The sequence below is a fragment of the Microtus oregoni genome, unplaced genomic scaffold (assembly GCF_018167655.1).
Source record: "Microtus oregoni isolate MIOR12 unplaced genomic scaffold, Mior012 000107F_ref0000227, whole genome shotgun sequence".
Lineage (NCBI taxonomy): Eukaryota > Metazoa > Chordata > Mammalia > Rodentia > Cricetidae > Microtus > Microtus oregoni.
Genome location: NW_024544725.1, coordinates 1,721,433 through 1,865,611, shown reverse-complemented (window position 1 = coordinate 1,865,611; position 144,179 = coordinate 1,721,433). Strand labels below are relative to the sequence as shown.

The 144,179-nt window shown below is 36.8% G+C and overlaps 1 protein-coding gene across 1 annotated transcript; it reads right to left on the bottom strand.

Annotated features, from left to right (window-relative positions):
- Positions 1 to 24,616: 24,616 nt before the first annotated feature.
- Positions 24,617 to 136,266, bottom strand: LOC121443467. Its single transcript, XM_041645217.1, has 4 exons — positions 135,447 to 136,266; positions 134,531 to 134,620; positions 119,460 to 121,900; positions 24,617 to 25,363 (listed from the first exon to the last, which is right to left on the bottom strand). The coding sequence occupies exons 1-4, from the start codon at positions 136,264 to 136,266 to the stop codon at positions 24,617 to 24,619; spliced, it is 4,098 nt and encodes a 1,365-aa protein (XP_041501151.1).
- Positions 136,267 to 144,179: the final 7,913 nt, after the last annotated feature.

Here is a 144,179-nt window from a genome sequence, read left to right as displayed (position 1 = left end):
TGAGTATGTTGTTTCTTTATTTTCATTGAATTCCAGGAAGACTTTAATTTCTTTCTTTATTTCTTCCTTAATCCAGCTATGGTTCAATAGTTGACTGTTCAGTTTCCATGACTTTGTATGCTTTCTGGGGGTAGCATTATTGTTGAATTCTAACTTTAATCCATGGTGATCTGATAAGACACAGGTGGTTACTAATATTTTTTTGTAACTGTGGATGTTTGCTTTGTTACCGACTATGTGGTCGATTTTCGAGAAGGTTCCATGAGCTGCAGAGAAGAAGGTATATTCTTTCCTATTTGGATGGAATGTTCTATAGATGTCTGTTAAGTCCATTTGATTCATTACCTCCACTAATTCTCTTATTTCTCTGTTAGGTTCCTGTCTGATTGACCTGTCCATTGGTGAGAGAGGAGTGTTGAAGTCTCCTACTATTAGTGTGTGCGGTTTGATGTCTGCCTTGAATTTTAGCAATGTTTCTTTTATGTACGTGGGTGCTTTTATATTAGGGGCATAGATGTTCAGGATTGAGACTTCATCCTGATGAACTGTTCCTGTTATGAGTATAAAATGCCCCTCTCCATCTCTTCTGATTGATTTAAGTTTAAAGTCAACTTTGTTAGAGATTAGTATGGCCACACCTGCCTGTTTCTTAGGACCATTTGCTTGATAGGCCTTTTCCCAGCCCTTTACTCTGAGTAGGTGCCTGTCTTTGTGGTTGAGGTGTGTTTCTTGTAAACAGCAGAATGTTGGATCCTGTTTTCTTATCCAATCTCTTAGCCTGTGCCTTTTTATAGGTGAGTTGAGTCCATTGACATTAAGTGATATTAATGACCAGTGGTTGTTAACTCCGGTCATTTTTTTTTTAGTCGTAGAGTTTGTGTGTTTCCCTTCTTTGTTTTGTGTTGGTGAAGGGTCTCTAGATGTCTGAGGTATTGTGGTCATTGTTGGACTCCTTGGTTAGTGATTTTCCTTCAATTACTTTCTGTAAGGCTGGATTTGTGGCTGCGTATTGTTTAAATTTGTTTTTATCCTGGAAAATTTTATTTTCTCCATTTATAGTGAATGAAAGCTTGGCTGGGTATAGTAATCTGGGCTTGCACCCATGGTCTCTCAGTTTCTGCAGTACATCTATCCAGGACCTTCTGGCTTTAACGGTTTCCATGGAGAAGTCAGGTGTAAGTCTGATAGGTTTACCTTTATAAGTAATTTGGCCTTTTTCCTTTGCAGCTCTTAATATTCTTTCCTTATTCTGTATGCTTTGTGTTTTGATAATTATATGGCGAGGGGATGTTTTTTTTTGATCCAGCCTATTCGGTGTTCTGTATGCTTCTTGCACCTTCATAGGAAAATCTTTCCTTAGGTTGGGAAAGTTTTCTTCTATAATTTTATTAAATAGATTTTCTGGACCATTGAGCTGCCCTTCTTCTCCTTCTTCTACTCCTATTATTCTTAGGTTTGGTCTTTTTATTGTGTCCCATATTTCCTGAATGTTTTGTGATGAGAGTTTGTTGGACTTGCTGTTTTCTTTGATCAGTGTGTTTATTTTCTCTATGGTATCTTCAGAATCCGAGAGTCTTTCTTCTATCTCTTGTATTCTGCTGGTTATGCTTGTTTCTGTAGTCTCTATTCGTTTACCTAGATTTTCCATGTCCAGACGGCCCTCTGTTTGTGTTTTCTTCTTTGCCTCCATTTCAGTTTTCAGGTCTTGAACTGTTTCCATTATCTGTTTGATTGTTTTTCCTTGGTTTTCTAGGGTATCATTCACTGATTTATTCAATTCTTCAAACTTTCTGTTATATTTCTCATCCATTTCTATAAGGGCGTTTTTTACATGCTGTTTAAGGGTGCCAATCACTTTCATGAAGTCAATCTTTTCTCCTTCCTCTTGATTAAGGGGTTCTTGTCCTCCCGTTGTGAGGTCGCTTGTTTCTGGTAGCTTCATGTTGCTTTTCAGCTTGTTGGGCGAATTCTTGCCTTGACGTCGGCCCATCTCTTCTTCCAAATGCTCCCTATGGATCTTCTTTTACCGGATTAGGTCTCCTTGCCTAACAAACGCTGTCTCTCCCCAATGTTGGCTCTCCCAATGCTGGGTCTCCTGGCACCGAAAGATCAGGCCTCCGTGCTGGTTGGGCAGCTCGCAGACAAAGCGCCTACCCCGCTTGGTGCAGGCAGGCCACAGAAACAAAGGAACTGCTGTCCGCCCGGGAGCCCCGGATACTCGGACCCTGCGCCCAGATAGGCTGGGCTGGGCGATGCCACGCGCCTAAAGAGGGCAGTGGGGGCGAAGTGGGGAGGGCTCTGGACGGAAGCTGGGTGGGCCAGGAAGAAAGAGGCAGCAGAGAGCCCAAGCAGGACAGGGGGCCAAGAAACCCCCGAGCTCCCCGTCCCAGGCTGGCTCCGTGGGCCAGAAACTCACCCCAATGCTGGGTCTCCTGGCGCCGAAAGATCAGGCCTCCGTGCTGGTTGGGCAGCTCGCAGACAAAGCGCCTACCCCGCTTGGTGCAGGCAGGCCACAGAAACAAAGGAACCGCTGCCCCCCGGGAGCCCCGGCTACTCGGACTCAGCGCCCAGATAAGCTGGGCGATGCCACGCGCCAAAAGAGGACAGTGGGGGCGAAGTGGGGAGGGCTCTGGACGGAAGCTGGGTGGGCCAGGAAGAAAGAGGCAGCACCCGGGGAGTAGAGGCCCTGCAGAGAGCCCAAGCAGGACAGGGGGCCAAGAAACCCCCGAGCTCCCCGTCCCAGGCTGGCTCCGTGGGCCAGAAACTCACCCCAATGCTGGGTCTCCTGGCGCCGAAAGATCAGGCCTCCGTGCTGGTTGGGCAGCTCGCAGACAAAGCGCCTACCCCGCTTGGTGCAGGCAGGCCACAGAAACAAAGGAACCGCTGCCCCCCGGGAGCCCCGGCTACTCGGACTCAGCGCCCAGATAGGCTGGGCTGGGCGATGCCACGCGCCAAAAGAGGGCAGTGGGGGCGAAGTGGGGAGGGCTCTGGACGGAAGCTGGGTGGGCCAGGAAGAAAGAGGCAGCACCCGGGGAGTAGAGGCCCTGCAGAGAGCCCAAGCAGGACAGGGGGCCAAGAAACCCCCGAGCTCCCCGTCCCAGGCTGGCGCCGTGGGCCAGAAACTCACCCCAATGCTGGGTCTCCTGGCGCCGAAAGATCAGGCCTCCGTGCTGGTTGGGCAGCTCGCAGACAAAGCGCCTACCCCGCTTGGTGCAGGCAGGCCACAGAAACAAAGGAACTGCTGCCCGCCCGGGAGCCCCGGGTACTCGGACCCAGCGCCCAGATAGGCTGCGCTGGGCGATGCTACGCGCCAAAAGAGGACAGTGGGGGTGAAGTGGGGAGGGCTCTGGACGGAAGCTGGGTGGGCCAGGAAGAAAGAGGCAGCAGAGAGCCCAAGCAGGACAGGGGGCCAAGAAACCCCCGAGCTCCCCGTCCCAGGCTGGCGCCGTGGGCCAGAAACTCACCCCAATGCTGGGTCTCCTGGCGCCGAAAGATCAGGCCTCCGTGCTGGTTGGGCAGCCCGCAGACAAAGCGCCTACCCCGCTTGGTGCAGGCAGGCCACAGAAACCTTGATATTTATTTGAAATGTTATGAGCACCAAAACGTATGGATTGTTTTATGCTTTCTTTTTTTTTTTTTCTTGTGGGCTTCCTCCCTTTTCTCTTTTTTTTTTCTTGTCAAAGCCTCCGTTTATTAGAGACGGGGTACAACTTTTATAGGGTAAAGAGTTGGGGGGTGGGCACAGGGGCCTGGGCTCTTGCCGCGTGGTTCACGTTGGTCACATGGTCCGAGTTGGTCACGTAGGCAGGAGGTTGTCTTCCGTCAGGTCACTGTAGGCCAGGAAGTTGCGAGTTGACACACCTAGATTCCTATATAGTTTGGAATGTGGGGTGGGTTCCGCTAACAGATAGCTCTCATTAACAGCCAATTTGGGTGTGGGGTAGGCTCTGTCAATAGAACTATTCCTAACACAATTAAGGGTGTGAGGTTCTCTGCAGACTCCCCAGGGTGATGGTTCCTATAATGAATTTAGGAGGAAATTGGCTCCTGACAGATCCCCCTTTCTTTTATAAAGACAGGCAGCTATTAAGTGAAGGGCATCAGGTCAGAGTCCAACCATGGTGTCAGATCCAAAGGAGAAGGGACTGGGACAAGGAGAGACCCTCCTCTCAAATGGTGAAGCAATTTACCTCTCCTGGGAACAGAGGGGTGCCTTATGATTCTTAGGTCGAGTGGGGACCAGGTCTTTATCCCCCTTACCCGTCCTAGGATTCCCAGTATCCTGTCTTAGGTTGGGGGATTTCCTGCCACAAGTCACCCATCCTTGGAGCTCCTCAAATGAGAGTATCTAGCGAGATTTAAAGTAAACAGATCACAGGGCGCCCTGGCTTAGGCTATGTGGAGGGCACTCCTCGTGCCTGGCACCATGCCATTTTTGAGCCGGTTTCTACAACCTCTGTATGGTGTGCTGTTCAGGCGAGGATCCACACTAACTCCTGTCATTGGGCCCCTGCGTCTATCATTAATAAAAAGGCTGTGAGGAGCTCCTCAAACAAAATATAATGATATAATTTGGGCACCAATAACTCCAACTTCCAGACAAGAAGAAAGGGCGTTTTCCAAACCCAGTATTCACCTTTTAATCTGGCCTTAGGTATCCTCCTTCCTAAATGCCTATTCCACATAAAATTACGTGTGCTGCCTGCCAACAATTAGGGCAGTGTAAAAGGGGTTTAAATCTAAAATTTTTTAACATATGCATTAAACCCAAACACTTTACAGCGTGTGTCAATCCTTTCCCAACATCTATAAGCAGTTATAAGTATCAGGTCAATTGTAGTAAGAGCACAATGACATACATTGTTGTTATTAAATACTACCAGTTCCAGTCTCTGAGCAACAGGGACAGGAACCCCAATCTTCCCCCTTCTTAAGTGAAGAGGCGTTAATATTTTAATTAAAATTAGTTCAGTGTTCCAAAGATTAAAACTGTCAGATGTTTAGTCTGCATCAGAAGCAGCTTAGCATTTGTGCTTCAGGGCAGGTGGGATTCCTGCTTTCTTAATCATGAATAAAGCATCTGTTAATATTAGTAGCATAAGTTTTAGTGTGTATTTATATTTTAATTTCTTTTGGATAAAGGCCCAATGCTGCTGTGTCTTATGGCAATTGGACATTTAGTTTGCAAGGCTACTAATATCTTTTCTATAGTACTAATTTTTTCATTAGATTATGAATTTGTTTGTCTAATTTTAATAATGCTTCATATAATATTCTATATCATTGTCCTATGTAACATCTGTGTATTGTGATTATTTTCTTCAGATATGTCTTAAATTTTCTTCCTTATCAAACCATATTCTATAATGTTAACAAATACAGTTTATCAAATGTGTGTATTGCCCTTTACATGTAAAATTTAAGAAATGTTTTCCTAGTTCTACAAACCGATTACTTTCTCTTAAGAATCATTTTCTAAAAGTTTTATGTTTTACATTAAAAACTTTGGCACATTTTGAGTTACATTTATATAACATTATATAAGGGGTGAGGTTTAAGTCAAGGTCTGTATTTTGGGGCTATAATTTAATTAATATTTTCAATTAATTTTGCTAAATATTTTCAATTACTCCAGCACCATTTGTTGAAAGACTGCATTTTTTATCCAATATCTCTTGAATGTATATGGATCAATTTAAGTATTTCTTTTTCACCTTATCACATTTAATTTAACTATTGTGTATATTTGTATGTGTGTGTTCAGGTGCATGCATATTACTGCACATGAGTGAAGAAGTTGAGGGATTTGACTGTCTTCTACCATATGGGGCCCAGGAAATGAACTCATGTCAATAGGTATGGCAACAGGCACCTTTACATTATGAGCCGCATCACTGGCCCTGAATTTACTTTTTTTAGTTATTTATGTGTACCTTACATTAATGCAATGAAATCTTGCTTTATATAGCTACGCAAATTATCTTGAAGAATGGAAAGCTAGTTCTCCTAATTTGTTCTTTTTAATTTAAAATTGATGACAGCACTTACAAGACCTGTACAAGCTCAAGCCAGAAAATTTCTAACATAGAGAAAGATGATGAAAGTACCTAAGCAGCTACTGGAAATTGCTAGCTACTGTGTGAGGGAGAGTCAGTTCTCTTTAAGGGTGTGGCCACTGGTTGATTGAACAAGCTCTAGTGGAAAGTCACTTATCAAAGATGGGCATCACCAATTATCATTGATGGTTTTTTAAAAGATGACATAATGTTGAGTATGTAGGGAAAAAGAATGGAAAGGCAGAAGAAATAAGATGGTGCTGTATGGAAAAGGAGTTGTCAGGGAAGGTGAATACGATCAAAAAACATTCTACGAAATTCTCAAATATGAATAAAAATTGAGATAAAATGATTTGGCTATTGAAATTCTTCTGTTTTCCTATATATTCTAGAGCAATATTTGAAGCATAATTAATAAAAACTCAGGGAGAGAAATTGTCATTCAACCTGCAGATCTGAAAAGCAAAGCAACTAGCCATTGGTTTTTACCTTGACCTCAGTCCAAAATGGCTATCCTGCCTCCAGGAATCTCAAAATGAGACTGTGAATGAGAGCTGCCACACCCCCCCCCCCCATTTTAAAATGCTCTCTAGGGTTGGGATTAAATGCATGAACCACTGGGATTGAAGGCATGAACCACTGGGATTAAAGGCATGCACTATCCGGTTTCTATGGCAACTACTTTGGCTATTGGAACCAAAGACTTAGCACTGTCTGGTCTGTAATGCTGACCAGTGGGGCTGTTTTATTCTCTGATATTCAGGCAAGCTTTGTTCATTAAAATACAAATGAAATTTGGTAACTCTATAAATACCAAAATTTATGGCAAATATATTACATGAAATCTAAATATCAATTTTAGAACAATTTATATCATCTGTTGATTTTTGTAATCTACAAATACTATATTAATATCCTAGTTAGATCTTTTATTATTCACTGTTTTCTAACTTTTACCATTCAAACGCTTTGCATGTTATGATAGACTGACAAGGAGAGACTTTATTTTTTCAATCTTAATGGAAAAATATTCAGTCCCTCACCACTTAATATAGTTTTGTTTCATATTTTTTGTACACTTGATTAAATATATGCATGACTATGTATTAATCAATTTTCAAATATTAGGCTATTTTTGCATCCCTAAAGTAAATTTCACTAGATCGTGAAGCATTTTTATTCCATGGTTTTCAATTTGCTAATATTGTATCAAATAGATTCCCCTACATTTGCTAGATTATTGGTCTGCATTTTAGTGATACCTTTGTGCATTCCTTGGCATGATTTAGTATCACTGTAATGCTAGATTCAAAGAATAAATGAAAAAGTACTTTTTCCTATTCTATTTTCTAAAAGACACTGTTTTTAATTGTTGATAATCCTCCTTTAGACATTTGGTTTGAACATTCCAGTTAAACAATGGGATTAAAGGTTATTTTTGTAAGATTTTAAATTACAAGTCTTTTTAAAGTAAGTATAAGACTATTAAAGTTAATTCAGTGGTATATTTTGAGGTTTTAGCCCACTTTACTTGAGTTGTCAGATTATATATTATTTTATTATATATAAAGTTGTTGGAAATAATATGAAAATTTACAGGTTTCATATTAATTCTGAGTTTTCAGATTAGTGCAATAAAATTTTCAAGTAGCTATATAGTAAGTAATATCCAGTGACAAGATAAAACTAGAACATATTCATTATTTTTAAAAAGTACCTATATCCTTACTAAAACTCAAAACTCTTATTTAAAATATTCTTGGAAGGAAGAAATTAGATTAGATGTTATTTGAAGGAAATTGTGTCCTGTACAACTTACCTAATAAAATTCAAATTCCTGCATTCCTTATCACAAGCTTTGTTTTCACTGAGTGAGAACAAGGAATGTGTAGGGTATAGGATCTGTTTTCTTCAAGTGAGGCAAATTAAAAATTCTGTCATGGCTGAGGGCAATGTTCAGTAGATTTATTAGCATGCACAAAGCTCTATGCTTAATCTCCAGTACTGAAAATAAAACCTCCACATTCAAACAAAAATTAAATAATCAACAAATAAATGAATAACCAAATGTAATTATGTCCTGTGACAGGTCATGGTAAGAGAAAACAGAAATTACCATAAGATGTATTAACAATAATGGTCATTAAAATGAAGTATTTCTACCAAATGCTGATAAAAACTAACAAAAAAGATATTTTTTCTTTCAGTTAACAAATTTATACTGGTCCATTAAATGTGACGTAAAAGTCATTATTTTTTTTAATTTTTTGGTTTGAACACATTTCAGTAATTTTTTATTTCACAAAGGTAACAAGCATTCCACAGTTACTGTTGTCCTAGTAATTGTATTAAGAGATGGTTCAGGTATAAAAGTAAACTTAGATCTTTGTCTAGCCATGCATTGTGACTCTAAGATTTATCTTTAGCATTAATTTTCTCCTTAGGAAATTAAGAGAAAATATAATTGAATCACTGTATTTTCAGAGCTTATGATATATATTTTCATGAATATTCATTTTCATAGGGAATTTTTATTTTTAAATTATAAAGGTATTTAAAGGGCAAAGTTAAATATTACGCAAAATAGTCAAATAAAATAGGTGTATGAGCTGAAAAGAGTAAAACTGTTTCTTTCACTCTTGCTCATTGATCTTCCAAAATTATTTAATATATATATGTGATGATATTTTATACATATATATATATAAATAGTATCCATTAAACAGAGAGGATAAAAGTCGGGACCACGAGGCGTGCACCCACCCATTGAGACAGTGGAGCTGATCTATTGGGAGCTCACCAAGGCCAGCTGGACTGTGACCGAAAAAGCATGGGATAAAACCGGACTCTCTGAACATGGCAGACAATGAGGGCTGCTGAGATCCACGGACAATGGCACTGGGTTTCGATCCTAATGCATGAACTGGCTTTGTCAGATATGGACGGAGGGGGGAGGACCTAGGACTTACCACAGGGCAGGGAACCCGGACTGCTCTGTGGATTGGAGAGGGAGGGGGAGAGGAGTGGGGGGAGGGGAAGAAAGGTGGGAGGAGGGGGAGAAGGGTGGGAGGAGGGGGAGGGAAATGGGAGGCTGGGAGGAGGTGGAAACTTGTTTTTTGTTTATGTTTTTTTTCTTCTTTTCTTAATAAAAAAATTATATAAAAAAAATGAATCTTTATGATGACATGGAAGGATGATTTCAATGTTAGTAACAAATGTCACTTTGAAACAGCACAGATCATTGTATAAATTTTACCATTATAATTGAGGATCCACTTTCATTTTGATCTTCATCACAAGTAGACCTAAAAGCAAGAAAAAGGCAAGATTTAAAATCATAATAAAAGAAATCCAGAAAAAGGCAAGAAAATATTAAATATAAGTTTAAAAGTGAACAGTCTCACGGTTTCAAAGTTGGAAACATCTAACACTTTGCTTCCTCCAAAATGTTTAATTGTCAATAGAAAAATGTTATAAAGTATTTACAAGACAGGTCAATCTTTTCAGACAATCCTAGAAATATATTTCTTGTCAATTTATAATTAAAATTTTTTTAAAATTAGAAATTCCAGTGTTTTGATAAGTTAGTATATATTTATACATGTATGTATAAACATATATGTACATATATGTATAAACATACATAAAAATAAACCATTATACTGTTTATATAATATTGAAATATCTTATAATTCTGTAAACACAAATATTTACTTAAATTGATTTTACACATAACAAAAAAAAACACAAAGTAATATATATGGAATCTACAGTAAAATTACTAATATATGCATTTCAACTTATCTAAGATGACTTATAATAAATCAAAGTTTATATATCATATATGAATAAAATGAATTAAGTAATGAACTACTAAAAATGAAGCAATTTCAAAGAAATTAGAAATGACTACAAAACTGCATATCAATCACTGTAGATATTTTATATTATTTCACAAAAATGTTTAATCACCAGCCTACAATTAGACAATAGTATTTACCAAGAATTTCCTGATATTTGAAAATTAACAACATTGTTACTTGCATCTAAAAGTATCTTATGGTACGTTTCTAAAGAGTATTTGTTGCAGTGCTACCTATAATCAGGCATAACATATCTGGCTTTTTTTTTTTAAAGAAAATGGCTCCCAAAGAAAGTGGTAATATTAGGATGTGTGGCCTTAGAGTAAGTGTGGTCTTCTTGGAGGAAGTATGTTAGATCACTTCCTGCGTGCCTATCAAGATGTAGAACTATCTATTCCAGTGCCATGTTTTCGTTCACACTGCCATGTCAAACCACGATGATAATGGACTAAATCTCTGAAAATGTAAGCCACCCCAATTACATGTTTTATTCCAGGATAAAAAGAAATTTAAACTATACGTAGCTACAAACCAAGCCTTACAGAAGGTAGTAGAAGGAAAATCACAACACAAGGAACCCAACCACACCCATAAGAACTCAGATATCTAACAACCCTCCACCAGCACTACTCAAAGAAGGGAAACACACAAACTCTACCACCAAAAGAATAGAAAATAACCGAAGTAAATAACCACTGATCATTAATATCACTTAATATCAATGGAATCAATTCACCTATAAAAAGGCACAGGTTAAGAGAATGGATTCAAAAATAGGATTCAAAATTTTGCTGTTTACAATAAACACGCCTCAATCACAAAGACAGACATATACTCAGAGTAAAGGGTTGGGAAAAGGTTTTTCAGTCAAAAGGACCTAAGAAACAAGCGGGTATGGCTATACTAATAGCTAAGAAAATTGACTTCAAACTAAAATCAATCAGAAGAGATGGAGATGGACACTTTATACTCATAAAAGGGACAATTTGTCAGGATGAAGTCTCAATCCTGAATATCTATACCCCTAATATAAAAGCACTCACATATGTAAAAGAAACCTTACTAGAACACAAAGGCACACATCAAATCGCACACACTAATAGTAGGAGACTTCAGCACTCCTCTTAAACCAATGGACAGGTCAACCAGACAGAAACCTAACAGAAAAATAAGAGAACTAACAGATGTAATGAATCAAATGGACTAAAAAGACATCTATAGAACAGTCTACCCAAATAGAAAGAATATACCTTCTTCTCAGCATCTCATGGAACCTTCTCAAAAATTGATCACATACTCGGTAACAAAGCAAACATCCACAGGCACAAAACAATTTTAGTAACCACCTGTATCTTATCGGATCACCATGGAAGAAAGTTAAAATTTAACAATAATTCTACCCCCAGAAAGCCTACAAACTCACAGAAACTGAACAGTCAACTACTGAACCATCCCTGGGTCAGGGAAGAAATAAGAATGAAATTAACGTCTTCCTTGAATTTAATGAAAATAAAGACACAACATACCCAAACCTATCGGACACTATGAAAGCAGTGCTAAGAGCAAAGTTCAGAGCACTAAGTGCCCACATTTAACAAAAAAAAAAAGGTCTTTCTTTCGCACGACCCAGCACCCCTCCCCAACCCTGCCCTGCTGTATGCTAGGACCAGTGCTCAACTACAGTCTTAAGCTCCTAAACTAAGGCGACCCACCCAGAGCGGTGAGTGCCTGCCTACCAGGCAGGCCTCAGAGTCCCCTGTAAGGGAGCTGGGCACCTTCAGCTCCGGCGCCAGGCTTCCTGCGCGCTCCTGGATACCACCCCCCCCAACCTGCTCCATTCATCCTGTTGGCCCTGGATCATTGGGCTACCGGCGGCCCTGTATAGTTGCTGAGGAATCCCATCAGGACGGTTGCTGAGGAATCCTATCAGGACGGGACGGTTGCAGAGGAATCCCATCTGGACGGGAACGGTTCCTGCTTCTACACTGAAGAGATATACCCTGAGAGTCAATCACAGCAAAGTCTGGACCAAGAGACCAGGCCTCTCCTGGCTCTATTTGAAGGAAGAGATGGGAAGGCGCCAATACAAGAATTCCTCCAACAATCTGAAAGGCAACATGACACCACCAGAAACCAGGGATCCCGAAATAAGAAGAATTGTACACCCTACTCCTGAAGAAATAGAAGAAATCGACTCAAAAGTGAACTATATGAAAATAATAGAGGACCTTAAACAGGAGGTGAAAAACTGCCATAAACAATTAGAGATTACAAACAAAAAGGTAGAGGAAATGAATAAATCGCTCAAAGACACGCAAGAAAACCAAGAGAAACAAGAAAAAGCAATCAAACAGGTTAGGGAAGCGGTTCAAGACATGAAGAATGAAATGGAAGCAATGAAGAAAGCACAAACCGAGGGAAGAATGGAGATGGAAAATCTGGGTAAATGAACAGGAATGACAGAAACAAGTACTAACAACAGATTACAAGAGATAGAAGAGAGAATATCAGACACTGAAGATACCATAGAAAAAATAAACACACTGATCAAAGAAAACAGCAAAACCAACAAATTCTCATCACAAAACATTCAGGAAATTTGGGACACAATAAAAAGACCAAACCTAAGAATAATTGGAGTAGAAGAAGGAGAAGAAGTGCAGCTCAACGGTACAGAAAATATACTTAATAAAATTATAGAAGAAAACTTTCCCAACCTGAAGAAAGAGGTACCTATGAAGGTTCAAGAAGCATACAGAACACCAAATAGGCTGGATCCAAAAAAATATCCCCTCGCCATATAATAATCAAAAGACAAAATACACAGAATAAAGAAAGAAGATTAAGAGCCGCAAAGGAAAAAGGCCAAGTTACTTATAAAGGTAAACCTATCAGACTTACACCTGACTTCTCAATGGAAACCATGAAAGCCAGAAGGTCCTGGATAGATGTACTGCAAAAACTAAGAGATCATGGATGCAAGCCCAGACTACTATATCCAGCCAAGCTTTCGTTCACTATAAATGGAGAAAATAAAATTTTTCAGGATAAAAACAAATTCAAACAATACGTAGCCACAAATCCAGCCTTACAGAAAATTATAGAAGGAAAATCACTAACCAAAGAGTCCAACAATGCCCACAATAACTCAGTCATCTAGAGACCTTTCACCAGCGCAACTCAAAGAAGGGAAACACACAAACCCTACTACTAAAAAAGTGACCGGAGTTAACAACCACTGGTCATTAATATCACTTAATGTCAATGGGCTCAACTCACCTATAAAAAGGCACAGGCTAAGGGATTGGATACGAAAACAGGATCCAACGTTCTGCTGTCTACAAGAAACACACCTCAACCACAAAGACAGGCACCTACTCAGAGTAAAGGACTGGGAAAAGGCTTATCAAGCAAATGGTCCTAAGAAACAAGCAGGTGTGGCCATACTAATTTCTAACAAAGTTGACTTCAAACTTAAATCAATCAGAAGAGATGGAGAGGGACATTTTATACTCATAACAGGAACAATTCATCAGGATGAAGTCTCAATACTGAATATCTATGCCCCGAATATAAAAGCGCCACGTATGTAAAAGAAACATTACTAAAACTCAAGGCAGCCATCAAACCACACACACTAATAGTAGGAGACTTCAACACTCCTCTCTCACCAAAGGACAGGTCAATCAAACAGAAACCTAACAGAGAAATTAGAGAATGGAAGTAATGAAGCAAATGGACTTAACAGACATCTATAGATTATTCCACCTGAAGAGGAAAGAATATACCTTCTCTGCAGCTCATGGAACCTTCTCGAAAATTGACCACATACTTGGTAACAAAGCTAACTTACACAGTTACAAAAAAATATTAGTGACCAGCTGTGTCTTATCAGATCACCATGGATTAAAGTTAGAATTCAACAACAATGCTACCCCCAGAAAGCCTACAAACTCATGGAAACTGAACAGTCAACTTCTGAACCATACCTGGATTAAGGAAGAAATAAAGAAAGAAATTAAAGTCTTCCTGGAATTCAATGAAAATAAAGAAACAACATACTCGAACTTATGGGACACTATGAAAGCAGTGCTAAGAGGAAAGTTCATCGCACTAAGTGCCCACTTAAAGAAAACAGAGAAAGCACACATTGGAGACTTAACAGCCCACCTGAAAGCTCTAGAAAAAAAAGAAGCAGACTCACCTAGGAGGAGTAGAAGATTGGAAATAATCAAACTGAGGGCTGAAATCAACAAAATAGAAACACAGAAAACAATCCAAAGAATCAATGAAACAAAAAGCTGGTTCCTGGAGAAAATCAACAAGATTGATAAACCCCTATCCAAACTAATCAAATGGCAGAGAGAGAATACGCAAATTAATAAGATCAGAAATGAAAAGGGGGACATAACCACAGACACAGAGGAAATTCAGAGAATCATCAGATCATATTACAAAAGCCTGTTTAACACAAAACTGGAAAATGTAAAAGAAATGGACACTTTTTTAGATAAATACCATATACCAAAGTTACACCAGGACCAGGTGAACAATATAAACAGACCTGTTGGTCGCGAAGAATTAGAAGCTGTTATCAAAAACCTCCCTACCAAAAAAAGCCCAGGACCAGATGGTTTCAATGCGGAATTCTACCAGAACTTCCAAGAAGAGCTAATACCCATACTCCTTAATGTATTCCACAATATAGAAACAGAAGGGTCATTACCTAATTCCTTTTATGAAGCTACAGTTACTCTGATACCAAAACCACACAAAGACTCAACCAGGAAAGAGAATTACAGGCCAATCTCACTCATGAACATCGACGCAAAAATCCTTAACAAAATACTGGCAAACCGAATCCAAGAACACATTAGGAAAATTATCCATTATGATCAAGTAGGCTTCATTCCTGAGATGCAGGGCTGGTTCAACATACGAAAATCTATCAATGTAATCCAGCATATAAATAAACTGAAGGAAAATAACCATATGATCATCTCATTAGATGCTGAAAAAGCATTCGACAAAATTCAACATCCATTTATGTTAAAAGTCTTGGAGAGATTAGGGATACAAGGGGCATACCTAAATATAATAAAAGCTATATACAGCAAGCCGACAGCTAACATCAAATTAAACGGAGAGAAACTCAAAGCCATCCCGCTTAACTCAGAAACACGACAAGGATGTCCACTCTCTCCATACATGTTCAATATAGTACTTGAAGTTCTAGCAATAGCAGTAAGACAACATAATGGGATCAATGGGATTCGAATTGGAAAGGAAGAAGTGAAACTTTCGTTATTCACAGATGATATGATAGTGTACTTAAGCGACCCCAAAAACTCCACCAAAGAACTTTTACAGCTGATAAACAGCTTTAGTAATGTGGCAGGATACAAGATCAACTCCAAAAAATCAGTCGCCCTCTTATACACAAAGGATAGGGAAGCAGAGAGGGAAATCAGAGAAGCTTCACCATTCACGATAGCCACAAACAGCATTAAATATCTTGGGGTAAATCTAACCAAGGAAGTGAAAGATCTATTTGACAAGAACTTTAAGGCATTGAAGAAAGAAATTGAAGAGGATACCAAAAAATGGATGGATCTACCTTGCTCTTGGATTGGGAGGATCAACATAGTAAAAATGGCAATTCTACCTAAGGCAATTTATAGATTCAATGCAATCCCCATCAAGATCCCATCAAAATTCTTCACAGATCTGGAAAGGACAATAATCAACTTTATATGGAAAAACAAAAAAACCCAGGATAGCCAAAACAATCCTATACAATAAAGGATCTTCTGGAGGCATTACCATCCCTGACTTCAAACTCTATTACAGAGCTACAGTAATGAAAACAGTGTGGTACTGGCATAAAAACAGAGAAGTCGACCAATGGAATCGTATAGAAGACCCGGATTTTATCCCACAAACCTATGAACACCTCACTTTTGATAAAGGAGCCAAAAGTATACAATGGAAGAAAGAAAGCATCTTCAACAAATGGTGCTGGCACAACTGGATGTCAACCTGTAGAAGAATGAAAATAGACCCACATCTTTCACCGTGCACAAAACTCAAGTCCAAATGGATTAAAGACCTCAATATCAGCCCGAACACACTGAAAAGGATAGAAGAGAAAGTGGGAAATACCCTACAACAGATGGGCACAGGAGATCGCTTCCTATGTATAACCCCAGAAGCACAGACATTAAGGGCAACATTGAATAAAGGGGACCTACTAAAACTGAGAAGCTTCTGCAAAGCAAAGGACACTGTCACTAAGACACAAAGGCAACCTACTGACTGGGAGAAGATCTTCACCAACCGCGCAACAGACAAAGGTCTGATCTCCAAAATATATAGAGAACTCAAGAAACTAGACTTTAAAATGCTAATTAACCCAATTAAAAAATGGGGCACTGATCTGAACAGAGAATTCTCAACAGAGGAAGTTCAAATGGCCAAAAGACACTTAAAGTCGTGCTCAACTTCCTTAGCAATCAGGGAAATGCAAATCAAAACAACTTTGAGATATCATCTTACACCTGTGAGAATGGCTAAAGTCAAAAACACCAACGATAACCTTTGCTGGAGAGGTTGTGGAGGAAGGGGTACCCTCATCCATTGCTGGTGGGAATGCAATCTTTTGCAACCACTATGAAAGTCAGTGTTTCGGTTTCTTAGGAAATTCGGGATCAACCTACCCCTGGACCCAGCAATACCACTCTTGGGATTATACTCAAGAAATGCCCTATCATATGACAAAAGCATTTGTTCAACTATGTTTATAGCAGTATTATTTGTAATAGCCAGAACCTGGAAACAACCTAGATGCCCTTCAATGGAAGAATGGATGAAGAAAGTATGGAATATCTACACATTAGAGTACTACTCAGCGGTAAAAAACAATGACTTCTCGAATTTTGCATGCAAATGGATGGAAATAGAAAACACTATCCTGAGTGAGGTAAGCCAGACCCAAAAAGATGAATATGGGATGTACTCACTCATAATTGGTTTCTAGCCATAAATAAGGGTCATGGAGTCTACAATTGGTGATCCCAAAGAAGCTAATTAAGAAGGTGAACCCAAGGAAAAACATATAGTTATCCTCTTGGCTAAGGGAAGTAGACAAAATTGCCGGGGAGAAAATTGGGATCTTGGGGGTGGGGTGGGATGGGGGTAAGCGGAGATGGGGAGAGAAAAGGGAGAAGGCGAGAATGGGGGGAACTTGGGGAAAATGGAGGATTGTTATAAAGGAAGGTTGGATAGGGGAGCATGGAAGCACAATTCTTAGTTAAGGGAACCACTTTAGGGTTGGCAAGAGACCTGACCCTAGAGGGGCTCCCAGGTGCCCAAGCTGAGGTCCCCAGTTAGTTCCTTGGGCAGTTGAGAATAGGGAACCTGAAATGACCCTATCCTTGAGCAATACTGACGAATATCTTGCTTATCATCATAGAACCTTCATCTGGTGATGGATGGAGATAGAGACAGAGACCCACACTGGAGAACTGGACTGAGCTCCCAAAATCCCAATGAGGAGCAGAAGGAGGGAGAACATGAGCAAAGATGTCGGGACCACGAGGGATGTACCCACCCACTGAGACAGTGGAGCTGATCTATTGAGAGCTCACCAAGACCAGCTGGATTGTGACTGAAAAAGCATGGGATAAAACTGGACTCTCTGAACATGGCGAACTATGAGGGCTGATGAGACGCAAAGGACAATGGCACGGGGGTTTGATCCTACGTAATGTGATAGCTTTGTGGGAGCCCAGCCAGTTTGGATGTTCACCTTCCTAGATATGGACGGAGGTGGGAGGTCCTAGGTCTTACCACAGGGCAGAAAACCCTGACTGCTCTTTGGACTGGAGAGGGAGGGGGAAAGGAGTGGGGGGAGGGGGAGAAGGGTGGGAGGAGGGTGCGTAGTGGGGGAGGAGGGGGAGGGAAATGGAAGGCTGGGAGGAGGTGGAAACTTGTTTTTTTTCTCCTTTTCTCAATAAAAAAAAAGAAAAAAAAACAACGCAGAAAGCTCACATTAGAGACTTAATAGTACACCTGAAAACTCTAGAAAAAAAAAGAAGCAGTCTCACCCAGGAGGACTAGAAGACTGGAAATAATCAAACTGCGGAGTGAAATCAAAATAGTAACACAGAAAGCAATCCGAAGAATCAATGAAACAAAGAGCTGGATCTTTGAGAAAGTCAACAAGACTGACAAACCCCTATTCAAACTAATCAAAAGGCAGAGAGAGAACACACAAATCAACAAGATCAGAAATGAAAAGGGGGGCATAGCAAAAGACAATGAGGAAATTCAGAAAATCATTAGATCTTACTACAAAAGTCTATATGCCACAAAGTTGGAAAATGTAAAAGAAATGGACTTGATTTTAGATAAATACCATATACCAAAATTATATCAATACCAGGTGAACAATTTAAATAGATCTATAAGTCTTGAGGAAATAGAAGCTGTCATAAAAAACCTCCTAACCAAGAAAATACCAGGACCAGACGGTTTTAATGCAGAATTTTACCAGAACTTCCAAGAAGAGCTAATACTTATACTCCTTAATGTGTTTCACATAATAGAAACAGAAGAATCATTGCCAAACTCTTCTTATGAAGCTAAAGTTACCCTGATACCAAAACCACACAAAGACTCAACCAAGAAAGACAATTGCAGACCAATCTCACTCATGAACATTGATGCAAAAATTCTCAATAAAATACTGGCAAACCGAATCCAGGAACACATTAGAAAAATTATCCATTATGATCAAGTAGGCATCATCCCAGAGATGCAGGGCTGGTTCAACATACAAAAATCTATCAATGTAATCCATCATATAAATAAACTGAAAAAAAAATGATCATTTCATTAGATGCTGAAAAAGCATTTGACAAAATTCAACACCCCTTTATGATAAAGGTCTTGAAGGGGTTAAGGATACAAAGATCATACCTAAATATAATAAAAGCAATATAAAGCAAGCCAACAGCTAATATCAAATTAAATGGAGAGAAACTCAAATCCATTCCACTAAAATCAGGAACAAGACAAGGCTGTCCACTCTCACCATATCTCTTCAACATAGTTCTTGAAATTCTAGCAATAGCAATAAGACAACATAAGGAGATCAAGGGGACTTGAATCGGAAAGGAAGAAGTCAAACTTTGTTATTTGCAGATGATATGATAGTGTACATTAGTGATCCCAAAAACTCTACCAAAGAACTCCTACAGCTGATAAATACCTTCAGTGATGTGGCAGGATACAAGATCAACTTAAAATAATCAGTAGCCCTCCTAAACACAAAGGATAGAGAAGCGGAGAGGGAAATTAGAGAAACTTCACCTTTCACGATAGCCACAAATAGCATAAAGTATCTTGGGGTAACTCTAACCAAGGAAGTGAAAGATCTATTTGACAAGAACTTTAAGGCTTTGAAGAAAGAAATTGAAAATGATACCAGACAATGGAAGGATCTCCTATGCTCTTGGATGGGTAGGATCAATACAGTAAACATGGCAATTCTACCAAAGGCAATCTATAAATTCAACACAATCCCCATCAAAATCCCAACAAAATTCTTCACAGTCGTTGAGAAAATAATAATCAACTTTATATGGAAAAACATAAAACCTAGGATTGCCAAAACAGTCCTATATAATAAAGGAACTTCCAGAGGCATTACCATCCCTGACTTCAAACTCTATTACAGAGCTACAGCATTGAAAACAGGTTGGTATTGGCATTAAAACAGAGATGTCAATGAAAGGAATCAAATTGAAGACCCAGATATTAATCCACAAACCTATGGACACCTGATTTTTGACAAAGGAGCTAACAGTATACAATGGATGAAAGAAAACATCTTTGACAAATGGTGCTGGCATAACTGGATATCAAGCTGTAGAAGGGGGAAGGGGAGAGGGAGAGAGAGAAGGGAGAAGGGAAAGACTGGGGAGAGCTTGGGGGAGTGGGAGGGTAGAGATGGAGGAAGGGCAGATACAGGAGCAGGGAAGAAGATATCTACATTAAGAGAGCCATTTTAGGGTTGGCAAGAGATTCGACTCTAGAGGGGATCCCAGGTGTCCACGGGGATGTCCCCATCTAGGTCCTTGGGCAGCAGAGCAGAGTGTGCCTGAACTGGCCTTGCCCCACTGGTGACGGATGGAGATAGAGACAGAGACCCTCATCAGAGCAACAGACTGAGCTCCCAAGGTCCAGTTGAAGGGCAGAAGGAGGGAGAAGACAGGCAAGAAAGTCAGGACGGCGAGGGGTTTGTTCACCCACTGAGGGAGTGTGCCTGTTCTAATGGGAGCTCACAAAACCAGCTGGACAGGGTCTGAACGACCTAGTAATTAAACAGGACTCTCTGAATGTGGCTGACAATGGGGCTGACTGAGAAGCCATTGATAAAGGCACTGGGACTTGTTTTTAGGGCATATTCTGGCTTTTTCAGACCTTAGTCTATATGGATGCATGCTTCCTAGGCCTGGATGTTGGGGGGAGGGCCTTGGACTTTCCACAGGGCAGTGTTCCCTGCTCTCTGTTAAGGCTGGAGGTTGAGGGAGGAGGGTGAGTGCGGGAGACGGAGGGGATTGGGAAGAAGTGTAAATATTTGAATGGACAATAACAACAACAAAAATCTAGATTGCATATTGTGGAACAATGGTCTGGAATGAAGTCGTGTGAGAAGAATTCTGAGTTCTTGTGAGAGTACTCAAGAAAACAAGAGCCTTGTGACCTCAGTTTCTTCAAAACACGGAACTGTTCTTGGAATGTGTTTTTATGCTCCTCCCAGCTGAAGCGGCTAGGAGTGAGCTTACTTTAGATTACTCATTATTGCTTGCTGCTGCTACTCAAATGTTGAAATGACCCTTTATATGCATCTATGGAAAAAAAAACACGATTTTACTAATTGCCACTTGTCCTTGTGACTGTGTACAGCTTCAACTCATGAGAACTTCAGTCATATCACCTTTCTTAACCTTTGGAATATAAATTGTCTGGGACTCTGAATAAAGTTGACTATTGCATGAGAAAAAAATAAGAGTTGCCATGGTTATAGTGTCTCTTCACAGCAATAGAAACCCTAACTAAGGCAACAAAGAAAATTCCCATAAAGAAATGAAAAAAACTAAGTCATATTTATAACCAATATTTAGATACTATTGAAGTATCAGTTTGGCAGAATTTATTATTTAGCAAATATTCCTTTCCTCCTTCTTTGTATGTCAAATCTATCTTTTTATGGTCTGTTAGTTTTGGTATGTGATTTTCTTTGGTTAGTAAAAAGTGAGTAGAAGTCTGAGCAGAAGCTATAAACACATAGTGTAACCTGATTTCTTATGTTAATAGTATCTGCCATGAGAATATTGTATCCTTAAGAGAGGATAATTTCATCAGCCTATATTCTGCAATGTTACTAATAATATGGGACAGACCTGAAAACATCTCACCTTAGATGACCTGTGAATAAGAATGATAGTGTAATGAAATATACCTTTTGCTTTACATCAGAGATTTAGATGTAAGGCCAGCTCAAAAGGAGTGAAATCATGCTTGGTCAACTATCTGGTTGGTGAAATCATGGATTTTAGATAACCAACATGGATTTTAGAGGATGACCAACACTTGACTAAAAGAATACCATCTCTTACTACATTCTAAATATTTTCCCTTATGCCCATGGGTTACTGAGGTCCTCATCTCTAATCAAAGAAACTTCTCTTTGCAACAGACATAAAGAAACCTTTACAGGAAACCACAACCAATCTGAATGCAGAGTTGCCAAGTCCAATCTGAATGGATACAGCTACAAAACAATCCTGCACTTAAGGCACAAAGAACATTGTAGAAGAGGGAGTGGAAAGATTCTAATATCTAGAGAGTGCCAGGGATTTTGCTGTGAGACTGTGTTTTCTAGAAAACCAGAAGCTACACCCATACAGCCTCACCATCATTCTGCCTAATCATGAGTTGAGCAAGGACAACAATAGACATGCCAAAGTTGATGAGGGATATAGGCAATTTAGGAACGCTGAGAGTGGGAGAAATATGTTTCCTTAGGAGAGCACTTAAATTGATTATCTAATAAGAAATGGTTATCCCAGAATGAATAACTACTATTTAATCCAAAATGTCAAAGTTTGTGAGGTTTTAATTAATGTTAATGAAGTTCTGAAGAAAATCAGTATTTCTGGATTGACTATACTGAAAAGCTGGTTTTAACGTGTCTTACATTTAAAATTTTCATCAACAGTTGCATCAATAGGCATGTTAACAAGTAAGGGGCAAAATTGCAGAACCACACCCCTAGACAAGAAACTACAGGCAAGTAATGACTGCTGAGAGATGGAGATATACCATCTCCCAGGAATGAGCCCCCTGGTGTGGGGCAATTGTCTATATTCTTCAATTATGTTTTAAATAAATGATGATTGGCCAGTAGCCAGGCAGGAAGTATAGGCAGGACAACCAGACAGAAAGTAGAGGTGGGGAAATGAGAACAGGAGAATTCTCAGAAGGAAGAAGCCCATTCCTCCGCAGTCTTGTCCCAACCACAGAATAAGGAAGATGTGATTGCCCTGCTGAAAAAGGTACCAAGCAATGTGGCTAACATAGATACAAATAATGGGTTAATATAAGTTATAAGAGTTAATAAGAAACCTGAGCTAATGGGGCAATCAGATTATAACTAATGTAGACTTCTGTGTGATTCTTTGAGACCTAATGAATGTGGGAACCTGGCAGGACAGAAACCCCATCAACAGCTTCCTAATTGTTGTCCTACCAAAAATCCCTCAAACCATATACACACAAGGCACAAAAACAGACTCATTAGTTTGGGTTTCTATATTTGGCAAACATGTATTTATACATATATGTATGTGTGCATACATATATACACATTTTTACAATACACACATGTATACATATATGTACACATACACATATAGCTTCCCTCACCTGTTTGCATGTATATGTACATGAATGTATATATATAAACACATATGTGTATATTTGCATACACATATATGTACACATACATGTATGTATGCACGTATATGTATATACATACAGGTAGAAGAAGCTCTCAACATGGAATGCATGGAAGAATTACAAAGAAGGAGACTTGATGGAGGAGGGTCATCTGTCTATCTGTTGCTTTCATTGGTTAATTAATAAGGAAACTGCTTGGCCTGATAGGTCAGAACATAGGTGGGTGGAGTAGACAGAACAGAATGCTGGGAAGAAGGGAAGTGAGCCAGATGCCATGCAGCCAGCCGCCAGGTCAGACATGCTGAATCTTTCCTGGTAAGCCACCACCTTGTTGTACTACACAGATTACTAAATATGGGTTAAAGCAAGATGTGAGAATTAGCCAGGAAGAGTCTAGATATAATGGGCCAGGCAGTGTTTAAAGGAATACAATTTGTGTGTTGTTATTTCGCGTATAAAGCTAACCATGCAGGAGCCGGGCGAGATAAAAAGCAGGCCTGCCCACACCTCCTCTCTACAGAGACTTATGAGGAGCTGGAGGAAGGAATGAAATCCCTTAAATATATATATTTTATGTAATTAGATTTTAATTCATGTTGTGAAAAAATAAAAATTATTTAAAGATAATTTAAAAAAAATAATGTGTTTTAAAACTTTGATTTTTTGTGGATTTCACCTTATGCATTCCAATCCCACTTATATCCCCATCTCCTAGTATCTGCCCTTGAAGCCTAAAATAATTTTTAGATTCAATGTAACATGAACAAAACTTACTCTTGAAAACTGAAAAACTGTCCTATTACTATACTAATAAAGAGTGATTTTGTTTTAATTTAGACATATTTTCTAGTTATTCAGTATCTAGAACTGATGTTTCAAAGAGTATTTTTACTCTAAATTGGTAACTGTTCAATAAGGTGCATGCTAAAAATGGTCAATATGCAGAAAGCATATTGAAAAATATCTAATATTTCCAACAGAGTTTAGAGCTAGTTTATAGGTTAGAAATCTGCTGTGGAATGTGGCATTTGATACAAAGTGTTTTTTTCATATATGAACATTATGAATAAAACATTGACTTAAAAGTAATAAAACATTGATTTATGTCATACAATTTAGTACCTTATATATAGGATATTACTATATGTAGGAAAACAAATAAATCCTTAGAGAAATTGATGTTTTTTGTGAATTCAGAAGCTTTATATTATTGTTCAAGACATAATTAACTAGAGGATAATTTGACATCCTCATTTCAAATAACTGTATAAGGTTTTTCAACTATTATCTTCCCTTTTTATGTATGACTAATGTTGATTTTTGAATAATAGGAGATGATGAAATTATTTTATTGCTTATTGTTTGTGGAGATATATAAAATACTATATTTCTGGAAGATAGATTTATCATTTTTTAAATGTTTTGTCACTTTTGGGTAATATCAAATATATTGTTCCTTTTCACTTCATACATTATTCTCAAATAAAAGAAAGATGAAAGTAAACAACACAGTTTGAATTGTTTCCTTTTACTAAATTTCTTTAAGTTCTTAATCCCTATGTAATGTATCATTATACTCATAGTCATATATGTGTTCATGTGCAAAATCCAACCTACTTTAGAGATATAGTACATATTGGGCATGCTATTATAAAGTCACATGAAAGAAACTTACTGGGCAGATTGTCTGGCAGATTTAGAATTTTCTTCATCATATACTTCTGCTGGTTTCACGGTAAGTCCCACTGCAGCTCCCAGAAGAAATTCTTCTTCATGTCTCATGGGAAGTCTTCGTGTTGGTTGCAGAGCAATTTCCTGTGCAGAACTCACAGCATGCACCATGAAAGGACTCACAGTTCTTGTCTTTGCTTGTCTCATTTCTTCATGTCTCATGGGAAGTCTTCGTGATGGTTGCAGAGCAATTTCCTGTGCAGAACTCACAGCATGCATCCTGAAAGGACTCACAGTTTTTGTCTTTGCTTGTCTCATTTTTTCATGTTTCATGGGAAGTCTTCGTGTTGGTTGCAGAGCAATTTCCTGTGCAGAACTCACAGCATCCATCCTGAAAGAACTCACAGTTCTTCTCTTTGCTTGCCTCTTAGTGTAACCTCTTGTAAGACTCTCAGCACGTTCTCTATCACATCTCTCAGAGTATCCTTTTTTAGGGCTCAAGGAACGGCCCCTTGGAGGATTCATTACAAGTCCAAGTCCTTGAGCAGGCATCACTGAAGAATCTCTAGCAGAACTTTCAACATAACCCCTATCTCTTCGGGCAAGTCTTCTTCCTTCAGGTCCCCAAGCAGGTCTCTTTGCTGATCTCCAAACTGGTACCTCAGAAGATCTTCTAGTAACTTCTCTCATAGGTACTGCCAAACGTCCCCCTTCACCTCTTGAAGCACTACTGTAGTTGTCCAGCAACTGAAGAAAACAAAAATAAGAACAAAGGGTTTTAACTTTCAAGTTAAGATATTAAAATTAAGAAAGTTAGTAGACATGTAAGATTACTAAGGGTAAAAATAAAAGTTAGATTTCAAAATGCTTAGTTTAAGTTCATTTATACAACTTGTTTCAATTTCAACCAAGTTTGAAAGAAAAGGTAAATAGCCTTGTGCTTTTTCTCTTCCTGTGAAAAAAATCATAATAGTTTTTAGACATAAAAACAGCTATTAAGAACTTAGTACCTGTTCCAGCATGAATTTAATTTTTAAATATAAAAAGTTACATCACAACTTATTTTTTGAGCATTTCAAGCAACCTTTCTTCTTTTTTTTTAAAGTTAAAAAAGGCTTCTAGTCCCACAAATGGAAGCTAAGCACAGCTTCTTGGTAACAGCATTTTTTTTTTCAGATAGGCTCTGTTTGCAAGGGAGTAACAGTAAAACTGTTCTGCTTCTTTAAAAAAACAGTGGCTTCCTGGTTCACCAGCAGGAAAGGTTCTGATTCTTTCAGGAGGTCCAGCTATAGAGCATTTAAATAGGGTTTGTGAGCAGACTGCTACAACTTGCTTAATGGCAACATAGACCAGATGTGTGCCTGAAAATGGGACAATACGCATGACTCTCAGAGGCAGCGAACATGCCTTAGCCATGTTAGAGTGGGTGGAACCAACAAGCAGGACCACAGAGTTGGTCCTAGCCATACCTGCTTAGCAATTTTAAAAAGAAGTACCCCTCAACAGAAAACAATTATAGATATGTAATCAAGAGAGAATCAGAAAAAAGACCTCTAAATGGGTCACAGTGTTGGATAAATGTATGGAGCTTTGAGAGAAAAGGATAAAGACCATAGACAGTCATAATATAAAAGATTATAGTCATATGTTAAAAATTGTAGAAAATGTAATAGAGTAAGAAAAATGAGTCACATAAATATGGAATGAATATACACAGAGAGTCTGGATTATGTATATTATTGTGCCTTATTTGAATTTTTTGACTATGAATGAGCTAAGAACAGAGAGACATCTCATTATATGGGCTGCTAAGCTAATCCAAAATATGTACTTTAAAGGTATCTTGACTTCCAAATTTAGGTCTAAGGATTTGTTGCTTTGGCAAAGACGTTATTTTGTTTTCACAGAGAATGAGAACCTGTGGATTCTTTCTACACTAATTTGGTTTGATGTACCCCCTGAAAGGTTAAACACAAACACTCCCCAAAATTACTTCACCCAATAAAAAGCAGGAAGCAGTTTGGAGAAAAAATATGTAAAAATTCCATAAACAACTGTTTATAAATGTTTGTTTGCATTTAAAGGGGAATATTCTATAGAGATTTGGGCTGGTATGGATCTTGGTTTATTTATGCAAATTTAAGGTCAGTTTTGTTATATATGTATTTCTGCTCTTGATTAAGGTATTGTGTTTGTACAGCTCATTTAAAAATGTAATGCATAATTAAGAAACATAGGTTAATAGAGTCATCTATAATAGTCAAGCTTGTAGGCATGTTAGTTAGATTTTTTTAGATATACAGAGAGATATTTCAGTTAGACAATCTTCAACACTTTTAAAGTCCTTCAGAATATGGCATTTAAAATGTTTTAAAAACTTAGGAACTTTCATGACAGTGAGACACATCTGCTTCTGGCAGCACCAATCTACTTCAAGAGGATGATGGGTATCAAAGAGGCTCCTCATGGAGTTTGTTAGCCATTCGAGCAAGAAACTGTCCTTGCTTGAACTGTTTGACTGGACTTGCAATACCCACAGAAAAATGACTGCTTGAAGCTGACTAAAGAAGGTAAGACAGTCCTTCAGGGTTCCTGCTTCATGAGAGAATCAGCAAGACATTCTGTAGGACACAGAAGAAAGTGACTGACAAACTTCCAATATAGGTGGAACTGTCTTTGAAATTTCTGCTTCATGGAAAAGTCTGCTGGATATCATGGGCCAGTAGGCTGAATATGTGTGCCTGCAGTGTTACAGAAAAACTTTGGGCGACTGTCCAGAAAGCGAGATGTCTCTGTCAATTCTAGAGTTTTGGAAGTTTCTTACAATGCACATCCTGTTTATTTAGGTAATATTATATCCTTCTGGAATCTTTGATGAAGTTGAAGAACAGATAATTATAATTATAGTTTTCCTTAGTTATGATAAAATAGATATAAACATTGTAACCATAATTCTTGCTTGATACCTGCTTTGTTATATGTAATTTTACTATGTTAAAGTTAAAACCTTCCTTTTCATTTAGACAGAAAAGGAGAAATGGTGTGGAAAGTCCTTCTAATATGTGTTGCTTTAATTCGTTAATGAATAAAGCTGTCTTGGCCAGTGGCTTAGCAGAATAGAGCTAGATGGGCAAACTAAACTGAATGTTGGAAGAAAAAAAGGCAGACTCAAGAAGCTATTAGCCCCCAGAGGAGAAAGATGTGAGGTGAGCTGCTTGCTGGAACCTTGCTGGTAGGCCATGACCCTTGTGGTAAAAATATAAAATAATAGAAATTTACTATATAAGCCAGCTAGCAATATGCTTAAGTGATTGGCCAAGCAGTGATTTAAATAATATAGTTTCTGTGTGATTATTCTGAGTCATGGTGGCTGGGAAACAAACAAGTAGTCTCCTCCAACATTGTATAAAACTTTCTTTTTAACAGAAAATGGAAGAAAGGAAAACCAGATACAGTCTTAGGATACACACTGGCAGTAGAAGAGTAATGAAGCACAGGTAATTAAGAGGAAATTGATGTATTTTGAGCAAGCATTCCTTATATAGCTTTTGCTTTTAAAGTATGTACATCATTTACGTATTACTGTATGATAACTGGTTTAAGAGAAACACATACAGAATCGACATCAGAAAAAGGTTCTTTGCTGGATATCAACATGTAGAAAAATAAAAATAGACATATCTATCACCATGCACAAAACTCAAGTCCACAAGTCCAAATGGATAAAAGACCTCAACATAAAGCCTTATAAACACTGAATCTTATAGAAGATAAAGTGGGAAGTATACTTGAACGCATTGGCACAGGAGACTTCTTCCTAAATATAACCCCAGCAGTACAGACACTGAGAGCAACAATTAATAAATGGGACCTCCTGAAACTTAAAAGCTTCTATAAAGCAAAGAACATGGTCAACAAGACAAAACAACAGCCTACAGAATGGGAAAAGATCTTCACTAACCCCACATCAGACAGAAATCTGATCTCCAAAATATACAAAGAACTCAAAAAAATTGGACACCAAAATAACACATAATCTAATAAAAAATGGAGTACAGTCATAAACCAAGAACTCTCAACAGAGGAATCTAAAATGGCTGAAAGATACTTAAGGAAATGTTCAACATCCTTGGTCATAACAGAAATGCAAATCAAAACAACTCTGAGATTCCATCTAATACCTGTAAGAATGGCTAAGAACAAAAACACTGATGACAACTTATGCTGAAGAGGTTGAGGGGAAAAAGGAACACTTCTGCATTGCTGGTGGGAATGCAAGCTGGTACAGCCCCTTTGGATGTCAGTGTGGCAATTTCTCAGAAAGTAGGAAACAACCTTCCTCAAGACCCAGCAATATCACTTTGGGGTATAAATCCAAAGGATGCACAATCGTGCCACAAGGACATGTGCTCAACTATGTTCATAGCAGCTTTGTCATAGCCACAACCTGGAAACAACCTAAATGCTCTTTGACCGAAGAATGGATAAGGAAAATGTGGTACATTTACACAATGGAGTACTACACAAAAGAAAAAAATAATGACATCTTGAATTTTGCTGGCAAACAGATGGAGCTAGAAAACATTATTTTGAGTGAGGTAACCCAGACAAAGAAAGACAATCATCACATGTACTGAGTCATAGGTGGTTTTTAACCATAAAGCAAAGAAAACCAGCCTACAAACCACAATTCCAGAGAATTTAGACTACAATGAAGACACTAAGAGAGACTTACATAGATCTAATCTACATGGGGAGTAGAAAGCAGAAAAAGACAAGATTTCCTGAGAAAATTGGGAGCATGGGGACCTTGAGGGATGGTTGAAGGGGGAAGAGGAGAGGCAAGGAGGGCAGTAGAGAAAAATGTAGAGCTCAACAAAAATCAATAAAAAAGAAAAAGGTTCTTTGGTACTCACTAATTTGAATATTGTTCTGTTTCAATATCATTCGATCTTTCTTTTGGAACTCCAGGTGGAATGAAGGGAGAAAGGGAATTAATGGAATAGAAAGATATGGGGTGGGGATATGAAAGCAGGGTAGAAGATGAGTGTGGGGAAGGAAAACTAACACTAAAGACCTTTGAAAGTGTCATATAGAAATCTATTACTGTGGAAGCTTACCAAAATAGATACATGTATAAAAAGAATTTAAATGGAATTATCCTATAACAGGGGAGGGGCGTAGGATATCAGAAATGAAGTTTAGTGCCAGGTATGGGTTACCTCTTTTCAAATTGTCAATGCAGTCCATAGATCTTCTCTATCAAGACGTACTATTGCATTGTTCTTGGTTACTTTTCAGAACTTGTCAGTAAGACCTTCTTGAAGATATCACACACCTGAATTATATGAATTGACCACTTCAGCCTGTCCCATAAGTTTCATGCCTACTAGCTATCTTTCATAGTTCCTGAAGGTTCTATGTATGCTAATGGCTGAGAAAACTCACCAACAGTCTTTTCAAGCTATTATCCCTATGAGCAACATATCCCTGGTGAAAAAGATCCACTCGTGCAATAGTAGTGCAAAATAATGGAAGTAACAGATACTTTCTTATTGGATTTTAAAGCCCACTCCACATGATAGAATTCATGCCTAATACCATTAACTGGGTCAAAAATTCATGGCTAGCTAGATCATAGGCCCTAGGAAAGAACGTTGCCCTATTATTCTGATTAACAGACATAATTTATACCCATATATTAGCGTATCTCTCACCTTTCTTGAGAGAAGCATCTTTAGCAGTAGATAATAATTAGCAGAGATCCACCAGTAGGCAACATAGTGAGTATGAGAGACTCTGGACTGTTGAGCCCTATATGGGATATCTATATTACACCCTCTCCTCGAAATGCTCATTGTAGAAGATGTGATGAAAAGTTTGTAAGAGTTGGAGGGAGTAGATGACTGTTATGAAAACAGTATTTTTAGGACATGAGAACATAACTGCACACATGAAAAGTGTTATTGTGACTGCAGACATATGACTTGCACAAAATTAAGCCAGCCATTATCCCACCATGGAGAAAGATGTAAAGGGGAGACTTGATAAAATAACCAGAACTGAGTGGCCATAATTCAAATGATTTGTAGATGGTGACTAATACAACCTTCACAGACTCTCTACGAGGTAGATACTGTTATTATCAACATGCTATAGGTAAGCAAAATAAAGACAGAGTGAATGAACTAACTTGTTCATGGTAAAGGGTGTTAAGTGATCAAAATGGAGACCCTACCATAATACTGAGTTCTCAGTATTATGAAGGGCTTTTTTAAAAATGAAGTAAAATTGTTATTCCAGGTTGTGGTGTGTGTCCCATTCTGAGCTGATTTATAAGGGAATAGGCTACATACAAGATTGCTTTAGCACTAATTTCTTTAAAAGTAAGTTTACATAATCTCTGTATTAAACATTGTTGTGAATTCCAATGAACTCAATTCCAATAAACCACTGTAAAATAAATGCTATATGTTTCTTTATAGCTCTATGGATATTTAACTATCTTACCTATTATAGCCAGAAATAATTAAATATTTAAGATACTTCTCTATAGTCACCCGACAGGAAAGGAACACAGATAAAAATGCTACTGGATAGCAATCATTTAGTTGAGATATTTAAGTTGTAGTAAGAACATTCAGTGTATGCTAGTTACAAACATATACAATTTTTAAGATGATTTGCCAAGAAGCATTCATCAGTGAATATCAATTAATATTCTCATACTTGTAATACATTATTAGAATTAAAATCACAAAATATAACATGTCATGGAGTAAATACAATATATTTTCTTTCTTTTTTTTTTTTGGTTTTTCGAGACAGGGTTTCTCTGTGGCTTTGGAGCCTGTCCTGGAACTAGCTCTGTAGACCAGGCTGGTCTCGAACTCACAGAGATCCGCCTACCTCTGCCTCCCGAGTGCTGGGATTAAAGGCGTGTGCCACCATCGCCCGGCCTTTATTTTCAAAATATAAAGTAAAATACAGATATGTAATCAATGATGGATTAAAAAAATGAATAATAGGCATTATTAATGAAGTTTGTACAAATCCTCCTAATGGGCAAACACCTATTAAAATGGAAATTATCAGGCATATAGGTACATTTCATAATGCAGACTATTAATCCCAGTTGGGCTAGAAATACAATATTGAAACTAGGAAATAGAGAAATAAATAATAAAATAAAAATGAAAAGATAATATTATTATAATGCTTAGACAAATTTTCTGTCATCTCCCTGTTTCCTATTATCTCCTGTGCCAGACTTAGGTTACAAAGTGATTGTGACCCTTTTCCCTATCATTATTCATTTACTGACACTCATAGTGTTTTTTATTTTGATGTTCACTATTTAGTTGTTTCAGTAGTAAGAGCAGGTTTTCCTACAAAGTAATTGGAAGAGTCATATAAAACCATGGCATTTGCATATGATGCTATGGATGATCACACAGTACTGTTTAGAAAATATGGAACACAAGAGAAATATTCCTGATGTATGATACAAGTAGATACAAGGGAAATACTAGTTCTGAGTAGTTAAATGCTAATATTAAATAATATTAATGTATTTTTATTACTTCAGAATAATTGCAGGAAATAATTTAATAGTATAAGTAGTTTATTTTGGCTAACATTTTTTCTTACATAGGTGTTTTATACCATGGAAAGTGCTATAACGTGGCTTGAAATTTTATAAATGCTTCATTTTATATGTGGAGAAAAGCACTGTAGTAAATAACATGGTCAAGAAATCAAAGTTACTTATGGACAATTCTAAAACAAAAATAGATAGATAGACAGAGAGATAGATAGATAGATAGATAGATAGACAGACAGACAGATAGACAAGCAAATAAGTAAATAAAATCAGCTAAATTCTCAGACCACTACTATTATACCTCTGCATCTAACTTTCACATATCTAAACCAATGTTATGTAGAAGATACTTGTGAATTACTTTACTGATAGTATGAGACAGATTTTAAACCAGAGATTTTGAGAAATGGCCTCATATATCCCAGACTGACTCTGGAGTGGCTATATAGATAAGATGACCTTAATTCTTTTCTGATCTTCCTGTTTCTGCCTCTTAAAAGCTAGGCTTACTTATATGTAATCTACATGTATGTACTACATCAAATTTTATAGTGCTGAGGACTGAACTCAAGGCATTGTGCCTAGTAGGCAAACATTCTACCAATTGAAATAGATTTCTGAAAGATTTGCTTATCTTTATTTTATGTATATTAGTGTTTTGCCTGCCTATATGTATGAATACCAATGTATTCCTGGTGCCTATGGTGATCAGAAGAGTGTGTCTGGTTCATTGGAACTGTTGTTACTGATGCTTGTTAGCCACCATGTGAGTTCTGGGGAGTAAATCTGGCTCCTTTGTTAAAGTAGTAATTTTAACCACCAAGCCATCTCTCAAACCTTCCTAAATCAGATGTTCAAAAATGGGTTTTAAATGTATTTTTCATGGGGTTTGTAGTTGACAGTTTGAAACATAGAGAGTTGCTTTGAAATAGGTTTCTTACTATGGATTTACCTATAAGAAACAACCCCTTTTAAATAATGTCAAGAAGAGATTTAGGTTAATTAATTCTGAATTATCATAAATTACTAATTATTTGAGTTTGAAATAATGAAGACTAATCATACTGGGGTTTAATTAAATAATCACTCACAAAAATAAGTTAGCATCTGTTACTTTTGCATATTTTTGATGATTAAGAATTGCTCTTTGTAATTGAGTTTGCTGCAAAGTAGTTATATTCGATTTTAAAAATTTCTAGACTGAGCTTCTTTATTTAAAATACTATACTATTATAAATTGTTATAAATATGTGGCATTTCAAATCAAGTGCTAAAATTTTTTCAGTGGTCCCTTATTTCCTCTGTTTTAAATGACAAACCACATGATGTTTAGAGATGCATGTAGAGATTCAACAGGTATGTAAAATACAATACCTAGTTAAAATAGCTTAATTTTTCATTGGTAAATACACACATTCACAGATACTCTCTCTGTCTCTCTCTGTCTCTGTCTGTCTCTCTCTGTCTCTCTCTCTCTCTCTCTCACACACACACACATCTTAAAATCTGTCATCAACTTGGTCTTTTTCCTCAGTCTATCTGAATGTCTATGAGCATTTAACATTTAAAAATAGTGGATTTTATTTGATAAAATAATAACCATTTGTAATTATATCTACTCTTGTGGCAACAGCAGTTTTTAAGAGAAATAACTGTCTTTCTAGCTTCTCAAAGAAAAAAAGAAAACACGAGCACAATGCTCACATTGAAGACCAACTTAAATGATTATACTGCCCTTTTCCTGTTTGTCATTCCTGTTTTAATAGAAACTCTCAGAAGTATTTAATTGGTAGTAGATAATCTTGACCAATTATATTTTTCTTTATTGTAAGGGGCAAACTCACAAAACAGGAACGAGAAGTCTAAGCTCAGATAGTAGATAATGTTTAAATGTAATAAATTGTGGTATTAAAATGGATTTGTTCATAGATTTTAAAGTAACTTAGATACTGATTCTCTAGTGCGTGAGTACTAATTTAGTTTTATTTTAACACTTTTTGTTAACTTTTAATAAAGGGGTATTCACAGAAAGGGATGTGAAGCAATTTAAAACAGAACTTCCATAAACCAGGTGGTGGTGGTTCCTGCCTTTATTCCCAGCACTCGGGAGGCAGAGGCAGGGAGATCTCTGTGAATTCGAGGCCAGCCTGGTCCATAAGAGCTAGTTCCAGGACAGGCTTCAAAACTATGGAGAAACCCTGTCTCGAAAAACCAAAACAAACAAACAAAAAACAAACAACAACAAAACAACAGAACGTTCATATAAACAGAAATAGATTCATAGTGCTAAAATTTCTTATTTCCTATATTTACTATAATTATAAAAGTGGGTAACAATAAAAATGGAAAATTGGGAAATAATTTGATGAATATGAGATTGACTGGTGATAATAATAATGTGGCCAATATGTCTTTTTTTTTAGAATTATTCACTTTTGAGACATCAAACTGATCCGTGTGGTTAACTATTTCCATGACATTTTCCATCTCTTCATTCAGGCCTCTGCTCAAATGTCAACATATCTGACAAACCTTCTCTAATCATCCTAAGATCAGTTTATCCTAATTTTTTTGACTTTTGAATGAATATTTGTGGAACCTATAAGAAACTTTAAAATTATCGCTCTTTGGAAAAAACTAAGGCCCAGAGAATTAAAGTGCCTTTTTTCCCCCAAAGTCACTCTGATTATTAAAAACAATAACAATAACAAGACAAAAAATAAGCCTATTTTCTAGAATTATAATCTAGACTTCTCATCTCTTTTTTTAAATGATTTGTACTGTACAGACTACTACATTCTAATCTTAGAGATAAAGTTTGTGCGTGTACATCATTTTCATGAACATTGTCATTAAAATTTTATCAGTAGATTGTTTCACACATCTAACTCTGAGTGGGAAATAATGTGTTATGAACTTATTCATATGTGAAGACATGACAGTTGCTAAAATATTGATATAAATAGTAACTAAGTTAAAGTGACATTCTTAATTCTACAAAAGTCCTGTTCCTAACAAAAGTAAAGTTAAATAAGAGAGGAGCAAAATCATATCCAATCTAAAGAGATTTTTCAAGATTCAGTCAGTTCCAAAACCTTGCTGACATTCATTGGGTAATTTAGAAACTTACCAAAAATATAAACTGCCTTATATGTACGAAAAAATTATGAGGCATTGCATTTTTCAGTTGATTTGGAGAACTTTACCAACACAGAAGTTCTCATTTACTTTTTAAAATTCTCAACAAATCTACTTTTCATTATAAATTTGAAAAACATATGTATTGTAGGTATTATATCATGTCTGTGAAACGTTTTTGGTTCATTTTGTGGTTTACTAAAATCAGAATACTACACACACACACACACACACACACACAGTGATTTAAGTAGCGGATATCTGACATAATGAAATTTAGCCCTTTAATGAACATAAAAATATTTTTTTTAAAAAAACATCAATTCAAATGTAACATCTGTTGTATTCTAGTTTTTCCAGAATCATGCTGTAGCCTGATAAAGTATGATGAAACAGGAGAATACTTAAACTACCAGAGTTCATCAGAAATAGTATCTATATGACAGTTTTCTACAGTGGAACACCTGCATGAGTCACCTGGTTAGTGAATGAATTAAAATGAATACTCTTTGATCCTAAAAGAAGACTTATTTAATATGTATACTTGAGAAGTGGAATGGAACTCAAAAATATCTTTAAAAAGATCCTTAGGGAATGTTGAATACATTAAGGCTTAGAGAAAATATTAGATACTGTCTGTTTGCTTGTTAATTTCATAATATGTAGAAGACTGGGAGGGGAACCAACAGTATGTGTTAATGAAAGTACTCATCCAGAGTAACCTGGTCTTTCTCTAAAACCAACAGCTCAAAAATTGGGTAAGTAGTAAAATTTCTCTGAGTCATAATTCCTTTAAATATTAATGTAAAAATATTGGCCATTTTCCAGATTTATAGAAATAAAATAATTTTTCAAAGAAGCATCTTATGAATTGTAAACAAGTTTTAAAAATCACTACGTATTATTACTGATAACAATAAACCAATAGATACCCACATAAATACAGTAGTTGGCATACTGCAATCTCACTATATCTTTAGATTCTCTCTTTGTAGCAAAGAAAAAAATAGGATCCATTACAGCATACTAGGAACTAAAATATGTTTCAAAATGCTTAATGTAGGATCATAGTAATCAAGAGTGTAAAATACAGAATTTAATTACAGTATTTATTTATTTAACTTAAATTCTCATATAATAACGTCAATACAAAACTGTATCTGACATCTATTATTATCTTTATATTTGTCTTTAAGTTATGAATATCATAAGTTAAAAATTGAAGTATATTCATTTACTGAGGTTCACGGTTACTCCATAACTGACAAAACACTCTGATTTGAAGAGAAAGTCCTGGCTATGACAGTTAATTAGCTGAGACCAAGACTCTAAAAGAATAAAAGTTGGTGGAAGACAAGGTACTTGGGGGAAAAATGAGACAAGATAGATCATTCTTACCTAATAATCGTTTACATTTTGTGAAGAAACTTGAGTGTTTCATTTGACATGTTGGAAGATATTTACCAAACTCAAAGGGGGCATGCACTAAAAAGGAAGAACCTTATAAACAGCCGATGCAAATACACAGAGAAAAAACTTTGTAGTGACAATATTGCAGCAAAGTATAAAACAGAGTGATTAACTGACAAAACACTTGTGTATAGAAAATGCTTCCAACGAGTCCTGTCCCTGTGCTGAGGACAACCTTTCAGACCTATGAATGGGTGCCATCCCGGGGGTGGGTGGAACATCCGGGAAAGGAACACCGGGCCCCTTCTGCTCCTGCTGCAGGGGCTTCTTTGTTCCACACCTCCCTGCCTCTCCTAGGCCTGCCCTATTGTCTGCAAGGTCCTTGGCCCAGGAATAGTTCCTGCTCCTGCACTGAGGTTACCCACCCAGAGGGGTGAGTGTGCATCCGCCCAGCTGGAAGGGAGTGCATGGCACCTCCAGCTCCTGCTGCAGGGGCTTCTTGGTTCCACACCACACCACCCTCCCCTGACCCTAACTTTGCCCTTTGGTCTGTGGGGTCCTTGGACCTCCAAGAGTCCTGTCTCTGTACTGAGGACCAACTTTCAAACCAGGTGAGTGGGTGCCATCCGGGGCAGAGCAGAACATCTGGGAAAGGAGCACTGGGCCTCTGCAGCAGGAGCTGCAGGGGCTACTTTGTTCCACACATCCCTGCCTCCCCGAAGACTGCCCTATTGTCTGTGAGGTCCTTGGTCCAGGAACAGTGCCTTCTCCTGCTCTGAGGCTATCCACTCAGAGGGGAATAGTTCCTGCTCCTGCACTGAGGAGATCCACCCAGAGCCAGTCACAGCATAGATTGGACCAAGACGCCAAGACTCTCCTGGCTGCTTTTGAAGGAAGAGATGGGCAGGCATCAATGCAAAAATTCCTCCAACAACCTGAAAGGTAACATAACAACACCAGATCCCAGGGATTGTGCAACAAGAAGATCTGAACACCCTACTCCAGAAGAAGTAGAATAAATTGACTTTAAATGTAACATTATGTAAATAATAGAGAACCTTAAACAGGAGGTGAAAAATTGCTGTAAAGAAATGAAGAAGACAAAAAGTTAGAAGAAATGAATAAATCTCTCAAAGATACCCAAGAAAACCAAGATAAAGCAATTAACAAGTAATGGAAACAGTTCAGACTTCAAAAATGAAATGGAGGTAATGAAGAAAACACAAACTGAGGAAAGGCTGGATATGGAAAATCTGGGTAATTGATCAGGAACTACACAGAGAAGCATAATCAACAGAATATAAGAGATAGAAGAAAGAATCTCAGACACCAAAGATACTATAGAGGAAATAAACTCATTAATTAAAGAAAATAACAAATCCAACAAATTCTTAATACAAAACATCCAGGAAATCTGGGACACCATGAAAAGACCAAAACTAAGAATAATAGGGGTAGAAAAGGGAGAATTACAGCTCAAAGGCCCAGAAAATATATTCAAAAAAATTAGAGAAGAAAACTTACCCAACCTAAAGAAGGATATTCCTATGAAGGTAGAAGAAGCACACAGAACACCAAAGAGACTGGATCAAAAAATGCATCCCTTCACCATATAATAATCAAAACACAAAACATACAGGATAAAGAATGAATATTAAGAGCTGCAAGGGAAAAAGGTCAAGTAACATATAAAGGTAAACCTATCAGAATTACACCTGACTTCACAATGGAAACCAAGAAAGCCAGAAAATCTTGGATATATGTGCTGCTGACACTAAGAGACCATGGATGCAAGCCCAGACTACTATACCTAGCAAAGCTTGCATTCACCATAGATGGAGAAAACAAGATATTCCAGGATTTAAACAGATTTAAACAATACATAGCCACAACCCCAGCCTTACAGAAAATACTAGAAGGAAAACCACAAACCAAGGAAGCCAACAAAACCCACAATAACACAAGCATCTAACAACCATCCACCAGCACTACTCAAAGAAGGGAAATACACAAATTCTACCACCAGAAAAAAATAACTGGAGGTAGCAACCACTGGTCATTAATATCACTTAATATCAATGGAATCAATTCACCTATAAAAAGGCACAGGTTAAGAGAATGGATATGAAAACAGGATCCAACATTCTGTTTACAAGAAACACATCTCAACCACAAAGACAGACATTTACTCAGAGTAAAGGGTTGGGGAAAGGTTTTCCAATCAAATGCTCCAAAGAAACAAGTGGGTGTGGCTATACTAATATCTAACAAAATTGATTTCAAACTAAAATCAATCAGAAGAGATGGAGATGGACACTTTATTCTCATAATAGGAACAATTCATCAGGATGAAGTCTCAATCTTGAATATCTATGCCCCTAATATAAAAGTACCCACATATGTAATAGAAACATTACCAGAACACAAAGGCACACATCAAACTACACACTCTAATAGTCCGAGATTTCAACACTCCTCTCTCACCAATGGAAAGGTCAATCAGACAGAAACTTAACAGAGAAAAAAGAGAACTAATGGAGGTAATGAACCAAATGGACTAAACAGACATCTATAGAACATTCCACCCAAACAGAAAAGAATATACCTTCTTCTCAGCATCTCATGGAACCTTCTCAAAAATTGACCACACACTCAGTAACAAAGCAAACATCCATAGATAAAAAGAAATTGTAGAAACCACCTGTGTACTATCGGATCACCATGAAAGAAAGTTAGAATTTAGGAACAATTCTACTCCCAGAAAGCCTACAAACTCATGGAAACTGAACAGTCAACAACTGAACCACACCCAGGTCAAGGAAGAAATAAAGAAAGAAATTAAAGTCTTCCTTAATTCAATGAAAATAAAGAAACAACATACTCAAACCTATGGGACACTATGAAAGCAATGCTAAGAGGAAAGTTCATAGCATTAAGTGCCCACATAAAGAAAACAGAGAAAGCACACATTAGAGACTTAACAGCACACCTGAAAGTTCTAGAAAAAAAATCAGACTCACCCACGAGAAGCAGAAGACTGGAAATAATGAAACGGAGGGCTGAAATCAATAAAATAGAAACACAGAAAACAATCCAAAGAATCAATGAAAGAAAAAGCTGGTTCTTGGAGAAAATCAACAAGATTGCCAAACCCCTATCTATACTAATCAAATGGCAGAGAGAAAACACGCAAATTAATAAGATCAGAAATGAAAAGGGGGACATAACCACAGACACAGTGGAAATTAAGAGAATCATTAGACCTTACTTCAAAAGCCTGTATGCCACAAAACTGGAAAATGTAAAAGAAATGGACATTTTTTTTAGATAAGTACCATATACCAAAATTAAATCAAGACCAGGTGAACAATTGAAATAGACCTGTAAGTCGTGAAGAATTAGAAGCTGTCATCAAAAACCTCCCTACCAAAATTCTCAATAAAATACTGGCAAACTGAATCCAAGAACACATCAAAAAATTATAAATGATGATCAAGTAGGCTTCATCCCAGAGATGCAGGGCTGGTTCAACATACGCAAATCTATGAATGTAATCCATCATATAAATAAACTGAAAGAAAAAACCATTTGATCATTTTATTAGATGCTGAAAAGGAATTTGACAAAATTCAATAACCCTTTATAATAAAGGTCTTGGAAAGATTAGGGATACAAGGCTCATACCTAAATATAATAAAAGCAATATACAGCAAGTCGACAGCTAACATCAAATTAGATGGAGAGAAACTCAAATCCATCCCACTAAAATCAGGAACACGACAAGGATGTCAACTCACTCCATACCTCTTCAATATAGTTCTTGAAGTCCTAGCAATAGCAATAAGACAGCATAAGGAGATCACGGGGATTCAAATTGAAAATGAAGAAGTCAATCTTTTGTTATTTGCATATGATATGATAGTGTACATCAGTGACCCCCAAAACTCTACCAAAGAACTCCTACAGCTGATAAACACCTTTAGTAATGTGGCAGGATACAAAATCAACTCCAAAAAAAATCAGTTTCCCTCCTATACATAAAGGATAAAGAAGCAGAGAGGGAAATCAGAGAAGCATCACCTTTCACAATAGAAACAAATAGCATAAAGTATTTTGAGGTAACTATAACCAAAGAATTGAAAGATCTATTTGACAAGAACTTTAAGGCTTTGAAGAAAGAAATTGAAGAGGATACCAGAAAATGGAAGGATCTCCCTTGCTCTTGGATTGGGATGGTCAACATAATAAAAATGGCAATTCTACCAAAACAATCTATAGATTCAATGCAAACCCCATCAAAATCCCAACAAAATTCTTCAGACCTTTAGAAAATTTATTTGGAAAAACAAAACAAAACAAAAAAAACCCAGGATAGCCAAAACAATCAAAGTACTTCTGGAGGCATTATCATCCCTGAGTTCAAGCACTATTACAGATATACAGTTATGAAAACAGCTTGGTATTGGCATAAAAACAGAGATGTTGACCAATAAAATCAAATCGAAGACCTGGATATTAACCCACAAACCTATGAACACCTGATTTTCGACAAAGAATCTAAAATTATATAGTGGAAGAAAGATAGCATCTTTAACATGTTGTGCTGGCATAACTGGATTCCAACATGTAGAATGAAAATAGATCCATATCTATAACCATGCACAAAACTCAAGTCTAAATGGATTAAAGACCTCAATATAAATCTAACCACACTGAACCGGACAGAAGAGAAAGCAGGAAGTAGTTTGTAACATATGGGCAAAGAAGACCACGTCCTACTTATAACCATAGTAGCATAGACAATAAGAGCAACAATGAATAAATGGGACCTCCTGAAACTGAGAAGCTTCTGTAATGCAAAGGACACTGTCATTAAGACAAAAGGGCAACCTACTGAATGGGAGAAGATCTTCACCAACCCCACATCAGACAAAGGTTTGATCTCCAAAATACATAAAGAACTCAAGAAACTAGATATAAAATCTCTCATTAACCCATTTAAAAATGGGATACTGAACTAAAAAGAGAATTCTCAACAGAAGACATTCAAATGGCCAAAAGACACTTAAGGTCATGTTCAATCTCCTTAGTGATTTGGGAAATGCAAATCAAAACAACTTTGAGATACCATCTTACATCTGTCAGAATGGCTAAAATCAAAAACACCAATGAAAGCCTATGCTGGAGAGGGTGTTGACTAAGGGGAACACTCATCCATTGCTATTCGGAATGCAAACTTGTGCAACCACTTTGGAAAGCAGTATGGTTGTTTCTCAGGAAACTGCTAGTCAACCTACCTCAGGATCCAGCAATTCTATTCTTGGGAATATACCCAAGAGATGCCCAATCATACTACAAAAGCATTTGTTCAACTATGTTCATAGCAACACTATTTGTAATAGCCAGTACCTGGAAACAACCTAGCTGCCCCCCAATAGAAGAATGGATAAAGAAGGTGTGGCACATATACACTTTAATTTCTACTCAGTGGTAAAAAACAATGACATCTTGAAATTTGCATGCAAATGGATGGAAATAGAAAACACTTTAGTGAGTGAAATAACCCAGATGCCAAAAGAGGAATATGGTATGTTCTCACTCATAAGTGGATTCTAGCCATAAACAAGGGACATTGAGCCTATAATTCATGATCCTAGAGAAGCTAAATAAAAAAGTGAACCCAAAGAAATACAGATAGTTATCCTCCTGGATATTAGAAGTTGAAAAGATTGCCAGGCAAAAGTTGAGAGCAGGGGGTGTGGGTGTGTTGTGGGGGAAGTGGAGATGGGGAGAGAGAAGGGAGAATGAGTGTATTGGGGAGAGCTTGGGGGAATGGAATGGTTGAGATGGAGGAAGGGTAGATATGGGAGCAGGGAAGAAGATATCTTAACTAAGGGAGCCATTTTAGGGTTGGCAAGAGTTTTGGCTCTAGAGGGGTTCTCAGGTGTCCAAGGGGATTTCCCCAACTAGGTCCTTGGGCAGCAGAGGAGAGGGTGCCTGAAATGGCCTTTTCCCATGGACACACTGATGAATATCTTACATATCATCATAGATCCTTCATCTGGAAAGGGATGGAGACAGAGACAGAGATCCACATTGGAGCACTGGACTGAGCTTCCAAAGCCCAGATGAAGAGCAGAAGGAGGGAGAACATGAGCAAGTAAGTCAGAACCAAATGGTGCATCCACCCACGGAGACTGTGGGACTGATCTAATGGGAGCTCACCAAGGCCAGCTGAACTAAATCTGAATGAGCATGTGATCAAACTGGACTATCTGAATGTGTCTGACAATGAGGGCGGACTGAGAAACCAATGATAATGACACTGGATTTTGATTCTACTACATGAATTGGCTTTTTGGGGGCCTAGTCTGCTTGGATGCACACATTCCTAGGATAAAGGAGGGGGCTTGGACTTCCCATGAGACAGGGCACCCTGACTTCTCTTAGGACTGGAGAGTGAGGGGAGTGGGAGGGATATGGGATGATGGGAGGAGGTGGACATTTTAAATAAATTAATTAATAAAAAAGAAAGTGCTTTCATAGCTGACTAACTTGCAAAATGCACAATATCTCTTCCCATACAAAGAAAAAATTCCACCAAGTAAGACAAATGTTTTTGTTATTTCATGAAGATGGTATTAATTCCTATCTGTGGATAACAGCAACATAGAAGTTTGCGAATGATGATTTTACATCTGTTGATATGTGATTCCCCTCTGTATGCTATAAATATGTTTTATTACCATTGGATAAGAAAGAAGCTGCATTGGCCTATCACAAGGTAGAATATAGAAAGGTAGGAAATCCAAGTGGAGATAGAGGAAGAAAGAACACAGAGTCAGGGAGATGCCAAGTAGATGCCAAAGGAGTGGATGGCTGGGATTAAAAAAAAGTGCAATCTCAATTTATATAGTGGTGCCTAACATTCAGCAATGTACATCCATATAAAGCCTAAAAATGTTTTTAAAAAATGGCGCTTCTAGACCCACAAAGACAGGAAGGAGTCAATTGGAGCTTCTTGGTAGTCACATTTTTTTTCAGGTAGGCTATTTGCTGGCAGCTAACAGAGAAGCTGCTCCTTTGAGAGATGACTTTCTGGTTCATGCTGGTGGCATGAATAGCTTTGACTGTTTGGGGAGGTTCTGCTACTGAGCACTTAAATGGGGTTGTGAGCACCATGTGGCAAATTGCTTAATGGCAGATAACATAGACCCTCAGTGTCCCTGGAACTGGGGCAGTAAACAAGGTTCCCAGAACAGGCAGTAAATGTACATCAACTATATTGTAAGATTGAGAGAGGTGGAGTCAGCATCCAGGGGCACAGCAACTACAACAATTACCATTAAAAAAATGCTCCTTGTCAGAAAAGGATTTCAGATATACCATGGGACAGAGTCAAATATAAAGGACCTCTAAACAAGACACAGTATGCTTAAAAGATATACGTAGGCATGGGAGAGAGAGGAAAACTGAGTAAAGAGATAATAAAAATAATACAAAAAAATAAGCCACATAAAAATAGAAAATACACAGAGTCTTGATTATGCATAATATTGTGTTTTCCTTGAAGTTTTTGACTGCACGGACATATTTGATTCTGGGGGCTGCTAAGCTATACCAACTTATCTATTTTAAAGATATTTTGACTTCAAAATTTAAGACTAAGAACATGTTACTTTAGAAAAGGGTTTTTCTTTTGTTTCAACAAAGAATTAGAACCTGTGGATTCCTTCCAGTTTAATGTGCTTTGATGGAACAAGATCTGCAGAAAGGTTTCTGTGAAATGTAAAAATATTTCACCCAACAAATAGCAGGAAGCAGTTTGGAGAAAACTATGCCCAAATTTCCAAATATTGTTCATAATTTTTTTTCATTTAACAGTGGTTTATTATAAAAGGTTAATTATCACACTAGTTTCTTAAAAATTAAGTGGGATATGATATAAATACTTTACATTGGTATGAATTTTGGTCTATTGATACAAATTTAAGGGCAATTTTGTTACACTACATATATATTCTACTTTTATTTAAGGTATTATGTTTATGCAGGTCTTTTAAAATATAAGATATAATCAAAGAATACAGATCACTATATAATCATCTATAACAATCAAACTTTAAGTCATGTTAGCTAGGTTTTTTTTTCTTTTTTCTTATTTATTTAAAATTTCCACCCCTCCCATCCTCCCATTTCCTTCCCACTCTCCCCTCCCCCTCCTCCCTGCTCTTCAGACATAAGAGAAGTCAGGGTGCCCTGCCTTGTGGGACGTCCAAGGCACCCCCTCCATCCAGGTCTAGGAAGGTGTGCATCCAAACAGACTGGGCTCCTAAAAAGCCAGTATATGCAGTAGAATCAAAATCCAGTGTCATTATCATTGGCTTCTCAGTCTGCCCTCATTGTGAGCCACATTCAGAGTCTGCTTTGACCACATGCTCGTTCAACCCCAGTCCAGCTGGCCCTGGTAAGCTCCCATTAGATCAGTCCCACAGTCTCCGTGGGTGGATGCACCCCTCACTGTCCTGCCTTCCTTGCTCATGTTCTCCCTCCTTCTGCTCTTCATCTGGGCTTTGGTAGCTCAGTCCAGCGCTCCAATGTGGGTCTCTGCCTCTATCGCTATCCCTTTCCAGATGAAGGCTCTATGGTGATATGCAAGATATTCATCAGTGTGGATATGGGAGAAGGCCAGTTTAGGTACCCTCTCCTCTGCTGCCCATGGACCTAGCTGGGAACATCCCCTTGGACACTTGGGAACCCCTCTAGAGCCAAGACTCTTGCCAACCCTAAAATGGCTCCCTTAGTTAAGAAATCATCTTCCATGCTCCTATATCAACCCTTCCTCCATCTCAACCATTCTATTCCCCCAAGTTCTATTTCAGTTAGATTATCTTCAACACAACAATGACCTATGGAATACAGCATTTAAAATGTTCTAAAAACTTAGACATTTCTTGACAGTGAGACATGTATGCTTCTGGCAGCACCAATTACTTCAGAGAGGCTGATGGCCATTGAAGAAACTCATTATGAAAATTGTTCTCAATGTGAAAAGGCCAGCCATTTGGACAAGAAACTGCACTTGTTTGGACTTCTTGATGATATACTGTATGAACTAGACATTCAGGACCCACAGAAAAGTGACTGTTGAAATTTCCAAAAAACAGGATGGTCCTTCAGGGTACGTGCTTCAAAGAAGAAACTGCCAGACATTCTGCAGGATACAGAAGAAAGTGACTGAAAAATTGCAAATATAGGCAAAACAGTCTTTCAAGTTTACTGATTCATGGAAAAGTCTGCCAGATACTATTAGCCTGTACTGAAAATGGATGCCCCAATGTTACAGAGGAACTTTGGGTGACTGTCCAGGCAGCAAAATGTCTCTCTCAATTCTAGAAGTTGTTTACATCCTGTTTACTTAGGTAATATTATATCCTTCTGGGGTTTTTGACTAAGTTGAAAACAGATAGTTATAGTTTTCATTATTTACGGTAAAAGATAAATTATATATGAAACTTTAGAATCACAAAGAAATATTATAACTGTAATTTTTGCTTTATACCTGTTTTGTTGTGTGTAATTTTACTATGTAATAGTTAAAACCTTCCTTTTTATTTAGACAGAAAAAGGGAGATAATGTGGGATTCCCCTCTGTATGCTATGAATATGTTCTATTACCATTGCTTAATAAATAATCTGCTTTGGCCTATGGCAGGGAAGAATATAGCAAGAAAGGAAATCCAAGCAGAGATAGAAGAGGAAGGAAAGTGGAGTCAGAGAGAAGCCATATAGCTACCAAAGGAGTAACATGCCGGCACTGGTAAGCCACAGCCTAGTGGAAATACACCGATGAATAGAAATTGGTTAATTTAAGTTATAAGTGTTACCCAGAAAGAAGCATAAGCCATTGGCCAAACAGTGTTGTAATTAATACAATTTTGGTCTAGGTGGCCAGGAAATGAAAGTGCAGTATACCATTGCCCCCAGGCAGCAGGAAGTATTTTAAGGATACAACACCCACATTTCTAAGAGGTGGTGTGGGTGGTTTCTGGTTTTTCAATGAATTATGGTAGAGGGGTTGGTTACAAGTTATTATTGGTAATGGTCAGGGATAAAGCTAAATAAGCAAAATTAGATGTAAGGTTCTATTTTGAAAAGAAAAAAGGAAATACAGATATGATAGGATAAGAGGGTAATTATTGAATCTACTCTGAAAAGAAAAAAAAAAGAGGATATAGATAATGTTATGATAAAAAGGTATATTATTGAATCTACTATAAAAAGCAACTAGTTTTAAATGTTTTACATTGGATTGGACTTTTGTATATTCTATACAAATTTTGTATATTTAGATTAATTTTGTTAGAACATACTGTATATATATTTCTACTCTTGTTCAAGGTGCTCTACCTATATAACTCATTTTAGAATATAATGTAAATTTGTAGTCCTTGAATATTATTATTATCAACTGTTTAGAATAAGAAGTAAATGCAGGTTAGTAAATCGCCTATTAAAATCAAACCTGTAATAATATTATATATGCATGTTTTTAAAGTCAAGCAAACATATGTTTCAGATAGACAGGTAATCTTCAAACATTTCAGAGATCTAAAGAATATGGCATTTAAGATGTTTTAATTACGTAGGTTCTTCCTTTTTATGACAATGAGACATGTCTGTTCCTGGCAACATCATTCTAATTCAGAGAAGAAAATGGGCTTTAGAGATACTCTACATAGAGTTTACTTTCTCTGTGACAAAAGCAAGCCACTGGGCAAAAAAAAAATGCTCCTGCCTCAACTGCTGACAGTATGCTGTCTTTATTGGACAAGCAGGGCACAAAAGAAAATAAGTGCCAAACATTGTAAAGACAAGGAGGGACAGCCCTTCAGAATATCCTGCTTCACAGAAAAGTCTGTTGTATATGCAAGGCTTATAGGTTGAATATAGATGTCACAAAGTTGAAGAGGAGCTTTGGGTGACAATCCAGGCAGTCAGCTATTTCTGTCATTCTTCACATTTTTTAAAAGTCGCTCATTTCTACTTCCTGCTTACTCAGTTAATATTATTTCCTTCTCAGGTCTTTGAGGTAGTTAGGTGAAGACTAAATAATTATAGTCTCCCTTATTTACGAGACTCAGAAAAGAAATTCACTAAAAAAATGTAAAATATATAAAATTGAAAGATATCAAAAGATAGTTTTACATGGTAATGTAAGTTGTGGTAGAAAATAAATTAGGCACAAAAGTTTGGACTCACCAAGATAGAAAGGATATGGGTATTTTCTCTGAATTTCTCAAATGCAAATGAACAAGACATTGTTGATACATTTATTGCCTGTATATATAGTATATAGTCAATTGTATTTATTGTATATATTTTTTCTTAGATTATTTATAGCCTTATTTTTATTTTAGACAAAAGGAGGAAATATAGTGGTATATGATTTCTATTTTAATAAATAAATCTAGTATTAAGAACAGAGGCAAACCTAAAGTCACCAGAGGTCAGGTACTGGTGACACACACCTTTAATCTCAGGATTTGTGATTTGAGGCAGATGGCTCTCTTGAGTTCAAGGCTACTCAAGAGCAATGCAGAAACCAGTCTAGGTGGTGTGACCTACAACTTTAATTCCAGTATTAGGCAGTCATATGCCTTTAATCCCAGCACGAGAGGGAATATAAAATGAGAGAAGAGAGGTTTAGCTGCTTAGCTTTGTGGACACCAGTTTTGATCGAGAAAATAATTCTCTAGTGGCATGGCTTTTCTGGTTTTTGGGTTGAACCCCAATATCTCTCTCTAGGTTTTTATTTTTGTGCTTAGATTTTTTTTCGATTGGATGACTGTTGTGGAATATTATTTTATCTAGGAAAAATGGGTTATATTTGTTTATGTTTCAGAATGTTACTTTAACTGTGTAAAAGTAAGTTACATTTGTTTATGTTGCATTTCTTTTGAGAATAGTTGTTTCATTATGTAAAGATGTGTTGCATCTAAAGAAATCTAGCATTATAGAAGGAAGAAGAATGAGAGAAAGAGGAGAGAATGAGGGAGTTGCCTAGGGCCAGTTATGCAGTCTCTAACCAGTGAGAGTAGGGAAAGTAAGATAAACATAAGAAAGAAATTAAAATAAAAATCCTGGAGGCAAAAGGTAGATAAAGAGACACAGATTAATTTAAGTTCAAAGAGCTAGCTAAAAATGAGTCTATTCTAGGCCTAACATTCAAAATGAATAAGACTCTGCATCATGATTTCAGAGCTCATTGGTAGCCTACAAGAAAAATTCTGGTACACATGGCAGCTTAGCATACTTTCTATACTGGTAATACCTATATCTAAAATGTCACTTATTACATATTCCCCCAAATAATGACCATCTATTAGTGTTGTTATACTCATGTAAGAATGGATGCAATGTTTTCACTTGATCTTTTCTCTAAGGGACAGGAAACATGTGGAGGCGAAATTGTTGTTAGGATTCAAATATTTTCTAAGAATTTATGATGATCTCTACACAGAAAGCCCACTTTAGTAATAAAAATATATGATGTGAGGGATTCCTCTGTATCCAGCTGTCATAAAAATTACCCTCTTGGAAGATCATGGCAATATTGTATCAGTAATTAAAGAATACATATGACAGTATTGGACAATTTTTTGGAGCCAACACTCATTTTTTTCCCTGAGAGCTCCAGTATATTATTTATGTAATTATTTATTTCCCTGACAACTCTTTTGGTAAGAAGCAAAGCAATGTACTGAAAATTTCAATGAAAGAAAAGGCAATTCGAAATGAAGATAAGACATTAACAATTGATCACACAAAATAACTTCTAGAATCAGTATTTGTGTATATGTATGTGTGTATGTGTCACAGTTTGTCTTGAATTAAATCTAAATGAAAAGGTAAGGCAACATTGGTTTGAGAAAGTTCAAAGGTAAATAAATGATTTTCTAGAACTCTAAGAGGATGTAACCTCTAAATATTTGAACCAGTAAATTCTTTACAAAGAGTATATATCTTGCCTATTTGTCTTCAAAAGTATGTAGTATTTGTTCTATGAAATGGTCAGAAATGAATACAAATAAAATATTGTTTACCTCTGCTAAAACTTTGTATTTAAGAGATCATGTTTCCGATAGAACATCCCCATTGTCTCAGTGTGTGGGTGCACCCCTCGCGGTCCTGAGTTCCTTGCTCGTGCTCTCTCTCCTTCTGCTCCTGATTTGGACCATCGGGAATTCACCAAGGCCAGCTGGCCTGGGTCTGAAAAGGCCTGGGATAAAACCGGACTCGCTGAACATAGCGGACAATGAGGACTACTGAGAACTTAAGAACAATGGCAATGGGTTTTTGATCCTACTGCACGTACTGGCTTTGTGGGAGCCTAGGCAGTTTGGATGCTCACCTTACTAGACTTGGATGGAGGTGGGTGGTCCTTGGACTTCCCACAGGGCAGGGAACCCTGATTGCTCTTTGGGCTGACGAGGGAGGGGGACTTGATTGTGGGAGAGGGAGGGAAATGGGAGGCGGTGGCAGGGAAGAGACAGAAATCTTTAATAAATAAATAAGTTTAAAAAAAATAAAAAAAATAAAAAAGAGATCATGTGTAGTAACATTTCATTTGTATTTTAATAAATAAAGCTTGCCTGAAGATCAGAGAGTAAAACAACCAGCCACTGACTCTTACTTCTACCTCAGTCTGAAATGTCCATCATACTTCCAGGAATCTCAGAATGAGATTGTGTGTGAAAGCTATTTCCTCCCATTTTATATTCCTCTCTAGGGCTAGGATTAAAGGCGTTCACCATTACTGTTTGGTTTCTATGGTAAACTAGTGTGGATACTGGCATTAATGGATTAGTGGTGCGCGTCACCACTGCATGTTTTGTAAGGCTGACCTGTGGGATTTTCTTACTCTAAGATCTTCAGGCAAGCATTATTTATTAAAATACAAATGAAATACCAGTACAACCATGTCTTTAAATTAAGGTGGAGAATGATTGAAGAAGACAACAAATACCAACTTCTGGAGCCAACATGCATGTTCAGACACACTCAGACATACCTGCAAACACATGTACCCACTATACACATATGAATACACACAGAGAGGGGGGAGGGCTTCACCTTAAAGTCAGTACTGAGTATGGCACTAATTCATGCTTAGTTTGATTTCTTCTTCTAGAAGAAATTCCATTTTGTGAATATTATAGTCTGCATTAAAGGATTTTCTTTCAACTATCACTAATTTCACAGTTTCTTCAAGAGTTTAGTTCTTAATTTCCCCATGAGACGGTGGATGCGGCACAGACGCGAACATATATTTTTTGATGGTCCAAGCTTGAAACAGTGAAGCCCACACTGAGAGCGGATCGTCCCACTACAACTAATTCAAGAAGGTGTTTTGGTGGCTGGCCTGCAGAGTGATAGGCCTTTTGTTGGCGAGGTCCCTGGAAAACGAGGAGCCTGATCCTGTCCCTGAAGACCCTCCTGAGTGGTGAGAGTGTTCTTGACCCGCGGCAGGATGCAGGAAATGTAGCAGGGGCATTCCCCAACCCCCATAACCCCCGGTCAGCCTACAGGGGCTGCTCCCCTCTGCTGGGGCTGCTCCTCCTCTGCTGCAACCTCTCTCTCCCTGGCCCATCCCAGCTTGCCCACAGAGGCTTCCTTCCTTCTCCCTCCCTTCTGCAGGGCCACGGGATCACCAGTTCTGCCTGTTTTGGCACTGGGCAGCAGGAGTGTCTTTGTTTTGGTGGGTGGCCTGCAGAGTGGTAGGCCTTTTGTTGGCGAGGTCCCTGGCAAAAGGGGAGCCTGTTCCTGTTCCTGTAGACCCTCCTGGGTGGTGAGAGGGATCTTAGCCTGCGGCAGGAGCCAGGGAACAGAGGGAGGGCATTTTGTAAATGGGGCCCCTGGCCAGCAGAGAAATCTGATCCTGTTTTAGAAGACCGACTAGATAGCATTGGAAGAAGGTGATGGGAAGGCACCAAGACAAGAATTCACCCAACAATGAAACATGAAAACACCAGAACCCAATGATCCTACAACAGAAGGGCTTGAACAACCTAGCACAGAAGAAGTGGAAAAAAATTGACTTTATGAAAGCAACATGTAAAAAGAGCCCTTTATAGAAATGGATGAGAAGTATAACAAAATGTTTGAACAAATAAGTAAATACGTAAATGATACCCTAAGAAACCAAGAAAAAATGATCAAACAGGTAATGGAAACAGTTCAAGAATTGAAAACTGAAATGGAAGCAAGGAAGAAAACACAAACTGAGGACCAGCTGGATATGGAAAATCTACGTCAATGAGCAGAAACTACAGAAGCAAGCATAATCAATAGAATACAAGAGATTGAAGAAAGAATCTCAGATTCTGAGGACACCATAGAGAAAATAAACACACTGATCAAAGAAAACAGCAAAGCCAACAAATTCTCATCACAAAACATTCAGGAAATATGGGATAAAATAAAAAGAACAAACCTAAGAATAATAGGGATAGAAGAAGGAGAAGAGTCACAGCTCAAAGGCCCAGAAAATATTTTTAACGAAATTATGGAAGAAAACTTTCCCAACATAAAGAAAGATATTCCTTTGAATATTCAAGAAGCATACAGAACACCAAATAGACTGGGTCAAAAAAAACATCCCCTTGCCATATAATAATCAAAACACAAAACATACAGATTAAAGAAAGGATATTAAGAGCTGCAAAGGAAAAAGGTCAAGGAAATTATAAAGGTAAACAAATCAGACTTACACCTGACTTCTCTATGGAAACCATGAAAGCCAGAAGGTCCCTGATAGAGGTACTGCAGAAACTAAGAGACCATGGATGCAAACCCAAACTACTATACCCAGCCAAGCTATTGTTCACTATCAATGGAGAAAACAAAACATTCCAGGATAAGAACAAATTCAAAAAATACGTAGCCACAAACCCAACTTTACAGAAAGTAATAGAAGGAAAATCACAACCCAAGGAATCCAACACTGCCAACACTGCCTACAATAACTCAGGCATCTAGCGACCCTTCACCACCACAACTTAAAGATAGGAGATACACAAACTCTACTACCCAAAACAATAAGAATAACCGGAGTAAACAACCACTGGTCATTAATATCAATAATTATTAATGGACTCAACTCACCTATAAAAAGGCACAGGCTAAGAGATTGGATACGAAAACAGGATCCAACATTCTGCTGTTTACAAGAAACACATCTCAATCACAAAGACAGGCAACAACTCAGAGTAAAGGGTTGGGAAAAGGTTTTTCAGTCAATAGGACCTAAGAAACAAGCGGGTATGGCTATACTAATAGCTAAGAAAATTGACTTCAAACTAAAATCAATCAGAAGAGATGGAGATGGACACTTTATACTCATAAAAGGGACAATTTGTCAGGATGAAGTCTCAATCCTGAATATCTATACCCCTAATATAAAAGCACTCACATATGTAAAAGAAACCTTACTAGAACACAAAGGCACACATCAAATCGCATACACTAATAGTAGGAGACTTCAGCACTCCTCTTAAACCAATGGACAGGTCAACCAGACAGAAACCTAACAGAAAAATAAGAGAACTAACAGATGTAATGAATCAAATGGACTAAACAGACATCTATAGAACACTCCACCCAAATAGGAAAGAATATACCTTCTTCTCTGCAGCTCATGGAACCTTCTCGAAAATTGAACACATACTCAGAAACAAAGTAAACCTCCACAGATACAAAAAAATATCAGTGTCCACTTGTGTCTTATCAGATCACTACGGATTAAAGTCAGAAGGCAACAACAATGCTACCCCCAGAAAGCCGACAAAGTCATGAAAACTGAACAGTCAACTACTCAACCACACCTGGGTCAAGGAGGAAATTAAGAAAGAAATTAGAGTCTTCCTTGAAATTAATGAAAATAAAGAGAAAACATACTCACACCTATGGGACACGATGAAAGCAGTGCTAAGAGGAAAGTTCATAGCACTAAGTGCCCACTTAATGAAAATGGAGAATGCATACATTGGGGACTTAACAGCACACCTGAAAGCTCTAAAAAAAAAGAAGGAGACACACCAAGGAGGAGAAGAAGACTGGAAAGAATCAAACCGAGGGCGGAAATCAACAAAATAGAAACACAGAAAACAATCCAAAAAATCAATGAAACAAAAAGTTGGTTCTTGGAGAAAATCAACAAGATCGACAAACCCCTATCCAAACTAGTTAAACGACAGAGAGAGAACACACATATAAATAAGATCAGAAATGAAAAAAAGGGACATAACCACAAACACAGAGGAAATTCAGAGAATCATTAGATCTTACAACAAAAGCCTGTATACCACAAAACTGGAAAATTCAAAAGAAATAGACATTTTTTTTAGATAAGTTCCATATACCAAAGTTAAACCAAGACCAGGTGAACAATCTAAATAGACCTGTTATTCACAAAGAGTTAGAAGCTGTTATCAAAAAACTCCCTTCCAAAAAAAGCCCAGGACCAGATGGTTTCAATGCAGAATTCTAGCAGAACTTCCAAGAAGAGCTAATACCAATACTCCTTAATGTATTTCACAATATAGAAACAGCGAGTCATTGCCAAATTCCTTTTATGAAGCTACAGTCACCCTAACACCAAAACTCCTCAAAGACTTAACCAAGAAAGAGAATTACAGGCCAATCTCACTCATGAACATCGACGCAAAAATTCTCAATAAAATACTGGCAAACCGAATCCAAGAACACATTAGAAAAATTGTCCATTATGATCAAGTAGGCTTCTTCTCAGAGATGCCGGGCTGGTTCAACATAAGCAAGTCTATAAATGTAATCCATCATACAAATAAACTGAAATAAAAAAGCCATATGATCATTTAATTAGATGCTGAAAAAGCATTCGACAAAATTCAACACCCTTTTATGATAAAGGTCTTGAAGAGATTAGCGATACAAGGGTCATACCTAAATATAATGAAAGCTATTTATAGCAAGACGACAGCTAACATTAAATTAAATGGAGAAAAACTCAAAGCCATCCCACTAAAATCAGGAACACGACAAGGATATCAACTCTCTCCATACCTCTTCAATATAGTGCTTGAAGTTCTAGCAATCACAATAAGACAACATAAGGGGATCAAGGGGATTCCAATTAGAAAGGAAGAAGTAAACCTTTTTTTTATTTGCAGATGATATGATAGTATACATAAGCGACCCCAAAAACTCTACCAAAGAACTCCTACAGCTGATAAACACCTTTGGTAATGTGGCAGGATACAAGATCAACTCCAAAAAAATCAGTTGCCTTCCTATACACTAAGGATAAGGAAGCAGAGAGGGAAATCAGAGAAGCATCAACTTTTATGATAGACACAAAAAATATAAAATATCTTGGGGTAACTCTGACCAAGGAAGTGAAAGTTCTATTTGACAAGAACTTTAAGTCTTTGAAGAAAGAAATTGAAGAGGACACCAGAAAATGGAAGGATCTCCTTTGCTCTTGGATTGGGAGGATCAACACAGTAAAAATGGCAATTCTACCAAAGCAATCTATAGATTCAATGCAATCACCATCAAAAATCCCGCCAAAATTCTTCACAGATCTGGAGAAGACAATAATCAACTTTATATGGAAAAACAAAAACCCCAGGATAGCCAAAACAAACTTATACAATAAGGGAACATCTGGAGGCATTACTATCCCTGACTTCAACCTCTATTTCAGAGCTACAGTATTGAAAACAGCTTGGTATTGGAATAAAAATCGATAAGTCGACCAATGGAATCCAATAGAAGACAGGATTTTAACCCACAAACCTATGAACACCTGATTTTCCATAAAGGAGCTAAAAGTATGCAATGGAAAAAAAGAAAGCATCTTCAATAAATTGTGCTGGCAAAACTGGATTTCAATTTGTAGAAGAATGAAAACAGATCCATGCACAAAACTCAAGTCCAAATGGATTAAAGACCACACTATCAGTCCGAACACACTGAACCTGATATAAGAGAAAGTGGGAAGTACTCTACAACACATGGGCACAGGAGAACACTTCCTACGTATAACCCCAGCAGCACAGACATTAAGGGCATCTTTGAATAAATGGGACCTCCTGAGACTGAGAAACTTCTGTAAAGCAAAGGACAAGGTCACTAAGACAAAAAGGCAACCCACTGACTGGGAGAAGATCTTCACCAACCCAGCAACTGACAAAGGTCTGATCTCCAAAATAAATAAAGAATTCAAGAAACTATACCTTAAAAGGCTAATCACCCCAATTATAAAATGGGGCACTGAGCTGAACAGAGAATTCTCAAGAGAAGAAGTTCAAATGGCCAAAAGACACTTAAGGTCAGCTCAACTTCCTTAGCAATCAGGGAAATGCCAATAAAGACAACTTTAAGATACCATCTTACACCTGTCAGAATGGCTAAAATCAAAAACACCAATGATAGCCTTTGCTAGAGAGGTTGTGGAGTGAGGGGTACACTCATCCATTGTTGGTGGGAATGCAAACTTGTGCAACCATTTTGAAAAGCAGTGTGGCGTTTTCTCAGGAAATTCTGGATCAACCTACCCCTGGACCCAGCAAACCACTCTTGGGAATATACCCAAGAGATGCCCTATCATACAACAAAAGTATATGCTCACCTATGTTCATAGCAACATTGTTTGTAATAGCCAGAACCTGGAAACAACGTAGATGCCCTTCAATGGAAGAATGGATGAAAAAAGTATGGAATATATACATATTAGAGTACTACTCAGCAGTAAAAAACAATGGCATATTGAATTTTGCATGCAATTGCATGGAAATAGTAAACGCTATCCTGAGTGAGGTAAGCCAGACCCAAAAAGAGGAACATGGGATGTTCTCACTCATATTTGGTTTTAGCCATAAATAAAGGACATTGAGCCTATAATTCGTGATCCTAGAGAAGCTATACAAGATCGTGAATCCAAAGAAAAACATATATTCACCCTCCTGGATATTAGCCTTCATCAGGCGATGAAAGGAGACAAAGACAGAGTCCCCCATTGGAGCACCGGACTGAAACCCTAACATCCAAATCAATAACAGAAGGAGAGAGAGCACAAGCAAGGAACTCAGGACTGCGTGGTGTGCACCCACACACTGAGACAATGCGGATGTTCTACCGGGAACTCACGAAGGCCAGCTGGACTGGGTCTGAAAAATCATGGGAAAAATCCGGACTCGCAGAACATAGTGGATAATGAGGACTGCTGAGAAGTCAAGAATAATGGCACTGGGTTTTGATCCTACTGCACGTACTAGCTGTGTGGGAGCCTAGGCTGTGTGGATGTTTGCCTTTCTATACCTGGAAGGAGGTTGGAGGTCCTTGGACTCCCCACAGGGCAGAGAACCCTGACTGCTCTTTGGGCTGATGAGAGAGGGGGAGTTGATTGGGGGCAGGGGAGGGAAATGGGAGGCGGTGACAGGGAGGAGACAGAAATCTTTAATAAAAAAAAAAAACTCAATCCTCAGCTGCCCAAGGAACTAACTGGCAACCTCATCTTGGGCACTAGGGAGCCCCTCTAGGGTCAAGTCTCTTGCCCACCCTAAAGTGGCTCCCTTAACTAAGAATTGTGGTTCTGTGCTCCCCTATCCACCTTTCCTTTATTGGGAACCTGAAATGACCCTATCCTAGAGCAATACTGACGAATATCTTGCATATCATCATAGAATCTTCATCAGGTGATGGATAGAGATAGAGACAGAGACCCACACTGGAGCACTGGACTGAGCTCCCAAGGTCCCAATGAGGAGCAGAAGGAGGGAGAACATGAGCAAAGAATTCGGGACCACGAGGCGTGCATCCACCCACGGAGACAGTCGAGCTGATTGATCTACGGGGAGCTCACCAAGGCCAGCTGGACTGTGACCGAAAAAGCATGGGATAAAACCGGACTCTCTGAACATGGCGAACAATGAGGGCTGATGCGACACCAAGGACAATGGCAGGGGGTTTTGATCCTACTTAATGTGCTGGCTTTGTGGGAGCCTAGCCAGTTTGGATGTTCACCTTCCTAGATATGGACGGAGGGGGGAGGACCTAGGACTTACCACAGGGCAGGGAACCCGGACTGCTCTGTGGACTGGAGAGGGAGGGGGAGAGGAGTGGGGGGGGGAGAAGGGTGGGAGGAGGGGGAGAAGGGTGGGAGGAGGGGAAGGGAAATGGAGGCTGGGAGGAGGTGGAAACTTGTTTTTTGTTTATGTTTTTTTTCTTCTTTTCGCAATAAAAAAAAAGAAAAAAAAACTCATCTTAATTTCCCCATGAGAGTTTTTTGAAAGAACAGTTTATCCCCTTGAAATATTTGCCTGATAAGTTATTAAGCAATCATGTAACATAATAAAATACTGCATAATTTGCATTTGAACAAGAAATACATCATTTTACTTTTGCATACATTAGAATCCTATGATTGATTCATGTTTTGGTGAGTTATAGAATTTCTAAACCATGAACAATTAGAATTGGACAAGAATTTACAGAACCTTTATTTTATAAATATCAAAATGGAGACACTTGAAAGCTCAGTTGCTCAAATCAGAAATTATTTATTTACCTATTTTCTAAAGAGACTTTTGATACTAACTAGAAAATGAATTTTGGTACAAGCACATTTTGATAATAGCAATGAGATTCCTTGATCCTCAGATTAACAAACACGTTCTCATAATGAAAAATGTCTTATTGCTTTCATTTCAGTTTTATGTCTTAAACCATTTCCTTCACTTGTTTAATTGTTTTTTTTTTTTTTTGGCTTTCTTTGTGTTCTTTAAGGGATTTATTCTTTTCTTCTAATTTTTTTGTTTCTCTTTTCCACAATTTCTTTACAGAAATTTTTCATTTCCTCTTTAACAGCCTCTATCATCTTCATAAAGTTGTTTTTAAGGTTGCTTCCATGTGCTTTAGCTGCACTGGAATGTTCAGGTCTTGCTCTTGTGGGATCAATGGGTTCTGGTTGTGCCATATTGCCCTTTGTTTTGTTGGATGTATTTTTACACCAGCATTTGCACATTTGGTGCAATATATTTCCTTTAAGAACTGAATATTTTTTCCATATTTGAATTTAAATGACATAAAAAGTTAACTTTATACTAGTATTTTTTTTAAAAAAATTGTAGTTTTTTTTAAAGTAAGAATTATTATTCTACATTGTTGATATTTACGGAATGGTTTCATGAATAAAATATTCTTCACATTTTAAAGTTTCCTAAAACTTTTAAAAGGATATACATGATGAATGCAAAGTCCTAAGCAGTCGTTACACATATAAGTAAAGCTCCTTAAAATTGAACTAAAATTTTCACATGACAAAACTTTAGTGTATTCTATAATTTAAACAACATGATGATGTAAACTAGTTCGTTACTACTACGTTATCTCTTTAAATGAAAAAAAAATGGTTTTGAAATTACAACAACCTCTCAACTATTTTTATATCTTTATTTGCTCTCTGCATTTCAATTTATCCTTTGTTATTTATTAGACTAAGCCCCAATTTCTGAATCTGGTATTCAACCACAATTTAGCTTTCTCTTAATGATATTCTTATGAGTTCCCTTTTTCGTGAAAGATCTTCCATCTCACTGTTCTATCCTTAGAGTTGCTCATCAGTATTTCTTTGTACCTTTGCTAAGTTTCTTTGCTCTACTGTGGCAAGGAAAAGCTTTCTGCCTAGTTACATTTAAAACAATACCTGTATACATCAAAGCAAATAGATGCTGCAAATACCCTTTGAGTTTATTTATTCCAGCCTCCTCATTATAGGAGGCTACCCAGAGAAGTGAATTGACTCGGCCAAAAGTATTGTTTTTAATTCATGCTATAGTTTGGAATCTGGACTACAATCTAGGTTGACAGATGCCCAAGCTCATAAACTTCCAAAGCATGCTTGTTTTATTTTTTGTTTTATTTTTTTTGGGTGGGTGGGTGGGTGGGATGAGATAGGGTTTCTCTACAGCTTTGGAGCCTGTCTTGGAACTAGCTCTTGTGGACCATGTTGGTGCAAATTCACAGAGACCTGCCTGCTTCTGCCTCTCGAGTGTTGTGATTAATTAAAGGCATGAGCCACCACCACCAGGCTTCCATTCTATTTCATTAAAACTCCAATTAAGCTCTCCCACGTACTCATTGACACCCAAAGACCTAACCCTAGAATCATGAATCGGTCTCGTTAATGAACCATCTTTGCCGGATAAGTCACCAAGTCACCTATCCACTCTTCAATATGCCCCTATTAACCATCTCACCCATAGACCTAACTTTAGGATCCTGAACTGGCTTTGCCTGGCATAGGTCCAATGAGGTAGCTCACATACCAGGTTTACCTTACCTATCTTCAATCACATGGGCCCTTCCTATCTAAGGCAGGGCATATTCTCTGTTAGGACCCACAAACAAAGGAAGAAGAAGAAGGCCACATTCCCAGGTTATATAGCAAAACTAAAAACAGTGATTCAAGGTCAAGACAGCATTTCTCCAACAAAACATACTAATCCTATATAATTTTTCTCTAAGAGTTACCTAAATAAACTCCAATGACATAGGATTTTAAAGAACAGTCATGAATTTGAGCAAAGAATTCAAGAAGTTTAAAGAACATAAATACCTTATGAACTTCAAAAGGTTAATAATAAATGAATGAATGATGTTGAAGATAAAAATCTAATACTGAACGAAATGATGAAGAAAATAAATGACTTGAAATCTAAATTCAATAAAGAGAATTACTGAAGAAAATTCAAGCTAAAATGAAGATGATATTTAAAATACTCAACAATCCATCCTTAAACAGGGAAAAGCCTTATAAGTAAAAATGGATTAAGTAGAAGAAACTATTGGGATTTGAGGATAAAATAGAGGGATCAGGCTGGTGGAACTCCACTGCTCTGGTGCAGTCCCCAGCATCCAGTCAGGAGGTGAGAAACCTGCCTGCAAGATGCACTACCACTGCTGCCACCCACTGGATTTGATTCCCACAAGAACAACTCTCTCTTGCACACCCCCACTGCCTCATCATTCTCTCCAATGCCAGCCTTCCCCACAACTACAGCAGACTCCATAGGCACAGGCACAATATACACCAGTTGGAAAAACAGACTCCATAGGCACAGGTACAGTCCACACCAGTCAGAATAACAGGAGGATATGCTGGACCTAGGAACCCAAATATGCATAAACTTCAGCTGAAACAATCCTACTGGACCTGAAATCCTCCAATCAACAGAACCCTTAACCATTCAGGCCAGAAGACACTAAAAGAAACAGACAATACAGGAACAAAATACCCATCCAACAAAGACAACACCTAGACCTAAAATCATCTGAAACCCAGATGTGCAAATGCTGGTGTAAAAATACATCCAACAAAACAAAGAGCCCACTGATCCCACAAGAGCAAGACCTGAACATTCCAATGCAGTTAAAGCACATGGAAGCGACCTTAAAAATAATTTTATGAAGATGATAGAGGCCCGTAAAGTGGAAATGAAAAATTTCTGTAAATAAATTGTGGAAAAGAGAAACAAAAAATTAGAAGAAAAGAATAAATCCCTTAAAGAACACAAAGAAAGCCAATTTAAAAAAAAAACCAATAAATCAAGTGAAGGAAATGGTTTAAGACTTAAAATTGAAATGAAAGCAATAAGGAAAACAAAAATCAAGGGAATTCCGGAAATGGAAAATCTGGGTAAGTGAACAGGAACTAGAGATACAAACATCATAAACAGAATACAAGAGATGGAAGAGAGAATTTCTGGGATTGAAGATACAATAGAGGAAATAGATTCACTGGTCAAAGAAAATAGTAAATTCAAAACATTCCTAACAAAAAACATACTGGAAATCTGGGACACCATGAAAAGACCAAACCTAAAAATAATAGGGATAGAAGGAGAAGAATCCCAGCTCAAAGGCTCAGAAAAATATACTCAACAAAATCACAGAAGAAACTTTTCCCAACCTAAATAAGGAAATGCCTATCAAGGTACAAGAAGCTTACAGAAAACCAAACAGACTGCACCCTCCCTCCCTCACCACATAATAATCAAAACATTAAACATATAGAATGAAGAAGAAATATCAAGAACTACAGAGGAAAAATGTAAAGTAACATAAATGCACACCAATCAGAATTATGCCTGACTTCTCATTGGAGACTCTAAAAGGCAGAAGGTCCTGGACAGATGTTTTGTAGATGCTAAGAAACCACAGACTACTATACCCAGAAAAAACTTCAATCACCTTAGACAGAAAAAACAGGATATTTCTTGACAAAATTCAACTTAAACATTACCTATCCACAAATGCAGCCCCACAGAGAGTACTAAAAGGAAAACTACAACCTAAGGAAGTTAGGTGCACCCAAGAAAACACAGGTAATAGATGTCACACCAGCAAATCCCAAAGAATGAAAACACACACACACAACCACTATTATGACCCAATGAAAAAATAAGAGGAATTAACAATCACTGGTCATTAATATCTTGTAATATCAATGAACTCAATTTTCCAATTAAAAAACACAGGCTAAGGAAATGCATATGAAAACATGATCCATCTTTCCACTACATGTAAGAAATATATCTCAACTTCAAAGACAGACATCACCTCAAAATAAAGGGTTGGGGAAAGATTTTACAATCAAATGGACCTAAGAAATACACCAGTGTAGCTATCCTAATATCTAACAAAATGGACTTCAAACTAAAGTTATTGAAAATAGATGTAGAAGGATATTTCATATTCACCAAAGAAAAAACCCATCAAGATGAATCCTTAATTCTGATTACCTATGCCCCAAATAAAAGGGCAACTAAATTTGTAAAGAAAACATTACTAAAACTTAAATAACACAGTGACCATCAAACACTGATAGGGAGAGACTTAAGTATACAACATTTACAAATAGATAGAGACAAAACGTAAACAGAGAACTGCTATAGCTAACTGATGTTATAACTCAAATGGACTTAACAGATATTTACAGAAAATTTCACCCAAACACAAAAGAATATATGAGATTCTTCTCAGAACCTCATGGAACCTTCTCTAAAATTGACCACATACTTGGTCACAAAGCAAATCTAAACAGATACAAAGAAAATTGCAATATACCCTGAATATTATCAGATCACCATAGGTTAAAATTATAGTTCAAAAACACAAATTACAGAAAGCTTACAAGCTCATGTACTAGTGGCCATGTCAAGGTAGCTGCAGGCAGCAACTTAAGTCCAAGGTGTCAGTCTACCAGGACTGTTTAGTGAATCTCATTTAGGCAAGGCCAGGGAACTACAGAACACAGAATGTCTTTTGCTTCTGCTATGCTTTTACATGGCTTTCATTGCAATATTCTTCTGGTATCTAACATTGTGTGAGTGGAAATGGGGAGATCTTAATTGTCTGTAATATAGTGTGTTCATTTCCTGTAATATAGTGTGTTTATCTCTTGGAAGCATCCCGTTATACTGGGCATTTTTATCTATAGAATTTCATGAGGATGATTTTTTCTTATGTTATACTGTCTAGTTGATAATCAAACCAAAGACCTGAATATTAATTCATACACCTATGAATACCTGATTTTTGACAAAGTTAAAATTATACACCGAGGAAGACTTTAATTTCTTTATTTCTTCCTTAATCCAGGTATGGTTCAGAAGTTGACTGTTCAGTTTCCATGAATTTGTAGGCTTTCTGGGGGTAGCATTGTTGTTGAATTCTAACTTTAATCCATGGTGATCTGATAAGACACAGGTGGTTACTAATATTTTTTTGTAACTGTGGATGTTTGCTTTGTTACCGACTATGTGGTCGATTTTTGAGAAAGTTCCATGAGCTGCAGAGAAGAAGGTATATTCTTTCCTATTTGGGTGGAGTGTTCTATAGATGTCTGTTAAGTCCATTTGATCCATTACCTCCATTAATTCTCTTATTTCTCTGTTAGGTTTCTGTCTGACTGACCTGTCCATTGGTGAGAGAGGAGTGTTGAAGTCTCCTACTATAAGTGTGTGCAACCGGTTTAATGGCTGCCTTGAGTTTTAGCAATGTTTCTTTTACGTACGTGGGTGCTTTTATATTAGGGGCATAGATATTCAGGATTGAGACATCATCCTGATGAACTGTTCCTGTTATGAGTATAAAATGCCTCTCTCCATCTCCAGTTAGTTCCTTGGGCAGCTGAGGATAGGGAACCGGAAATGACCCTAGCCTATAGCAATACTGACAAATATCTTGCATATCATCATAGAACCTTCATCTGGTGATGGATGGAGATAGAGACAGAGACCCACACTGGAGCACTGGACTGAGCTCCCAAGGTCCCAATGAGGAGCAGAAGGAGGGAGAACATGAGCAAAGAAGTCGGGACCACGAGGGGTGCACCCACCCATTGAGACAGTGGAGCTGATCTACTGGGAGCTCACCAAGGCCAGCTGGACTGTGACTGAAAAAGCATGGGTTAAAACTGGACTCTCTGAACATGGCGAACAATGAGGGCTGGTGAGAAGCCAAGGACAATGGCACAGGGTTTTGATCCTACACAATGTGCTGGCTTTGTGGGAGCCTAGCCAGTTTGGATGTTCACCTTCCTAGATATGGACAGAGGGGGGAGGACCTAGGACTTACCACAGGGCAGGGAACCCTGACTACTCTTTGGACTGGAGAGGGAGGGGGAGAGGAGTGGGAGGAGGGGGAGAAGGATGGGAGGAGGGGGAGAAGGGTGGGAGGAGGGGGAGGGAAATGGGAGGCTGGGAGGAGGTGGAAACTTGTTTTTTTTCTTCCTTTTCTCAATAATAAAAAAAATGAAAAAAATTATACACCGAAAAAAATTGCATCTTCAGCAAATGGTGCTGCCATAACTGGATGTCAACATGTAGAAGAATGAAAACAGATCCATATCCATCCCCATGCACAAACTTCAAGTCCAAATGGATTAAAGACCTCAATATAAATCTGACCACATTGAACCTGATAGGAAATTGGGGAGTAGCCTTCAATGCATGGGCACAGGAGACCAGTTCCTAAATATAATACCAGTATCACAGACACTGGGAGCAACAATAAATAAATGGGACCTCCTGAATCTGAGAATCTTGGGTAAATCAAAGGATATAGTCAATAAGACATTTTGTCTACTGAGTGGGAAAAGATCTTCACCAACCGCACATCAGACAGAAGACTGATCTTTAAAATATATAGAGATCTCAAGAAATTATACATCAAAATTAGAAATAATGCAATTGAAAATGGGGTACAGAATTAAATAGAGAATTCTCAACAGAAGAATCTCAAATGACCAAAAGACACTTAAGGAAATGTTCAACATCCTTAGCTCTCAGATAAATACAAATCAAAATGACTCTGAGATACCACCTTATACTAGTTAGAGCAGCAAAGGTCAAAAACACCAACGATAGCTGATGTTGGAGAGGATGTGGATTAAGGGAAACATTCCTCCATTGCTGGCAGGAATGCAAACTTGTACAACAACTTTGGAAATTAGTATGGAGGTTTCTCAGAAAATTGGGAATCAGCCTACCACAAGACCAAGCAATACCACTCTTGGGCATATACCCAAAGGATGCACAACCATACTACAAGGACATTTGTTCAACTATGTTCATGGCAGCATTACTTGCAATAGCCATAACCTGTAAACAACCTAGATGGCCCTCAACTGAAGAATGGATAAAGTAAATATGGCACATTTACACAATGGAGTACTACTCGGTGTTAAAAAAAATCTTCAAGGACACCTGGGAACACCTCTAGAGTCAAGTCTCTTGCCAACCCTAAAATGGCCCCCTAAATCAAGATATATACTTCCCTGCTCCCATATCCACCCTTCCTCCCATCCCAACCATCCCATTCTCCCAAGCTCTCCCCATCCTCCCTTTCTCACTTTTTTCTCCGCATCTCCCCTAACCCCCACACAACCTCCACCCCAAAGTTTCCAATTTTTGCCTGGCAATGTTGTCTCCTTCCAATATCCAGGAGGATAACTATGTTTTTCTTTGGGTTCACCTTTTTATTTAGCTTCTCTAGGATCAAGAATTATGGGTTCAATGTCCTTTATTTATGGCTAGAATCCACTTATGAGTACATAGCATATTTATCTTTTTGGGTGTGGGTTACCTCACTCAGGTGTCCTTGGAGATGTCCCCAGCTAGTTCCTTGGACATCTGAGGAGAGAGAGCCTGAAATGGCCCTATCCTATAGCCATACTGATGAATATCTTGCATATCACCATAGACCCTTCATCTGGCGATGGATGAAGCTAGAGAGAGAGACCCACACTGGAGCACTGGACTGAGCTCCCAAGATCCAAATGGGGAGCAGAAGGAGGGAGAACATGAGCAAGGAAGTCAGGACCGTGAGGGGTGTGCTCACCCACTGAGACGGTGGGGCTGATCTAATGGGAGCTCACCAAGGCCAGCTGGACTGGGACTGAATGAGCATGTGATCTTGGCAGACAAGGAGGGCTGACTGAGAAACCAAGGACAATGGCACTGGATTTTGATCCTACTGCATGTACTGGCTTTTTGGGAGCCTAGTCTGTTTGTATGCTCACCTTCCTAGACCTGGATGGATGGGGGAGGACCTTGGACTTGCCACAGCGCAGGGAACCCTGACTGCTCTTTGGACTGGAGAGGGAGGGGGAGGGAATTGGGGGAGGAGAAAGGAAATTGGAGGAGGTGGAAAATTTTAATTACAAATAAATAAACAAATAAATAAATAAATAGGAAAAAAAGAAAATCCAAAAAAATCTTGAAATCTGCATATAAATGGATGGAACTAGAAAAAAGCAGCCTGAGTGAGGTAACCTGAACATGGTATGTACTCACTAATAAGTGGATACTAGCTGTAATGCAATGCATAATGAGCCTATAGTTCATGACCCTAGAGAAGCAAAGTAACAAGGTGGGCCCTAAGAAAAACATATATAGATCTACCTGGAAAGGGAAAAGAGACAAGATTACCTGACAAAGTTGGGAGCATGGGGTGGGAGGAGAAGGAAGGAGGAAGGGGAAGAGAAGAGGAGAAGGGGAGGGGTGAGGAGAACTTGAGGCAATAGGATAAGTAAGGAAGTATGGAGGACAGAGATGACAGCAAGGAAAGATATATTTTGTTTGAGGGAGCCATTATGAAGCTAGTAAGAAACCTGACATTAGAAAAATTACCAGAAATTCACAAGGATGACTGCTGAAGGAATTCCTACAGCTAGAGGCCTTTAAGTTACCTGTCCACTTAGGCATGGCCTCTTATACTATTTATGCCTATATAAGGTGCATGTCCAGTCTCTTTCCCAGGTGCAGGATTCAGTTGGTGTTCTCCAATCCAGGAAAGGATTGTGACTTGTGAGTCTACCCCTAAATAAATAACCCTCTATTGTTCTCAATTCTGAACTAGTGTGAAATTTCTTTTAAGCATCCTTCTTCATCTGGCTCCCAATGTGTATTTGGACTCCATACCTACCAGGTAGACCAATCTTTAAAATGGTTAACTGACAAACCAATATGGGTTAAACAGTGACCTTTCGCTGATGAAAAGGTGCAGGCTTTAAAATAGCTGGTAAAAGAGCAACTAGATGCTCATCATATTGAAGAATCAGTCAGTCCTTGGAATTCTCCAATCAAACATGGCAAATAGCTTGTGGTAATTTTTTGAGGTTAAAAAGAAATCTGGTAAATGGAGAATGGTGACAGATCTAAGAGCTCTCAATAAGGTAATTCAACCTACGGGCCCTCTATAATCTGGAATTCCATTGCCTTCTCTATTACTAAAAGGATGACCTCTTATAGTTAATGATTTGAAAGATTATTCACTATATTTTTACAAGAAAAGGACAGAGAAAAATTTGCCTTCACAGTGGTTACTTACTAATTCTCAGCCCACTAAGAGATAGCAATGTGCCATCCTCCCACAAGGAATGCTCAATAGTCTCACTCTGTGTCAATCCTTTGTAAGTCAGCTATTAGAAATAATATGTAAGCAATTTCCTAAGTCTATAATTTACCATTATATGGATGACATTTTGCTATCTGATTCAAACATAGATACTTTAGAATATTTAAAGAAGTAAATAAAGTTTTGCTAAAACGGGGATTACAAATTGCTCCTGAAAAAATACAGATAGGAGATTCTGTCAATAACCTAGGTTATAAAATTTGTTTACAAAAGATTAGAACTCAAAAGGCACAAATTAGGAGAGATCAGTCACAGACTCTCAATGACTTTCAAAGACTCTTAGGAGACATTTCCAGTTTTGACTGGCTGTTGGGATAACACCTGTTTTAATAATTAATTTAAAAAAAACCTTAGATGGTGATAAAGACTTGAATAGTACCAGAAAATTAACAGCTGAATTAGAAAAGGAATTGACTATTGTTGAGGAGAAATGACAGGAGGCCCATGTGGATAGGGTGAATCCAAATCTTAATTATATTCTAGTCATACTGCTTTCCAGAATTTCTGCTACAGGAATTTTAATGCAGAGGGATGATATTATCTTAGATTGGATCTTTTTTACCACATAAACTAAGTAAAAAAATAAAAACTGATGAAATAAACAAGTTATGGGAAGACAATCAACCATGGCAAAGAGCTTGTGCTATTTTTTTGGGAAAAATTAATAGCAATTACCCCAAAAGTGATAGACTTAACCTTATAAAGAGATCTTCTTGGATATTTCCCCCAATTGTATGTAATGCTCCAATAACTGGAGCCTGTACATTGTATATTGATGGAAATAAATGAGGGAAGGCAGGTTACAAATCAGAAGAATTAAGTAAGGCAGAACAAAGCCCTTATAATTCTGTCCAGAAGGCAGAATTATATGCTATCCTCATGGTGCCAAGGGACTTTAAAGAACCTCTGAATATAGTTACTTATTCACAATATACAGAAAGTGTTGTCTTACATATTGAAACCTCTAAATTTATATCAGATGCTACAGATATGTTAAACAAACAAAAAGGGGTGGAAAATACTCCCAGAGATAGATTACATAATGCTTTTTTAACACTAATGAGAGAGGGACAACAGCAGCAGAGAGACACTGGATAACAGAAAAGTCTTCTGAATTAAATCAGCCAATGTATTTCAAGGATGTGTTGATCTGACAATGGAAGCAAGGAGAAGTGCTACAATGGGGAAGGGGTTTTGCTCTTGTTTCCACAGGAGAAGAAAAACTATGGATACCATCAAAATTTATAAAGATTAGTTTTGAAAATGAGAAACCTCTTGAAAAAAAAGAAATGACAGTTCATCCACAATGGTGACAAAAATATAGGTGGTAAGGAAACCTCATTAGGGTTGGGGCAGGGTTCTGTTCTTGTGTTTGCAGGAAAATACTCATCTTCAAAGGTCAAGAGACACTGGAAACCTAGATGCCTGAAGAGTAAAAGATAATTATCCAGATAGAATCAACAAGTGAAGAGAATTATGACTTATGAGAACATGTCATTTGTGGGTAAGAATCTCAAAACCATAACCTAAAATATTAATCAGGATTCACTTAAAAATCAAAGCTGGTTTTGGAGTTATACACTGGCTCTATCCTTCTCTAAATCAAAGCATGTTGTTAAAATAAAAATTCAGAGTTTCTGTCTCATGTCAGGAGCCATGATATGGGACAGAAAGAAAAAAGAATTTAGAAAAAAATTACTTTTCTTCATACCTATTTTTGTCTCCATCATACCTTTCATTGAATATATATGTCTACATATGTCTATATAAATAATGTTTAAGTTTTCCACAATGAACAATGAATTTTCCTGTAGTAATCTTTGAAGTTTACAGGAAGAAGACGGGGACCCACCGCAACAACTCCACCTGGTTGGTATGACGTCATGATGCTTGCTGACAGTGCTACTATAAGACCTGTTTTGGGTACCAGCTGCTCAAATTGGTTCCAACTTGGTTAGCTGAAATGGTGCACATTTTTATAACATTCTGTCCAGAACTCCAAATAGGAACCCCAGAAACACCCTACTGAATACTCAGAGACTATTTGCAATTATTCCAGAATTATATCTTGGAACTTAGTCATAATTTTACTTTTCACAGGATCCCATAGAAAGAACATTACCTCATGACAGCTGGAAGTAATTCTAGAAGATGACATCCCCTCTCCCAATGAATTTTGCTTTCAGGGTTAGGAACATCACTTAGGGGTTGATTATAATTGTTATAGGGTTGGTAGTTGGGGGGGGGGACTCATGTCGGATCAAGGATCCAAGGATCTCTTTGAAAAAAGTGGGGGAATTGGATAGTATAATAGATTAGTGTGAGCTTACGCACACTAAGAATAATAGTGAATAATAAAGTGAATACTTGGGAGCTATTATTTAAAGGCAATTCACATTGGTATAGATTCTTGTATATTGATACAAACTTACATTATATTAAATATGCTCCTATTTTCATCTACAATATTTGTATATCTAGGTAAATTTATTTGGTCATATTGCATGCATGCATGCTTCTACCTCTGCTTAAAACATTTTTGTATATTGATACAATTTTAGGATATATTTATCATATTGTAGTGTACACTTCGACCTCTGATCAAGATACTTATACAATGCTTAAGTCTTAGTCTTTAAGTTATAAAGGTATTAAGAATTATAGATCAATAGACATCTATGTTTGCCATAATTATAGTTAAACTATTCAGGTTCTTTAGATACATAGAGATTATATTCTGCATAGTTAGGTCATCTTCAATCACTTCAAAGAGCTGTAGTATATGGCATTTAAATAACTTAAGGTTCTGTTAACATGAGACACAATTTCTCCTGGCAGCACCTCTGTTCCCCAGAGAATGTTGAGCACCAAAGTCATTCTACTCAGAGTTTGTTTTCTTGGCACAATTGGCCTTAGGGCAAGGAACTACCCATGCCTCAACCACTGACAATGTACATGGTATCCAGAAATGGATAAGCAGGACACAAGGAAAAAGACTACTAAATCTTAACAAGATAGAGTAAGACAGTTTTGAAAATTTCTTGTCTCTGAAAATGGTCTGTCGATTATTGATGTGGGAAGGTCATTTGTCAATCTGTTGTCTCATTGGTTAATCAATAAAGAAAACTGCTTGGCCTGATAGGTCAGAAAATTAGGTAGGTGGAGTAGACAGAACAGATTGCTGGGAAGAAGGGAAGTGAGCCAGACACCATATCGCTCCTCTCCTGGGCAGACACGATGAAGCTCCAGCCCAAGATGGACATACACTAGAATCCTTTCCGGTACTAAATATGGGTTAAGCAAGATATGAGAGTTAGCCAAGAAGAGGCTAGATATAATGGGCCAAGAAATGTTTAAAAGAATATAATTTTGTGTGTTGTTATTTTGGGTCATAAGCTAGCCAGTTGGTCGGGAGCTGGGTGGCAGGAACACAGCCCACAGCACCATCAACAAATTACTCTAGGCCTTAGCTAAAGTTGGTTGCTTCAACATTGCAAATGAGGCTTTGGGTGACTGCACAGGTAGCCAGTTGTCTCTGTCATTTGCTGCACATTTTGGAAGTTGCTTGATTGCACTTTCTGCTTATTCAAGTAACATTATTTCCCTTCTCAGATATTTGATGGGATTGAAGACTACATAGTTGTAGTTACTTTCCTCTCATGACTTGGCCAAATTATTTATAAGACTTAACTCATTAGGATAGAATAATTACTGAAACATTTATCACATTTCTTGCTTGATATATTTGTTCTTATTATATATAATTTTGTATTAGACTTACAACTCTCTTATTTAAACAAAGGGGGGCGGTGCTGTAGGAATTCCTACAGCCAGCAGTGTTTAACTTACCTGCCCACTTGGGCATGGACTCTTATACTATTTATGCCAATGTAAGGTGCATGTCCTATCTCTTTTCCAGCTGCAGGATTCAGGTGCTGTTCTCTGTTCCAGCAGAGGATTATGACTTGTGATTCTACCTCTAAATAAATAACCTTCTATTATTCTCAGTTCTGAGCTACTGTTAGATTTCTTTTAAGCGTTATTCTTCAGATGACCCCACCTAAGACCCTAAGCAATAAAGGAGGGGGGCCCGAACTGGCTTTGCTCTGTAGTCAGATTGATGAATATCTTAAATGACACCACAGAACCTTAATCTAGCAACTGATGGAAACAGAGGCAGAGACCTGCATTGGAGCAGTGGGGTGAGCTCCCAAATTTCAGTTGAGGAGTAGGAGGAGTGAGATTATGAGCAAAGAGGTCAAGACCATGATAAGGTCACCCACTGAAACAGTTTACCTGAGCTAATGAGAGCTCACCAACTCTAGCCAGAGAAAGAAACACAATAGGACCAAACTAGTCACTCTGAATGTAGGTGACAGTTGTATGGCAGGTGGAGACTGCGGGACCACCGACAGTGGAACCAGAATTTATTCCTGCTGCTTGTACTGGCTTTTTGGGAACCCATTCTCTTTGGATGGATACATTGCTCAGCCTAGATATAGTAGGGAGGGCCTTGGACTTTCCTCAAAGTAATGTGCCTTATCCTCTCTGAGAAGTGGATGGGAGTGGAGTGGGTATGAAAGTGTAGGAAATGGGAGGAGCGGAGGGAGTAGAAACTGGGATTGGTATGTAACATGAAAAAAGATATTTTTTAAAAAAAATAAAAATATAAAATTCTTAGCAATAACAAAAATAAAGAAAATAAAAATAACAAAGTCAGACTAAGATGTTTTTCTTAAATAACTTCGAGGTACAAAAACCTAAGAAGACAATCTAAAGTTTTAGAAAGGTATATAGTTGAATGTAGAACTCATTAAAGTCAGGGAACAAGAACAAAGCAACCCAATTATCGTTTGCTGAAGTAACTTTCGTGCTAGGATTTCTTCATGACCAAAGAATTCCTGATATCCATTTTGCCCCTAATCTCCTGATATAAAAATTATTAATGAGTGGATATGTATCCTAAAGATTTAAAGTAGAGCTGATTGATTTTTTTTCATAAAAACATAGGTTTGTGCTTCCTTATAAGATTTTCTTTTTTCTTTCTTTTTCTTTTTTTTTTTCTTTTGGTTTTTCGAGACAAGGTTTCTCTGTAGCTTTGGACCCTGTCCTGGATATATCTCTTGTAGAGCAGGCTGGCCTCTAACTCACAGAGATCTGCCTGCCTCTGCCTCCCAAGTGCTGGGATTAAAAGCCTGCACCACCACTGCCCAGCCTATAAGATTAGCTTTCAAGGTAAGTGAAAAAGTAAATGGTCTTTTCTTTTCTGCAAAATGCAACCTGCCAGTATAAGATCTGAGAAGAATCCCTTGCTTGCTCACAGTTAATCTATAGCAAGTTGCTTGGGTATTGATGTACGTGGTTTCATGGGATAATTTGTTCTTCACCTGTAATATGTAAAATGTTTAATCATGTAAGGGAGATGAAAAACATGTTTTACCTGTATTCAGTATAATCATTCACTTAAAAATAGAATGTAATCACATTGTAATTACTATATTGCCTAAATAACATTGTTGGATTATATAAGCTATAGAAAAAAAGTATACAGTAGAGAAATAACACAATCGAACAGAGACTAAGGAAGAAAACCATCAAGAGAGTGTGTAAATGCCTTTTTTCCTACCCCCCCTTAAATAGAAAAGTCTAGCTTATGCATTCTCCATGGATTCCTTTCAACTTCCTGTGCTGCTGGAGGCTGGCCTCTCAGACAACAGTACTTATAGAAACTGAATGACTCTCTACAGCATTCCTACCAGTTTAAGTAAGAAATAAAGAAATTAAAGACTTTCTGGAATTCAACAAAAATTAATGTACCACATACCCAAACTTATGGGACACTATGAAAGCAGTGCTAAGAGGCAAGTTCATAGCACAAAGTTCCTACATAATTTGGAGAACTCTTACACTAGCAACTCAACAGCACACCTGAAAGCTTCTTCAACAAGGAAGAGGACATAATCAAACTCAGGGCTTAAATCAATACAATATGAACAAAACAGTACAAATAATCATGAAACAAAGAGTTGGTTCTTTTAGAAAATTGCCATGGTAGAGAAATCATTATCCAAATTAACTACAAGTCAGAAAAAATATACAAATTAACAAAATCAGAAAAATGGCAATACAACAACAGACAATGAAGAAGTGCAGAGAATTATAATGTCATACTTCAAAAATCTATACTCCACAAAATTGGAACATCTAAATGAAATGGACAATTTGCTTGACAGTTACCACATAACATAATTAAATCAAGAAAAGATAAACAATTTAAATAGATTTATAACCCTAAGGAAATAGAAGCAGTCATTAAAAGTATCCCAACTTAAAAGAAGCCCAGGGCCAGATGGTTTCAGCAAAAAATTCTACCAGAATTTCAAAGAAGAGTTAACACCAATACTGCTCAAATTATTCCATGCAATAAAAACAGAGGAACATTGCTAAATATTTTATGAGGTGAGAGTTACCCTGATATACAAACCACACAAAAACTCAACAAAGAAAGAGAATCAAAGACCAATCTCACTCATAAAACACTGATTCAAAAATGCTCAATAAATACTAGTAAACCAAATCTAAGAACACATAAAAAAATCATCCACTATGATGAAGTCAGCTTCATCCAAGAGATTATTAAGGTAATCTACCATATAAATAAATTGAAAAAAGAAAAACATATGATCATCTCATTAGATGTTAAAAAAGCAATAGACAAAATCCAACACACCTTCGTGATAATGGTCTTGGAGAGATCAGGGATATAAGGATCATACTTAAACACAATAAAAGCAATATACAGCAAGCTGACAGCCAATATAAAATTGAATGGAAAGAAACTCAAAACGATTCTACTAAAATTAGGAACAAGACAAGGCTGTCCACTCTCTCCATATCTATTCAATATAGTACTTGAAGTTGTAGATGAGTAATAAAGAACAAAAGGAGGTTAAGGGGATACAAATTGGAAATGAAGAAATCAATTCATTGTTATTTGCAGGTAATATGATAGTATAACATAAGTGACCCCCCCAAAAATTCTACCAGGGAACTCCTACAGATGATAACCACCTTTAGCGATGTGGCTGGATACAAGATTGAGTCAAAAAAATAATACCAGTAGCCCTCCTATATACAAATGATAAACGTGCTGAGAAAAAAATCAGGGAAACAACACTCTTCACAAGAGTCACAAATAATATATCTAGGGGTAACTATAACCAAATAAGTGCAAGACCTGTAAGACAATAACTTTAAGACTTTGGAGAAAGAAATTGGAGACGATATCAGAAAATGGAAAGATCTCCCTTGTTTATGGATCAATAGGATTAACATAGTAAAAATGGCAATCTTACCAAAAGCAATCTACAGATTCAATGCAATCCCTCATCAAAATTCCAACACAATTCTTCACAGACCTTGAAAGAAAAATACTCAACTTCATATGGAAAAACAATACTGTACAATAAAGGAACTTCTGGAGGCATCACTATTCTTCTACAGAGCTATAGTAATGAAAACAGCATGGTTTTGGTATAAAAACAGACATGTGAACCAATGGAATTGAATCGAAGATCCTAACTACACACACTTATGAACACTTGTTTTTTGAGAAAGAAAACAAAATTATAAAATGGAAAAAATAAAGCATCTTCAACAAATGGTGCTGGCATAACTGGATGCCAGTTTGTAGAAGAATGCAAATAGATCCATACATATTGCTCTGCACAAAACTGAAGTCCAAGCAAATCAAAGACCTCAACATAAATTCAGTTACACTAAACCAGATAGAAAAGAAAGTGTGAAGTAACCTTGAAAACACTGGCACATGAGAATAGAGCAGCAGTAGCACAGACAATGAGATTGATAATTTATAAATGGGACCTCCTGAAACTGAAAAGCTTCTGTAAGCAAATGACACTCAATAAGACACAACGATAGCCTATGGAATGGGAAAAAAGTTCTTTACTACCCGCCCCCACATTTAACAGAGGGCTGATCTCCAAAATATAAAAAGAACTCAAGAGACTAGACATCAAAGTATCAAATAATCTAAAAATGAGATACAGACCTAAACAGAATTCTCAAACAGAAGAATCAGCAGAGATACACTTAAAGAACTGTTCAATATCCTTAGCCATCAGGAAAATATAAATCAAGAGGACACTGAGGACCAATCTTGCACCTGTCTGAATGGGTAAGATCAAAATACTGATGACAGCTCATGCTGGAGTGGATGTAGATTAAGGGGGACACTCCTTTACTGCTGGTTAAAGTGGAAACATGTAAAGCCACTTTGGAAATCTATATGGCTGTTTATCAGAAAACTGGGACTAAATCTACCTCAAGATCCAGCTCTACCAATCATGCACATATACCCAAAGAATTCTCAATCATATTGCAATGACACTTGCTCAAATATGTTAATAGCAGTGTTAGCCATAATAGCCAGTACCTAGAAACAACCTAGCTACCCCTCAACCAAATAACGGATAAAGAAAATGTGGTACATTTACACAATGGGGTATTACTCAGCTATTAAAATAAATGACATCATGAAAATTTCAGGCAAATGAATGGGACTAGAAAAAAATCATTCTGAGTGTAGCAACCAAGACCCAGAAAGAAAAAAAATATGGTATGTGTGTACTCATAAATGGGTATTGTAGGATCCAGCCATGACAAACTCAATAGAGGCCTGGGTCTCAGTAGTTTTCCCTAAGGCAATACCTGGTTGCAAAAAGACCATAAACTGAGACTACATAGCCACCACCCAGAAACAGACCATTCAAAGGAAATTCTTAATGTTCCAACCATTGTAGATAGGATCACCTGCCAACACACACCCTTCTAATGTAACTTTTCTGGGTTTTTCCTTTATTTTTTAAATTATTTTTTTTTTATTTTTGAGGTTATAACAGTATAATTTCCCCCTTCTTTCCTCCCTTCAAGCCCTCCAATATACCCCTCCTTCCTGTCTTTTAAATTAATATCTTTTTTATTAGTTGCTTTCACCTGCATTTTTCTCTCTCTCTCTCTCTCCTGAATATGAGGTGCTCAGTCTGTATAATGTTACTTGTATGTTTGTTTTCAAGACTTTTTTTCTTTTTCTTTTTTCTTTTTTGTTTTTTGCCTTTAAATAATGCCCTCTAGAAGGGCGGAGGACCTCCTCTTGCTGCTGAGCTGACGAGGTCCCTGCCATCTTGTAATTGGGCACCCTATAAACCTTGATTTTGAATTTCAGTAAGTCAGTCTCTATGGTGGTCTTTTGGGGTCCCTATGGACTGGGCATAACTGATATTAGCTGTTACAAAAAGTATAACAAGGCTACAATCCACAACGAGTGGCTGGGTAATAAGGAGGTTCTAAATAAGGACACGTGGATTTCACTGGGAAAGAGAAATAGAAGGTACCTCCTGTGTAAAGAGAGGGCTGGGAGGGTGAGGGATTGGAACATTAAGAACTAGGTTTGGCAGGTTGGGGGTGGGATGGAGGGGAAGAGTAATGAAAAGGATGTCTTTTGGGGGACATTTCAGGGTTAGGCAGAAACTTGGTGCCAGGGAAAACTCCCAGGAAACCACAAGGGCGATTCCAGCTAAGACTCCTAACAATAATGGAGAGGGTGCCTGAACTGGCCATCTTATGTAATCAGATTGCTAACTACCCTAATTGTCATCAGAGTGCCTTCATCCAGTAACTGATAGAAGCACACACAAATATCCACAGCCAGACACTGGGCTGAACTCTAGGGATCCTTTTTGAAGAGAGGGAAGGATTGTATGAGCCAGGAGGCTCAAGGGAATTATGGGAATATCCAAAGATATAACTGATCTATACTCTTGGTAGCTCATGGACTCTGAACCAACACCTATGCTGTCTGCATGAGATTTATCTATTCTTTCTGCATGTGTATAACAATTATGTAGTCTGGTATGTATGAGTGGCCTCTAGCAGTGGGATCAGGACCCATTCCTGTAATTCAAGCTAGCTTTTGGGAACCAATTCCCCATGCTGGGTTGCCTACACCAGTCTTGATACATGGGGAGGAGCTTAGTTTTGCCTCAACTTGACATGCTATGGTTTGATGACACCCATGGGAGTTCTACCCCTTTCTGAATGGAGATCACGGAAGATTGAGGTGGGGAGGATAGAGGAGAAGACAAAGAGGAAACTGCAGTCAGGATATAAAGAAATAAAAAAAATCAAAAATACACAAATAGAACAAATAAAGAGTATAGAAAACTACAAAGACAATAACAATAATAACAAAACACAATTCTCATACAAAGGAAACCCATTATAATAAAATCTTATTTCTCAGAGGAATCATTGAAACCCAAATGAGTCTGGAGCAATGCACTGTGAGTTCTAATAGACCATGAATGCCCAACTAGACTACTGTGCCTAGCAAAACTATTTGTTGTTTTAAAATATTATTTTATCTGAGCAAAAACATGTTACATTTGTTTCTCCTGCATTTGTTAATGATGCAAAGATGTGTTACATTTGTTTTGCTGCACTTGTTACCTGTGTAAAAATATGTTTCGTTTACATGAATTAAATAAAATTAATCTGGGTTCAGAGAGGTGAGGTTAGCAACTGGTTGACAGAAAGGAGGAGAGAGGAGCTCAGTGTGGGTTTTTAAGATGGGGCAATGTGAAAGGAGTGGCTTCCTGAATGCCAGTCAAGAGAGAAAGTTAGCCAGTCACAATTCTAACTACCTGAGCTCAGGTTTTCAACCTAGCCTTTGAATCTTAAGTTTTATTAGAAACTATAGATTTAATGATAATGACCTTTAGTGACACCAACAAAGCCGTTGTTTGGTGATGGAGGAAGGTCATTGGCTAATAAAGGAACTGCCTTGGCCCATTTTATTGGTTAGAGGATAGGTGGGAGGAGTAAACAGAACAAAATGCTGGGAGGAAGAGGAAGTGAGCTCAGAGTCGCGACAGCTCTGCTCTCAGGAGCAGACGCCAGAGAGAGATGCCATGCCCCGCTCCCGGAATGAAGCTCCGACCCAGGATGGACATAGGCTAGAATCTCCCCGGTAAGCGCACCTTGGGGTGCTACATACAGATGATTAGAAATGGGCTAAATTAATATGTGAGAATTAGCCTAGAAGAGAATGGGCCAAGCAGTGTTTAAAAGAATACAGTGTCCGTGTAATTATTTCGGGGCATAAGCTAGCCGAGCAGGCGGCCGGGGTGCTGGGAACGCAGCCTTGCCGCCCCTTATTACTACAGTTTGGAGGAATAGAATTCCCTCCAGACTATAGCCTAAGAAGCTGCTGCTTGTATTTAATGCAAAGCCACTGTAACGAAGGTAAAAAATATACATATTAGCCCCATCCTGACCATCAGACCCTGCAAGCTACAAATTCTACCCTGCCCCAAACCCTCCTATTCCATGCAATCTCAGTGGAACTGTGAAGAAAAACAGCCTGCTACTACACAGAGAGGAACAAAAGGTGAGTGACCAGCCACACAGCAGGACACCCCACTCTCTAGGCTCTCCATACTGGGGCAAAACTCCAGGGCCCCCCACCTGCCTCATCTTCTCAGCATGCAAGTTTTCTGTAGGTAGGCTGTTCTAAAACCCCAGAGACACAGACAGCGATAGTACAGAGCAGAATAAGAACAGTTCCCAAGAGACAGACAGCCACTGCAAGGATTGGACCAAGATGAAAAGACACTGATGACATCAATTGAAGGAAGAAAGGGGTAGGTGCTGATGCAAGAATTCATCCACCAACCACAACAGCAACATGGAAACACCAGAATATATTGGTCATACATCAGGAAGACTTGATCATCCTAACCCAGAAGAAGCAGAAGAAAATGATTTTAAACGTACCTTTATGAAGATGACGGAGACTTTTAAAGAGGAAATGAAAAACTCCCTTAATGAAATAGAGGAAAAGACAACCAAATTTGGAAAAATTAATAAATATCTCAAAGAAACCCCCCAAAAAAGAAAAAAATCAAACAAATAAAGCAAACAGTTCAAGACTTGAAGTCTGAAATAGAGGCAATAAAGAAAACATAAACCAAGTAAATTCTGGATATGGAAAATCTGGGTAAATGAAAAGGAACTACAGAGGCAAGCAAATAGAATACAAGAGGTGGAAGAGAGAATCTCAGATGTTGAAGATACTATAGAGGAAATAGATTCACTGGTAAAAGAAAACATTAAACTCAACAAATTCTTAACACAAAATATCTAGGAAATCTGGGACACCATGAAAAAACCAAACCTAAGAATAACAGTGATAGAAGAAGAACACCAGCTCAAAGGTACAGAAAATATATCCAACAAAATCATAGAAGAAAACTTTCCCAGCCTACAGAAAGATATCCCTATGAAGGTATAAAGAAGCTTACAGAACAAAATAGACTTGAATTTTTAAAAAAAGTTCCCTTGCCATATAATCATCAAAATACAAACCATACAAAATAAAGAAAGGATATTAAGAGCTAAAATGAAAAAGTTCATGTAACATATAAAGGTAGACCTATCAGAATTACATCAGTCTTCTCAATGGAAACCATGAAAGCCAGAAAGTCCAGATGCACTGCAGACACTAAGAGACCACAAATGCAAGCCAAGACTACTATATTTAACAAAGCTTAACAATCAGCATCAATGGAGAAAACAAGATATTCTATGACAAAACCAGATTTAAACAATATACCTATCCATGAATTCAGCTCTACATAAAGTAATAGAATAAAAACCCCAACCCAAGGAAGCTAAGTGCACCCACAAGAACACAGGCAAAAGATAACCTCACGCCAACAAAACCCTAAGAAGGGAAATACACACAGTACCACCAATTAACAATCACTGTTCACTAATATCTCTTAATATCAATGGACACAATTCACCTATAAAAAGACACATGCTAAGATAATGGATATGAAAGCAGGTTTCAGCCTTCTGTTGTAAACAAGAAACATACCTTAACCTCAAAGACAGACATTACTTCAGAGTAAAGGGTTGGGAAAGATTTTCCAATCAAATCGACCTAAGAAACAAGTAGGTATAGCTATCCTAATATCTAACAAAATAGACTTCAAATTAAAATCAACAAAAAGAGATGGAGACAGACACTTTATATTCATAACATGAACAATCCATCAAGAGGAAGTCGCAATCCTGAACATCTATGCCCCAAATACAAGAGCACCAACATATGTAAAAGAAAATCAGACATCAAACCCCACACACTAATAGTGGGAGACTTCAACACCCCACTCTACCCAATGGACATGTCAACCAGACAGAAACCAAACAGAGAAATAAGAGAACTAACAGATATCATGACTCAAGTGGAATTAACAGACATATACAAAACATTCCACCCAAACACAAAAGAATATATCTTCCAGTCAGCACCTCATGGAACCTTCTCTAAAATTGACCACATATTTGGTAACAAAACAAACCTTAACAGATACAAAAAAAATTGGATAATCCTCCTGTATCTTATCAGATAACCATGGTTTAAAATTAGAATTCAACAGCAATATTAATTTCAGAAAACCCACAAATGCATGGAAATTAAACCACCCCTGGGTCAAGGAAGAAATTAAAGACATCCTAAAATTCAATGAAAGGGAAGGTACAATGTACTCAAACCTATGGTACACTATGAAAGCAGTGCTAAGTGGAAATTTCATAGCACTAAGTGCCTACATAAAGACAATGGAGAAAGTTCACAATAGTGACTTAACAGCACACCTGAAAGCTCTAGAACAAAAAGAAGCAGACTCATCTATGAGGAATAGAAGGCAAGAAATGATCAAATTGAAGACTGAAATCAACAAAATAGAAACAAAACAACGCAAAGAATCAATGGGACAAAGAGTTGGTTCTTTGAGAAAATCAACAAGATAGACAAACCTTTATCCAAACTAATCAAAAGGCAGAGAGAGAACATCCAAATTAAAAAAAATAAAAAATGAAAAAGCAGACATAACAACAGACACTGAGGAAATCCGGAGAATCGGTAGGTCGTACTATAAAAACCTATACTCCACAAAATTGGAAAATTTAAAAGAAAATGGACAATTTTACGGATAGGTACTACATACCAAAATTAAATCCAGACCTGGAAGACAATTTAAATAGACCTATAACCTTCAAGGAAATAGAAACTGTCATCAAAAGCCTCCCCGCTCCCCCCCAAAAAAAAAATCCTAGGGCTGTATGGTTTCAGTGCAGAATTCTAACATAAGTTCAAAGAAGAGTTAATACCTATAGTCCTCAAAGTGTTCCACATAATAGAAGCAAAAGGAACATTGCCAAACTCCATTTTATGAGGCTATATTTACCCTGATACCAAAACCACAGAAAGATTCAACCAAGAAAGAAAATTACAAACCAATCTTAGTTGTGAACATAGATGCAAAAATATTCCAATAAATACTGGCAAACTGAATCCAAGACCACATCAAAAAAAAAAACATTCACCATTATAAAGTCAGCTTCCTCCCAGAGAAGCAGGGATAGTTCAAAACATGAAAATCATAATCCATCATATAAATAAACTGAAATAAAAACCATATGATCATTTCATTATATGCTGAAAAAGCAGTTGACAAAATTCAACACCCCTTTATGATAAAGGTCTTGGAGAGATCAGAGAAACAAAGAAAATATCTAAACAGAATAAAAGCAATATACAGCAAATCGACAGCTAACTTCAAATTAATGGAGAGAAACTCAAAGTGATCCCACTAAAATCAGGAACAAAACAAGGCTGTCTATATCTACTCATCATAGTTTTCGAAGTTCTGGCTAGCACCTTAAGATAACAAAAGGAGATTAAAGGATTCAAATTGGAAAAGAAGAAGTCAAACTTGTGTTATTGGCAGATGATATGATAGTATACATAAATGACTCAAAAACTCTACTAGGGAACATTTACAGCTGATAAATACCTTCAGTAATGTGGCAGGATACTATAACAACTAAAAAAAACAGTAGCCCTCCAATTTACAAATGATAGAGAAGCTGAAAAAGAGAGACACCAGCACAGGCCCAAGCGGCGGAGACACCAGCGTGCAGGCCAACGCAGTGGAGACACCGGATTTGAACACCCTAACATAGAAGAAGAGGAAAAAATTGACTTTTTGAAAGCAACAGAGTCCGTTACATAACATGTAAAAAACACACTTATAGAAATGGATGAGAAGTATAACAAAAAGTTTGAAGAAATGAGTAAATACGTAAATGATACCCTGGGAAAACAAGAAAAAAAACGATCAAACGGGTAATGGAAACAGTTCAAGAATTGAAAACTGAAATGGAAGCAAGGAAGAAAACACAAACTGAGGACCAGCTGGATATGGAAAATCTAGGTCAACGAGCAGAGACTACAGAAGCAAGCATAATCAATAGAATACAAGAGATTGAAGAAAGAATCTCAGATTCTGAGGACACCAAAGAGAAAATAAATGCACTGATCAAAGAAAACAGCAAAGCCAACAAATTCTCATCACAAAACATTCATGAAATATGGGACACAATAAAAAGAACAAACCTAAGAATAATAGGGATAGAAGAAGAGAAGAGTCACAGCTCAAATGACCAGAAAATATTTTTAAACAAAATTATGGAAGAAAACTTTCCCAACATAAAGAAAGATATTCCTTTGAATATTCAAGAAGCATACAAAACACCAGACTGGACCAAAAAAAAAAATCCCCTCGCCATATAATAATCAAAACACAAAATATACAGATTAAAGAAAAAATATTAAGTGCTGCAAAGGAAAAAGGGCAAGTAACGTATAAAGGTAAACCAATCAGACTTACACCTGACTTCTCTATGGAAACCATGAAAGCCAGAAGGTCCTGGAAAGAGGTACTGCAGAAACTAAGAGACCATGATGCAAACCCAACTACTATACCGAGCCAAGCTATCGTTCACTATCAATGGAGAAAACAAAACATTCCAGGATAAGAACAAATTTAAGCGATACATAGCCACAAATCCAGCCCTACAGAAAGTAATAGAAGGAAAATCACAACCAAAGGAATCCAACATTGCCAACACTGCCTACAATAACTCAGGCATCTAGTGACCCTTCACAAGCACAACCCAAGAAGGGAGACACACAAACTCTACTACCCAAAACAATAAGAATAACCGGAGTAAACAACCACTGGTCATTAATATCACTTAATATTAATGGTCTCAATTCACCTATAAAAAGGCACAGGCTAAGAGACTGGATACGAAAACAGCATCCAACATTCTGCTGTTTGCAAGAAAAACATCTCAACCACAAATACAGGCAACTACTCAGAGTAAACGGTTGGGAAAAGGTTTTTCAAGCAAATGGTCCTAAGAAAAAAGCAGTTGTGACCATACTAATTTCTAACAAAACTGACTTCAAACTTAAATCAATCAGAAGAGATCAAGATGGACACTTTATACTCATAACAGGAACCATTCATCAGGATGAAGTCTCAATTCTGAATATCTATGCCCCTAATATAAAAGCACCCACTTATGTAAAAGAAATACTACTAAAACTCAAGGCAGACATCAAACCACATCCTAGTCTTAGGAGACTTCAACACACCTCTCTTACCAATGGACAGGTCAATCAGACAGAAATCTAACAGAGAAGTAAGAGAATTATTGGAGGTAACGAAGCAAATGGACTTAACAGACATCTATAGAATACTCCACCCAAATAGGAAAGACTATACCTTCTTCTCTTTTTTTTTTCTTTTTTTTTTTAAATTTATTTATTTATTAAGGATTTCTGCCTCATCCCCACAACCGCTTCCCATTTCCCTCCCCCTCCCCCGATCAAGTCCCCCCCCCTCATCTGCTCGAAGAGCAATCAGGGTTCCCTGACCTGTGGGAAGCCCAAGGACTGCCCACCTCTATCCAGGTCTCGTAAGGTGAGCATTCAAACTGCCTAGGCTCCCACAAAGCCAGTACGTGCAGTAGGATCAAAAACCCACTGCAATTGTTCTTGAATTCTCAGTATTCCTCATTGTCCTATACCTTCTTCTCTTCAGCTCATGGAACCTTCTCGAAAATTGACCACATACTCGGAAACAAAGGAAACCTCCAAAGATCCAAAAAAATAACAGTGTCCACCTGTGTCTTATAAGATCACCACGGATTAAAGTTAGAAGGCAACAACAATGCTATCCCCAGAAAGCTGACAAAGTCATGAAAACTGAACAGACAACTACTCAACCACACCTGAATCAAGGAGGAAATTAAAGTCTTCCTTGAATTTAATGAAAATAAAGGACAACATACTCAAACCTATGGGATACGATGAAAGCAGTGCTAAGAGGAAAGTTCACAGCACTAAGTGCTCACTTAAAGAAAATGGAGAAAGCACACACTGGAGACTTAATAGCCCACCTGAAAGCTCTAGTAAAAAAAAAAGAAGCAGATGCCCCCAGGAGGAGTAGAAGACTGGAAATAATCAAACTGAGGGCAGAAATAAACAAAATAGACACACAGAAAACAGTCCAAAGAATCAATGAAACAAAAAGTTGGTTCTTGGAGGAAATCAACAAGATCAACAAACCCCTATCCAAACTAATTAAACGACAGAGAGAGAACACATAAATAAATAAGATCAGAAATGAAAAGGGGGACTTAACCACAGACACAAAGGAAATTCAGAAAATCATTAGATCTTACTACAAAAGCCTGTATACCACAAAACTGGAAAATTCAAGAGAAATGGACACTTTTTAGATAAGTACCATATACCAAAGCTAAACCAAGACCAGGCGAACGATCTAAATGGAATTGTTAATCATGAAGAATTAGAAACTGTTATCAAAAATCTCCCTTCCAAAAAAATGCCCTGGACCAGATGGTTTCAATGCAGAATTCTACCAGAAATTCCAAGTAGACCTAATACATATACTCCTTAAGGTATTTCACAATATAGAAAGAGAGTCATTGCCAAATTCCTTTTATGAAGCTTCAGTTACCCTGATACCAAAACCACACAAAAACCCAACCAAGAAAGAGAATTACAGGCCAATCTCACCCATGAACATCGACGCAAAAATCCTCAACAAAATACTGGCAAACCGAATCCAAGAACACATTAGAAAAAATATCCATTATGATCAAGTAGGCTTCATCCCAGAGATGCAGGGCTGGTTCAACATACGAAAATCTATCAATGTAATCCATCATATAAATAAACTGAAAGAAAAAAAAACATGTGATCATTTAATTAGATGGTGAAAACGCAATTGACAAAGTTCAACACCCCTTTTTGATAAAGGTCCTGAAGAGATTAGGGATACAAGGGTCATACCTAAATATAATAAAAGCTATTTATAGCAAGACGACAGCTAACATTAAATTAAATGGAGAAAAACTCAAAGCCATCCCACTAAAATCAGGAACACGACAAGGATGTCAACTCTCTCCATACCTCTTCAATATAGTGCTTGAAGTTCTAGCAATCGCAATAAGACAACATAAGGGGATCAAGGGGATTCCAATTGGAAAGGAAGAAGTAAACCCTTTGTTATTTGCAGATGATATGATAGGATATATAAGAGACCACAAAACCTCTACCAAAGAACTCCTACAGCTGATAAACACCTTTGGTAATGTGGCAGGATATAAGATCAACTCCAAAAAATCAGTTGACTTCCTATACACTAAGGATAAGGAAGCAGAGAGGGAAATCAGAGAAGCATCACCTTTCACGATAGCCACAAAAACCATAAAATATCTTGGGGTAACTCTGACCAAGGAAGTGAAAGATCTATTTGACAAAAACTTTAAGTCTTTGAAGAAAGAAATTGAAGAGGACACAGAAAATGGAAGGATCTCCCTTGCTCTTGGATTGGGAGGATCAACATAGTAAAAATGGCAATTCTACCAAAGCAATCTATAGATTCAATGCAGTCTCAATCAAAATCCCATCAAAATTCTTCACAGATCTGGAGAAGACAATAATCAACTTTATATGAAAAAACAAAAACCGCAGGATAGCCAAAACAATCTTATACAATAAAGGAACATCTGGAGGCATTACCATCCCTGACTTCAACCTCTATTTCAGAGCTACAGTATCGAAAACAGCTTGGTATTGGCATAAAAACAGAGAAGTCGACCAATGGAATCGAAGAGAAGACCCTGACTTTAACCCACAAACCTATAAACACCTGATTTTCGATAAAGGAGCTAAAAGTATACAATGGAAAAAAGAAAGCATCTTCAACAAATTGTGCTGGCAAAACTGGATTTTAATCTGTAGAAGAATGAAAATAGATCCATATGTATCACCATGCACAAAACTCAAGTCCAAATGGATTAAAGACCACACTATCAGTCCGAACACACTGAACCTGATATAAGAGAAAGTGGGAAGTACTCTACAACACATGGGCACAGGAGACCACTTCCTACGTATAACCCCAGCAGCAGAGACACTAAGGGCATCATTGGATAAATGGGACCTCCTGAGACTGAGAAACTTCTGTAAAGCAAAGGACACTGTCACTAAGACTAAAAGGCAACCCACTGACTGGGAGAAGATCTTCACCAACCCAGAAACTGACAAAGGTCTGATATCCAAAATATATAAAGAACTCAAGGAACTATACCTTAAAAGGCTAATCACCCCAATTATAAAATGGGGCACTGAGCTGAACAGAGAATTCTCAACAGAAGAAGTTCAAATGGCCAAAAGCCACTTAAGGTCAGCTCAACTTCCTTAGCAATCAGGGAAATGCAAATCAAAACAACATTGAGATATTATCTTACACCTGTCAGAATGGCTAAAATCAAAAACACCAATGATAGCTTTGCTGGAGATGTTGTGGAGTAAGGGGTACACTCATCCATTGCTGGTGGGAATGCAAACTTGTGCAACCACTTTGGAAAGCAGTGTGGCGTTTTCTCAGGAAATTCTGGATCAACCTACCTCTGGACCCAGCAATACCACTCTTGGGAATATACCTAAGAGATGCCCTATCATACAGCAAAAGTATATGCTCAACTATGTTCATAGCAGCATTGTTTGTAATAGCCAGAACCTGGAAACAACCGAGATGCCCTTCAATGGAAGAATGGTAGAAGAAAGTATGGAATATATACATATTAGAGTAGGAATACATACATATTAGAGTACTACTCAGCAGTAAAAAACAAGGACTTTTTGAATTTTGCATACAAATGGACAGAAATAGAAAACACTATCCTGAGTGAGGTAAACCAGACCCAAAAAGAGGAACCTGGGATATATTCACTCATATTTGGTTTCTAGCCATAAATAAAGGACATTGAGCCTATAATTCGTGATCCTAGATACGAGAGAGGGGGACTTGATCGGAGGAGGGGGAGGGAAATGTGAGGCTGTGGCTGGGAGGAGGCAGAAATCTTTAATAAATAAATAAATTTTTAAAAAAAGAAGCTGAAAAAGAAAACAGAGAAATATCACCCTTCACAATAGACACAAATAACATAAAATATCTTTGGGGTACCCAAAACCAAAGAAATGAAATATCTGATCAACAACAACAACAACAAAAAACAAGTTTTTGAAGAAAGAAACTGAAGAGGATACCAGAAAATGAAAAGATCTCCAATGTTCTTGGATAGGTAGGGTCAACAAAATAAAAATGGCAATCATACCAAATACAATCTATAGATTCAATGCAATTCTCTTTAAAATCCCAACAAAATTCTTCAGACCTTGAAAGAACAATATTCAACTTCATAGGGAAACAAAAAACTCAGTATCGTCAAAACAATTCTGTACAAAAGAAGGAACTTCTGGAGGTATCACCATCCCTGACATCAAACTTTTTTAGGGGGCTACAGTAAAAAAAAAACAGCTTGGTATTGGCATAAAAACAGAGAGCTTGACCAATGGAATCCAATCAAAGGCACTGATATTGATCCACACACCTATGAACACCTGATTTTTGACAAACAAGCTAAAAATTTACAATGGAAAAATAAAGCATCTTCAACAAATGGTGCTGCCATAAGTGGATCTCAACCTGCAGAAGAATGCAAATAGATCCATATCCATCCCCATGCACAAAACTTAAGTCAAAATAGATTAAAGGTCTCAATATAAATCTGACCACATTGAACCTGATAGAAGAGAAAGTGGGAAGCAACCATCAATGCATGGGCACAGGAGACCAGTTCCTAAATATAACACTAGTAGCACAGACACTGGGAGCAACAGTAAATAAATGGGATCTCCGAAAATTGAGAAGCTTCTGTAAAGCCAAGACACCATTAAACAAAAAGGCAGTCTACTGAGTAGAAAAAGATCTCCAACTACACATCAGACAGAGGGCTGATCTCCAAAATATATAAAGAATTCAAGAAATTAGACATCAAACTTCCAAATAACACAATTATAAATGGAGTACAGGATGAAACAGAGAATTCTCAACAAAAAAATCTCAAATGACCAAAAGACACTTAAGGAAATGTTCAATATCGTTAGCCATTAGGGAAATGCAAATCAAAACAACATCTGAGATACTATCTTATACCAGTCAGAATGGCTAAGATGAAAATAAGAGCTTGTGCTGTGTAGTAAGAGGTTGCTTATTTGTTCCCAGCTCCTCAGCACCAAAATAATCACACAGAAATAATATTATTTGCAATAATGATTGGCCAATAGCTTTAGAATATTTCTGGCTAACTCATATCTTAAATTAACCCAACTCCATTAAGATGTATCTTGCCACAAGGCTTTGGCTTACTGGTTAAAGTTCTGGCATCTCCCTCCAGCGGGGCTACATGGCTTCTTTAATCTATGACTGTCTGTATTCTGTCTCTTTATATACAAACCTTTATTTCTTTTTATAACTGTCTATATTATTTTTCTTTTCTCTCATACGCCTACATACATTTTTCCAATATTGTGACCCATTTAGAGGTCTTTCCCATCTTTATCATGTATCCTTTTCTGACCAGGACACCTTCTTAAAATGCTAAATGCGTCTTTAAACCTAAATGGTGGCATTGCTAGGTTAAATATGGCCCTGCCTGCTTGCCCTGCTTAGTCCAGCATGGCAGAAATCCATTCACTGCCTCTGAGACTGTTGGCTGGGGACCGTCCTCCCCACCTCAACACTGATAACCAGTTGACCCATGTTGTCACCAAGTAACTTGCAGAATGCTGCTCAAAAACCCCATTTAAATGCTTAGCCTCCTGAAAGTGCCAGAGTTCGTGCTGGCAGCATGGCCCAGAAAGCCGCTGTTTCAAAACCATGAGCTCTGCTACCACTGAATCTGGAAGACCTCTTTTAAAGAAGCTGTGGCATGTCACCAGCAAAATTCTGGCTATCAAGAAGTCATGATAAACTCTGTTCTTTTGTGTCTAAAATTACTTTTTATGCTTTCTCAGGTTTTATGTGGAATTAACTGGCACACATTGTAGCGTGAATTTGTTGCAAGAGGCTGCTTGTTCATTTCGCAACTGCCCAGCAGCTCAGACCCAAAATAGCCACAGAGAAAACATATTATTTGAAATACTGTTTGGCCAATAGCTTAACCATATTTCTGGCTAACTCATATCTTAAATCAACCAATCTCCATTAATCTGTGTATCACCACAAGGATGTGGCTTCCTGGATAAAGTTCTGGTGTCTGTCTCTGGTGGGGCTACTTGGCTTCTCCTTTAATCTATGACTGTTTGTAATCTGTCTCTTTAAAGATTTGGGTTTTTTTATAACTGTCTGTAATCTTTTTCTTCTCTTTCCCAAGCCTATGTACATTTATCCAACAATGTGACCTAGTTAGAGGTCTGTTCATCTGAATTTGTCTTTATTGTATAACTGTAATCCTTTTCTGACCAGGATGGCTTAACTAGCAGCCTCTTACAACAGTGTTGGAGAGGATGCAGAGTAAGGGGAACACTCTTCCATTGCTGGTGGGTATGCAAACTTGTATAAGCACTCTGGAAATCAGTAGGGCTGTTTCTCAGAAAATTGGGAATCAAACTACTTCAGAACCTAGCTATACCACTCTTGGGCATATACCCAAAAGATGCTCAATCAAACTACAAGGACACTTGTTCAACTATGTTCATAGCAACATTATTTGTAAAAGCCAGAACCTGAAAGCAACCTAGATGGCCCTCAACTGAAGAATGGTTAAAGTAATAAATGTGGCACATTTATACAATAGAGTAACACTCAGTGGTAAAAAAACAATAACATCTTGAAATCTGCATGCGAATGGATAGAACTGGAAAAAAAATCCTGAGTGAGGTAACCCAGACCCAGAAAGATGATCATGGTATGTGCTCACTCATAAGTGGATACTAGATGTAAAGCAAAGTATATTGAGCCTACAGCTCATGATCCTAGAGAAGCTAATAAGGTGAGCCCTAAGATAAACATACATAGATCTACCTGGAAAGGGTAAACAGCTAAGATTGCATGATAACATTGGGGACATGGGGGTGGTGAGAACAGCAAGGAAAGAAATGGAAGACAATGGGAGAAAGGGAGGGGGAGGAGAACTTGAGGCAATAGGAGTGTCAAGATGAACGGAGGGCAGAGATGAGAGCAATGAAAGAGATATCTTGATTGAGAAAGCCATTATGGTGCTCGCAAGAAACCTGACACTAAAGAATTTCCCAGGAATCCACAAGGATGACCCAAGCTAGGACCCTAAGCAATAGAAGAGAGGGGGCCCAAACTGGCCTTGCCCTATAGTCAGACCGATGAATATCTTAAATGTCACCATAGAACCTTCATTCAGCAACTGAGAACAACAGAGGCAGAGACCCACATTGGAACAACGAGTTGAGAACACAAAGTCCAGTTGAAGAGTGGAAAGAGTGAGATTATGAGCAAAGAGGTCAAAACCATGATGGGTACACCCACTGAAACAGTTTACCTGAGCTAATGGGAGCTCACCAACTCCATCTGGACAGATAAGCAAACAGCATAGGTCCAAACTAGTCCCTCTGAATGTGGGTTACAGTTGTATGGCTGGTGCAGGCTGTGGGGCCACTGGCAGTGGCACAAGGAGTTATCTTGACTGCTTGTACGGGCTCTTTGGGAATCTATTCTCTTTGGATGGATACCTTGCTCAGCCTAGATATAGTAGAGAGGGCCTTGGACTTTCCCCAAAGCAATGTGTCTTACCCTCTCTGAGGAGCCAATGTGGGGTGGGTGTGGTTTAGGTGAAGGGAATAGGAGGAGGGGTGGAAGTGGGAACTGGGATTGGTATGTAAAATGAAAAAAAAATAGTTTCCTTTTTTAAAAAAATAAATAAATAAAATGTAAAATAGCAATTTGCCACAGTGGTAGGAGGAAAAAAAATCATGATTGAAACAGGCTAAATGAGGGTATATATAGCAGAGAAATCCTAAACAGGATTCAATAAGCAATACTTCACATTGAAGTGAATAATAAGCATAGCCAAATGACCAAGAGACTATAGAAAGGAAACAAATAGTTATAATTAATTACTGACACACAAAGTACTACTGACATCATATACAGGAGACCCCCTCAAAAATAAACAAAACAAAACCCCAAACCAACTAAATGGCTTCAAGCAACACAGATACAACCTTCAGTAATATCTCTAAATATTATTGGCCTCAATCATCCAATCAAATTATATAGTCTAGCTGAATGGATTAAGAAACAAATCCACTTCTTTGTTATTTACAAAAAACTCTCCTTCAAAGTAGTTACCATCTTAAAGTGAAAAGATGGAAAAACTGCACTAATCAGTTCAAAACAAAAATTAAGAATAATTTTATATTTATATCTATCAAAAACAGACTTCAAACCAAAACTAGTCAGAAATAATAAAGAGGACATGTTATTGTAACCAAGAAACAGTCATCCAAGAAGACACAATTCCAAACATACATGCGACAAACTTCAGTGCACCTAATTTCATGAAAAGAACACTACTAGTAATAAAGACATATACTGACAGTCATCAATTAATAGGAAGTAATTCAACACCACACTTTCTCTAATAGATCATCTAGACAAAGAGAAATATCAGAATTGACTTAATAGATATCAACAGAATTTTTCATACAACACCAAGGAATATACATTATACTCAATGTTACAGTTTCTCTAAAATACAGCACTATCTGGGAAAGAAAAACATCTTAACAAACCTATCAAAACTGAAATAAGTCCCCATATCATATCTATCCACAATGTCATAAAACTTAAAATTGATAGTAAACCAATCTCTAGTGATTGTACAAACTCATGGAGATTAAACAACTCATACTGAATGATGAATAGATCAAACAAAAAACCAGAGTCCAGCCTGGGGTGGAGACTAAACTTTCACTAGAGACCTTGAAGACTGGGAGAAGTTCAAAGTAGGCTGCCCTCTGCTCAAAATTTCCACATTCTCTATCTCCACATACCCCCACTCTACTCCAAGTCCCCTGTTCTTTTACTTGTGCCCCAGACTCTAACAGGGGCAGAGAATCCCTGTTCTATCAGAGACTAAGCAGACTGGTAAGTCCAGGTAAACTGCTTGCCCACCAAACTGATTCACTTTCTTGGCCTCTGTCCACTCTATTCTCAGTCTCCCGGCATCCTAGTTGCCATATTCCAAGCTTTACCTGGGGCAGAGACTCCTCTACTCTGTTAGAGACCAGCCTGTCCATGAAAAACCCACAGAGCAACTGGGGTATAGACTCCTTGTTCTACCAGATACCACAAAGACTGGGAGAAGTCCAGGTAGTCTGCCTGTTTATCAAATTCCACCACCATCTCCCTATGCTGGTGTCCCACCACCATACCCCAGTCCCACACCCTCCTAGTTGCTTCACCCCAGCCTACAACTGGGGCTGAGGTTTCTCACTCTACCAGAGACTAAGTAAAATAGGAGAAGTCCAGGTACACTGCCTGCCCAAAGAACTACCCATACTCTCACAATCTTGGCATCCCCACCTATTACAAAGACTTGTGCCCTCCTTGTTGCCTTACCCGAGCCTCTAATTTGGGTGGAGACTTCCCAGTCTACCATAAATCAAACCGGGGAAGCCCAGGCCACACAGTCTATAGACTAGAGAGGAAAGAGAAATCAAGGAACAAAACACCCAACCAACAAATATGAACTCAGAAATCACTACCTAGTCCTTTAATTATCCCAAACTTTGATGTTTAGTGTAATTATTCAGCCACCCATAAGGCTGCACTTTTGGGTCCTAAAGGCAGACATATGTGGGCAGACCCTTGGGAACAAAGGGTCCCGCATGACCCGCGTGCACACATGTGTGGTTACCTCCACGTGTGACTCAACTAAAAAACTTGCTCGCATGCATGGGTCACCCGTCATCAGCGTGACATACTCAAGCAAACCCCCTGTGTGCATGTGCTAGGCAGCCTTTAAAAGCTGGACATGTTATCTTTGCTCTCTCTGTGTACACCATTCAGGAGCAGAAGGAGAGAGAGCACGAGCAAGGAACTCAGGACCATGAGGGGTGCACACACACACTTAGACAATGGGGATGTCCTACTGGGAACTCACCAAGCCCAGCTGGCCTGGGTCTGGAAAAGCCTGGGATAAAACCGGACTCTCTGAACATAGCGGACAATGAGGACTACTGAGAACTCAAGAACAATGGCAATGGGTTTCTGATCCTACCGCACGCACTGGCTTTGTGGGAGCCTAGGCAGTTTGGATGCTCAACTTACTAGACCTGGATGGAGGTAGGGGTTCCTTGGACTTTCCACAGGGTAGGGAACCCTGATTGCTTTTCGGGCTGAGGGGGGGGACTTAATTGGGGGAGGGGGAGGGAAATGGGAGGCAGGGGCGGGGAAGAGACAGAAATCTTTAATAAACAAATAAATTAAAAAATTAAAAAAAAAAGAAAGTGGAAATAAAAGCAATAAAATAATACAAACAGAAAATTCTGGAAATGGAAAATCTAAATATCAGTACAAGAACCACATATGTAAACATCATCAACAAGAGATTAAAGCAAGAATCTTGGGTGAAGAAGATATGATAAAAGAAATTGATACTGCGATCAAAGATAATGTTAAAACTTCCTGCCATAAAACATCTAGGAAATTTGGGACACTTTGAAAAGATCAAGCCTAAAAGTAATAGGACTAGAAGAAGATTCACAGGTCAAAGGCCCAGAAAATATCTTCAACAAAATCATAAAAGAAAACTTTCCTAACCTGAAGGAGATGTGTACAAGGTAGAACAAATTTACACAACACCAAATAGACTGAACCAAAAAAAGTCTTTGTGCTACATAATAATCAAAACACTAAACATACAAGACAAGGAAAGAATACCAAAATCTGCAAGGGGAAAAGGCCAAGTAACATATAAAGGCAGACTTATTAGAATTACAACCAACTTCTCAAAGGTAACACTAAAAGCCAGAAGGGCCTGGACAGATGTCTTGTATACTCTAAGAGATCACAGATGCCAGCACAGACTACTATATACAGCAAAACTTTCATTCACCTTAGATGGAGAAATCAAGATGTTCCAGGACAAACTCAAATTTAAATACCTATATACAAGTTCAGCCCTACTAAAGGTACTAGATAGAAAACTCCAACCTAAGGTTAATTACACTCATGAAAACACAGAAAACAATCTCATACCAGCAAAATAAAAAGGAAATATACACACACAAGCAACCACTACCAACATAAAACATAACATGACTAAATAATCACTAGTCATTGATATCCTTCAACAGCAATGGACTCAATATCCCAATAAAAAGAAACAGACTAACAGAATGGATGTGCAAGCAGGATCCATCCTTCTGCATATAACAAACACACCTCACCATCAAAAATAGACCTTACCTCAGGGTATAGGGTTAGAAAAAGTTATTGCAAATAAATGGACCCAAGAAGCAAGCTGGTCTAATGATTCTAATATCTTACAAAATATACTTTTAATCAAAATTAAAAGAAGTGGGAAAGGATACTTTATACTTATTAAAAGAAAAAAAAACACAAAGATGTTTTTTCAATTCTCAACATCTAAGCCCCAAATGCAAGGGCACTCACATTTGTAAAAGAAACATCACTAAACCTTAAAATACACATTGATTTCACACATTAATAGAGGGAGACTTCAACAGTCTACTCTGACCAATGGACAGATCATCCAGACAGAAACTAAATAGAAAAATAATGGAGCTAACAGATGTTATGCCTCAAATGGACCTATCAGATATCTACAGAACATTTCACCCAAACCCAAAAGAATACACATCTTTTTAGCACACCAAAACACCTACAAAACTGACCACATACTTGGTCACAAAGCAAGTCTCATCAGATACAAGGAAAATGAAATAAAAACCCATCTTATATCAGACCACCTCTGATTAAAGCTGGATTTCAACAATAGAAACACTAGAAAGTCTACAAACTCATGGTAACTAAATAATGCTCAAATTAATCACCCCTGGTTCAAGAAGGAAATGAAGAAAGAAAACTCAATGAAAATGAAATCACAATATAGTCAAATTTATGGGACACAATGAGAACAGTGCTAAGAGGAATTTTCAGAGTGCTAAGTGCCTTCATAAGGAATTTGGAGAAATGTCATACTAGTAACTGAACAGCACAGCTGTATGCTCTAGAACAAAAAAGGCAAACAGACCCAAGAGGAGTAGAGAGCAGGAAATAATCAAATTCAGGGCTGAAACCAATAAAAAAGAAACAATTAGAACAATACCAATACAAATAATGAAACAACGGGTTGAGAAAATCCACAAGATAGACCCTTATCCAAACTAACAAAAAGACACAAAGAAAATATTCAAATTAAAAAAATCAGAATAAAAAATGGGGATGCATAACAACAAATACCAAAGAATCCAAAGTATCATTAGGTCATACTTCATAGACCCGAACTCCACAAAATTGGAAAATCTAAAAGAAATGGACAAATTTCTTGATACCACCTACCAAAGTTAAATCAGGATCCGATAAAAAATTTAAATAGACATATAATCCCTAACAAAATAGATGTAATTGAAGTCTCCCAATAAATACATACATACATACATACATACATACATAAATACAGAGCACCAGAAGATTTTATTAATAAATTCTAGGAGAGTTTTGAAGAAGAGTCATTTCCAATACTTCTCAAATTATTTTACAAAATACAACAGACAGAACATTGTTGAATTCATTTTACAAGACTACAGTCATCCTAATACCCAAACCTGAAAAAGACTCAACAAAAATGAGAGGCACAGAGGTGGAGAGGCGGCTCGGCCAGATGCGGCGGAGCGGCGGCGGCCAGACGCGGCAGAGCGACACCGCATACAGGAAGAGGCCTTCGGGGACCAGCGCAGCGGCAGACCCAAGTGGCGGGGACAGGCGTGCAATAAGGAGAGCAGATCGCCCTACTACAATTGAATCAAAGAGGTAGGCCTTTGGTTGGCCAGGTCACTGGCACAAGGGGAGCCTGGTCCTGTCCTGAAGATCCTTCGGAGGGGTGAGAGGGTTCTTGGCCTGCAGCAGGAACCACGAAAGAGAGTGAGGGCATTTTGTAAGCGGAGCCCTTGGCCAGCAGGGAAACCTGATCCGGTTTTTAAAGGACCCATTGGATAGGATCAATAGGAGGAGATGGGCAGGCGCCAAGGCAAGAATTCACCCAATAATCTGAAAAACAACATGAAAACACCAGAACCCAATGATCTTACAACAGAAGTATTTGAACAACCTAACACAGAGGAAGTGGAAAAAATCGACTTTATGAAGACAATAGAGTCCCTTAAACAACATGTAAAAAATGCCCTTATAGAAATGGATGAGAAGTATAACAAAAAGTTTGAAGAAATGAGTAAATACGTACATGATACCCTGGGAAACCAAGAAAAAACGATCAAACAGGTAATGGAAACAGTTCAAGAATTGAAAACTGAAATGAAGGCAAGGAAGAAAATACAAACTGAGGACCAGCTGGATATGGAAAATCTAGGCCAACGAGCAGAGTCTACAGAAACAAGCATAATCAATAGAATACAGGAGCTAGAAGAAAGAATCTCAGATGCTGAGGACACCATAGAGAAAATAAACGAACAGATCAAAGAAAACAGCAAAGCCAACAAATTCTCAACACAAAACATTCAGGAACTATGGGACACAACAAAAAAAACCAAACCTAAGAATAATAGGACTAGAAGAAGGAGAAGAGTCACAGCTCAAAGGCCCAGAAAATATTTTCAACAAAATTATGGAAGAAAACTTTCCCAACTTAAAGAAAGATATTCATTTAAATATTCAAGAAGCTTACAGAACACCAAAAAGACTGGATCAAAGAAAAACATCTCCTCGCCATATAATAATCAAAACACAAAATATACAGGTTAAAGAAAGAATATTAAGAGCTGCAAAGGAAAAAGGGCAAGTAACTTATAAAGGTAAACCGATTAGACTTACACCTGACTTCTCTATGGAAACTATGAAAGCCAGAAGGTCCTGGATAGAGGTTCTGCAGAAGCTAATAGACCATGGATGCAAACCCAAACTACTATACCCAGCCAAGCTATCGTTCATTATCAATGGAGAAAACAAGACATTCCAGGATAAGAACAAATTTAAACAATATGTAGCCACAAATCCAGCCCTACAGAAAGTAATAGAAGGAAAATCGCAACCCAAGGAATCCAACACTGCCAACACTGCCTACAATAACCCAGGCATCTAATGACCCTTCACGAGCACATCTCAAAGAAGGGAGACACACAATCTCTACTACCAAAAGCAATAAGAATAACCGGAGTAAACAACCACTGGTCATTAATATCACTTAATATTAATGGGCTCAATTCACCTATAAAACGGCACAGGCTAAAAGATTGGATACGAAAACAGGATCCAACCTTCTGCTGTTTACAAGAAAAACATCTCAACCACAAAGACAGGCACCTACTCAGAGTAAAGGGTTGGGAAAAGGTGTTTCAAGCAAATGGTCCTAAGAAAAAAGCAGGTGTGGCCATACTAATTTCTAACAAAACTGACTTCAAACTAAAATCAATCAGAAGAGACCGAGACAGTCACTTTATACTCATAACAGGAACAATTCATCAGGAGGACGTCTCAATCCTGAATATATACGCCCCCAATATAAAAGCACCTACTTCTGGAAAAGAAATATTACTAGAACTCAAGGCAGACATCAAACCACACACACTAGTAGTAGGAGACTTCAACACACCTCTCTCTCCTAGGGACAGGTCAATCAGACAGAAACCTAATAGAGAATTAAGAGAATTATTGGAGGTAATGAAGCAAATGGACCTAACAGACATCTATAGAACATTCCACCCAAATAGGAAAGAATATACCTTCTTCTCTGCAGCTCATGGAACCTTCTCAAAAATTGACCACATACTCGGAAACAAAGGAAACCTCCACAGATACAAAAAAAATCAGTGTCCACTTGTGTCTTATCAGATCACTACGGATTAAAGTCAGAAGGCAACAACAATGCTACCCCCAGAATACCGACAAACTCATGGAAACTGAACAGTCAACTACTGAACCACACCTGGGTCAAGGAAGAAATCAAGAAAGAAATTAAAGTCTTCCTTGAATTTAATGAAAATAAAGGGACAACATACTCAAACCTATGGGACACAATGAAAGCAGTGCTAAGAGGAAAGTTCATAGCACTAAGTGCCCACTTAAAGAAAACGGAGAATGCATACATTGGGGACTTAAAAACACACCTGAAAGCTCTAGAAAAAAAAAAGAAGGAGACGCGCCCAGGAGAAGTAGAAGACTGGAAATAATAAAACTGAGGGCTGAAATCAACAAAATAGAAACACAGAAAACAGTCCAAAGAATCAATGAAACAAAAAGCTGGTTCTTGGAGAAAATCAACAAGATCGGCAAACCCCTATCCAAACTAATTAAACGACAGAGAGAGAACACGCAAATAAATAAGATCAGAAATGAAAAGGGGGACATAACCACAGACACAGAGGAAATTCAGAGAATCATTAGATCTTACTACAAAAGCCTGTATGCCACAAAACTGGAAAATACAAAAGAAATGGACATTTTTTTAAATAAGTACCATATACCAAAGCTAAACCAAGACCAGGTGAATGATCTAAATAGACCTGTTATTCACAAAGAGTTAGAAGCTGTTATCAAAAAACTCCCTTCCAAAAAAAGCCCAGGACCAGATGGTTTCAATGCAGAATTCTACCAGAACTTCCAAGAAGAACTAATACCTATACTCCTTAATGTATTTCACAATATAGAAACAGAAGAGTCATTGCCAAATTCCTTTTATGAAGCTACAGTTACCCTGATACCAAAACCACAAAAAGACCCAACCAAGAAAGAGAATTACAGACCGATCTCCCTCATGAACATCGATGCAAAAATTCTCAACAAAATACTGGCAAACTGAATCCAAGAACACATAAGAAAAATTATCCATTATGATCAAGTAGGCTTCATCCCAGAGATGCAGGGCTGGTTCAACATACGCAAATCTATCAATATAATCCACCATATAAATAAACTGAAAGAAAAAAAACATATGATCATTTCATTAGATGCTGAAAAAGCATTCGACAAAATTCAACACCCCTTTATGATAAAGGTCTTGGAGAGAATATGGATACAAGGGTCCTACCTAAATATAATAAAAGCTATTTACTGCAAGCCAACAGCTAACATTAAATTAAACGGAGAAAAACTCAAAGCCATCCCACTAAAATCAGGAACACGACAAGGATGTCCACTCTCGCCATACCTCTTCAACATAGTGCTTGAAATTCTACCAATAGCAATAAGACAACATAAGGAGATCAAGGGGATTCGTATTGGAAAGGAAGAAGTTAAGCTTTCGTTATTTGCAGATGATATGATAGTGTACATAATCGACCCCAAAAATTCTACCAAAGAACTCCTACAGCTGATAAACACCTTTAGTAATGTGGCAGGATACAAGATCAACTCCAAAAAATCAGTTGCCTTCCTATACACTAAGGATAAGGATAAGAGAGGGAAATCAGAGAAGCTTCACCTTTCACGATAGCCACAAATAGCATAAAATATCTTGGGGTAACTCTGACCAAGGAAGTGAAAGATCTACTTGACAAGAACTATAAGTCTTTGAAGAAAGAAATTGAAGAAGACACCAGAAAATGGAAAGATCTCCCTTGCTCCTGGATTGGGAGGATCAACATAGTAAAAATGGCAATTCTACCAAAAGCAATCTATAGATTCAATGCAATCCCCATCAAAATTCCATCAAAATTCTTCACAGATCTGGAGAAGACAATAATCAACTTTATATGGAAAAACAAAAAACCCAGGATAGCCAAAAGAATGTTATACAATAAAGGATTGTCTGGAGGCATTACCATCCCTGACTTCAAACTCTATTACAGAGCTACAGTATTGAAAACAGCTTGGTATTCGCATAAAAACAGAGAAGTCGACCAATGGAATCGAACAGAAGACCCTGACATTAACCCACAAACCTATGAACACCTGATTTTCGATAAAGGAGCTAAAAGTATACAAGGGAAAAAAGAGAGCATCTTCAACAAATTGTGCTGGCAAAACTGGATGTCAATCTGTAGAAGAATGAAAATAGATCCATATCTATCACCATGCACAACACTCAAGTCCAAATGGATTAAAGACCTCAATATCAGTCCGAACACACTGAACCTGATAGAAGAGAAAGTGGGAAGTACTCTACAGCACATGGGCACAGGAGACCACTTCCTACGTATAACCCCAGCAGCAGAGACACTAATGGCATCATTGAATAAATGGGACTTCCTGAGGCTGAGAAGCTTCTGTAAAGCAAAGGACACTGTCACTAAGACAAAAAGGCAACCCACTGACTGGGAGAAGATCTTCACCAACCCGCAACTGACAAAGGTCTGATATCCAAAATGTATAAAGAACTCAAGAAACTAGACCGCAAAAGGCTAATCAACCCAATTATAAAATGGGGCACTGATCTGAACAGAGAATTCTCAACAGAAGAACTTCAAATGGCCAAAAGACACTTAAAGTCATGCTCAACTTCCTTAGCGATCAGGGAAATGCAAATCAAGACAACTTTAAGATACCACCTTACACCTGTCAGAATGGCTAAAATAAAAAACACCAATGATAGCCTTTGCCGGAGAGGTTGTGGAGAAAGGGGTACACTCACCCATAGCTGGTGGGAATGCAAACTTGTGCAACCACTTTGGAAAGCAGTGTTTCGGTTTCTCAGGAAATTCGGGATCAACCTACCCCTGGATCCAGCAATACCACTCTTGGGAATATACCCAAGAGAGGGCCTATCATACAACAAAAGTATATGCTCAACTATGTTCATGGCAGCATTGTTTGTAATATCCAGAACCTGGAAACAACCTAGATGCCCTTCAACGGAAGAATGGACGAAGAAAGTATGGAATATATACATATTAGAGTATTACTCAGCAGTAAAAAACAAGGACTTCTTGAATTTTGCATACAAATGGATGGAAATAGAAAACACTATCCTGAGTGAGGTAAGCCAGACCCAAAAAGAGGAACATGGGATGTACTCACTCATATTTGGTTTCTAGCCATAAATAAAGGACATTGAGCTCATAATTCATGTTCCTAGAGAAGCTAAATAAAAAGGTGAATCCAAAGACAAACACATAGGCATCCTCAGGAATATTAACCTTCATCAGGCGATGAAAGGAGACAGAGACAGAGACCCACATGGGAGCACGGGACAGAAATCTCAAGGTCCAAATCAGGAGCAGAAGGAGACGGAGCACAAGCAAGGAACTCAGGACCACGAGGGGTGCACCCACACACTAAGACTATGGGGATGTTCTATTGGGATCTCACCAAGGCCATCTGGCCTAGGTCTGAAAAAGCATGGGATAAATCCGGACTAGCTGAACATAGCGGACAATGAGGAATACTGAGAATTCAAGAACAATTGCAGTGGGTTTTTGATCCTATGCACGTACTGGCTTTGTGGGAGCCTAGGCAGTTTGGATGCTCACCTTACAAGACCTGGATAGAGGTGGGCAGTCCTTGGGCTTCCCACAGGTCAGGGAACCCTGATTGCTCTTCGAGCAGATGAGGGAGGGGGATTTGATTGGGGGAGGGGGAGGGAAATGGGAAGCGGTTGCAGGGACGAGGCAGAAATCCTTAATAAATAAATAAATTAAAAAAAAAACAAAACAAAAATGAGAATTACAAACCAATATGCCCCATAAACATTGATGCAAAAATATTCAATAAAATACTCACAAACTGAATCTAAAACCATATTAAAAAGATCATCCATCATGATCAAGTAGGTTTCATTCCAGAAAGAAATGCAGGTCCAACATATTAAAATCTGCCAATACAATCTACCAAATAAACAAACTGAAATTTAAAAAAAGTGTGATCATTCCATTAGATGCTAAAAAAGTCTTTGACAAAATACAACACCCTTTTATGATAAAAGATTTAGAGATATCAGGGATACAAAGGACATACATAAATATAAGAAAGGCAACATACTGTTCTGGAGTATTAATTTAAGATGTGTTACTTTGCCTACTCAAAACATCTGATTAGTCTAAAAGGGGGCTTAGTGGCCAATGGCTAGGCAGGAGAGGGATAAGATGAGCTGCCAGGAAGAGAGAATAAATAGAGAAAAAAGGAGGGGCAAAAAAGGGAGAAAAGAGGGAGAGGAAGATACTAGGGCCAGTTACACAGCCACACAACCAAACATGGAATAAGAAGGAAAGGAAAGAAATAGAGACAGCTAAAAGCCCAGAGGCAAAAGGTAGAAAAATAAAAAAAAATGACTAGAAATAAGCCAAAGCCAAGGCAAGGCCTGACATTTATAAAAAAAAAATAAGTCTCTGTATGATTATTTGGTAGTTCGGTAATGGGCCCTCAGTGTCAATGAGTAATAATAACCAATGGCATTATACAGCAAGCCAATAGCCAACATAAAATTAAATGTTGTGAAACAGAAAGCAATTCCACTAATATCAGGAACAAGGCAAGGTTGTCCACTCTCTCCATATCTTTTCAATACATAGGACGTGAAGTTCTAGTTGGAGCTCTAAGACAAAGGAGATGAAGGGATTTAAATTGGAAAGGAAGTCAATTTATTGTTATTTGCACATGATATGATAGTATACATATATGATTCCAAAAATCCTACCAGGGAACTCCTACAGCTGATAAATACTTTTAGTAAAGTATCTGGATAAAAAAATTAACTAAAAAACCCCTGTAACCCTCCTATAAACATGGTAAATAGACTGAGAAAGAAATAGGAAAACAATATCTTTCACAATAGCCACAATTAATATAAAATATCTTGGTGTAACTCAAACAAAGCAAGTGAAAGACCTATATGACAAGAATTTCAAGTCTATGAAGAAGAAAACTGAATAAGATATCAGAAGATGGAAAGATTTCCCATGCTCATAGATCAGTAGGATTAACATAGTAAAAATGGCCATTTTGCCAGGTAGTGGAGGCGCACACCTTTAATCCAAGCACTTGGGAGGCAGAGACAGGTGGATCTCTATGAGTTTGAGACCAGCCTGTTTTACAAGATTTAGTTCTAGGACAGGTTCCAAAGCTACAGGAAACCCTGTCTCGAAAAACAAACAAAAAAATAGCTATTTTACCAAAAGCAACCTACAGATTCCATGCAATTGCCATCAAAATCCCAACTCAAGTTTTTACAAACCCTGAAAGAATAATATTTAATGTGCTATGGAAAAAAAAACCTAGGATACCTGAAACAAGAAAGAAGTTCTAGAGGTAACTTTATCCCTAATTTTAAGCTCTACCACAGAGCTATAGTAATATAAACTGCATGGTATTGACATAAAACAGACCAGTTGATCAATGGAATAAAATTGAAGACCCAGACAGAAATCCACACACCTATGGATACCTGATTTTTGAGAAAGAAGCCAGAAATACACATTTGAAAAAAATAAAGAATCATTAACAAATACTGCTGGTCTAAATGTATGTTGGCATATAAAAGAATGCAAATAGGTCCATATCTATCACCCTGCACAAAACTCAAGTCCAAGTGGATCAAAGAACTCAACATAAAACAAGATATATCAAACATGATAGAAAAGTAGAAAATAGTCTTGAACACATTGGCAAAAGAGCCAACTTTTTCAACAGAACACCAGTAATACAAACACTAAGATTTACAATTAATAAGTGGGACCTCCTGAAACTGAAAAGCCTTTTTAAGGCAAAGGACACTGTTAATAATACCAAATGACTGCTTATAGAAAAGGAAAAAAACTTCACCAAACCTACATCTGACAGAAGGCTGATCTCTAAAATATATAAATAACTCAAGAAACTAGATATTAGCAAAGAAATTAATCCAATTAAAAATGGGGTACAGATGTCAAAAGAGTAATATCAAATGGCTAAGAAACACAGAAATGTTCACCATCATTAGCCATTAGGAAAATGCAAATCAAAATGACTCTGAGATTCTATCTTATACCTGTCAGGTGGTAAGATAAAAACAAGCAACAGCTCATGTTGGAGAGTACGTGGAGTAAGGGAAACACTCCTCTATTGCTATGGGGAGTGCAAACTTGCATAGTCACTTTGGAAATCAATATGGAAGTTTCTCAGAAAATTGGGAATCAATATACCTCAAGACCCAGTTATACTAATCTTGGGCATATACCAATAGGATGCCCACCCATACATACCCCAAGGACAATTTTATAGCAGCTTTATTCATAATAGCCACAAACTGGAAACAACCTAGATATCCCTCAAGCAAAGAATGGATAAGGAAAATGTGGGACTTTTACACAATGGAGTGTAACTCAACTGTTTAAAAGTATCATGATGAAATTTGCACGCAAATATATAGAATTAGAAAAAAATAACAAACGAAGTAACCCATACCCCGAAAAAAGTGGTATGTACTCACTTATAGGTGGATATTAGCTGTGATATAACTGATCAACATGCTACAATCCTCAGACCCAGAGAGGCTAGGTAACATAGAGGACTCAATGGGAAGAGGAATGTGTAAATCTCCCTTGCTAGTGGAAATAGATTTCATGGATGGCCTGGGAAAGGGTGTGAATGAGAACAGAAGGGAACAGGTGGGAAGGTGGAAGAAGAGAATATTGAGAGAGACAACTGGATTCAGGGGGTATCTTGGGGGGTGAGGAAGAAACCTAGTACAATGAAAATTCCCAGGAATTTATGATATTGACTCTAGCAAAGAGTTCTACTAATAGGGGATATGGAGCCTGAAACAGTCACCTTCTCTAACCAGGCAAGGCTTCCAGTGGAAGAATTAGAACACTAACTCAGCCACATAATGACCTACAATTTGTCTTTCCTGCAAGATGTGCTGGAGTAAAGATGACAGAGAACTTGTGGGAGGGGCCAACCAATGACTGGTCCAACTTGAGACCTATGACATAAGAGGGAGTCCATGTTTGTCACTGCATAGATGGCCAGGATACATAGGCTGGATAGCCCAGAAACCTAGACTAGAACCAAACACATCTTGAAAAAATGAAAGAAAATGTCAATGATTTGATTTACAATGATGCTCTACTATACTTGTAGCCTGGCACCTAGGATAATCATCATTAGAGAGGCTTTACCTAACAAGTGATGGGAGCAGATGTAGAAATCCATAGCCAAACATTAGGCAGAGCTTGGGGAATCCTGTGGAAGTGTGGGAGGAAGGATTTTAAGAGCTGGAGGTTTTAAGAACTTCACAAGAAAATGGCTCAGAATCAACTAACCAGTGCTATTAAGAGTTTGCAGAGACTGCATGGACAATTAGGGAGCCTGTATAGTTTTGACCTAGTTCTCTGCATATATGTTAAAGTTGTATAGCTTGATGTTTCAGTGGGACTCCTAACAGTGTGAACAGGAGCTGTCTTTGACTCTTGCCCACTTTGGGACCCTTTCTATCCTATTGGCTTCCCCTACCCAGCCTTGATAAGAGTGGATATGTATAGTCTTATTGCAATTTTATATCCCATGTTTGGTTGATATCCCTGGGAGAGTTGGCCTTTTCTGAAGGGAAACGGAGAAGGAGTGGATCTTGGGGAGAGGTAAGGTGAGGAGAGGACTAAGAGGAGAGGAAGGAGGGGAAACTGCAGTTGGAATGTAATAAATGACAGAATAAAATAAATACAGAAAGAAACAGAAGCAACACTTTCAAACTCCTATGAATACAGTATAGCTTTAGTACCATAACCAGACAAAGGCACAACAGAAAAGAAGAGCTACAGGCCCAATATTCTGATTAACACAGATTTTTAAAAATCTTCAATAAAATACTTGCAAAAAATAGAGGCATATATCAAAAATATTCATCATGCCAGGATGAATAAGCAGATGATAAGTCATTAAATGTAATAAATCACAGAAAATGGTCCTAAAGATAAAAAGATTGTCACATGGTTTTCTCAATAGTTGCAGAAAAAGCTTTTGACAAAATCTACTATTCATCATAATAAATGTCCTAGATATTGTAAGACTAGAGGGAACATATTTTAACATAAATGTTTATACATGAGAAACCCACAGCCAACATCATCATAACTGGAGAAAACTCAAAGTAATCCCATTGAAATCAGGAAGAAAACAAGGATGTCCACTATCTACATACTTTTTCAATATAGTGGTCAAAGCACTAGCTGGAGCAATGAGGAAAGAAAAAGAAATTAAAGGAATATGAATAGTCAAAGAGATGTCAAACCATCCCCATTTTCAGATGACATGATATGATTATTTAAGATACCCTAAAACACTTATCCAGGAAGCATCTAGAAGTAAGCAACACTTTCAACAAACTGTCAAGATGAGAGTACAGTTAAAAAATTAATACCTTTTCTGATACACCAATGACAAATACACTGAGAAAAAGATCATGGACAAACACTCATTCACATTATCCTCAGGAAAATAAATATCTAGGAATAAACCTAACAAATAAATTAAAAAACACATTTATAATGAAAACTTTACATCTCTAAAGAAAAGCTGAGAAAGACAGTAGGAAATGGAAAGACGTCCCATGCTCACAAAATGGTAGCATTAACATTATGGAAATGACTATTACACTAAAAGCTATTCACTCAATGAAATTCAATAAAAAATCCCTGTCTAATTCTTCACAGAAATAGAAAAATAACATTCTAATATTCATTTGGAATTAAGACCCCAGATTGCCAAAGCAATCATAAATAAAATAAACAGTTTTGGAGGGATTATCATTCCAGATTTTAAGATATACCACAATGTTACATTATAATAAAAACCAGTACAGTACTAGCACAAAAAATCAAGCATGTAGACCAATAGAAGAAAATTCAGTAATCATCGCTACAGCCATCTAATATATCTGACAAAGCTAAAAAAATCATACACTGGAGAAAAGATAGCTTCATCAACAAATGATATTATGAAAACTGGATGTTCGCATGATCACCCTTACTAACAATTAACTCAAAATGGATCAAAGATCTCACTGTTCACTTGAAACTTTAAGAATAAAAAACCAATTATCATATAAGATACGGGTGAAGAAACATATTTCTGAAAAGGACTCCATTTATCCAGGACCAACAACTGACAAGTAGGACCTCATGAAACTTAAAACCTTCTGAACAGCTTAGGAAACAATCAAGAGTAAAGAAGAGAACCTTTCAGCTATACACATGATAGAAGATTAATATCAAATATATATAAAGAACTCAAAAATTGACTCCTAAAACAAACGAAATATTTAATAAATGTGCTATGGAAGTAAACAGTTCTGAAACAAAAGTAGCTAAGAAATATCTCAAAAATGTTCATCATCCTTAGCAATTAGAGAAATGAAAATCAAAACAGTTTTGAGATTGTATCTTACCTCAGTCAGAATGACTGAAGGCAACAAAATAAATGCTGCATAGGACACAAGGAAAGGAAAGGCATCATTTACTGCTGGTAGGATTATATACTGGTAGTCACTCTGCAAATCTGTGTGATAATTATCCAAAAGCTAGAAATAAGTCTACCATATGAACCAGTAATACTGCTTCTTGGCAAATGCCTAAAGGAGTCAACAACCTATTCCAGATACTTATTTAGCAAATGCTCACTTTTGCTCTATTACATAGTGAATAAATGTAATCAACCTAGTTGCCCTTCATATGGAAAATGGATCATGAAAATATAATACAGATACACTCTGGAATGGTATTTGGTAGTAAAAACAGGAAGTAGCAATAAAATTTCAGATTAATGGGTGGAACTAGAAAATATATTGAATGAGGTAACTTAAATCCAGACATGTTTTCTCTCATCTGTGCACCTAGCTCCAAATCTTCGGATATGAATATATAACTTGAGGCAACCTCAGAATCCAGGAAACCAAGTAGAAAGGGACTAAAGGGGAGCTTTGGAGAGGATGTTAAAGCCTTATGCCATATCCTTCCTATATATTAACAACTTCGTTGGTTTATTTTACAGAATGAATACCATCTTCAAGGAGACTAAGTTGGGTAACTCTGAAAACTTGTTTTATACAATTTACTGAATTTTTAAAAATATATATTCTGAGTATGATTTGGCATTTAAAACTAGAGGAAACATATTCATAGAAATTTGCTATTGAATGTAATTAATTAAAAAGAAAATTTATTTGTACATAAGCTATGTTTATGCAGAAAAGGCTCAGAAATCAATGAATGTTTGTGTTCATTGTAAATAGGTAGTTTGTTACTTTCTTGTTTTTTCTTCATTGACATAATATAAAAAATAATATGTAAGGTTCTGGAAATTTAACACATTAAAAACAAGACATTCTTAACATCGGTATGCTTAGTTTTATTTCTTCATGAGGGCACTTAAATTCTGGTCTTATGATAGATAAATTTGGAACATCACTTTCATCTACAATTTTACTTTCATTTTTAAAATTATTTATAACTTGTGTGTATGTGTTTGTGTACACGTGTACTGGTACATGTGTAGAGGTCAGAGAAAAAAATATGGGAGTTGGTTCTTTCCTTCCACCACGTACGTCTCAGGGATCAAACTTAGATCATGAGGAGTGACAGTAGGCACCTGGAACCACTTATAAATCTTGCAGGGTCAAGTATATAATTTTTAGATGTTACTCTGAAATCTAAATCTTAAGTCAAATGTAATTCTATCTCCTCAGGCACACAAAATGTTTTCCATTTTTGATCAGTCATACCACCAATATCATTCACATTAGAAAACTGAGTTTCCTTGTTTCCTCATGCATCTAACTATTTACAAATTTTAAGTTGCTTTTATTTTAATATCCCAAGTATATTTTCCCTTCTCCATATTCACTGCCTTCTGCCTTATTTCAAGAACATGTGAGTTAATGTCTAGAATAATACAGGGAAGCAAGCTTTCTAGTCAGTCCCCTTAACTCTCAGCTTTCTCTAAAATCCATCCCCATACCACCAATCAACGGAGTTCTTTGCAGCTCAATCAGATCATATTATTACCCTGCTTTAAATCCTTAATAATTATACATTTTCTGAGAGAAGACTTATTTTTCTATTAGGGGAAACAAGGGTTTTACATCTGTTTCCCATATGTGTTACTATCACCACCTCATTTACACTATGAACTCTATGAATGCTAAACTATTGGTAGTTCCCCAAATGCATGGATGACTGATAACTAGAAACTTGAGGATGGAATCAAGGCATACTGTTTACATGAGGCTTATTAAGGAAGTAATTTTTATCTTGAGGGAAGATATAAAAGAGAACATGGGGTGTATGTGTGCACACGTGTATAAACAATGTAAGGCATGGAAATATTTAGGAAACTTGGAAAGCTGGAGATGACACTTAAATTTAAGAAATGACTAATAGAGCACACAGAGTGTCTTCCTTCTCTGCATCTTATACAAAAGTGTCTCAAATTAACATGGCTTGATTGTCTAGTATGTAGTGTACCTGAAATTCAACAGTCAAATAGGTGTTTATTCAAATATGCCTAGAAACCCAGCTCTGCTTTCTAATTGAAAAGAAAATAAATTTTTCTTTATTTTGATTATTTTTCAGTTATCTTGTTAAGTCCTATACAATAGGTTGTTTCTTACAGGAGGACCCCATAGATAACTTCATTGAATGAGACAAATAGAAAGTTAAACACTGAACAATAATGATGAGTCTTAACTATTTTAATTTTGAGCCTCATCCTCACAAGACAGTAGCAACAACAACAATGAAGATTAACAATGAAATAGATATTCATTATGTGTTCTTTTAAATCTAGAATGGTCACCACAAATATATAAGACATAAATAAGATATGCCTTAAAATTATTTTAAAGGTAAAACTGTCTTGAGAATACAAGGAAGAATTTCTGCTTGAAAAACAGGTTTATATTTTGAATACTTAACAATAAAATTTACTTTTGTATGTCTAGAGAGGATTACAGTGTGTCCTCTTCCTAATTCCAGAGTCTACCATATGTAAGTAATTTGGATGGGGGCAAATGCTACATGGTACTTTTAAATATTTGTGGCCACAACAGAAAATAAAAGCTTTGACATATAATGTGGAGAATATCTAAGAATAATAAACATAAAATAAACATTGCTCAGGAATCTTTGTAGTTCTTTTTTTGAAGTTATGGGCTCATATTCTCAGAACCTTCTTGTTTGTGCTTTTGTCTTTTCCATCTTAAGGTATTCTTTTCATTAATCAAAGGCCAAGGTTTGTCTGCTAACTGGAGTTTGAGCTGCAACAACAGGAAAAAAACAAACTAAGGAATATAAGTGGTAGTAAAAAAATGTATTTCTGCTTAGAGTATTTCAAATAATTATTGTAATAGAAAATATTGAATATTGTGATCCTTGAAAAATTCAAATCCTTACTCTAGAAACTGCTACAATTACATTATAATAACAGAGAAAATACTATTTCTTAAATTATCAAGATGGAACCATAGTGATATTTACTTTGTAACCTATATAGATGATATATTACATTAAGGCTCTATTTACTACATTTGATTGCTAAAATAGAATGCTATAGCTAATATACAAATTAACTCTATATGTTTAATTATATGCTATTTAATTTGATAGCTATGTAATCATGGAAACATTACTTGATTATTCTATGCTTCTAATTCTTCATTTGGGAAACAGAGACAATGTAGCTACATAAAATTGTACTTCATATTACTAAGAGCTTGAATAACTGCAAATTTCATCTGTCTTATAATGTCATTGATTTCTCAACCGTTTTTATGTAACCTTACATATTATTTACAATTTTTATTAAGAATATTTTGAATGAATTAAATACTTAATTTTTCTGAACTTTTGGTTAAACCCCCATAATTAATAATCTTGGTATTTTTTTCTGGTTGAGACTCATATAATTATCTATAGTATTATTCAGGGCCTATAACACTTTTCTTTCTTCACTGTCTATCACCATGTATTTATTTAGCTATTACCAGTACCTATTTGTAGTATACATTTACAAGATGAAAAACGTAGCTCTGATGCTATAATAAAGAGAATCCCTGAAAAATCTGGAAAATTATGATCCAAGATTTTTTTTTCAGAAGGATCACAGGCATTTATTTTTCTATACACAAGAGCAGTAACAAAGGTATTCCTTATCCAGAACTTGGGAAAACTGGTTCACATTGGATTCCTCGCTTATGCTTTTGTACGTTTGTATTTGCCTCAGAAAACTACACATAACATAAATATAGAGAAAAGTTTAAAAGAAAATTTAAATCAATTTTTCTTGTATGAGACAGAGTCTTATATAGCATTCATTGGTCTATGTGGAATGTGCTATGTAGATGAGGCTATGTAGAACTCGAAGAGATCTATCTGATTGTTTCTGCCCCTGAGTGCTGGAATTAAAGACATGTGCCACCTCCCCTGGCAACATCTTTATATATTATAAGATTAATGATGATTTTTCTCACAAATTATCAAGAGAAAAAATGAAAGATTTACATTAGTAGAGGCTCTCTTTTTTTTAATTGCTCGGTTTTTTTTTTCTTCTCAGAATTTTTGGAGAGAATTACTTGGGTTACTTTCAATTTGAAACCTTTAACTATACCAAAAGGAGAATACAATTCACTTTATTATATCAAACTGAACATTTTCAAGTCCCTTTCTTACTTATAGCTGTCGTTAAATGGTAGACCACTTGTCTAACACAACAGTGGCCCTGGTTCAATAACTAAACACTATGAAAATATGAATGATTAAAGTCCTTATCTGGCAAGTAATATAACACTAAGAGACCATCAAACACTTTAGTAACATGGAAAAATATTAAATTGTTATATAAAATAGATACTTTAAGGTAATGTCTGGTAAACTGATGGTCCTCTAAATAAAGAAGTTGAACAATTAACAGACCTTGAGCAAGTTGCCTTTATATTTGAACAGGAGATCTTTCGTGGTATGTCAGACTGAAAATTTCTAAGAAACACATCTTCAACTGTAAGAAAATATAGCATACTTATAAAAAGCAAGGAGTGGGAAAATTGATTATCTCTATGTAAATATATTGAGGTATACATTTTTAAAAAATAGTGCATTTTCTAGACTATGTGGGCATTTAATATTTCTTTTAAGGTCTACGAAATAAACTAATTAAATGTATAAATATCCTGTTATGAAATAACAGTTTAAAATCTGATACATTTGTTTATGCTGTGGAACATTTGTTTAATAATGCAAAGATGTGTTGCATTCTTTTATGTTGCTTTGTAAGCTCTGTTACTTTGCCTGTCTAAAACATCTGATTGATCTAATAAAGACTTGAGTGGGTAATAGCCAGGCAGGAGAGGGATAGATGGGGCTGGCAGACAGAGAGAATATATATGAGAGATCTGGGAAGAATATTGAGGAGTGAGAAAAGGAGAAGGAGAGAGGGACTCCAGGGTCCAGTCATCCAGCTACACAGAAAGCCACAGATTAAGAAAAAAAAAAGAAAGGTATATAGAATAGAGAAATATAAGCCCAGAGGCAAAAGATAGATGAGATAATTTAAGAAAAATCGGGATAAAACAAGCCAAGCTAAAGCTGGGCACTCATAAGTAAAAATAAGTCTCCGTGTGTTTATTTATTTGGTAGATTAGTAGTGGGTCCCTCCAAAGAGCCAAAATAATGAAAAAAAAAGAACATTTTGGCACTCCAACATGAGGCTTGAATATTCCTAGTGCCCAAAAAAGCTGGAAAAAATGATGTGGCTCTTTTAAGAAACTCTACCTTAGACTTCTGGTCCCATTGGCAGTGGGACTAAGATTTATTCCTACTGCTTGCCCTGACTTTTTGGGAATATACTTTTTTGGAGGGATATCTTACTCAACCTAGATATAGTAGGGAGGGCCTTGGTCCTTCCTCAAAGCAATGTGCCTTACTGTCTCTGCGGAGTGGATGGTGGGGGGAGGTAATGGGGCAAGGTAAAGGGGACAGGAGAAGGGGAGGGACTGGGAACTTGGATTGGCACATAAAATGAAAAAAAAGATATTTTAAAAAATTAAAAAAAGAAACTCTATCTAAGAACAAAGCACTTAAACAGCCCTTTCCACACTTTATACAAATAAAAATCTAAGTGAAAAATGCCTGTCACACTGCAGGACACAAGCATTCCATAGCTGGGGGTTGCATACAGTCCCTGGTCAAACTTACCTTCAACCTAGCTGAGAACTTTAGATTTGGCTTTCACCAAATTAGAAGTGGGCAGAGTCAGCCTCCAAAGCTGTGCAGAAGTCATAGTCATGTCTCTTAGCTAAGAGTTTAAAGGTTCATGTGAACAAAAAAGACTAGCGATATGCAAGAAGACAGATCCAGATGAAAAAAAAAAATCTTCCAAAAGGTTACAATGTGTATAACAATGTGAGTAGGCTTAAGAAAAAAATTATATAGACAGTAAAACAAAGAAAGAAATATATTAAAAACAATCAAGTGTTTAAAGAGAGAAGTAAAAGTAAAAAAGAAAAGGTCACATTGAGATAGGAAATACACAGAAAGTCTGGGTTCTGTATGTTATTGCGTTGCTTTTGAATTTTTTGATTGCTGAGAAGCAAATGATAGCTGCTAAAGCAACTGGAATTGAGAGACTACTGAAATAAACCAGCCTATATACTTTAAGAATGCCTTAACTTTAAAATGGAAGTAAAATTATGTATCTGTAAAGTGAAACTTGAAAGATGTGCTGCTTTGGAGAATAGGTTTTGTTTTTGATCCTACATGAGACAGGAGACTGTAGCTTCCTTCAGGATCAATAATGGATCAAGTTTGATCAGGGGAGACCTACTGAATCTTGACAGGTGATATCTATCAACGAAGGCTACAGCTGATCTTCCCAGGACTTGGTCATTATCTCAGTTTTATCAAGGACCCCCTAAAGATGCCTTCTTCCACAGACAACAGGAAGCAATATAGAGAACACAATGCCCACATTCCCAAGAGATAGGATGGGTGGTCTTTGGTTATTTGGTTTATTATGGATTTTTTTTATCATTTAAAAGAATATAGGAATATACGATAAAAGGACAACTATTAATCTCAGATATTTTGCATTGACATGGCTTTTGTTATATTTATACAAATTGAAAGTAATTTTTGTTATACTGTACATATGTTTCTACTCTTGGTTAGGGTAATGTGCTTACACAGATCATTTAAAATGCAAAGCATAATTAAGAAATGAGGTTAATAGTTAATCAGTAATAATTAAACTTGTAGTCACCTTAGGTTTTCAAGGTTATAAACAAGTATAGTTTAAACAGATAAATGATCTTCATACATTCAAAGGCTATAGAATATGACATTTAAAATGTTTTATTAACATAGGGCTTTTCATGACAGTGAGATACACCTGCTCCTGCAATCACCAATTTACTTCATTAAAGAATGATGAAACTATATATGGAGTTTACTTTCAGTGAGGGAAGGCTAGCCATTTGGGAAAGTAACTGCTCTTGCCTTGACTACTTGAGAGTATGCTGTATAGACTGCCCATGCAGGACTCTCAGCAAAGTGACTCCTGCACATTGCCAAAACCAGGTAGGACAATCCTTCCAACTTTCTGCTTCATAGAAGAGTCTGCCAGAGTCTGTCTATGCCTGTAGGCTTAAGATGGACGCCGTAAAATTTCAGAGAAACTTTGGATGACTCTTATGGCAGCTGATTTCTCTATTGTTAGGTAATATTACATCCTTCTGAGGCTTTTCATGGAGTTGAAGTCTAGATAGTTATATGTGCAGTTTTCCTTAGTTAGGATAGAAAGTAAATCAGGTATAAACTTTTGGATTACCTAAGATAGATAATGGAGTATTTTCTCTAAATTTGCAAAATACAAATAGACTAAATATTGAAAATGTAATACTTACTGGATAACTATTTTGTTGTAAATAGTTTTATTATGTTAAAGTTAAAACCTTTCATTTTTATTTAGACAAAAGAGGAAATGTTGTGGAATATTAGCTTAAAATGTGCTTAAAAATGGGGCACTGAACTGAACAGAGAATTCTCAACAGAAGAAGTTCAAATGGCCAAAAGACACTTAAGGTCATGCTCAACTTCCTTAGCGATCAGGGAAACGCAAATCAAAACAACTTTGAGATACCATCTTACACCTGTCAGAATGGCTAAAATATAAAACACCAATGATAGCCTTTGCTGGAGAGGTTGTGGAGTAAGGGGTACACTCATCCATTGCTGGTAGGAATGCAAACTTGTGCAACCACTTTGGAAATCAGTGTGGCGATTTCTCAGGAAATTTGGAATAAACCTACCCAATGACCCAGCAACACCACTCTTGGGAATATACCCAAGAGATGCCCTATCATATTACAAAAGCATTTGTTCAACTATGTTCATAGCAGCATTGTTTGTAATAGACAGAACTTGGAAACAACCAAGATGCCCTTCAATGGAAGAATGGATGAAGAAAGTGTGGAATATATACATATTAGAGTACTACTCAGCGGTAAAAAACAATGACATCTTGAATTCTCCATGCAAATGGATGCAAATAGAAACCACTATCCTGACTGAGGTAAGCCAGACCCAAAAAGATGAACATGGAAAGTACTCACACATAATTGTTTTCTAGCCATAAATAAAGGACATTGAGCCTATAATTCGTGATCCTAGAGAAGCTAAATGAGAAGTTGAACCCAAACAAAAACATATAGTTCTCCTCCTGTATATTGTAAGTAGACAAGATTGCAGGGCAAAAACTGGGAACTGGGGGTGGGGTGGGATGGGGGAAAGGGGAGATGGGGAGAGAAAAGTGAGAAGGGGAGGATGGGAAGAACCTGGGGGAATGGGATGGTTGGGATAAAGGAAGGGCAGATATGGGAGCAGGGAAGTATATATCTTAATTAAGGGAGCCAATTTTAGAGTTGGCAAGAGACTTGACCCTAGAGAGGTTCCTTGGTGTCCAGGGAGATGTCCCCAGCTAGTTCCTTGGGCAATTGAGGAGAGGGAGCCTGAAATGGCCCTGCCCTATAGTCATACTGATGAATATCTTGCATATCATCATAGAACCTTCATCTGACAATCGAAGGAGATAGAGACAGAGACCCACATTGGAGCACCGGACTGTGCTTTCATGGTCCAAATGAGGAGCAGAAGGAGGGAGAACATGAGCAAGGAAGTCAGGACAGCAAGGGGGGCACCCACACACTGAGACAATGGGGCTGATCTATTGGGAACTCACCAAGGCCAGTTGGACTGGCTCTAAGAAAGCATGGGATAAAACCAGACTCTCTGAACATGGCGGACAATGAGGACTGCTGAGAAGCCAAGAACAGTGGCACTGGGTTTTGATCCTACTGCATGTACTGGCTTTGTGGGTGCCTAGGCTGTTTGGGTGCTCACCTTCCTAAACCTGGATAGAGGTGGGAGGACCTTGGACTTCCCACAGGGCAGGGAACCCTGACTGCTCTTAGGGCTGTAGAGGGAGGGGGAGGTGAACGGGGAAGGGAAATAGGAGGCGGAGGCGGGGAGGAGGCAGAAATTTTTAATAAAAAAAATAACCTATAATAGTGCTACATTTGTTTATGCTGTGAAACATTTGTTTAATAATGCAAGGTTGTGTTGCATTCTTTTACGTTGCTTTGTAAGCTCTGTTACTTTGCCTGTCTAAAACACCTGATTGGTCTAATAAAGAGCTGAGTGGATAATAGCCAGGCAGGAGAGGGATAGATGGGGCCGGCAGACAGAGAGAATAAATAAATACGAGAAATCTGGGAAGAAGATTGAGGAGTGAGAAAAGGAGGAGAGGGGGACTCCAGGGTCCAGTCACCCAGCTACATAGAAAGCCACAGATTAAGAAAAAAAGGAAGGTATATTTAATAGAGAAAGATAAAACTTTAAAACCATGCTTTCATTTGGCCAAGAATACCAAAAGAATAAACTAATATTTCATTTTTTTCATACTAATGCAAACAGAGGTTCACTTGAGAGAAACGGAAAGACAAGAAAAAACTCTTTAAATTCTAAATATTTTATCTGAGCAATACTCTTTTATTACTTATAACTACCCAATATGAGCTTTAATTTTATATAAGAAAAACATAAAAACCATACTTGCTGTTTCTACTAAGATGCTGTCTCTAGGGAAAAACCATAAAACTGTTCTCTATCAAAGTAAAAGCATTAAGGAGATAATTTTGTACTTCTTTTTTGATTATTTGAATCTGTGCTTCACTCTAAGAGTATAGTTGAATTCATTTACTTATTTAAAAAAAGCAAATTACATGAAGTTGAACATTTGCACAGACACTGAAGTCAAATTTAAGTTTGTTAACCTTGTCTATTGTATAAAATGCAATGTATATCAACTGAATTATGCTTTATTGATAATGTGTTGGTAAAGTTACACAAAAATAACTGTACTTCGTTATTGTCAAAAATAGTTCTCTATGTACTTAAGCATTCTTAATTTGTGAATATAATTCATACTAGAGGAAATAATTGTTAAAATCATAAGTTTATTTATTATTAATAAAAATAAACTAAAAGTTATAAAATCTATTAGTGGGTTTTGCTTTCTTACATGTCATCAAAATATCTCAAGTGTTATTATTCATTTTAAAGTAAATGAGAGTTTAGAATGCCAAAGCTACTTCAAAAACCCTTCTTAAAAATATCAGTGTTTTCAAAGTTGATTTTGGTTAAATGGTTTCATTCACAATACTTAAGATTAATTTTGATTGCTCTTCTTTTTTCCCTCCTTCCTTCTGTCCCATCCCTTCCATAATTCCCTTCACCTTTTCTCTAATGTGAATAGCCAAACAAGGGTACATGTGAGCGATACTTATGTAAAAATCTACTAGCTTGCTTGTGACTAGGTTTACATTTACGAACTATTCAAACATTACTAAGAAAGTAGAGAAGTAGAATAGTCTATTACAGCCTATTCGGTTAGTTTTTTCCACTCACCAATGTATAGAAGATGAATATTTCCTATTGAAAATCACACTACAGCCTTTCCCATGTAAAATAAATAATACTGGATATTTTGTCTCCACTATTCCACAGTTTACATATTCATTAATTTTAAACTAAAATCAATAACCTAATGCTAAAGTTACAAGAAACTGAGGATGAATTTGAAATGTATATTTATGTAAACTTACCTTAAATAAATTATTCACAGCACCTGATGATACAGCAAACTTCATAACATCTGGTAGTTCAGCTTCAACTATAACATCAAAACTGTGGAGTGGAATATTTGGATTGGAAAGAATCTTGAAAGGAGAAGGATCCTTGATGCCAATTGGATTCTGGACCCCAAAAAAATCTTTTAAAAAGCCAGATTTTTTGGAATCAAGGGCATCTGTTGACCCAGTTGCATACTTAGAAGTATAAGGGTCCATGTACCCAGTAGTATTTTGGAACTGAGCACCAATATTTTGGCTATCAAAAATTATATAAGCTCTAACAAATTCAAGTGGATCATAAAATTCAGAGGTTATAGAAAAATGAGGATAAGAAGTATGATTTGTGCCAGTAATAAAATGTGAGATATTTCTATAAACAATTTTAAGAATAGATGATGATATAGAACTGGCTTTTAATTCATTATCAGTTAGAACGTTAATATTGCTGGTACTAGAAGAATTATGATCATTCTGAATATTTCTGATGATAATGTTGAATCCATTTAAATGACTAAGGAAATGTTTATTTTCTGGGGCATAGTTTTTTCCAGCAGTAAATTGAGAGCTAATAGCAGCAGTACAGGTGATGATGTTGCTAGTATCAACGGCATTGATAGTGCTAAGTGCAAAGCTGGTTATACTAGCGTATTTCTTTCTGCCAAAATAGTTTGGGCTGACTAGAAAACTTGATCTTACTTCATATGTAAACCCTGCGATATCATTAAGGTCTGAATAATATTTTATGGCAGTTGTACGTTTGTGATTAGCAGTGCTAGAAGGTTCTGTGTCATAGTTAGAGTCAGACATATTGTTAGGTACAACATTGTGGCTAATAGCATTACTGGGTGTGGTATTATAGTTAGACTCAGTATCTTTTGGGAGTCCATGGCTATTTTGGGGGCTAGGGTTGTTCTTAGGATCAGTTTCATTTTGGATGAAGTCAAAACTGTTGGAAATTTGTCTAATAGTCTCAGAGTAAGTATTGTTTCCTTGTCCAGTGTCATTTCTAGGAAAAGAATCATAGTTGGAACTAGAAATATAGTCCAGCACAGTTCTATTTTTGTTTCCAGAGGCAGAGTTTGGAGTTGTGCTACGCTTGGAGTCAGCATTATTGTGCTGATTGACATCTTCTGCCAGATCAGGAGCATTGCCTAAATCAGTGTAATATTTCAAGTTAGCATCACTGCCGGAGGCCTTATCAATGGCAGGGTCAGATTCGTTGTTATGATCAGTTCCATTTTTAGAGTCACCATCCTTGATGGAATCAGGTCCACTTGTAGGCCCAGAAGCACCACTAGGATCAGAGCCACTATTGTTATCAGTATTATTTTCAGAGTTTCCATCTTTAGGATCACTGCCATCGGGGTCAGATTTATCTTTGGGATCTTTCTTATCTTTGTTGTCTTCATCTTCAGTGTCTGTTTCATCTTCAACATCTGTTTCCTCTTCAGTATTTGTCTCATCTTCATGGTCTGTCTCATCTTTGGAAAGAAGTTTGTTTTCAACATCAGCCTCATCTTTGATATGTCTAGCACTGATAAGTTTAATAATGCTATCATCAGAATTATCCTTATTTTGAGTTTGGGCAGTAAGACTGAATTTGCTTTCACTTGCAGATAATCTTTTTGGTGTCGACATTATGTGGCCAGAGGCACTATGCTGGCCCATGATTTTTTCAGATTTTATAGGAATGGTTTGGGTAGCGGCAGATTTCTTAAGATTTTGGAGAGCTGAACAATTTTCACAATGTAAATAAGAGGTGGAATCCAAAGAAGATTTAAAATCTTCCCTGTGCAGAGAGCAGCGGATGCCCACACAACGCTTAGGATCCAGGGATCGAGATAAAGGGCTATTTCGAGAAGTCTTCACGTGTCTACCAGTTTTAGAACCCAAAGAACATTTAGAATCTGAGGAAATTTGGCTATGTAAAGGTGAGTCCGAGTCAGAATCATCAGAATTTGTGGAGCATTTATGAAAAGAAGAGTTACTGATTTCCATAAAACATCTGGCACATCTTTGAGTTCCCACATCCAAAGAAGATGTAATACTTCTTCGAGTCTTCTGTCTTGTGACAGACTTAGAACTCTTAGAAGTTGGGCTGCCAACAAGTGATGATACATTAGAGGTGCAAGTCTCAGAACTTAGAGGAATAGGAGTAATTTGATACTTTAAACTCTCAAAACCATGGGCATATCTATACTCCCTGCAATGGCGCTTATAGACAGATATTTTCCGGCTGGCTTTTCTGTGATACTTCTCATCAGTGTATGTATGAGAGTCTGGAGAAAAACTATAGCCATGTTTTTCCTTTTTTTTCCCCTGTGACAGCTGCATGGCACTGAGACTTGAAGATGCCTCTTTGAATCTCACAGTTTTGTCTTCATTCTTGTATCTTGTTAACTGACTTCTGCAAACTGAGAGAAGAATAATATATGAGCAAGAGTAAACAAATATATAATGAATCTAACTTTAATGTTCACATTACAATAGAAATCTGTGTAAACAAAACAATTTCCTTCAAAGTATTATGGTGAATTTTATTTGATTTTTAGGGGGAGGCCATGACCCTAAATTTTCTTCTCAATTAAATGTCATTTGAAGCTTTTTAAGATATAAATAAAACATGGTCATTTACTTCTGATAGTCATTTTCTTCAAGTTGACAGAGCTAACTCTTTAGAAAATAAATCACTATATAAGAATTTACAAAATGCTGTGACCAATATACTATAGCTTTACAAATTTGTTACAATAAAGCTATCTACATTGTTTCATTGTATTTCTAGAAATTTTAAGAACTATATTTGTTCCTGAGCTATTCCATTTTTAATATATAAAATCTCCATGTTTAGAGAGAAAAACATATCCTTGTATTTGATATACATTTTGGTATGAGAGTTAACAGAATCTATATCTCCTATAGTTATCAAGAAGTTAATGTTAGCAGGGCGGTGGTGGTGCACACCTTTAATCCCATCACTCAGGAGGCAGAGGCTGGCAGATCTCTGTGAGTTCAAGGTCAGCCTGGTCTAAAAGAGCTAGTTCCAGGACAGACTTCAAAGCTACAAAGAGATCCTGTCTCGAAAAACCAAAAAAAAAAAGAAGAATTCAATGTTATATCATTGTGGAAATGTAGATATTTACCAATATCTTAGCTTTAAAATTGAAATAAAATTATTGAATTTCATTATGGACAATCTTGTCATCAAGGTGCATAGGAGAGTACATGACTAAATTTTAAAACAAATATAAACTTTTTTGCCATTCCCTCCATGTTTCAAGTATATTTTTATGCATAAACATGAAATCATATTTTGGAAAGAGTTTAGGAATACTGAATGGTAATTTCCTGTTAGAAACTGGTAATAAATTTTTTACAAAGACATAAGCTTTCTCATCAAATTTCCCTTATCATCACAGGAGTCCATAAGATATTGTTAAAAATTTTTACCCTTTTTTGGTTGCACAATCAAATAGGTATACTCTGAAAGATATTCACTAGTATAAGGCATATATGATTTGCCTATAATGAAATATTTCTTCTTTGAAAGACTTTATGATTTTATTGCTAAAATAAAATAAGAGTATATTTTGAAAAGTATAAGAATTTATTCTAGTGCCCCTGATAACATAATGGTTTTGAAGATATTTGTATAATGGTGAAGATAATTAGTACCCTAAAGTAATATTCTCTATAATAAATATAAAATAAAGGTGAAATTACTAATTTTCTATACAAAATCATATGTCAAAATGTTTAAAATGTAATTATTTTCTTCAATGCTATGGTCTTCGAGTACATGTATCAATGTACTTTAATTATATACTGGTATAAATTAGTGACAAAGGGTAACTACCTGGCAGAAACACACAAAAAAGACAGTGTGGGTGTATCTAATAATATTTCCTATTTAAGGTAATAGTATAGAACAGTAAGACACAATCTGTCTGGAGAGCAAATAATAAGTACACAGTTATTAAGAAGTATTGTAGTATTGAACAACATGAAAAAATTATCTATTTGTAAAAGGGCATATCAAGCATAAGATTTTATGATGATAAATTGGTTTAAATATTTGTCATGAGATACCTAACCACAAAGGTCACTAAAATGTGATACTGTACTCAGTCATATCAATTTTTTAATTTTAAACTTATTTTGTTTTTGTGATGTATGCTTGTATGCATATGCATGCTCAGATCTGCATACCCCTGTGGAGACTAGAGTCAATGTCAGACATTTGCCTCTATTTTTCACCTAAAAATTGTAAGACTGAGTCTCTCATTGAACCTAGTGTTCACTGTTACCTCTTATAAACTGTTGTTTCTAATCATACTATCTTAAAGATCTACATGTGATTCATGTATTTTTCTAAACATTATTCCAATAGCATGTGGTGGTTTGAATAGAAATAACCCTCATAGATTCATGTGTTTGAACATTTGACCCATAGCTAGTGGCACTATTAGGAGGTGTGGTCTTTTTGGAGTATATGTGGCCTTGTTGCAGAAAGTGTGTCACTGTGGAGGCAGCCTTGTGTGGTAGTTATCTTCTGCTGCCTGTGGTTCCAGATGTTGAACCCTCAGCTTCTTCTCAGGTACCATGTCTGCCTAAACGCTGCTATGCTTCCTGCCATGACAAAAAATGGACTAAACCTCTGAAACTGTAAGCCAGCCCAAATTAAAAGTTTTCCTTTATAAGAGTTGCTGTGGTCATGGTGTCTCTTCACAGCAATAAAAGCCCAAACTAAAAAATAGTATTTAACTAATATTACCACATGTTATACTATTTTAGATAGGACTCTTAATTATAATATTTTTACTGTTGTTTGGTAACTTCCTAATTTTTTATTTATACAATTGTTTGTATTTTTATTATTTACTAATTGTTAGTAATCACTAAATTTACCACTATTTCAAAAATCATTTGATAGCTAGCCATTAAGTTGAGTTTGTATACAGAGATGAATATGCACAAATTCTTACTATCTTTAAGAAACTGATGAATATACTATGGATATAAGCAATGCTATGTTAACTTACAAATCTATCACTGATCAAGGAATTTCACAAAATGTTCTATAAAGAAATTCAAATATTTTAAAAAATATTTTGTGTGTAAATGAAGCATTTATGTGTGTACTCATTCATGTTTGTTTATTTGTATGAACTGGGCATGTGGTATACATAGTTTGAAACAGTTTCTCTCTTATTATTCACTGCTGCAAAAGCCAGTCAAGCTTGTCTTACAGTCTCCAGTGATTTTACTGTCTCTGTCTCCCATATTCTTTTGGAAGAAGTGGGTTTAAAGATAAGCATTCCTCTCTCCAGCTTTTACGGTTTTGGAGATCTGAACTCAGTTCCAAGTTTTGAACAAGTTCCAAGAAAATGAACCTTAAAGAATGAGAAGTAGACTCTTAGAGAGACTTAGCATATTATAGGTGTCTGAGACATACTGAAATTTAGATTAACAGGCTACTTAATGAGGGGTTCTCTCTTGAATAAGGCAATTTGAACAAAATCTGGGAGCGGTGAATGTTTTTATAATGTGCAAATATGAAAAGTCAAAGACAACAATGAAATATGGATTTTTTCAAAACAAAGGAATCATTTATATATATCCAGAAATTGAAATTCTCACTTTGTTGATGGCTTTTTCCTTATTCTGAGCATACTTATGATTATTATTTTTGACATGTATCTCAATTTCATTAGAATCAAAGATAACATGCTAATTAACATGTATCAAATAGAAAACAAAGAGTTAGGGACTGGAGAGATGGCTCAGTGGTTAAGAGTACTGGCTGCTCTTCCAGAGGTCCTGAGTTCAATTCCCAGCAACCACATGGTGGCTCACAACCATCTGTAAGAGATCTGGCACACTCTTCTGGTGTGCGGGCATACATCAAGGCAGAATGTTGTATACATAATAAAAAAATCTTTTAAAAAAAGAAAACAAAGAGTTAAACTATACAACAATTAAAATAAAGTAGATCAACTGCAAACTAATCACAGAATAGGAAAAAAAATAACATGATAGTTAAATTGGAAGTTATCTATCCAAAAATAAAAAATAAAGAGTGATGAAATTATAAGGATATTGAAGGATAGTGACAAGTGTATCAGTATACATTCTGGCAAACTCAAGGATAAAGAGAAAAAAAGGAAAATTTTTACATGAAGAAATATGGACAAAATTCCCAAAATCTAGGGAATAAAGTAATCTATGAATCATATAATCCCAATATAAGATAAAGCAAAAGAAATTCATACAAAACACATAAACAAAATAAATAAAAAATTAAAAACAGTAAGGAAATTATTTATGATGCATAGAAGAAATCACTGCAGAATCCTCAATAGAAAGATTCAAGGGAGAAAAGAATCAATTGACATATTCAAAATACTGGAAATAATAAAAACTGCTAACCAAGGATATTATGTCATGCAAATTTGTTTTAAAAAGTAAATGAAGAGAAATATTTTATTGAGCAACAAAAGCTTATAGAATCCATATAATTCTGGATATTATATTATAGGAAATTATTATATTATAGGAAATTATTATATTATTGGAAATTATATTATTATAAGAAATGCAAAAGACAGTATTTCAAATAGAAATAAAGCATGAAAACATAAAAATGCAAACATATTAGTAAGAGTAAATATATGAACTAATACAGCCTATTTTAATACTATATCTGTGTTGAGTAAATGCCCTTTAATCCTTTTATAAAAGACAAAACCCAAAGTACTAAAGTAATTATTTAATGTTAGTGGTTATATTAAAATATGTGAATTGTGGTATCAGTATCACAGTGTGTGAGTATAATGGAATGTGTGTGTCATTTACAATTAAATTTATGTTCTCAATCACCTTAAGATGGATGTTATAAAAACTGTTTTACGTAAGTGTGTCTCATGGTAACGTTAAATAAAGTGTGTTATATATGTGATGCCACTCTTAGGCATATATTTAAAGGACCAGATACCTTACTACAAAGATACTTGCATATTCATGTTCATTTTTGCCTCTCTATTCACAATTGCTAGGAAGACAAATAATCATAGACAACCATCAACTAAAGCATGCACTTCAGTTTGGTACTTATACACAATTGAATATTACTCTGGTGTAAAAGAAAATAAAATGAAGAGTACAGGTTTTAGAAGAAATTATACAGAGCTGGAGTCACCAAGGCTCATAAGACAAATTCTATATGTCTATGTTTAGATTCTAGATTTTTGTTTTGTGAATTTAACCTGGAGTAAAATCAAAACCCATAAAACTGGAAATGGACCTTGTGACATATTTAGAGAAGAGAGGATAATAAAAATAAAGGTGAAAGGAAAGAAGTCGCTTACTAGAGGTAGAATGGCACAAGCAAGAAATGGACTAAAGCGGATGAGAAAATAAGAGCTCAAAGGAGGAATTAACAAAAATTAAATGTGTATGAAAAAGCTGCACTGGAACCTATTATCTAGAAACTCAAATAAAAAGATAAGTTGAGGGGCAGGAGAGATGGCTCAGTGGTTAAGAACACTGCTCTTTCAGAGAACCTGGGTTCAATTCCCAGCACTCACATGGCAGCTCACAACTATCAGCACTGCTTAATATAGGGGATTCAACACCCTCACACAGACTTTAATGCAGGCAAAACACAAATGTATATAAAATAAAAATAAATTACTTTAAAACATAATTAGAATGGAAATGTTTTATGAAAAAACAATGGGGAATATTGGAAACAAAAGATTTAAGTGGGGACAGGGACAAGGAGTAGAAGAAAGGAGGGATTAGGGTGGGTTAAACAAAATCAAGAATGCATTAAGCAGCTTGATGAAACTCCACTAGTTTGTTAATTATTTAATATATATGCATATATATGTGTGTGTATATCATGTATATATAGATATATACTTAAATGGAGTTTGAATCGGAGTACCTCATGGGTGAGCAATGCTGATTTCTTAATATATGGACTTAGTGAAAATTTCAGTATCAGGCATGTATTACTTTCCTCCAATGAGAAGTACCAACGAGAGGTACCCAGAACAATAAAGAATATATCTATTGTTCTTGGTTGCCCATCTTAACTAGATGCCAAGACTCTATTGCTGAAGACAGTCCACATTCTACTTGTAGGGCAAAGAAAAATTCCTGAACCGAACATGAAACTACCTTTCTCTTGTCTGGATTCACAGTGTTACAAAGTGCTATGTGGGCTCTCTGGTGAGAAAAATTATCAATGGTCTTATACAATATTGTACTCCTCACACTACAATACTAACTCACCAGGCAAGATATGCCCACTTATACATTAATGACAAGATGGTTTATGGAGTCACCAAACACTTTCTTGATTGGATTTGAGGCTTGCCTTACAGGAGGGAATTATGCTTGATTCTGTAAACATAGTCAAAACTCCATTACTAGAGAAATCAAAAGCCCTGGCAGAGGAAGAATCACTTTTCATTGTGAGTGTTGTAAGTTGCCCATATGTTAGTGGATGATCTTGTGCATATGTGCAACAACTATTGGACTCAGTGTGTTATAAAACATTTGTAAAGAAGATATGAAATAAGTAGAGAAATGTATTAGAGTAAGAGAATGGGAAGATGGGTATTATAAGATACATTATATACATGTATGGCATATTCAAAAACAAATATGTAGAAAAATGTAAGTGGAATGCTTGGGAAAATGAGGGCATTTAAAAGAACATTTTTGTCTGTTACTATGGCTACCTGGAATGGTGAACCAAGTCACCCCACAGAATCATAATTTCCCCAAGGAATCATACAGTGGAAGTACTGGTTTAGGCTTGGTGATAGCCAAAGGGAAAACTTGTAAAGAGATTTCACATCCCACCACCATGACAACTTGTCAGATCACCATGCAGAACTGATCAGAGTCAAGGCAATACTAAGTCAATTATGGACATAACCATACCTTGACCAGGACTTAGTTATGTATACCTCTTGCCTTCTATTTAAAACTTAATCTGTTGGAGAATGTTATTTTAAGGTGTGTTCCTTTTGTTTATGCTATGGAACATTTGTTTAATGATATAAAGATTGTTGCTTTTTTTGTTTATACTGCAATTGTTTAATTAAGTGAAGCTGTGATTCTTTGCCTGTCTAAAACACCTTAGTGATAATAAAGAGCTGAAGGTCCAATAGTGAGGCAGGATAGGCAGGCTGACAGGCAAAGAGTACAAATAGAAGGAGGTAGGAGGATATCAGTGACCAGTAACCTAGCCAGCCAAGGAGTAACAGTGAAAGTAAGATATACAGAAGTAAGAAAAAGAAATATCCCAGAGGCAAAAATAGATGGGATAATTTAAACTAAGAAAAGCTGGCAAGAAACAAGCCAAACTAAGGCCGGACATTCATAACTAAGAATAAGCCTCCTTGTATGATTTATTTGGGAGCTGGATGGTGAGCCCCCCAAAAAAACTAAGAGTAAAACTTCACACAACATTAACCTTATGTCAGAATGCCAAATATGAATTTTGCAGGGATTTCACTGGATTTCTTCCACTCTTCCCAATTTGATCACATTGACTAAATCTCCTTTGCTTGTTCACCATTATTTAGGTTCTTTTGGTAAACTTATTGAAGATAGGTGGCTGAACCAGATTTGTTAGGAATTCCAGGGGCACAGGCTCTCATCCTAATTATGGCAACAATATTAGAAGATGGAATCTTTGGGAGGTGATTAGATTAGATAAACACATTCAAGTGAAAACTCATGGTTTGAATCCTAAATGATTCAAATGACAAGTAAAAAATATCAGAGAATACACAGTCAATTATTTGTTTCATGTTCCTTATTTGTTTCTGTATCACCTTAGGACTCTGCTAAACAAAATGCTACCACAAAATGTACCCCTAAGAGTTGCACCTTTAGAACAATGTTACAAAAAGGGTGGAAGAAGAAGGAACTGGGATTGGTATGTAAAATAAGATTGTTTTAAAAATAAAAAAAAACATTTTTTTAAACTGTAACTTGCTTAACTATAACTATACTGCATTATAGTAACACAAATGAACTAATACACTAAGACCTATCTTCATTGATATCATTAAAGCAGCTGCCTGTCCACTTGTTTTATTTCCACAATCTCAATAAAGTTGTAAAGTTAATTCTGCAAATTCTAAATTTACTGCTACTGCAATGGGAGAAAATACATTTTATAAAAATGTAGCTAATTCAGATGATAAAATGATATGAATACATTAAATACTTTTTAATTTATAAGTACTGAAAGATAATCCAGGTCAGAAAAAATGTAAAAACTTTAAAAGGAAAAAAATATATACAGGTAATTTTTAGATGTAGATACACTGGAAGTGCTTTACCGTTTTTTTCAAATAAGCACTCATTACATCAGATGTCTACTCATAATTTTTGATGATTTTATCACCCTGTGTAAATATTTTGGGGCAGGTCAATTTAAATTCCAAAAAGGAAGATAAAAAAGATAGGGTATTCTTGTTTGTCTCTGAGACTTGGAAATAATCTGACTCTAAGCTTGCTTTTCTTGGCTGGCTTTGTTTTTCTAACAGAAAGCTGCCACTGTATTTTGCTTTGGTTTTTTATTATTGACTTCATATGACCTTATAACCTAGACCTGAATCTACACTCAAATTCTAATAGATCTGCTCTTTCAGAATATTAAGCTGTGTCAAACAGAAATCACTATACTCAAAGAAAATAAGTCAGAATGTGTGTCAGAATTCAGACACTTCTATATGTACCCACAAACGCAGAAAACATGATGAGTGCTTCACTGTTTCTAGGTCACGCATAAATGCTTACAGGGAAGGATTTGGCTCTTAATTAGTCTGAAAGCAAGATGTTAATAATCGTTATATTTGTAACAGAGACTGGTTGCATTCCTAACTTGCAATTCTTTCCCATATTGTACACTGAGGAGAGCATACCACAAGGAGTGTAACCACTACTGATATATTGGACTTTGGACCATCTCTGGGGAATGGCTCATTGCTGTTGCCTTGTATTCAATTTCAATATTAGTGTGTTTTATAACAATGCACTAAGATCCCAACTTACTTTATTTACTGGTCTAATAATTAATACAGAAATTTTATTGCTAAATGCAGCTAACCCCAGAAAAGAAGCTGATCATCAGATTATACTATGAGTGATGAACTATCACATACAGCCACTTTTAAAGGTTTTTTAAAAAGATTTGTGACTTGTACTTCTGGTTGTCTACAAATATTCTACAAAATGCTTTTGTTACATTTGCATACAAGTAAATCAAGAGAAAAGATCTTGATAAAGTATCAGATAACTGAAAATATAGCAGATATTTATGATGGTATACACTAATTTTATAACAATATATTATTATAAGCCTTACAAATCTAGGCATAGGATTCTAAATAAGAATTAATGATACTTGCTTTTTACAATTGTTTCTGTTAGTTTCTCCTATTTTCTGAAGGAAAACTTAATTGGCTGGTGATTCGAGGTGCTATAAGTTCATTAAATTTATTTTGCGGATAAGCCTAAAATCACAGAAGGAAGCACTGAATATGAAATGGTAGGGGGTAGTTTTAGTTCTAATACTTTCAACACACATTCATGGAATGTAAAGCATTTCAAGGTATCAACTGGTATGTTGATCAAAGAAAAACACCTGGGTCCATCAGCTTTTAGGCAGCTGTTCTGAAAACAGACAGAACTAACTTAAGTGAACTATACTAAAAATTAAACTAAGGAAAGTAAAATCTATGGTGAGAAGCCACAGTTAGAATCCAGTTAACATATATTGTCTGACTAATATTTGTTTTACTTAGGATGTGTTTTCAAGGGCAACAAATGTCCCTTCTGGGACTATATGTATGGCTTGTGAACTCTATTACAATAAAATCTGAGCATGCAAGGCTTTCAAGGTCAGCTCAAACTTAACTGTTAGTTACCCTGTGACTGAATTGATGGCCTGAAGTTTTTTTTTTAAGATAGACTTTTCTGGTAAGGGGCTTTTGTTCTAACTAGATGAGGGAAGATTAAAAAGTATAAACTAGGATCATTTATTCAGTTTCTATCTTGCCATATAGGCGTTTTATTAGTAACAATTTTCAGGAAAAGACATCTTGGAGAAGGTCTAACAGAGCAAACTGCATACAGATTTATTAAAATCATTCCTTAAGCTTCTGTTTTGAAAGGTTTCCTTTACCCTTGACTGGTGTCTGAATTGGGTTTGGAAAGAACTTAATAGTGTTTCAAGAATGAATTAGCGATATGTTGTGCCTAAATTTTTTTAAAAAAAATGGCATTTGTTAAATATATATTTCTTATTAATAAGTACTATATTTAATATTCATACATTCATATAATTTTGGATCCAGTCTACTCACTTTCTCCCTTCCAATCCATCTTCTACACTCTCCAGCTTTCCCTCCCAACTTCATCTGTCTTTTAAGTTTAATACCCTCTGAGTACACTTAGTATTGCCTATATGTGTATGTCTGTGGGATCATCTACTGGAGCATGGGTAGTCTTTCATAATGTGTAGCCCTAGCCACTCTGAGTTTATATGTACAACTATGCTCTCATGATAGGCATATATTGTTTTGTTACGGATAGTTACTCCTTCTGGCTTTTATTTTTTTTTCATCCCTTCTTCTGTAATGATCCCTGAATGTTGAGAAAAGGCAGTGTAACACAAAATTTCATTTAATGTTGAGCACTCCAGTCTCTTATTCTCTGCACACTAACTGGTTGTGGGTCTTTGTACTAATTCTCATGTAGTGAAAAAAGAAGTTCTTCTGAGGACGGTTATGAGATTCACTAATCAATGGATATAAAGATAAGAACATAGGAGACAATTTAATACTGTATTAATTTAGCCTAATAATAGCATTAGGGCCTATGACCTATCCAGTCACTGATTTTTGCCCTAGTTAGTGGTGCAGGTAAATCCTAAAAAGCAACTTATACAGAGTATACAAAGAAAAGAGGATAAAAATCTACAAAAAATTTCTAAGGGAACACATGCAAAATAGCTGAATGAAATAAGGAAGTAATGCAGGATAGGAAAATGGTGTTCAATAAGGAATTACTGAAGAATACCAAAGTAAAATGGAAATGGAAACCTCACAAAAAGAATGGATGAGGGGAGGACAGACTAACAGGGCATAAAAGCAAGTAAGAGGACTTGGAATACTCAATCAAACAAATGTCTGTGAGCAGAATTTATGCAATCTTGGGGACATTATGAAAAGACAAAAATCAATGAATTTTGAGGAGGGTAATTTAAATACAAATAAGAATAAAATGGGAAAATAAAGAACAGACAGTTGGGGCAGTTTTGGGTTTAAAATATGGACCGAAAGGAAACTGGTTTGAAGATAAATATATGACCTGACAGCATAAAGAGTTTCATTTCTCAGGAGGTTGAAACACTACTAACCAGTCAAGTCCATGGTTTTGTGGAGGCAAAAAAATAAAAGAGTAAATATGGAAATGATATAGTACAAAGCTATATCTGGCACACTGCTTGGATCCAATGTGACAGTTCCCAACAACTTTTCACCTCATTTAGTACTATACAGTCCTAATTTACCCCTCCCAACTTAGCAGTACTCTGCTGACAAAACTTTATCATACAGTACCATGAGAGATACTCTGAATATGGCTCACAAAGGGTCTTTTTGGGGTGCTGAAATGCCCACAGAGCAGATTTTATTGAAATGATGTGTGGTATTGTTACAATAATAAGCAAGAAGCTCAATGGCAAAATTACAATCTATACATGAAATTATGGATCAGTTTAAACTGATTTTTACAATAGTGTCAAAAACACTCCATGCAGAAAAGAATAATTTTATTAACAAATGATAACAGGGTAAGGTGCAGCCACTTGAAAAAAAAGGTTCTCTTACATTACACTATGCCAAAAAAAAAATCCCCAAATAGACTAATTATTTAAATGTAAGATACAAACCTATGAAGCTCATAGAAAAAAAAGTTAAAATAAATAAAAACATTTTTGCTATTATATTTACATAATTTTCTCCTTCCCATGTATTCCTCTTTGCTCTCTTTCAAATTGGTGTCCTCTTTATTTTTTAACTATTTTTTAACACAAACTGTTCAGTCTGTATAATGTTATCTCTATGTACACATTAACTTTCAAAACAGTATATAACTTTGGGACAATTCATTAAGTAACAAATATAGGTTTTGATGCAACTTCACTTCTAGGTATATTACTGGCAAGAAATGAAACATATTCCATTACAGAATCTTTTAGAACATAGAGTAGCCTTATATGTGCGATGGAATGAATCCAAATGCCCATCAATGTACAGCTCTACAAATAAAAAGTGATAATGCCTAATATGCATTGTTGTTCAATCATAAAAGTTAAGATACACACTATAATAGAGTAATCTTTGATTAGTTATACTAATTAAATGAATGAAGTCATAAGGTAGAATTCATTATATGATTCAATTCATATAAAATAAGTAAAATAGGAAATTTGACAAAAAGTTGATTAGTTGTTTCAGAGGGAAAGATAGGGTAGGGGAAGATACATAGGTAATAGGTACAGAGTTGTCACTGTACTAATAAAATACTCTAATAGAGTTGATAGTTGCATGTATCTGTGAATATATTAAAAAAAACACTGAGCTTCATACTTTATTGGGAGAATTATATCATAAACTATTAAAAACACATTATAGATAAGCATTTGGAGTTTAACCAGCATTGCAGGAAAACACCACATACTGCAAAAAAAGTTCCTGGGTTGATTATATATATAAAAATATATCATGTATTTTATTAGACTTTATTTCATGTCTTTTTGGTTGTGCTGTTTTTTCTTTGTAGTAAATCATATAATTAAGTATTATTATGTATTAAGTACTAAATTAAGTATTATTGTGTATTATATTACTTTGCAACCACTCTATCTCTTCAGATTCTGAATTTATTTTTCAAAATATTAACAAATAGCATGACTAAATTCTCAGACAATTTCTACTGCATATACTCACCTCTGTTATCTTTTTGCTGTACAGACTTTTGCTCTTCAGTTTTCTTTTCCTCACCAAGCTTAGTAGGCAGGGTAAGAGGCCTCCAAAAACCTAGAGTCATATTAAACAGACTCAGTTATTTCCAATTACTAATAAAATAATATTATGCAAAATAATGTTTACTACACAATATTGGGGATATTATGTTACGGTGTATTACTTTTGTTTATGCTGCATTTGTTTAACTCTGTGAAGCTGTTACACTTTGCCTGTCTAGAACACCTGATGGTCTAATAAAGATCTAAATGGCCAATCGTAAGGCAGGAAAAAGGATAGGCATGGTTGGCAGGCAGACAGAATATATAGTAGGAGAAATCTGGGAAAAAGAGTTGCTGAGAGGTAGCCCAAGAAGAAGGAGGACATCAGGGGACAGCCATCCAGCTACACAGTAATCCACAGAGTAAGTAAAAAAATTGCTTATAAAAACACTGTCTATTATGGCCTAAGAACACAATGTTAAATTTAGCTACCATCATCCTGGAATAAATAAAAGGATTTTTTTCATACTTATTTGGGAAAAAAGATTTAAGTATAAAAGACTAAGTACATCAGCTTTTAAATTACCTTTCCTCTCTTATAAAGTTGTCCCTGAAGTTTCTTCATTTTCAAGGAATAGTTTGAATTTATCTGTTACTCATGTTTATTGTATAATAATATAGAAGAGATAAAAATTACCTAAAGCAAGATGATATTCTTTTTTTTTGAAAGTGAAATAAAAATCTGGTATTATGATGTTTAGTCTCTGAATTTCTTATTAGTTTTTTAAAGTGGTTTAAGACCAAAATATATCAAAGTTACTGACATTTGGGAAAATGTTATGATGCCATTAATAAAGCTTATAAGGTATTTTTTAAAGGCCACAAATATTTTAGCATACCTGGAGGACGATTATCCTTTCTGCGAGCACCAAGTCGGTGTGCTTCATTTTCTGAATCATGATGGTCAGACTTCATGAGATGGTCTTCTCTTTCCTTATCCATTTGAAACCCCTCATTGTCAAATCCTTTCTCTTTCTTTATGGGGTGTCCTTTACTTTCAGGTTCATTTTTATCTCTTTCATTTCCAGCTTTTTCCTGATGTTTTTCAGAAGTGGAGTCTATTTGATCTTTTCCAGTGATACTCTGAAATGTTTGAAGGTCACCCTGACATTTTCCAAAGCTATCTTGAGGTACTATAGACCGAAAATGATACTTTCCAGAGCTATCCCAGTGTCCACTATGACCAGAATCTAACTGTTCTATTTTAGCATCTAACCAGTGCTGTAGAGACTCAGACTTGTGAATCACCTTGAGTCTTTCCAAACTACAGGTACTTTTGCATGCTTCAGCTTTCTTTATGTGCATCACAGAATCAGAGGACATCGCAGGGCTTTCAGAGTCTGAGGTCACTGTTCTTTCAGACCAAGAATCCTTTGTGGGCTTGTTATTAGCAGTGCTCATATGAAATGTTTCTGTTTCCATGAAACGTTTCATAGCTGCTGAGGCTAGCACACATCTTTCTAAATCTGAGTCCATCTCACTTGATTCAGAGTCAGAGTCCATCAGATATCTCTTAGATCTTTGCTTTTCCACCTGTATCATATGTACCTTAGACGTTGATGCTCTATCTTTTTCTGTACCTGAGTCTACTGCATAACTCTCAGAATCAGGTATCATCCAGAAAATTTCAGTGTCCATCATTGTTTTTTCAGATTCCATTAGACGTTTTATGGAATCTGAAGCCATTTGACGTTTTTCTTCTTTCTTTCTTTCATTATTAGAGGCTGAGTCTCTTTCATAGTCAGAATCTTCCAGGGATTTCTCTGAGCCTGAGAGCACCCAGTCTTTCAGAGATTCAGATTCCACCTGTTCAATTCTCACCAGCAGCTGCTCTGTCTTGGTCAAGTCTTCAACTGAGACTGAACCCATTTGATAACTTTCTGCTTTTAATGGTTGTTTTCTAGAGTCTGCATCCCTAGGGGACTTTTCTGAGTCAGAATCTACTCCCCATATTACTGATCCAGAGCCCTTAGATGGTTCTTCTAACTCAAAATCTGAGACAACACCTCGGTCAGAGTCAGAATCAATTGCACATCTTTCAGAACCAGAGTCCATAAGAGGAGTATCACTTTCAATAATTGTTAGGTCTTCGAACGTTTTATAGTAAAAAGTACTCCCCAAAGTTTCAGATGCATTTGTATCAGGACTTTCCATTTTAGATTTGTTTTCTTCATCATGTTCCGATTTAACTGCTCCTTCATCACTTCAAGAAAAACAAACATAAATGCATGATTAAATATTTACATGTTGGTACTAAGGCATTATCTCTGTTGAAATTCTTCTGTAAGAAAATACTATGGAGCATATAGTCCTATCTGTTGACTGTGTAAAGCAAGAGGCAACATTAAGCTTTTTGTGAAAAAATAAGAATATTAGTGTGTTTATTTTATACCCTTCCCTGATATAAGGTATTCGCATCTGCCTTCACATTAACTATTTTCTGATGGACCTAAAATTATTTCTCTGAGTAGGATAATGCCTTGTTAACATGTGATTTTCTTGTCACTATCTAGTCAATATATCAATTTTTAGGTATCAAGTATCACTTTTAAAGTGTACTGTAAATTAAAAATAGAATTTTTTGCATTCAAGTCTAGATGAAAATTGTATATAGATAGATCTGATTATTAGTGAGAGTTACCTTGGAGTGTCAACTCTTTGTGAAGATGAACAACTCTCAGATACTCTTTGATTCTGAAGGGATGTATATTGTATGTCAGGTTCATATGATAAGACAGTTGTAGTTATTGGCTGAAAAACAAATAAATCATGAAGTTATAGCTTTTTAATTAAACACAAAACACAACACAATAAAGCATTTACACTGGAGAGGGTGTCAACTTGACTAGTTACAAACTAGAGCTTGATAGGCTTTGTATAACCTTCCTGAGTAAAATCTCATATTTATATATAGACATGATAGACACATTATGGGATGTTTGTTCATTATCTATATTCCTGCAAACTAATCCCCATGCCTAAATAACAGAAGAGTCCCATGCAACCCAGTCTTTGGATTGCATGTAACTACCGTTTGATTAAAATTCTCTTTGTTAGAGATCTGGAGTTAGTATTCAGAAAAAATTTCCCTACTTGTTATATGAAAATTAGGGTAAACAATATTAGTTTCTGTGTAAAATCTAATCCTGTCATGTGCTTAGAAGAGTATAACAAACAAACTTTCTTAAAGACTAGACAACCATGTCTAGAGGAAACAGATATAAGTGATTATATGATTGTAGAAAAAGATAGAAATATTTTCTACCAAATTCTTGCCATTTTTTTCAGTTAGCAATTCAAGTTTCTCCTTATAGTAACACTATGTCCTGTCTTTGAATATTTTTAGGTGATGATAGATTACTGAATTAAGTCCCTTACCATTTGTCCATTTTTTTCATTCCTAAAGTATAAGTAAAGTTTTGTTCTTTTCAAACACAGTGACTTTTTAAAGAGAGTAGAATTACAGCCAGCATTTTATTGAAAAGTCTAAAACTAGAAAAGTATAACAAATGTAAATTTAGACACATGAACGTTACTAACACAGAAAGAAAGTTGAAGGATGACCAAAATTAATTTCATTTATGTGAGGACACTTCTTTTTTAATATAACTTTAACAAGACATAATAATATACATATACTATAATGGGTCATTTAGATATGATATAAGAAAATTTCCATATAATGTCATATTTCAGAATTGATGGTAATACATGAAATGTTTGAAATTTATTTTCTCAGAAGATAACTGGAAGGTTTAAACATGATACTTAGAAGAATTTTTTGAAATACCATATATAATTATAAAATATACTTGATTAAAAAATTAAAGATACTATTGATTTACGGTAAATAAAAAAGAAAAATATTAAAATTTCTACATTATAGAAGTGGATACAAAATGGCATTTATTTCCTAAATAGCTATCTAAAGGCACAAAAACTCAGAATTTCTCTCACTCCTATTCTCAAGCTATATATAGTAAATGTTATTAAACTCTGATTTTTCAGTGGCTAGTTTTATTGATTTATTGGTTCCTTTCATGTTTTGAAATACTGTCTTTGAACAAAGTGACAGATTTTAAATGTCACTTTTCTTTAAGTATTTTGACTATATTCACTACATCAACCTCTCCTGTCCCATTTTCAATTAATTTTCTTACCAATTAATTCCCATTTACACACACACACACACACACACACACACACATATATATGATGGAAATATATACACACGTGGGTGTGTGTCTTTTTTCATGGAGAAAACATGAAAACATGATATTTGTGTGAGTCTGCATTATTTCACTTAATATGATTATCTCCATTTCCATCAATTTTAGTACACCTGACATAGTTTCATTCTTTTTGTGGATGAATGAAACTCCATTATGCATCTATACATTTACTTTATCCATTTGATGATGAACACCTAGGTTGACCCTATAATTTGGATATTAGGAATAGTGCCACAATAAGCATGGTTGTTAAAGTATTTTGTAATATGATTACTTATTTTCCTCTAGATATACTTTCATCATGAATGATGTGTCTGGAACACATGCTGCCTCTAAGACTAGGGTTTTGCTTGAAAGTGCTAGAATAAAATAGAACTACTTTGACTCATAGGCAGGCAAGGGTAAGAACTTTATGAAAATTTATCTAATATTTCAGTAAATAATATCAAGAAGTGACAAATACTATTTCATGAAATTAAAACAAATCTTCACAGCAAAAGAAATGACAGATTAAAGAGACAGCCTTTAGGTAATAGAAAACATGATAGAAGAAAATCTTTGCCAATTACACAGTTTACGGGGATTAATATCTACAATATATATTAAGAACTGAAAAAGGTAACACAGAAGCCAAGCAAATACTCTAATAAAAAAATGACCAAATTAAATAAGTAAATGCTTCTCAAAAGAAGAAGTACGGGGGTTGGTGTAATGGCTCAGGGGTAAAGTTCTCTGCCATCAAGACTGATGAACTAAGTTTGATCATCACTACAAAGATATAATATATATTTGGAATGGTAAATAATCTAACTGCATGCCTTTTATCATTACTTAATGTACCTATATTGATTACTATATTTTACCCCTTAAGTAAGTATAAATATTGGTCAGTTAATACTAAAATAATACTAGAGAAATTATAGGGACAATTACTAAATAAATAAAAGCCTAAACATTATAAATTCAAGGAAACACCAGTTGTAAATTCTAGAGTTGAAAAAAATGAAATGATAAAAATAAACTCCTAACTGGATATATGGAAAAATATATTTGTAGTTGTAATGAAAACTAGTTGAAATGGTAGGGACAAGATAAAAAACCTTGAGCCTAAATGAATGGAGCTCCACCATTCCAAATAAAAGAGAAAAGTCACCAGAACAACAGAACCTTATGAAATTATATCAAACACCAAGTTCAAGGTAATATAAGAAGGAGAAGAAACAACAAGAAAAATCAGAGAAAACACTTGTGTCAAATGAGATTTAGTGAACAATCCTGAAGATACTTGAAGTAAAGGCCTGTGGATACAGGGCCCTCCTAGTTCCTTCCTGTTGCACTCTTTCACATTTTCTTCTATCCTATATCCATTCCTTTGTGATCCCCACTCCCTGCCTCAATCCTCAGAACCACTCTCTACAAGGGATCCAAGTGGCCACATTGGGCTAAGGCACATGTAAGCTACATTTATTGTCCTTCCTGTCATATTCTCGTCTCTCCTGATTAATTCCTAGTCCTGCTACTGCCTGCTCAAGGAACCCCTGTTCCCAACCCGCCACAATTTCTTATGGATTCCACATCTTGATGAAGAATCAGAGTCTTTCTAGGTCTTTCCCACCACCCCATTCACCCCTTTCTTCTAGACTATCTCCATTTGTTTGTGACACTCTTAACTCACAGAAACACTCTTTACCAGAAATCCCATAGTCAATAAATGTGTCTAGGACCCAAAGTGGGAAATAGCCACCAAAGCATGGAATACTCAATCAAAGAAGTTGAGATCAGATACCTACTACAAGAAATACGTCAAACATCATAAATCCAGATGTTTCAGCCTGCAAACACAAACATACAAAACTAAACAAAATTCCTCAACCAGAAGCCAGCAGCTCTATTTTGAAAGGCCCTGACAACAGCATTTTACTTGAAGCAAAAGACATGTATTTTACAATAGCAATTATGATTATGTTGAATTAACTTAAAGAAGTATGAATGAATGCCTTATTGAAGACTGTGAAAATACAAACTGTTGAATAAAATAATGAAAACAATTCAAGGCATAAAAGAATAATTAAACAAGGAAATAACAGAATCTCAACAATTTAAAATAAGTTGGAAGTTAAAAACTCAGGATGGTAAACAAATCCTTAAAGGTAAGCATCACCAACAGAATGCATGACACAGAAAATATAATAATAAGACAGAAACAAATACCTCAATATTAAATCTAATAAAAACCCAGGAACAAAGCATTCAGGAAATTAGGGACACAATGAAAAAAACCAAACCTATAAATAGTGGGTATAAAGGAAGAAAAAGAAGGCCAAGTCAAAGACTCACAAATATTTGTTAACAAAGCCATTCATTTCTCCAACTTAAGAGATGCCTATCGAGGCACAAGAATCAACAGCAAATAAACAGGAACAGAAATACCATACATTTCTCCAACTTAAGAGATGCCTATCAAGGTACAAGAATGATGCAGAACAGCAAATAAACAGGAACAGAAAAGAAACTCCCCACAACACAAAGTAATCAAAACACTATTTGGACAGAACAAAGAAAGGATGTTAAAAGCTGCAAGGGGCAAAGAATAAGTCATATATAAAGGTAGGCCCACTAGAATAACCCCTGGATTTTCAATGGAGTTTCGGAGAGTTAAAAAGATGTGGATGGATGATCTTCAATTTCTGAGGGACCACAGAAAACAACCCAGACTACTATACGAAGTAAAAGTATAAATCATAACCAGTGGAGAAAAAAATTCTATGATAAAAATAAATTTAAGCAATTTTTCTTCATGAATCCACCTCTACAGCTCTAAAGAACATACCAGAAGAAAATCTGGACTGAAAAGTAATTTAACTACACCTAAGAGGACACAAGAAATAAATAATTTGAGAACAGTGGATTAAATAATGGAGGGAGTCCACAACAAAACAACAAAATAAGAGGAACAATATACATTAATCAATAAAATCTTTCAATATAATTTCCTGCATGTGGACTTTGGGGGAGAGTTGAAGAGGGGAGGGAAGAGACAGGGAAGGGAGCAGAGAAAAATGTAGAGCTCAATAACAATCAATAAAAAACAATTTTCATCCAAAAAAATCCCTATTAAAAAACACAGACTAACAGATGGTAACAGCTAAAAGGATCCATCTATCTACTGCATCCAAGAAATAGACCCCATCATCAAAAATGAGTATCATTATAGGATAAAAGAATGGAAGAATATATTCCAAGCTGATGGACACAATAAAGAAGCAGGTCTTACCATTTTAATAATTTAAAAGATAGACCACATGCCAAAAATAATAAGAGATAAAGAAGAACACTATATACTTCTAAGATGAAAAATGTATCAAGAGAACATCACAATTCTAAACATTCATGTACCAAATGCAAGGGCACTAAACTTCATAAAAAAACATTACTTCAGCTAAATTCACATAATGACTTTAACACAGTATTAGTGGATGACTTTAATACCCTGGTACTGCAAATGGAAAGGTCACCAAACAAAAAATTAAACAGAGAAACATTGGAGTTAAAAAACATCATAAATCAAATTGGACCTATCAGATATCTGCAGAACATTTCATTCTAACACAAAAGAATAAATTTTCTTCCAGCCTTTCATGGAACATTCTACAATTTAACCACATAATAGGACACAAACCAAGTGTCAAAATATATTATAAAACTGAAATTACGTCCTTCATATATGACTACCATGGCTTAAATATGGATATAACTAACAATAGAAACAGCAGAAAATATACAAAATTATTGAAGATCCATTTGTAATAAAATCCCTAGAAAGATTATGAATTCAAGGAACATATCTCAACATAGGAGCACCAAGTTCATAGCCAACCTTCTCATTGGAGGAAAAACTCAAAACACTTCCACCAAAATCAGAAATAAGATAAGGATATACTTTTTCTCAATACAATCTTGATATAGTATGTAGCTAGAACAATGGAAAACTGAAGGAGATCAAATCAGAAAGAACAGAGTGTGTCTTTATTTGAAGAGAATATAATTTATAAACAAAAAAGACCCTAAGACCCCCACCAGAAATATTTTACAACTGATAAATACTTTCAGCACAGTAGCAGGACACAAGGTTAACACATAAAAATTAATGGCTTTCCTATATACAAATGAAAAACATACTGAAAAAGAAACAAGGAAACAATACCTTTCGCAATAACCTCAAAAATATGTGTTGGCATAAATCTTAGCATGCAAATGACAGGCTTGTATAATAAAACTTTTAGGTCATGGAAGATTGAAATATTTCCCTTGCTCATAGACCAATAGGATTAATTTTGTGAAAGTAGTCATCCACCAAAAGCAACCTACAGATTCAGTACAATCAGAATTAAAATACCAACACAATTCTTAATAGAAATAGAAAAAAAAAACCTCAACTTCTTATGAAAACAAAACAAAAAATCCCAGGAGAGCTAAAATAATCCTGAATAATAAATGAACTGATGGAGGCATCATCATTTCAGATTTCAATCTGTGTTATATTACACAAGGATAGTAAAAAAAAAATCAGCATGGCATTGGCATTAAAAAGAAAGACATTAATCAATAGAACCAAACTGAAAAACTAGACATAATGACACAAAACTTTGTAATTTCTTGCATAGCTAAAAATATACTGGAGAGCTGTACCAGAAGATCCATCAGGAGTTGTGAGTGTGCCCAACCGGCGGCCATCAGCCGCCCCGAGAAGGGAGCACAGGCACCCTCTAATCCCCTAAATTTTCTGGCCATTCAGCGGGAGCTTCTCCCAGGCTACTGCCTTTCTCTTCTTATCCCATCCCAGTTTGCCCCCAAGAATCCCTTTCCATCTGAGGGGTCGCAGGATCCCCCAACTCTGCCTATTTGGAATTGAGGGTCTGGGGACAAAGTGGTGAGTGCAACTGCTGCAGGAGTTTCTTTGTTCCACTGAGTCTATACCCAGTAATCCCACCCTTTTGTCTGCTAGGACTCTGGCCAGCAGGTGGCTCTGATACTGGACCAGAAGTTCCATCCGGAGGGGTAAGTGAGTGCCTGACCGACCGGCCAGAAACTCTGGGAAAGGAGCACAGGCACCCCCCAGTCCCCTAAACTTTTTGTCAATGAAGAGGGGCCTCTCCCTGGCTACTGCCTTTCTCTACTAATTCCATCCCAGCCCCGCCCCCCCCACCAGCACTTCATTCCATCTGTGGGGTCCTTAGATCCACAACCATAGCCTACTCCAGGGTGGAGATGATCTGAGAGACAACTCCAGTACTAAGGGGACCTAAGACAGGGCAGACCAAGAAAAAAAAACAAGTAAAC

Coding starts and splice junctions, on each gene's coding strand:
- LOC121443467 (XM_041645217.1), bottom strand. CDS start 136,266: ATGGAATCTGAAAAAACAATGATGGACACTGAAATTTTCTGGATGATA. Junction 134,621..135,446: donor AAAGGATAATCGTCCTCCAG/GTATGCTAAAAT, acceptor ATATGACTCTAG/GTTTTTGGAGGCCTCTTACC. Junction 25,364..119,459: donor CTGTGAATAATTTATTTAAG/GTAAGTTTACAT, acceptor TGTTTTCTTCAG/TTGCTGGACAACTACAGTAG.